Raw genomic sequence first — 144,179 nt, 5'->3', positions numbered from 1 at the left:
CCCAGAATTGTCGGGTCGACCCGTACAGTCCTGCAAAAATCACCGAAAACAGAGCACGTCTGGAAACTGGCCCGACTGGGCAGTTTTCGGGTCGAAATTCATAACGATGGATTCCGATGGAATTTTGAGCAAGGTCGGTGGCTCCCGACTCCTAACTGACCCCTGGAGGTGGTAAAATTAGTCGTTCATCGAAAAGGGTCACGGATTGACCCGATCTGCAAGAAAACCGAACAGACAGTCAGAAACGCCGGCCCAACTGAGCAGTTTTTGGGTCGGAATTCATAACGGTGGATTTCGATGGAATTTTTGAGCAAGGTCGGTGGCTCCCGACTCCTAACGAACCCCCGGAGGTGTTTGATGGGTTTTGAAAGTTCAGACCGACTCGAAAAGGTGAGAAAACAGGGCTGGATGTTTTGACCCGGCTGGGCCAAAACTGTGCTCGATTCTGTACTGAGCTGATTCTCTAACTTAGAGGTTTCAAACTTGAAATCTAAGCTCGGAAATAGATAGACGGGGTCGAAAACATGTAGGATATGAAGTTTGGTGAAGTTTGGATTTAATTCGGGATGGATTCCGACTTAAGTCTTGAGTGTTTTGCTTGGTTTTTGAGTGGTTCTTGCTTGCTGCGATTTTGCTGAAGTTCTTGGGAAGTTGAGAGCATTTGTTTGAGTGAGAAATGCTAGAGAGAGAGTGCTTGAAGGTTTATTTAAGTTAATGACATTTGAACAATATATAGGAAAGCTTAAATGCAAGATTAGTGAAGAAAAGTGCAATTAGGGCCATGGATTAGTGGAATCCGAATTTCTTAAGGAAATATCAAGCTTCATCCTCATCCATTGCATTAATGGAGAAGAGATAAGAGCATTTATGAGCTTGGAGTGTTGTCTTCAAACACTTAGATATTTTAAAGTGGAAGACAAATGCAAGTTGCCTTGAAGGAAGAAGCCAAGGGACATGGACGGCAATGGGCATGGGTGAGGCGGCAATGAGTTGGCCGTGGGTCCCACGGGTCATGAGGTAAGTTCGGGCCAAAGTTCGGGTCTCGATTGGTCGCGCATTCGAAGTTCGTGGTTCGAATTGAACGTCGAATTATTGATATGCGCGAGAAAACGGTTTTAAGGAGCCTAAGATTGGCATTTTTCATGGAGAAATGTCCCGGAAGCATATGTGACTCGGAAGCCAGTTTTGCTCATTATAGGTGACCAGAGCGAAGTTGTCCACTTCTGACGGCATATCTTGTGTTTGCATCTCACATTGGTCATTTTGACATAAATTGTCAGACAACGTGAACATCTGTCCCTTAAGCCGGTAATGATAACGTGGGGTCGGAGACGTCCTAGGAGGCCGAAACTGGATTTTTCAGAATGATTTCTGAGTTGCTTGGGCACTCCGGAGATTACTGTAATCTCTGTTTATCGAGATCAGACCTCCAAGGACTTGAAAAGTGTATCTGAGACCTCTAAAGCATTGCTCGGGAGGTCTAGATGAGTCGTGTGATTTATTCCGACGATTCCACGTTGAGCCTTGAGAAGGCTAGCACGGTGTAGGATAGACACCCGGCGTCAAGTTTCCGTAAAAAGGACCTCCGGATATGCATTTCTACTGAAAATGGACATTTCCGTTCCTCGGAGGTTACTCGGCAAACTGAAAAGGGTTTTGTTGTCTATTTTGCCCAATTGTGAATGTCCGCTAGAGTTTTCAGGGCAATGCTGTATGAACTTCGTTTGTCGTAATTCCATCAGACCAGTCTCCGGTTATGCTCTTCCGAAGAGGGGTATGCCCGTTTTGTCGCTCGGAAGTCATTCAGGGTGTCTGTATGGCTTCCAAAAGAAAATTTGAAGCACTGTTCGTGCTCTATATGGTTGTGGGGCATGGCCGCATCTGATATTTGGAATTAACTTTTCTCCGAGAAATCGGCATTTTTGGACTTCCACTGAAAAGTTGTCTGTATACAGAAAGTTGTTATGTATAGAGCAGACGATTTGCGAAATGCATTTGGGGACACTTTTCATCTGTTTGGCATTGAAGTGGATTTTTGGAGTCCAATATTGGCTATCTTCCGACGATCGAGCGAACTATCGGAAAATAGTACCGTCCGTGTGATATACTGAAAATGCCGGTTTTGGACATTGTTGAGCTCTCTGGTCGCTCTATTGCCTTTTGGTGACTCCTGGAGTCCTTCTGTCATATGCAAGTGTCATTTGCCCGATTTCGCCGACTTGAGGATGAATAGTGATTTTCTGCTCTGTTAAGCCGTTTTCCTGTACTCTGCTCAAGTCATGTTTTGGATCATTGCTGATAATGCAATTTGGAATGGTGAGCCAAAATGGAGTGCTGACACTCCATCAGCGAAATCATGATGTGTAAGAGAAATCTATGTGAAGATGTATCGGGGATTTGCTATTGGTGACCGTTGGAGGGCGGTCGTCCCTATCGGAGAATGGCTTTTCGGAACGGGTAACCCGTAGAATATGTACATAACAGTAAAGGGAGGGATCTTATGGGATCCTCCAAATCAAGGATACGTTGATTCGACCCCATTGCGAGGCGAGTCTTGAGCTTGGAGAACCAAAGAGAGTTTGCTCGCGTCGAAGAATGCCGAACCATTACTAGGTGTAGCTTCACGAGAAAGTGCTGCTGTTCTTTCGTGGTCAAGTCGACAATTGCCCCCTAATTTTTTGCCTAGGTCGCAAGATGCGTGACGACCTAGCGGGGTATTTCTATTTGACTTTTCTCACATGAGTGCTCACCTTTTGCTACGATCGCCTCTGTTCGGGTCCGATCGCACCTCTCGGATCCCCTAACTTTTGCCTAGACTGCCCTTTGCGAGTTTTCAGCCTAGCGAGGAATTGATTTACGCTCTCCTTTTGCCACGACTCCCCTTTGCGGGATTTTAAGTCGTGCCCCTCGTTCCCTAACTTCTGCCTAGGCCGCCTCAAAGAGGTTTTCGACCTAGCGGGAAGATTATTATTTTTTTTTTCTCAAGAAGGCTTCAGGGTGGAGAATGATGAGAGTTTGCCTGGGAGAATGAAGAAGGTATTATAAAAGAGATAGCCACGAGGTCCAGTCACTGAGATACAATCATGGGCGATCATGGGTAATATTTCTTGATGGCGTCCGCGTTGACTAGGAGTGCATTTTCAGTCCCGTCCATGTCGCTTAGAATGACGGCTCCTCCGGAGAAGGCCTCCTTGACCACAAAGGGTCCATCGTATTTGTACGCGAACTTTCCCCGGGAGTCCGGCGTGACGTGTAGGACTTTCCTCAAAACGAGGTCGCCGGGGTTGAACTCGCGATGACGGACTCTTATGTTGAATGCTCGTGCCATTCTTTGCTGGTAGCACTGTCCATGGCATAGCGCTTTCAATCTCTTTTCATCGATTAAGTTTAGCTGTTCGTAACGCTGTTTTGCCCATTCTGCTTCTTCAAGTTCGGCTTCGGCAAGGATCCTCATAGAAGGGATTTCAACCTCAATTGGGAGGACTGCTTCCATGCCGTAAACCAAGGAATATGGGGTTGCCCCCGTGGAGGTCTGGATTGATGTTCGGTATACCAAAAGGGCGTAAGGGAGCATTTCGTGCCAATCTTTGTAATTCACTGTCATCTTCTCAATGATCTTCTTGATGTTTTTGTTCGTAGCTTCCACTGCGCCGTTCATTTGTGGACGGTATGGAGTGGAGTTGCGATGCTGAATATTAAATTGGGTACAAAGCTCGTCGATGACTTTGTTATTCAAATTCTTGGCATTATCCGTAATGATTGTCGCCGGGACTCCATATAGGGCAATGACATCGCATTTGAGAAAGCGGGCCACGGCTTTTGCAATGACCAACGCTAGAGTGATAGCCTCGATCCATTTGGTGAAGTAATCGATTGCCACCAAGATAAACATATGTCCGTTAGACGCTTTGGGATTGATCGGGCCAATCACATCCATTCCCCACATTGAAAAGGGCCATGGTGCCGTCATGGGGCATAGTTCGTTGGGCGGCGCTTTGATCTGATCGGCGTAAACTTGATATCGGTGGCAATGTCTGACATGCTTCACACAATCAGTCTCCATGATGGACCAATAATAGCCTAGGCGCATGATCTTCTTAGCGAGCATGAGACCGTTCATATGGGGTCCACAGTTTCCCCCGTGCACTTCCTCCATAAGATGTCGCGACTCGCGTTCATCGATACACCGAAGGAGCGTGGAGTCAAAGGAACGGCGGTAAAGTACCTCGTCGCTCAAAAAATAGTGTATCGCGAGGCGTCTGAGCGTCTTTCGGTCGCGGCGATCGGTGAATAAAGGGCATTGGCCGGTTCTTAGAAAGTTCTTGATGTCTTCGTACCACGGCTTCGCCTCGGACGCTTCGATAGCGTTGCAGTGTGCCGGTCCTTTGGTTATCTCAATCTCGAGGGGCTCGATAAGGTTTTCCTTTATGATGCTCACCATGGAGGCAAGCGTTGCGAGCGCATCTGCGAACTGATTATTCATGTGCGGGGTGTAGGTGAACAAGATGTCTTCGAAGTTCTCGGTTAACCTCTCGAGGTACTCGTGGTATGGCACTAACTTCGCATCTTTTGTCTTCCATTGCCCCCATGTTTGGAAGATAGTGAGCATAGAGTCGCCGAATACTTCTAGCTCTTTTACCTTGAAATCAATTGCCGCTTGTAGGCCGAGAATACATGCCTCGTATTCGGCCACATTATTGGTACACGGGAAGTCGATCTTTGCCGCTACCGGGTAATAGCGTCCGTCCGGGGATATTAGCACTGCGCCAATGCCGGACCCTGTGGAATTGACGGCGCCATCAAAATACATCTTCCATTCCGGTTTCTCCCCCTCATCATCTACTTGAAGAATCCCCTCATCCGAGAAGTTGGGGTCAATCAGCATGTTGTCTTCAATTGGGAATTCTGCCAAATGATCCGCGATTGCCTGCCCCTTGACCGAGGTGCGGGACACGTATTCGATGTCATATTCCGTCAATTGACAACGCCATTTGGCAATGTTCCGCATGGAGGAAGGGCTGTCGAGTAAATACTTCAGGGGATTCGCCTTTGACAGCAAGCGGATCGTGTGATAAAGCGTATATTGTCGGAGCCTCTGCATGACACACACCAATGCGCAGCACATCTTCTCGATTTCTGGGTAATTAGACTCTCCATGGGTGAACTTTTTGCTCAGATAATAGATCGCGTGCTCTGCGTATGTGGATTCCTCCTCCTGCCCCAACATGCATCCTAATGATTGTCGGCGTACAGTTAGGTAAAGTATGAGGGGGCGGCCTGGTGTAGGCAGAACCAATATCGGTAGTTGAACCAGGTATGCCTTGATGGTGTCGAAGGCTTTCTGACACTCTTCGTCCCATTCGATCGCCGCGTTCTTGTGGAGCAGGCGAAAGAGTGGTTGGCATTTGTCTATCAGGTTTGCAATGAATCGCGCGATGTAATTCAATCGCCCTGGAAAACCTCGTACTTCACGGACCAATGACGGCGAGGGAAGCTCTTTGATTGACTTGACTTTATCCGGATCTACCTCGATACCGCGCTCGTTGACCAAGAATCCTAGCAGTTTTCCCGATCGGGCGCCGAACGTGCATTTTGCCGGATTAAGTCTAAGTTTGTACTCTTTTAAACGATCGAAAAGACGCTTCAAATTGACGAGGTGATCTTCTCCTTCTTTGGACTTGGCAATCATGTCGTCGACATAGACCTCGACTTCTTTGTGCATCATATCGTGGAACAATGTAACCATAGCCCTTTGATAAGTTGCCCCGGCATTCTTGAGACCGAAAGGCATGACGCGGTAACAAAAGGTCCCCCACATTGTAGTGAATGTCGTCTTGATCTTGTCTTCTTCGGCCATCCAAATTTGGTTGTATCCGGAGAAGCTGTCCATGAAAGAAAACTGAGCATGACGCGCCGTGTTATCAACTAGTATGTCGATGTGGGGTAAGGGAAAATTGTCTTTGGGGCTAGCCTTGTTAAGGTCTCGGTAGTCGACGCAGACTCGAACCCGTCCATCTTTCTTTTCTACCAGCACAATGTTTGCCACCCATTCGGAATAGTTACAAACTTCGAGAAAGCCCGCGTTGATCTGCTTGACAACCTCCTCCTTGATGCGGAGGAGGAGGCTTGCCCGTTGTCGTCGCAATTGCTGCCGTTTGGGTGGGAACTTCTTAGTGTCTAGCGGGAGGAAGTGCTTTACTATCGACGGGTCTAGACCCGGCATGTCGGCGTAGGACCAGGCAAAGACTTCTTGGTATCTTGTTAGGAAGTCGATCATTTGAGCTCGTTGCGTTGGGTCGAGACTCAAGCCAATCTTTAAGGTGCGGGGCTCGTCTTCGGTGCCCACATTAATCTCTTCTGTTGGCTCGACTGAGGTGAGCTGGCGACCCTCGAAGCAGTGCAAACTCTCTTCAATCTCGGGCACTTGATTGTCTTCATCGAGCCCTTCCCCGAAATATATGGGTCGGGGCTCTTCGAGACACTCTTCGAATGGGTTCGAATCGACGTGTCGATGATTTGGATTCGAGTGGAGCCTGGAAAATTGAAAGGATCGTCTTAGAACAAATAGAATGCTGTAAACGAGAGGGAGTAGGGAAAGAAATGGAGCGCGCGAGAATTCAAAAAAGTGCATGTAGGGAATTCATTGATAGTATGGATCGTGAAACCATAACAGAAATCCCTCTTCCGTCGTGCGGCCTATGGTTGCGCCAACACGCGGGAAACATCTTTTACATAGATAAATCTTACACATCGGCGATCACAGCCGAATAGCGCGGGACTGAGGTCCAATTGTTGAGCTCCTCATTTTCCTGCACCGGGCGGATGTGAACCCCTGAAGGAATCTCCTCGATGACGGCATACATGGTTGGCAAAGTGTCAAGCGTGTCGTCGAGGTCCGAGGAAGGGCCGTCAAGGGTGCTCCCGATGATGAGTGAAGGTCGGGGAAAAAAGTGAGAAAGCGGAGGAATTTGCATGCCCCTGTTGAGCCTCCCATAGTGCGTGGCGAGGCGGTGGAGATGGTTGCCTTTGCGGGCTTCAATGATTTCATGGCAGAAGGGGCAGAAGCCGAGTCCCCTCCTATGCTTGTATTCCTCAACCTCAATGGGACGACTGATCCCTTGGCCACGCGCCCCAAGGCCGGTGCCGGGTATGTAGTCGTGGTGCAAAAGGACTTTCCCTATCATGTGGTCGGCGCGGGACGGTCCGATCTCTCCGTAGTCCAGAATGACGGAGATGGTCTCGAAGGAATGGAAGGGTAGATTTTCGTCGTTTCCGACGCTGATGTAAGGGACCACCGTCTCTTTATAGATGGCGTAGTCTTCCTCCCCCTTGATCGTGATAAGCCTCTCTTCGACGATGAATTTCAGCTTCTGATGTAGAGAGGAGGGGACGGCACCGGCCGAATGGATCCAAGGTCTTCCGAGTAGTAGGCTGAAGGCGTTTGGGATATCGAGCACTTGGAACGTGACGCTGAAAGAACACGGGCCGACCTCTATGAGGAGGTCGATTTCCCCGTTCACCTCCCTCCGCGAGCCGTCGAAGGCTCGGACCGCGGTCTTGCTCGGGCGGACGCTGTTGAGATCCACGTTCATCTGTTTCAAAGTGGTCACCGGGCACACGTTGAGCACGGAGCCGTTGTCGATCATGACTCGACCCACAATATGGTTGTTGCACTTGCAGACAATGTGTAACGCCCGAGAATGTGCGCATCCTTCAGAGGGGAGCTCATCGTCGGAAAATGAGATGGTACTGGAGAAGATGGAGCTGACGGTCTCCTCTATCCGATCCGGAGATGTCCCTTTGGCAACTTGTGCGGCCGTTAAGACCCGTAGGAGGGCTTCCCTATGTGGTTCTGAACCGAGGAGGAGGGCGAGCAATGATATATGGGCCGGAGATTTGGCCATCTGTTCCACCACCTTATATTCGCTTGCCTTGATGATCCTCATGAAGGCTTCAGCTTCTTCTTCGGTCACTTTCTTGGGCGGAATAGGCGGGGTTTCGGACGTGACCTCAACTCCTACTGCAGGTGCCTTCCCTTTGTCCGTGACTGCCAGACTCTCATATAGCCGTCCTGAGCGGGTTATGCCCATGACGCCGAATTGTTGCTCGAGGTTTCCGACACTTCCCTCATAGGTCCAGGGGACCTTGTCGTCCGAGTACGGTTCTTGGGCGGGAACATCTATGATGAATGGGGCAGGAGGTGCGTCAATCCCGGTGAACCCGACTGCGGCTTCTGCGGGTACATACTCAATCACGAAGGGAGAGGGACAACCTTGCTCGCTCTCTCCCTCCCCTGACGTGCATATTGTGATCATGTTGATGGAGGGCCCCCGAGCCGGCCCATGGTCGGGAAGGGTATTAGCTTGTACGTTCGGAGATCTCACGGCGTTGAACACAAGCTCCTTTGCGTCAATCATCTCCTGGATCCTCTCCCTTAACCTCCAACAAGCGTCCAAGGTGTGCCCTGGCGCCCCCCGATGGTACTCGCACTGCTTGCTTTGATCTTGGATGGTTGGGTCAAAGCTCGGTCGGGGCGCTATTGTCCCAATCTTGTCACGAATTTGTTGGTAGATGTGGGAAAGCGGGATCGGCAGGTTCGGGTATTGCTTGCGGGGCCGCGGAGGTGCCGTACCGCCCTGTTGACCTTGTGGGGGTGGGGCTCGTTGCGTTGGCTGAGAAATCCTCGGAGCCGGGGGTTGGGATGGAGTAGGGGTATAATGGTGGATGACGGGCGACGGCACCATAGGTGGGGGTGGAGGCGGTGGTGCGGAATAGTAGATCGGTTGGGTAGGGGGTTGAGGCCGGTATTGAGGTGCATGCGGGGCATAGGAGGGCGCCACGGGAGGTGCGGACGTGAAATTCGCCGAATACTGCTGGGACGCCTGATGTGCCGTATTGACGGCGTTCACCGAGACTTCCTTCCCTCTCCTTCCGCCGGAGGATGACGACATTGCGGGGACCTTCTTCGATGACTCCTCTCCTTTACTAGCGGGGCCTTCCATCCTGCCAAGCTTAATGCCCAGGTCGAGCTTTTTCCCGGCCTCGATGAGATCGGAGAATGAGGAGGTTTGGGCCAACAAATGCGAGTAATATACTCCTCTCAGCGTGGAGTGGAATAGCTGGATCTGTTGTGCCTCGCTGATCAGAGGGATGTGCTTTGCCGCTTGGGCGCGCCATTTGGTGGCGTATTCCTCGAATCTTTGGCCTTGCATCATCTCTTTCATGCTTAGTTCCAAGAGGGTCGGAGGCGTTTCCGCACAGTATTGGTACTGGTCGATGAACTTCCGGGAAAGGTCCGCCCATGTTGGAATGTCCTCGGTCTTCAGAGACATGAACCAATCGAGAGCGGATCCCGACAGGCTGTCTTGGAATGAGTGAATGACGAATTCCTCGTGGTCCCAGTATTGTAGCATCTTCCCCTGGTAATGGCGGAGATGGTGCCACGGATCCGTCGTGCCTTCATAAATCCTGAATTCCGGGATCTTGACCTTCGATGGTAATCGCATGCCCGGGAACAGACTACAGTCACCATAGCGCTCATTGGGTCGACTATCGCTCGCTTGCGGGGCCCGTATTGTCTCTTCCATCCTCTTGAGTCTTCGCTCTTGCTCGGTGTCAGCCTCGGCGAAAAGATGAGTCGGCGAGGCGAATTGGGCCGCGTGAATCTGTGTGCCCGGTTCGTGGAAAGCGGTGTTTATCGACTGCGGTGCTTGGTAGGGAAGACTGGTGTGAGGTTGTAGAGGCGGGTAGAAGGGAAGCTCTGCGGCTTGAGGATGAGTCGGAGCAGGTGCGCTTGAGGCCGGAAAAATCGTCGGGGGTGGGGCGGCATAGATCGCGGCAGGGACCGGCATAGAAACCGGTGGCGGTGCGGACAAGACCTGATCCGAAGTGAGGAATGCCGTCGGTGGAAGAGGGACGGCCGTGGGGACTGGCGGAAATGGGCCAGTGAAGGGGTGAGCCATGGACGTATGCAGTGTTGGCGGCGCGGGCACCTCCATGTTCTCCGGGGCTTGAGTCGGAGGAACCCAAGGAGTTGGGTCGGCTGTTGGTCCTTGTCCCGGCGGAGGTGTGGAGCTCGAGGATGCGCGGTTTGGTCCCCTGAGTAGGGCGAGTAGCTCTGCCATGTTGGTGGCCATTTGGTTGATCGTGCCTTCGAGTGCCGCGATGTGGGCTTGGTCGTCGGAGGCGGATGAAGTTAGTGAGGCCGGTGGGAGGGGCGCCCCTGAAGACGTCGAGGGCGGGAGATGTGTCGGAAGGGCGCCCGAATACGCCGGGAGTACGCCTGCAGGAGTCGGAGGTGGCGGAGCGTGCATCGGGGGTGGTTGAGAATGGGCCGGAACCGGTGGGTTGACTTCTTCGGAGATATCGACTCGATCCCCTTCTGCCATCCTGAGACGCTGACGAGTCGAGTAACGGTGCGACGCCAGTTGCGATCACCTAGATTCCAAGAATGTGTAAGGGCAAACATCGACATTTGAGATGATAAGTGCGGAATAAATAAAGGGGCAAGATGTATGAGATGCATGAGTTTTCGAAATGCTAATGTCATTACATTGATCAGATTCAAGTTCCATAGTTTTACAAAATAGAACGTGCCAAAGAAAAGGAACATAAACGTGAAGCCGACATCCCTTTACGCTCGGTAGCCGGTTGAGAGCGGCGTAGGTCCGAGCAAGGGCAAAAAATGGGCGCGTCCGCTAATCCTAGGGGTGGGCAATCTCGCGCGCCCTTGCCTGCACTCGGTCCAACCTCGCACTCAAGCGGGCCATCTCCCTGTCTAGATGCGCGACTCGAGCGCGTGCTCGAGCCAACTCCGTCTGAAGCTCCCTGTAGTCGGCGACCTCTGCGTGGGAATCAACAAGCTCGCAACGGAGCCTATCTCATTCCTCCCTGATGGCCCGTAGCTCCGCGCGCATGGCCTTTTGGATGGAGCTTTCGGCTTTGGGAGCAGGGGTAGATGTAGCTCGAGGAGTCGGGATGGCCTGGGACCGTTGTGGTGGTGTCGATCCTTGCGAGTAGAACCGGGCCACGTATGCTGATGTGGCGGAGAATGCTCGCTCCTCGTCGGTGGGGTGCTTGGGGAAATACAAACGCTGTATGGTGCTAGCGTCCCGTTGGCGGCGGATCTCCCGAATATGTAGGAAACTTGCGGGGGCCGTGGATGTAGAGTCGGCCCATTGGATGCGGAAAGGTAAGCGGTCCGCCTCGGCGGGAATGTCCTGTAGGCCGCCGAGTTGTCTGATTACCTGGCCGGGGAATATGAGCGTGCTCCCCAAGTGGCTAAGAAGGGGGACTCCCACAATCCCGGGACATCCCGTGATCATGGGGCCGCCGGGATTTCATCGGGCGACCCATAGGAACCGTGAGGGCGTTAGCTCGCGCCAAAAGTGCCTCCATTCCGAGAAGCTGTGCTCGGGAGGTGGAATAACCGGTACCAGGCGCTCAATCAACGAGCGCTCGTCGGCGATGTAGGAGAACGGATGTGATGAGTAAAAGGGGCGGATATGGGCGAGAAGCCAAATCTGCAGTAGGTGCGGGGATCCCCTTATCCTGCCGCGCCGAATCTCTCTAACATAGTCTAGAGACCGAACGGTCTCGGCTAGTAAAGCCTCCACGTAACTATGGCCTCCCACCGCTTGGAGGACGACTTGGGCTATAGCCCTGTCAATGAGGTTCGGCGAGTACGGCAACAGGAGAGTGCCAAAGACTAAGAGCAGGAATCCATGACATATGTCGCGCTGATAGGATGCCGTCGAGGGTGTCAATGCACGGAGGAGCGTCCAATCGGAGAGCCACGCGATCCTGATGCCGTGATCCCATCCTTGGTGGAGCTCTTCGTGGATGTCTTGGGTGGGTATGCCAAGGAGGCTGGAGAGTTGACTCCGAATGGTCGCGAACGGGTTGGGCACGAATATGCCTTGGGTCGTGGACGTGGGCCTCTGGATGAGTGCCGTGTACTCCTCGATTGTGGGTGTCAACTCCGTCCCCTGGAAATTGAATACTACATGCTCGGGGTCCCAAAACTCCATGGCGGTCCTCAGGAAGATCCAATCCACCGAAGTTTCTGTGAACATGACCATATCTCCGATGATGCCCTGAATGTAGGCGTGATCCACTGGTCGGAGAGTCCTCCAAATGCGCATGATGTCTTGCCTTGGTAGGGTGATCGCTTCGAGTCTGAGGCCGGGAGCCGGGCGGTCCATCCTTACCTAGATGGAGGAGATTTCAGCTTAACATCTCAAGAATCAAATCAATGCAATGTCCTAGGTTTTTCGGAAATAATGCATGCAGTGCGGAAAGATAAGCTATAATCACGTTCTTTACAGAATACATCGCTCTTCTTTACAAAAAAATACAAAATGCCCATCCTAAAGAAAAACTACGGGCCGACTCAAAGACTTGACTTTTGGGTCGGTTGACGGCATGAAGGCAAAGATTGGTCCAGCATGACGGTCCCTGTGTATGCATGGTTTTCGGTGCTACTGGGAGAACCGCTAACTAGGGATGGGGGCTCCCTATACAAGGGTGTGAATTCCTTGAAATCGAGCGAGGATCTTTGGGGGCCGGTTCGGTGGCATAGCCGACTCGATCCGTTCCCTTACTCGGAACCTCTGACTATTTCGGTGCCCGTGGGATTTCGGACAAGGTACCTAGGAACCCGCTAGAATGATGAGATGCATGTGCGGGAAATAAAAGTGCGCAAAGTAGATAAGCGGGAAATGCAGAAAGCGGTAAATAAACAAGCAAGCAAAGCAAGCGGGAACGAGCCCGAACCCTCTAAAGTCCCCAGTGGAGTCGCCAAGCTGTGCGCACCCGAATTTCATCTCGTCGGGGCACGCAAGCGCGATGCCTATGCAACGCGGCTTGGGAGGGTCCACCTTCTCGGGGTCTCGTGACAGATGCACGTGAGAAGGAGTCGCCACTTACTGTTTACGACCCGTAGGTCGAGGGCCGTTGAGTCGCCCAGGTCTAGGGGTACGGGGTACACCTAAATGTTAAGGCAATAGTCATGCGGAACCGAAAATTCCGAATTCGGGGGTTCTATTACATGTGGGCCTATATCCCGCACGCCCTTTCGGTACTCTAGTTTGCTAGGCTTGCCGTTTTGTTTATTTACCGCGTGATTTAGGGTTGCACTTTGACTCGCCCGTTTTGACACCGTAAGGTCGATGAATTGATCAAGTTAGGCTAAGAATCCGAAAGATGAGTAGGCTTGTGCGTCGAGGAATTGGTTCACTATCTTAGCGTTACAGTTCATCGAACCGTGATGGTTGATTCCCTGCGCGAACCGAAACCGCGAATACTCGAGTTTACTCATCTCTTGGTAACAATAGACCGACTTGACCGGTTCGACACTCGGACCTCTCGCTCGCCGATCGGGGATCCTTACAAATGAATGAATAAATGTACAAATAAGATCCTCACAATGTTTTCTCGAATAATTACAGAGTTTAACTAAATAAGTAAATGGATCCCGATCGGTTTGCATTGGGCCAATATTCCGCTCCGGCTCACCGTGTGTTTTAAATGACCGATAAACAAATTAAGGCAACGCGGGCTCAAAGAGCCGGGGGTCGGGTCCAATCGAAACGACGGTTTGTAGGAGAACCGATTAGTTCCCATTGTGACTGTCGGATCGATCGAGCTCCCGGGTGATATCTAAACACGTTTCACACATCCAATCCAAATTGCCTTCCACATAGGCCACACTTGGAGTGTGGTGGTGACTCGAGACTAGATCTCATTCCGCACTCGGGTTGCACGCGCTCAGTGGGTTATGAAGCGTTGGACCTCGTGTTCGGTGATTTGGGGGCGTTGGACCCCGTGCAATACGTAACCTATGGGCTCGGGCCCGAACCGCAATAAATCATCATAGGCAAGGATAAAACAGAAGAAAACTGATAAAACTGATGCAATACAGACAATAACTAACAACTATCGGTGAATACAAACAAGTGGTGTATTAAGTCAAATGTACGTGATTTAGTCAATTATTAACCGGGGTTGATTAACAAACAATGTGTCTAGCCTAGGCAAACATAGAGGGTGGACTAGAATAGGGTTCTAAGCCGGTTACATGGGTGGATTTGTTTTAGAACTCTTATTCGGTTAAGCGTCACTGCAGTTTCACCGAATTCACCAAACTTGTGTTTTGACTCTAGATTGGAATCTAATACTCCGCCTATCCATTATCAAATGTTTGTTTAGGTCGAGTGCACGATTAATCCGGTTCTTCGTGATTTGCAACTGAAATAAAGTGTTCACCACCGAATCTATGATAGGAAGATAGAAACACCGAAAGTGAACGGAATGGGCCGTGCAAATGAAACTTGCACCCGAACGGGTGGCCCTCTTCGTTCATAGATCGAGGTGTTTCCCACTTCCTAACGCCTAGGGTATCGGTGAATCGCGGAATGACGGTTATGCCCTTGGACGATAAAATTGAAATGTTCGGATATAAATTGGAGATCGCGTGACACGAAGGAGTCTAAGAAGGACTCGCGCGCCCCGACTCGAGTCGCCTCAAATCGGGCCCGGACTCGAGTCATAGCATGTGAGTACTCGCTAGACATCAATTCTATTCGTGTTACGTGTCTCGGTATTTTGAAATTGTGAGCTTTTAATGGAAAAGGGCATTCTCGCCGTTCCGTAAATCATCGATGCGTTTGTAAATTAAGGATTGATTCACCCAATTATTTAGTCCAGGTGATTTCATTAATCGAATGATACGCCCCGTTTGCTCATTTGTGAGGTTCTCCGGTGATTATTGTTCTACATTGCGGTTACGGTCTTAACGGGAAGCATCCGAGTCTAACATGTCTAATACATAATTTAGATTTGTTCATCAACTAAAAAGAAAGGATAATATAACCACGAACAATTCCAAAGGCCGGTTTTAAAGTGGCAATAGAAGCCTATCCTCACTCAAAGGGGATCTCAAAGCTTTCGGCCATCCCCTAAGGATAGTCGGCCGAATGCCCTATGACCCACTACGAGTGTCGATGGGCTTCTGTGTCAATTTTAACCGACCCTTGCATACATCATGTAACGTGCACACGGGGGTAACACACATACCTTTAAGCCAATATCGACATGATCTCGATTACACAAATGAACGCGTAAGACAAGCACGAACACCATATTTAAAGAATTGACGAAGTGACATTGACTCATTTAATGATAAATTCAGAAATAAATTACGAGAAACGCACGACATCACGAGACAAGAGGCCCAAAGTTTCGGGTGGATCAAGGGACCCCTCGGCCCCCTTGGAAGGGAGGTGGCCGTGAGCATTCCTTGGTGCAACCGACCCCTAGGGTCTTTCCTTCCTAGATTCCGAACATTTCTCGTCATGCTCACATGCTATACAACACTCGGGACAACAAGGTGCGGGGAATGACGAGCTTCAGGGCGGGTGAGCTTCCCCGTAAGTCCGTAAGGGACAAGGGGACTCTCGGCCACCCCTACGGGAGGCATGGCCATGAGTTTCCATGGCCCCTAAGGACAACAAGGGTCTCTCCAACCTTGAAACGAGTTGTTCCCCATCATGGCATTCACATTCGTACGATGTATGGACGTAACAAAAAAAAAAACTCGTGACGTTGCATGAGATTGCATGGGAAACCCGGATCTAGAAAAAAAAATACCAACTTTCATGTATTCGGGTTCTTTAAATCACATTAACATTTCATACAAGCAAACGTCGAGGATCCTAGCTTCTCTAAGTCGTAAGAGGATGTTACCTAGCCTCGATGTACGAGGAAAGGAGTCGGGGAAGCCGCCGTGGGAGTCGCAAGACTCGGGTCGGAGGCTACGGGTAGGTGACCTGAGAAGGAGACAGCCGCGGCAGTTTCGGGAGAATGGGTCGGCACGCTTGCTCCGGCCACGACACGATGCGAGGTCGGGCTCGTTGGACTCCTAAGAGACGGATCTAGACGTCCGTGGGTAGTCCCGAACGTGCCAAACCCCAGATGAACCCGAAACAGTGAGTGAGAACTCGGTAAAGGAAAATAACCCGGTAAAGGAAAAAAACAATTGGAACGGTGGTTGTGCACGGTGGATCGGCCCTCGGATCGTGACCACCTCTTCACGGGGGAGGGTGAGGGTTGTGAGGAACCCTTTGAACGTGATGGCACGACTCGGCAAAGTCGTGGAACGAAATGGCACGCATGGAGGGCTCGGTGTGCACCTGGTTACACCTAGGGACCCGATTCTTTGTGTGACCGAAACGTGATGTTGAAGGCTTCAAATGGAAAATCTAAGCCCGGAAATGGACTTAGGGGGTGGACAATATGTAGGCTAGGGTGTTTGGTGATTTTTGGTTTAAGTCGGGTCGGGTGGTCGCTGGAATACCGGGCGATTTTCCGTCGGTTTTGGCCGGTTTCGGCCTTGGGATGGGCTGTACGAGGATGAGGGAAAGGGCTGGAGGTTGAGAGCTTTTTAGAGAGAAGTTGGCTTGAGAGAGAGTGAGAATGAAGAAGTGATTAGGATTAATGATGAATGGGGACTTATAGGAGTGGCTAATGGTGCGATTAAGTGAGGCAAATGGTGATTAAGGCATCCTTATGAGGGCTGCCGAAATTCAAAGGGGAATTAGGGAGGGGAAAGTGTCATGTTGAGGGTGGGGAAAGGAAGGGAGAAGTGATAGGAAGTGATAGGAAGTGATGGTTGTGTAAGAAGGTGTAAGGGATTTGAATTGTGTGGTGGAGGGAAGAGGAGAGAGGTGGAGCCGCCGGCCAAGAGGGATTGAGCCAATCGAATTGGGCCGTCCAATCGAAGCCGTGGGTTTGAGCCGTGGCTTAGGGTTGAGCCGTGGCTTGATGGCTCGGCTTGACTGAGCTGTGGGCCCTATTCGATTAAGAGAAAAGCCGAAAAAGCTTGAGATTTGATTGAACGCGCGTCCGGTCGTCGATGTCCGATTAATTTATAGATTTGGAATGCTTGAACGAAGAGGATTGGAATGAGCCTAATATGTCCATACGTCGTGTGAACGAGTGTTCGGGCGACTCGGCGCCTCGAGAGCCAGTTTTGCCCTGTTCGGACGTTCGGAGTGGAGTTGAATGCCTCTGGTCCCCGATTGCTCTTCGTGCATCTTAATATTCGTCTCGGTGACCCTTTTGCCCCGTGGGAGATCGTTGGCTCGTTGTCCACGACCGAAGACCGTTGGCCCGGGAAGACCTAGGGACTTGTGACCGGGGCTTTCTCAATGTTCTCCGAATGTCTCAGGGTGTTCGAGGATCGTTGTGATCTTTGTTTTCCATGAATGTGCCCCGAAGATTCACCGGGAGGCGCTTGCTACCATTGAAACATCGTTCGGGGAGCCCCGTAGAGTTCCGGAAGGTCACCTAAAGCTTATTCCCCGACCCTGGTGGTCCCTGGGTGCCTGTAGGCCCGTTTCTGGGTGCCGTTTACTTGTCAATGGGTCGGGCCTCCCGGAGCCCTGTTAGAAAGGGCGTCTGTGAGGGATCGGGGTGTTCCGGCTTAAGCAGGATGTCTCCGGAGCGCGCTCGAGTGTGTCATTGGTCACTTTAGCACCGAGGGAGATTTTTAGAGTCCCATATTGGGCACCTTTCTATGCTTCGGGATTCGTCGTCTGTTCACTCCCTCGATTGCCCTCTCGTGCTCTCCTAGTGGACTATGCTTCTTTCCCGTAATTCATGACTCTGTGCCCGCATGTTCGCCTCCGGTTTCCCGATTACGAATAGTGTCCCGAGTTTTGGTCGGAAGTCCTCCGTTGGAGCCGGTGGACCAAAATGGGGTGCTGACACTGTTAATTCACGTAAACACGACAATAACAAACACTTTGTCTGTGATTAACATGTTGCGTGTTATCTTTCCGCACCTGTTTGCCATGTTGGTCGAGCCTGATCCCTAGGCCGAATAATATTAGGCTTCAACGCCCTAATCAACACTCACAGGGTCCAACGCCCTATTCAGTGAGAGCGTCCATTGAATTTCAGTTCTTCGGTCTTTTCCCTAAACTCACGGTGATTTAGAGCGGAATAATAACCGAACGCGAGTCGACTGGAATTCGGCCATTTGTAATTTATATTTATTGAGTCGAATTAATCGAATCGGTCTAACGCTTGCCCAGATACAAGTAAATCCAAGATCTCGCGGTTCTGGTTCACGTAGGGATTCAACCTCCACGGTTTGATGAACTGTATCGCAAGATTGTGAATCAATTCCCCGACATATAGATTTACTTCTCTCCCGGCTTCTCAACCGACATCATTTAATTCATTGAGTTTACGGTGTCAAAACGGGCGAGCCGAGTGCAACTTAATCCACGCGGTAAATAATAAAACATGCAAGCCTAGCAAACCAGAGTACCGAAAGGGCGTGCGGGATATAGGCCCGCACGTAACATGAACCCCTGAACTCGGATTTTCCGGTTCCGTACAGACCAATGCCTTAACAACAAACTAGGTGTTCCATACCCCTAGACCCGGGTAACTTATCCGCCCCTGACATATAGATTTACTTCTCTCCCGGCTTCTCAACCGACATCATTTAATTCATTGAGTTTACGGTGTCAAAACGGACGAGCTGAGTGCAACTTAATCCACGCGGTAAATAATAAAACATGCAAGCCTAGCAAACCAGAGTACCGAAAGGGCGTGCGGGATATAGGCCCGCACGTAACATGAACCCCTGAACTCGGATTTTCCGGTTCCGTACAGACCAATGCCTTAACAACAAACTAGGTGTTCCATCCCCCTAGACCCGGGTAACTTATCCGCCCTCGACCTACGGGTCGTAAAATGATAAGTGGCGACTCCTTCTCTCACGCGTGTCCGTCACGCGTCCCCACGGGAAGGTGGACACTCCCAAGCCGCGCGATCCAAAAGCGCGCATGCGGGCCCCGACGAGAGTCCACATTCGGGTCCGTACAGACCCGAATAGGAATTTGAACCGAGATGGACTCGAAACAGAAATTTTAAACCGGGATGAACCCGAAACAGGAATTTTAAACCGGGATGGACCCGAAACAGGAATTTTAAACCGGGATGGACTCGAAACAGGAATTTAAATCAGGATGGACCCGAACATGAATTTAAACCGGGATGGACCCGAACAGGAATTTAAACCGGGATGGACCCGAAACATGAATTTTAAATCGGGATGGACCCGAAACAGGAATTTTAAACCGGGATGGACCCGAAACAGGAATTTTAAACCGGGATGGACCCGAAACAGGAATTTAAACCTGGATGGACCCGAACATGAATTTAAACCGGGATGGACCCGAACAGGAATTTAAACCGGGATGGACCCGAAACATGAATTTTAAATCGGGATGGACCCGAAACAGGAATTTTAAACCGGGATGGACCCGAAACAGGAATTTTAAACCGGGATGGACCCGAAACAGGAATTTAAACCTGGATGGACCCGAACATGAATTTAAACCGGGATGGACCCGAACAGGAATTTAAACCGGGATGGACCCGAATATGAATTTTTAACCGGGATGGACCCGAAACAGGAATTTTTAACCGGGATGGACCCGAACAGGAATTTGAACCGAGATGGACCCAAAAATAGGAATTTTGAACTGGGATGGATTCGAACATGAATTTTAAACTGGGATGGACCCGAAAACTAGTTTGGGAATTGCGCAAAGCGCCGTGTGGTGTGGTTCGCTTGGCCTTGGGCTTGGATTGCATTGTGTGCGACGATCGATAATGATTTCCCATCACTGCTCGCCCTTCTTTAGACGACTGTTGTTTGGTAGCGTGGAGCATCCCTGGACGGTCTTCGGCGTATCTGTACGGACCCGAATGTGGACTCTCGTCGGGGCCCGCATGCGCGCTTTTGGATCGCTCGGCTTGGGAGTGTCCACCTTCCCGTGGGGACGCGTGACGGACACGCGTGAGAGAAGGAGTCGCCACTTATCATTTTACGACCCGAAGGTCGAGGGCGGATAAGTTACCCTGGGTCTAGGGGTATGGAACACCTAGTTGTTGTTAAGGCATTGGTCTGTGCGGAACCAAAAAATTCGTGTTCGGGGGTTCATGTTACGTGCGGGCCTATATCCCGCACACCCTTTCGGTACTCTGGTTTACTAGGCTTGCGTGTTTTATTATTTACCGCATGGATTAAGTTGCACTCGGCTCGCACGTTTTGACACCGTAAGTTCGATGAATCAAACAATATCGGTTGAGAAGCCGAGAGAGAAGTAAATCTGTGTGTCAGGGAATTGGTTCACAATCTTGCGTTACAGTTCATCGAACCATGGAGGTTGAATCCCTGCATGAACCAAAACCGCGAGATCTTGGATTTACTTGTGTCTGGGCAAGCATTAGACCGATTCAATTAATTCGACTCTCGGACCGTTCGCTCACCGATTGGAATTCTTACAGAACAAATGTACAAAATAAAAGTCCTTACAATACTCTCGAAAACAATAAATACAAATTACAAAAGGGTCGAATTCCAGTCATTTCGCGTTCAGTTATTATTCCACTCTAACTCACCGTGAGTTTAGGGAAAAGACCGAAGAACTGAAATTCAATGGACGCTCTCATTAAATAGGGCGTTGGACCCTGTGAGTGTTGATTAGGGCGTTGAACCTTGTGCTCGATGATTAGGGCGTTGAACCCTAATATTATTCGGCCTAGGGATCAAGCTCGACCCGCATGGCAAACAGGTGCGGAAAGATAACACGCAACATGTTAATAACAGACAAAGTGTTTGTTATTGTCGTGTTTACGTGAATTAACAGATTATTAACCCAGGGGTGTTTTTGCAAACAAGCAAATGCCATATGCTAAACAATCAAACATGTGCCAATGTTTTAGCATTCGGCTTTGGTTTGAAACTTGAAAAGGAGAGTCAAATCTCATGTGTGTGGATTGTTTTTACAATTGTTCTGTATTGTGACACTGAATTTTCACTGAATTAGCCAAACTCGTGTTTTGACTCTAGATTTGGAATCTAGAATTCCTCCTAGCCATTATCTAACGTTTGGTTAGATCGAGTGAAATGATTAATCAGGTAATTGTATTTTCGATACAGAGTACCCGACTAGCACCCTAAATGAAGCTAAGATGATGCTAAATCACAAAATGATGTTCTTGCCCTTGATTTGAAAATTTGTTTTCAGAAAAGGAGAACAACATAATACGGATTTGAAAGTGTAAGGATTTTGAAAAGGACATTAACACCGTTTTGTAATTCGTCGACGCGAGTTACAAATTAATGTCCAATTCGTGCAAAATTGTTTAAATTGAATGAATTAACCGTGTGAACGTCCCGATTAACCCATTCGTAGAATTAATACTTAAGGTTATTGCCGAATGCATTAATTAAGAAAACGATTCGTGATTCGACGACCAAAACGAATCCATAATGATCAAGGATAATTCGGTTGAATAACCGACAATATCCTTATAACCGAATGGATCCGAATGAGTCCTCGATACACAAATCCATGCATGTTTGTTTTAAAAAGGGTCTTTAAATGATACTTTAACATAGGAATCATAAAGACATTGAAATTAAAAATTCACAAAATCCGATAAATGAATTAAACTCGAGATAAGGAAATCATTCTTGATCCAAGAAAGGCCAAGAAGCCCTCGGCTTCACCTTATCAAAGGTGGCCGAAAGTTCTCATGGCTCAATTCGAGTCACAAATGATTTCCTAGCCTCGGTTTAATTATTTTTCGCATGCTCAAGCATCAACCATGATGAATAACACTTCCTTTTAACAAAAAGCCGGTGTTATCATGATTTGATTAACTCAATTAAACATGCAAACATTCACAAACATGTTACTTAAGGAATAGATAAAATAACACCGGCTTCATACATGCGAGAACAACGAGATAAGCTCGGAAACTAACTTGGATCGGCTAAGGAGACCGATCTTAACCCGAAAAGAGCAATTTAAGTCTCAGCTCTCTCATTTAGAGATTTGGCCGAGAGTTAGCTTGCCATTTCCGGGTCGGGATAGTCTTCCTTACGACGGTCCAAACCTTTTTCCGACATGCTAGCAAGTTATAAGGTAGTACACGTGCATAATATAACATAAAATTACATAAAAATTAAATCTTGCAAGTTAAACATGGATAAAACACCATAATACTCCATAGCCATGCAAAAATGTGAAAAGCCCTAACTCCTCTAGGTCGAGGATATTTTACCTAGCCTCGGGATACGAGGAAAGAGTCGGGGAAGTGTTTGAGAGTCGGATGACTCGGTTGAACACTTGAATGAACGTTCGGGATGTTAGCACGAACGTATGGACGTCGAGGGAGTGTGGACGTGCATGGGCATGCATGCATGCAAGCCAAAGGGACGTCTGAGCACGGTTGGTGGACACACAGACGCGCGGGTGGGCGGAAACCAGCGTCGGGCAAGCGGGATGCGCGCGGCAGGCGTGCGGCGGGCGTGCGGGGCGTGCGCGGGGCATGCGCGGGCGCGCGGCTGGCGCTGGACTGTCACTATTCACCCGAGAGTGACGATTTCGCCCGAAATGCACTATTTTGACCTGAAACAATAATTTAAAGACTTCAAATGGAAAAACCAACTTCACCAATGAACTCCATGGGTCCAAAATGAGTGGGATATGGAGTTTGAGAAATTTTGAAGTTAAGTCGGGATGATAAACACCGGCTTCCGACTTAAGAACTTCGGGTTTTGTTCGGTGTTTTCTTTTCTGTTTTTGGGAGATGAAGCTTGCTGGTTCTTGGCTGTTCTTAGCTATGGAGTTTGAGAGGATTTTAGAGGGAGAAAGCTAGTGAGAAGTGTGCAAGAGGAGAAGTGATTAAGTTAATCACTTTTGGGCAATTTGTAGTCAAAACTAATGGGCAATTAAGCAAAGCAAAGCACCATTAGTGGGACCATTAGCAAATTTCGGCCACCTTAATGAGGATGAGGATGAATGTGGACCAAGAGTTCTTGATGAGGAAGAGTTAAGAGCATTAATGGAGATGGAGTTGATGGCTTGAGTGTTGTCTTCAATTTCCCAAGATATTTTGGGCTAGATGAGGGCAAGAGAGAAAGAGGAAGAGGCCAAAATTTTTGGGGCAAGGGGCGGCTGCCCTTGGGCAGCTCGTGGGTCCCACGGCCCATGAGGAGGAACCGAGAGAAAGCTTGGGTCTCGATTGGTCGCGCATTCAAAGTTCGTGGTTCGAATTGAACGTCGAATTGTTGATATACGCGAGAAAACGGCTTTAACGAGCCTAAGATTGGCACTTTTCATGGAAAAATGCCTCGGAAGCGTACAAGGCTCGGAAGCCGGTTTTTGCTCATTGCAAGTGATCAGAGCGAAGCTAACCGCTTCTGACAGCATATCTTGTATTTGCATCTCACGTTGTTCATTTTGACATAAATTGTTAGACAACGTGAACAATTATCCCTTAAGCCGGTAATGCTAACGTGGGGCCGGAGACGTCCTAGGAGGCCGAAATTGGATTTCTCAGAATGCTTTCTGAGTTTCTTGGGCGATCCGGAGATCACTGTGATCTCTGTTTGTCGAGATCAGACCTTCAAGGACTTGAAAAGTGTATCTGAGACCTCTAAAGCATTGCTCGGGAGGTCTAGATGAGTCGTGTGATTTATTCCGATGATTCCACGTTGAGCCCTGAGAAGGCTAGCTTGGTGTAGGATAGACACCCGGCGTCCAGTTTCCGTAAAAAGGACCTCCGAATATGCATTTCTATTGAAAATGGCCATTTCCGCTCCTCGGAGGTTACTCGGGAAACTGAAAAGGGTTTTGCTGTCTGTTTTGCCCAATTGTGAATGTCTGCTATAGTTTTCTGGGCAATGCGGTATGAACTTCGTTTGCCGTAATTCCATCAGACCATTCTCCGGCTATGCTCTTCCGAAGAGGGGTATGCTTGTTTTGCCGCTCGGAAGTCATTTGAAGTGTCTGTGTGACTTCCCAGAGACAATCTGAAGCATTGTTTATACTCTGTGTGTTGGTGGGGCATGGCCGCGTCTGATATTTGGAATTAACTTTTCTCCAGGAAACTGGCGTTTTTGGACTTCCATTGAAAAGTTGTCTGTATACAGAAAGTTATTCTGTATAGAGCGGATGATTTGTAAAATGCCTTTGGGGACACTTTTCATCTGTTTGGCATTGAAGTGGATTTTTGGAGTCCAATATTGGCTCTCTTTCGACGATCAAGCGAATTATCGAAAAATAGTACCGTTCATGTGATATACTGAAAATGCCGGTTTTGGACATTGTTGAGCTCTCTAGTCACTTTGTTGCTGCTTGCTGACCCCTGGGGTCCTTCTGTCAGGTGTATGTGTCATTTGCCCGATTTCGCCGACTTGAGGGTGAATAGTGATTTTTGCTCTGTTGAGTCGTTTCTCTGTATTTTGCTCAAGTCATGTTTTGGATCATTGCTGATAATGTAATTTGGAATGGTGAGCCAAAATGGGGTGCTGACAGCTTGCCCCTCTTTGACTGCTTGCTCGAGTAGAGGATGCAGCCAAAGATTTCAGAAGCGCCCCAGTTTGATAGCAATGATCAAGGTGGAATTTCCTATATGGCCCTCTTCTTCTTGCTTTGGATATGTGGGATGTTGTACCTAATAAAAAGGAGATATAGTGAGATGCGCACAATGGACGTGTAGAGTCTGGAACAGAGCTGAGATAGGCAATTAAAGTCGGGATTGACCCGAAGGGGATTGACCTCGGTGCAGAAAAGTAAAGTCGGGATTGACCCGAAGGGTTTGCAATATGCACGGGGCGCATACCGAATGAACTGCATGGTTCAAAGGCGCCTACCTAGTGGACTTGCGGGGTGCACGAGCGCTTGCTCGGCGGGTTTGCAAGGTGCACTGCATTCCTGAGAAGGTGCACGCCAATTAAAAGTGCATTGCGGAAATAAAAGGTGCACTGTGTTCCTGAGAAGGTGCACGCCAATTGAAAGTGCATTGCGGAAATAAAAGGTGCACTGCGTTCCTGAGAATGTGCACGCCAATTGAAAAGTGCATTGCGGAAATAAAAGGTGCACAAAGTAACTGCAAACGCTGGGGAGTTGCGTGAGGTGTGGGAGGAATCATTGTGCTTCCTCCATCACTGAGCTTGTCCGTGTTGCAATCGATGCTGTAGTAGAATGCTTCATTGCTTCCCAACTGTCAGCACCCCATTTTGGCCCACCGGCTTCCCACACGAGGATTCCCGACCGAAGCCCAGGGCACTATTCATCACCCGGCAATCAGAGGCAAATAGGCGGGCACGGGGTCATGAGCAATAGGAGAAAGAGCTAGGCCACTGAGAAAAGCGGAGGAAAGCCATTAGAAGAACAAACGAACAAGGAATCCCCAAAACGACGGGGCTGGCACTGTGGCACTATTCATCATCGAGTCACCGAAGCACCGAAAGGTGCCCAATATGGGACTCCAAAAATCCCTCTCAGTGCCAAAGTGACCAACGACACGTCCGGACGCATTTCCGGGGCAAGCCACATGAGACAGGACACCCCGATCTCTCACGGACGCCTTTTCTGACAGAACTCCCGGGGCCCGCTCCACTGACAAGCAGACGACCCCCCAAAACGGGCCTACAGGCACCCAGGGACCACCAGGGTCGGAGAACAAGCTTCAGATGACCTTCCGAAACTCGACTCGGTTTCCCGAGGGACGTTTCAGTGGTCACGAACGTCTCCCGGCGAGCCTTCAGGGCACTTCCACGAAAAACAGAGATCACAACGATCTCCGAGCACCTCACTACGATCCCCGAGCACCTTGAGACATCCAAGGAACACTGAGAAAACCCCGGTCAAAGTCCCTAGGTCTTCCCGGGCCAACGGTCTTCGGCCGGGGAAGACGAGCCAACGCTCCCCACGGGGCGTAAGGGTCACCGAAACGGATGTCAAGACGCACAAAGAGCAATCAGGGACCGGGGGACACTAAACTCCGCTTCGAACGTCCAAACAGGGAAAAACCGACTCTCGAGGCGCCGAGTCGCCCGAACGTTCGTTCATACGACGCATGGCGATATTAGGCTCATTCAAATCCTCGTCATTCAAGCATCCCAAATCTACCAATTAATTGGACATCGGAGATCGGATGCGAGCTCGATCAAGTTTTAAGCGTTTTCCGGCTTTTCTCTCAATCGAATGGGACCCACAGCTCAGCCAAGCCAAGCCGTCAAGCCGCGGCTCAACCCCAAGCCACGGCTCAACCCTTCAAGCCGCGGCTCAGCCGCAATTAGCCTCGGCTCAACCCTTGGCCGGCGGCTCCAATCCCTCCCCTCCACAAAATTCAAATTTTGCTCTTACACCCATCACTTCCTCTTACACACACACCATCCATCCATCACACCCATCACTCCTCTTCCTTTCCCCACACTCTACACGACACTTTCCCCTCCCTAATTCCCCTTTGAATTTCGGCAGCCCCCTAAGGACACCTTAATCACCGTTTGCCTCACTTAATCGCGCCATTAGTCACACCTATAAAGCCCCATCTATCATTAAGCTTAATCACTTCTTCACTCTCACTCTCTCTCAAGCCAATCTCTCTCAAGGATCCTCTCTAACTCCAGCCCACTCCCACAGCTCGTGCGACCTCTTGCCAAGGCCGAAACTGGCCGAAACCGCCGGGAAACCACCCGGTATTCCGGTAACCACCCGACCCGACTTAAGCCAAAATCCTCAAACTCCCTAGCCTACATATTTTCCATCCCCTAAGTCCATTTCCGGGCTTAGATTTTCGATTTGAAGCTTCCTACATCACGTTCCAGCCGTGAGGAGAGTCGGGTCCCGGGACCCCCTAGTCGTGTGCACCGGACCTCATCCACGTGCCATTTCCTCCCACTACTTCGGCGAGTCGTGCCATCACGTTCCAAGGGTTTCTCACAACCCTCACCCTCCCCCGTGAAGAGGTGGTCACGGTCCGAGGGCCGATCAACCGTGCATAACCGTCGTTCATCCGTTTCTCTCTTACCGGGTTTCTCACACTTTTACCAAACTTTCTCTCACATTTTCGGGTTTGTTCAGGCCTTGGCACGTTCGGGTCTGCCCATGGTCGCCTAGATCTGCCCCTTAGGAGTCCAACGAGCCCGACCTTGCACCGTGCCGTGGCCGGAGCAAGCGTGCCGACCCGTTCTCCCGAAACTGCCGCGGCTGTATCCTTCTCGGGTCACTCCACCCGTAGTTCCAAACCGAGTCTTGCGACTCTCAAGGCCGCTTCCCCGACTCTTTTCCTCGTGCATCAAGGCTAGGTAACGTCTCTTTACAACTTAGAGAAGCTAGAATCCTCAATCCTTGCTTGCATGAAGTGTTTACGCGGCTTAAAGGCCCGGGGTGCATGAAAGCTTACGTTTTTCTTTCGGATCTATGTCTCCCATGCATTCCCATGCAACGTGCGTCCATTATATCTATTTGTATGATCAGGTCGTGTCCATATGGTGCGTGAGCTTGCGTGCCACGGTGTGGAGTGGCTCGGATCCGGACGGGAGAGGTCCCCTTGGCCACGGTTGAGCCACTGGACTCACGGCCTAGTCTCTAGGGAGAGACCCGTGAGCTCCCTTGGCTTGCCCGGGGTTAGGGTGGTCTCTCTTCTCCCGGAGAGAGTTGATTCCCACGTCTTTTTTACCGATTAATCACATATAGCATGATGGCATGACGGGAAAAGACCCGGATCGGGGCCGGAGAAACCCTCCCGACCCGTGTAAGCCATGGAAGCTCACAGCCTCCCTTGGATGAATAGGGCCGAGAGCTTCCTTGGACCACACGAGTCCGGGAAGTTTTCTTCCACCTCGAGACGGGCCGATTCCCGTGTTTTTATCCATTTCGTTATTAGTTGAATCGATGCCGTATCGTTGTTTCCGTTTAAACACGTCGGTCGTGTGTGTTTTGTGCGATTTCATGCGATTATGACCATGGCTAAAACGTGATTAAACGGAGGGAATGATACGGGATCTAGGAAGGGGAGCTTTAGAAGGGTTCGGCCATGCCAAGGAACCCACGACCATCCCCTTTGCAATAGGGGCCGTGAGGCTCCTTGGTATGTCCGAAGCCTTTGGGCTCTCCTTTCCTCGAGGCCGCATGATTCCCGCGCATTGCTCCAAATCCCATCGTGAAATTAGCTAAGATTGTTTGTTGATTTCGTGAATACGACGTTTTTGAATGTCTCGTGTGTTTATTTGTGTGAATCGGTGTTGCGTTGACGTCAATCTAATAAAAGACATGTTATCATCGTGCGCATGTTGTTTGTTGCATGCAAGGGGTGATTAGGAACGCCGTGAAAGACCCACCGAAACTCGAATCGGGTCAAGGAGTATCCGGCCATTCACCCTTAAAAGGGTGGCCGAGTTATCCGTGACCTCCTCGGAGTCTCGGTTGGTCTCTCTTTCATTCCGAAATCGATCCTTGGAATTGTTCGTAATTATACTTCCTTTTAATCGTTGTCTACGCGTTCATTAGTTATTAGACATGTTATATCTGGATGTCAACCGTCAAGATCGTAATCGTAACATGGTGTAATAAGTATCGAAGAATCTCACAAACGGGCAAAGGGAACGTACCACTCGGCTAATTAAATCACTTGGGTTAAACAATTGGGCAAATTGACGGATTAATTCACGAACGCATCGATGATTTACGGAACGGCGAGAATGCCCTTTTTCACTAAAAGCTCACAATTTCAAAATACCGAGACACGTAACACGAATAGAATTGATGTCTAACGAGTACTCACATGCTATGACTCGAGTCCGGGCCCGATTTGAGGCGGCTCGAGTCAAGGCGCGCGAGTCCTTCTTAGACTCCCAGAGTGACGCGATCTCCAATTTATATCCGAACATTGCAATCTTATCGTCCAAGGGCACAATCGTCATTCCGCGATTCACCGATACCCTAGGCGTTAGGAAGTTGGAAACACCTCGATCTATGAACGAAAAGGGCGACCCGTTCGAGTGCGAGTCTCATTTGCACGGCCCATTCCGTTCACTTTCGGTGTTTCTATCTTCCTATCGTAGATTCGGTGGTGGACTTTTTATTTCAGTTACAAAACACGAAGAACCGAGTTAATCATGTACTCGACCTAAACAAACATTAGATAATGGATAGGTGGAATATTAGATTCCAATCTAAAGTCAAAACATAAGTTTGGTTAATTCGGTGAAACTGCAGTGACGCTTAACCGAATAAGAGCTCTAAAACAAATCCACCCATGTAATCGGCTCAGAACCATATTCTAGTCCACCATCTATGTTTGCTTAGGCTAGACACATTGTTTGCTAATCAACCCCGGCTAACAACTGATTAAATCACGTACATTCGTCCTAATACACAACTTGTCTGTAATTACCGATACTTATCAGTTGTTGTCTGTATTTCATCAGTTTTATCAGTTTTCTTCTGTTTTATTCTTGGTTTTGCTGATTTGTCGCGATTCGGGCCTGAGCCCATAGGTTACGTATTACACGGGGTTCAATGCCCCAAACCACCGAACACGAGGTCTAACGCCTCCTAATTCACCGAGCGCGTGCAACCCGAGTGCGGAATGGGATCTAGCCTCGATTTACCGTTACACTCTGAACACGGCCTATGTGGAAGGCAATTTGGATTGGGCTTGTGAAACGGATCTAAATATCACCCGGGAGCTCGATCGGCCCAACGGTTACAGTGGGAATCAACCGATTTTCTTGCAAACCGTCGGATCGATCGGACCCGACCCCCGGCTCCTTGAGCCCGCGTTGCCTTAATTTACTTATCGGTTCTTCAAAATACACGGTGAGCCGGAGCAGAATAGTGGCCCAATGCAAACCGATCGGGATCCATTTACTTATTCGGTTATACTTTGTAATTGTTCGAGAGAACATTGTGAGGATTCTATTTGTATCGGTTAAGTTGGTCTATCGCCACCAAAGGGTGAGTAAGCTTGGATACTCGTGGTTTCGGTTCACGCAGGGAATCGACCATCACGGTTCGATGAACTGTAACGCTAAGATAGTGAACCGACTCCTCGATGCACAAGCCTATTCATCTTTCGGACTCTTGGCCCAACTTGATCAATTCATCGAATTTACGGTGTCAAAACGGGCGAGTCGAGCGCAACTCTAAATCACGCTGTAAATAAAAAAATGGCAAGCCTAGCAAGCTAGAGTACCGAAAGGGCGTGAGGGATATAGGGCCGCACGTAATAGAACCCCCGAATTCGGAATTTTCGGTTCCGTATGACCATTGCCTTAGCATTTAGGTGTACCCCGCACCCCTAGACCCGGGTAACTTGCCGGTCCTTGACCTTCGGGCCGTAAAATGGCGAGTGGCGACTCCTTCTCACGTGCGTCAGTCACGTGTCCCCGGGAAGGTGGACACTCCCAAGCCGCGTTTGCTTAGGCGCGCGCATGCGAGCCCCGACGAGATTAAATTCGGGTGCGCACAGCTTGGCAACTCCACTGGGGAATTACTTGGAGGGTTCGGGCTCGTTCCCGCTTGCTTTGTTTGCTTGTTTATTTACCGCTTTCCGCGTTTTCCGCTTATCTATTTTACACACTCTTATTTCCCGCACATGCATTGCACATCATACTAGTTTCTTAAGTACCTTGTCCGACATCCCACGGGCACCAATATAGGAAGCTAGGTTAGTCAGAGGTTCCGAGTAAGGGAACGGATCGAGTCGGTTATGCCACCGAACCGGCTCTCAAAGATCCTCGCTCGATTTCAAGGAATTCACACCCTTGAGTCGGGAGCCCCCATCCCTAGTTAGCGGTTCTCCCAGTAGCACCGAAAACCATGCATACACAGGGACCGTCATGCTGGACCAATTTTTTACCTCCATGCCGTCAACCGACCCAAAAGTCGAGTCCTTGAGTCGGCCCGTAGTTTTTTCTTAGGACGGGCATTTTGTTGTTTTTGTAAGAAAGAGCGATGTATACTATAAAGAACACCACTATAGTTTATCCTTCCGCACTGCATACATCTTTTCGAAAAAAACTTAGGACATTGCATTGATTTGATTCTAAAAACGTTAAGCCGGCATCTCCTCCATCTAGGTAAGGATGGACCGCCCGGCTCCCGGTCTTAGGCTCGAAGCAATCACGCCACCAAGGCAAGACATCATGCGCATCTGGAGGACTCTCCGACCGGTGGACCACGCATTCATCCAGGGCATCATCGGAGACGTGGTTATGCTCACCGAGACCCCAGTGGACTGGATCTTCTTGAGGACCGCCGCCGAACTTTGGGATCCCGAGCACGCGGTATTCAATTTCCAGGGGACGGAGTTAGCCCCCACGATCAAGGAGTACACGGCACTCATCCAAAGGCCTACGTCCACGATCCACGACATCTTCGTGCCTAATCCGTTCACAACCGTCCAGGGTCAGCTCTCCACTCTCCTCCACATACCTGCTCAAGACATCCACGAGGAGCTTCACGAGAGGTGGGACCAAGGCATCCGGGTCTCATGGCTCTTCGATTGGACGCTCCTCCGCGCAATGACGCCTACAACGGCTTCCTATCAGCGCGTTGCCTGCCATGAATTCCTACTCTTGGTCTTTGGCACTCTCTTATTTCCGTACTCGCCGAACCTCATTGACGGGGCTATAGCCCAAGTCGTCCTCCAAGTGGTAGGAGGCCATAGTTACGTAGAGGCTTTGTTGGCCGAGACCGTCCGGTCTCTTGACTATGTTAGGGAGGTTCGGCGCGGCAGGATGAGGGGATCCCCGCACTTACCCCAGATTTGGCTTCTCGCTCATATCCGCCCCTTTTGTTCATCACATCCGTTCTCCTACATTGCCGACGAGCGTTCGCTGATCGAGCGCCTGGTACCAGCAATCCCACCTCCCGAGCACAGTTTCTCGGAATGGAGGCGTTTTTGGCGTGAGTTGATGCTCGCGTGCTTCCTATGGGTCGCTCGATGGAACCCCGGCGGCCCCATGATCACGGGATGTCCTGGAATTGTGGGAGTCCCCCTTCTCAGCCATTTGGGGAGCACACTCATATTCCCCGGCCGGGTAATCAGACAGCTCGGCGGCCTGCAAGACGTTCCCCCCGAGGCGGACCGTCTACCTTTTCGCATCCAGTGGGCCGATTCCACATCCACGGCCCCCGCAAGATTCCTTCAGATTCGAGAGATTCGCCGCCAACGGGACGCTTGCGTCATACAGCGTCTGTACTTCCTCGAACATCCCACCGATGACGAGCGAGTCTTCGCCGCCACCTCAGCATACGTGGCTCGATTCTACACACGGGGATTAGCATCGCCGCAACCGTCCCATGCCGCCCCGACTCCCCGCGCTACATCCACCCTCGCCCCCGAAGCCGAGAGTTCCATCCAAGCGGCCATGCACGCGGAACTAAGGGCCATCAGGGAGGAACGGGATAGGCTCCATTGCGAGCTTGTTGACTCCCGTGCAGAGGTCGCGAACTACCGGGAGCTTCAGACACAGCTGACTCGAGCACGCGCCCGGGTCGCACACCTAGATCGGGAGATGGCCCGCTTGAGTGCGGAGTTGGATCGAGTGCACAAAAGGGCGCGCAACCTCGCCCACCCCTAGGATTAGCGGACGCACTCATTTTTGCCCTCGCTCGGACCGACGCCGCTTTCAGGCGGCCACTGAGCGCAAAGGGATGCCGGCTTTACGTTTATGTTCCTTTCTTTTCCGTCGTATGTTCTATTTTGTAAAACTATGGAATTCAAAGCTAATCAATGAAATGACATTAGCATTTCGGAAAACTCATGCATCTCATACATCTTGTCATTTTACCTATTCCGTACTCATCGTTTTAGATGTCGACGTTTGCCCTTACACATTCTTGGAATCTAGGTGATCACAACTGGCGTCGCACCGCTACCCGACTCGTCAACGTCTTAGGATGGCGGAAGGGGATCACGTCGATGTTTCGGAAGAAGTCAACCCTTCGGTCCCGACTCTCTCTCAACCACCGCAAACGCACGCTCCGCCGCCTCTCACTCCTGCAGGCGTACTCCCGGCGTATTCCGCCGCCCTTCCAACACATCTCCCGCCCCCAGCGTCTTTGGGGACACCTCTGCCACCGGCCTCACCAATTTCCGCCGCCACCAATGACCAAGCCCGCATTGCGGCCCTCGAGGGCACGGTCAACCAAATGGTCACCAACATGGCTGAGCTGCTTGCCCAACTAAGAGGACCTAACCGAGCCTCTTCGAGCTCCACGCCTTCACCGGGACCGGGGCCAACGGTCGACCCAACCCCGGAGGCTCCACTAGCTCAAGCCCCAGGAAACATTGAGATTCCCGCACCGCCAACGCTGCACACGTCCGCGGTCCACCCCTTCACTAACCCATTTCCGCCGCCGCCGGCCCCACGACCGTCCCTCTTCCACCGGCGGCTTTCCTATCCTCGGAGCACGTCCTGTCCGCGCCCCCGCCTGTCTTCATACCGGCCCCAACCATGGCCTACGCGATACCTCCGCCGATGGTTTTCTCGGCGCCCAGTGTACCTGTCCCGACTCATCTTCAAGCCGCGGAGCTCCCTTCCTATCCGTCTCTACATCCTCACGTCGGCCTCTCCTACCAGGCGCCGCCCCCCATAGACACCACCTTCCACGAACCGGGCACGCCGACTCATGCAGCCCAGTTCGCCTCACCGACGCATTTCTTCCTCGAGGCTAACACCGAAGAGGAACGAAGGCTCAAGAGGATGGAAGAAACGACAAGGGCCCTACAAGCGGGTGATGCTCGTCCCGACGCGCGCTACGGCGACTGCAGCCTATTCCCAGCTATGCGGCTGCCCCCGAAGTTCAAGATCCCGGAATTCAAGACTTATGAGGGCACGACGGATCCGCGCCACCATCTCCGCCACAACCGGGGGAAGATGCTGCAATATTGGGAATACGAGGAGTTTGTCATCCACTCCTTCCAAGACAGCCTGTCGGGATCGGCCCTCGACTGGTTCATATCACTGAAGGCTGAGGACATCCCGACGTGGGAGGATCTCTCCCGGAAGTTCACCGACCAATATCGATATTGCGCGGAAGCACCTCCCACCCTCCTGGAGTTAAGCACCAAAGAGATGGCGAGGGGCCAAAAGTTCGAAGAGTATGCCGCCAAATGGCGTGCCCAAGCCGCAAAGCACATTCCCCCGATCAGCGAGGCGCAACAGATCCAATTGTTCCACTCCACACTGAGAGGAGTGTACTATTCGCACCTATTAGCACACACTTCGTCATTTTCCGACCTCATTGAGGCCGAGAAGAAGTTGGATTTGGGCATCAAGCTCGGAAGGATGGAAGACCCCACCAGCAAAGGAGATGAGTCGTCGAAGAAGGTCCTTGCGACATCATCGTCTTCAAGCGGGAGAAGGGGAAAGGAAGCTACGGTGAATACCGTCAACACGGCCCAACAGGTCCCTCAGCAATATTCAATGAACTACACGGCGGTGCCTCCCACGGCCCCCTCCTACGCCCCGCAGGCACCTCAATATCGGCCTCAAGCCTCTACCCAACCAATCTACTATTCCGCACTACCGCCTCCACCCCCATCTACGGTGCCCTCGCCTGTCGTCCACCATTATGCCTGTCAGCACCCCATTTTGGTCCACCGGCTTCCCACACGAGGATTCCCGACCGAAGCCCGGGACACTATTCATCGCCCGGCAATCAGAGGCAAATATGCGGGCACGGGGTCATGAGTAACAGGAGAAGAGCTAGGTCACTGAGAAAAGCAAAGGAAAGCTTTCGGAAGAACGAACGGACAAAGAACCCCGAAAACGGCAAAGCTGGCACTGTGGCACTATTCTTCATCGAGTCACCGAAGCACCGAAAGGTGCCCAATATGGGACTCCAAAAATTCCTCTCAGTGCCAAAGTGTCCAATGACACGTCCGGGCGCATTTCCGGGGCATCCTGCTTAAGCCGGGACACCCCGATCCCCCACGGACGCCTTTTCTGACAGAGCTCCCGGGGTTCGCCCCACTAACAAGCAAACGGCCCCTCAAAACGGGCTTACAGGCATCCAGGGACCACCAGGGCCGGGGAACAAGCTTCAGACAACCTTCCGGAACTCGACTCGGTCTCCCGAGCTACGTTTCAGTGGGCACGAACGTCTCCCGGCAAACCTTCGGGGCATTTCCACGGAAAACAGAGATCGCAACGATTTCTGGGCACTTCACAACGATCCCCGAGTACCTCAAGACATTCAGGGCACACTGAGAAAACTCCGGTCAAAGTCCCTAGGTCTTCCTGGGCCAACGGTCCCCGACCGAGGACGACGAGCCAACAATCACTCACGGGGCAAAAGGATCGCCAAAGCAAATGCAAGGATGCACAAAGGTCAATCGGGGGTCGAGGGGCACTAAACTCCGCTCCGAATGTCCGAACAGGGCAAAACCGACTCTTGAGGCGCCGAGTCGCCCGAACGTTCGCTCACACGACGCATGGCGATATTAGGCTCATTCAAATCCTCGTCGTTCAAGCATTCCAAATCTACAAATTAATTGGACATCGGAGATCGGATGCAAGCTCAATCAAGTTTCAAGCATTTTCCGACTTTTCTCTCAATCGAACGGGACCCACAGCTCAGCCAAGCCGAGCCATCAAGCCACGGCTCAACCCCAAGCCGCGGCTCAAACCCTCGGCTCCGACATGACAGCCCCAAGCCGCGGCTAATTCCCTAAGCCGCGGCTCAATTCGGTGGCTCCAAGCTTCAAGAAGCTCCCCCCTCCACACATTTCAAATCCTTCTTACACCCATCACTTCCTATCACTTCCCCATCACCTCCCATCAACTTTCCCTTCTCTTCCTTTCCCCACACTCAACAAGACAACTTCCCCACCCTAATCTTCCCTCCAAAATTCGGAACCCCTAAGCTCCCCCCTCTAATTACACTTAAACTCACTAATTTGGCTCATTAAGGCATCCTATAAGTGCCTAATTGCAAGACACTTTAATCACAACTCAACTTCCATCATCTCTCTAGCTTTCTCACTCTAGGAGAACCTCCAAAGCCCTCCCAAACTTCAGCATTTTTCCAAAAATCGTCCAGCTCTCCCTCAGCCCGTCCAAGGCCGAAAATGCCGGAAAACTCAACCGTTTTCCGGCGACCACCATCCAACCTTAGCCAACTTCAACCAAACTTCATACCCCACATGTATTCGACCTCCCGAGTCCATTTCCGGTGTTAGTTTTACGATTTGAAGCTCCCAGCAGCCCGAACCAGCTCTGTCCAGAACCGGGCTCCTTAGACGGTTTCACGGCTTTCCGGGCTTTTTCGACGCCATTCCTTCCCACGACCATGGCGAGTCGTGCCATCACTTTCTAAGGGTTCCTCATGACCCTCACTCTCTCCCGTGACGAGGTGGTCACGTGCCGAGAGCCGTTCAACCACGCAAGGCCGCCCTTTTCCCAATCTTTTCCTTTACCGGGTTTTCACGGTTTTTATCGGTTTCTCTTTGCATTCCCGTTTGAAATCAGTCGTGTGCACACCACGAGCTGGTCATGAACACCAAGAGCAGTCCCTTAGGAATCGGAGAAACTCGAGCCAGCTCGGTGCAACACCCGGAGCCCCCTTTGCAGCCGTTTCTACCCAAACAGCCCAGTCGGGTCTGTCTCTCTGATTTACTTTTCTGACCGGAACTTTGCAGGAGCATACAGGTCAGCTCGGGTTGAATCTCGCTACCAGCCACCTATCACCGTGATCCTCAGTCAGTTAGGAGTCCAATGCCACCGACCTCGCATCAAAAGACCACCGGGAGCCTCCTATGGACCCATTTCTTCATCGCGTGCCAGTCGGGTCTGTTTTGACCCGACTGGGTCTGTCTTTTCGTTACTGACCCTACTTCGTTTTTGATTTCCGGAAAATCTACACGTGCTCTCCTCCCGAAACCACCGCAGACACAATCCTTGGTCTCTTGGGAATCCAATGCAACTGGTCCCGCACGAAAATTCCATCCCGATCAACCGGTACAGCCCCGACAAGCCGGACTGCCAGTCGGGTCTGCCACCGACCCGACTTCACTGATTCGGGTCTGTTCGTTCCAGCCGAGTCTCCCGACTCCCTTCGCCACTTCTCCGACTCTTTCCCGCATCCCGGGGCTAGGTATAATCACTCCCAACTCAGAGAAGTTAGGACTTTTACGTTTTCTTTGCGTTTGTGGGGCGATAAGGCGGTCCATGACCGATTCACATGCAAGTTTATGTTTTTATGTGTTTTTACATCGTATTATGCATGTCTTCATCGTATATAGTGCTAGCATGTCGGGAAATAGCTTGAATCGGAGTCGAGGAGACATCGTTGGCTCGGGCGAACCAAGGGAGCCTCTCGGCCTCACCCCAAGGGAGGTGGCCGAGAGCCCCTCTTGGCTTCCTCGGGCCATGGATGGCCTCCTTTCCCCGACTCAAGTCATTTCTCGAGTTTTTACATTTTTTGCTTCCCATGAGTCGGTGTCGTTTTATCGATTCCTCTAAATATCGTGCTTGTGCTTGTTTACATGTTTAATTGCGTTCCTAAGATCATGGCGGCATCGGCTATGTAAAGATGTACGTTGTCATCGTGTTTGATGTTTTATGCATGCAAGAAACGGTCAAAACCGATTCTTGGAATTGATTGTAATCACAATTTTCATTTAATCGTTGGCTTCACGTTAATTCGTATGTTAGATGCGTTAGTATCGAACAATCATTCCATTGATCCATAACAATTGAGGTTTGAGGTCTCAATCATTAAAACACTCCATGAACGGGAAATGGGACGTGTCATTCGGTTAATTAAATCACTTGGATTAAATAATTGGACAAATTAAATATTAATTCGTAAACGCATCGATGGTTCATGGAACGGCGGGAATGCCCTTTTCCATTAAAAACCCACAATTTCAAAACATCGAGACGCGTAACATGAATAGAATCAACGTCTAACGAATACTCGCGTGCTACGACTCGAGTCCGGGCCCGATTTGAGGTGGCTCAAGTCGAAACGCGCGAGTCCTCCTTAGACCCCTTCGTGTCACACTATCTTCAATTCACACACGAACATCACACGTTTTACTATCCAAGGGCATAATCATCATTCCGTGATTCACCGATACCCTAGGCGTTAGGGGGTTGGAAACACCTTGATTTACGAATGGAAAAGGGCAACCCCTTCGGGTGCGAGTTTCATTCGCGCGACCCATTTCGTTCATTTTCGGTGTTTCTTTCTTCCTATTGTAGATTCGGTGGGGAGCATTTTACTTCAGCTACAAAACACGAGAAACCGGACTAATCATACATTTGGCCTAATCAAACACTAGATAATGGATAGGCGGAATGATAGATTCCAATCTAGAGTCAAAACACGAGTTTGGATAATTCGGTGAAACCGTAGCGACACTTAACTGAATAAGAGTCCTAAAACAAATCCACACATATAGTTGGCTTAGAACCATATCCTAGCCCGCCCTCTATGTTTGCCTAGGTTAGATGCATTGTTTGCTAATCAACCCCGGTTAATAACTGATTAAATCACGTACATTCGACTCAATACACCACTTGTCTGTATTCAACGACAGTTGTCAGTTATTGTTTGTATTATGTCAGTTTTATCAGTTTTCTTCTGTTTTGACTTTGCCTATGATGATTTATAGCGGTTCGGGCCCGAGCCCATAGGTTACGTGTTGCATGGGGTCCAACGCCCCCGAACCACCGAACACGAGGTCCAACGCCTCTTAACTCACCGAGCGCGTGCAACCCGAGTGCGGAATGGGATCTAGCCTCGAGTCACCATCACACTCCAAATATGGCCTATGTGGAAGGCAATTTGGATTGGATGTGTGAAACGTGTTTAGATATCACCCGGGAGCTCAATCGGTCCAACGGTTACAGTGGAAACTAATCGGTTCTCCTGCAAACCGTCGGTTCGATTGGACCGACCCCCGGCTCTTTGAGCCCGCGTTGCCTTAATTTATTTATCGGTCATTCAAAACACACGGTGAGCCGGAGCGGAATATTGGCCCAATGCAAACCGATCGGGATCCATTTACTTATTCGGTTACACTTTGTAATTATTCGAGAGAACATTGCGAGGATTTTATCTGTACACTCACTCACTCATTTGTAAGGATCCCCGATCGGCGAGCGAGAGGTCCGAGTGTCGAACCGGCCAAGTCGGTCTATTGTTACCAAGAGGTGAGTAAGCTCGAATACTCGCGGTTTCGGTTCGCGCAGGGAATCGATCATCACGGTTCGATGAACTGTAACGCTAAGATAGTGAACCGATTCCTCGACGTGCGAGCCTACTCATCTTTCGGATTCTTGGTCCAACTTGATCAATTCATCGACTTTACGGTGTCAAAACGGGCGAGTCAAGTGCAACTCTAAATCACGCGGTAAATAAACAAAACGGCAAGCCTAGCAAGCTAGAGTACCGAAAGGGCGTGCGGGATATAGGCTCGCACGTAATAGAACCCCCGAATTCGGAATTTTCGGTTCCGCATGACCACTGCCTTAGCATTTAGGTGTACCCCGTACCCCTAGACCTGGGTAACTTATCCACCCTCGACCTTCGGGTCGTAAAATGATAAGTGGCGACTCCTTCTCTCATGCGTGTTCGTCACGCCACGGGAAGGTGGACATTCCCAAGCCGCGCGATCCAAAAGCGCGCATGCGTGCCCCGACGAGATTAAATTCGGGTGCGCACAGCTTGGCGACTCCACTGGGGATCATTTAGAGGGTTCGGGCTCAATCCCGTTTGCTTGCTTGCTTGTCTATTTACTGCTTTCCGTCGTTTACCGCTTATCTACTTACGCACATTTATTTCATGCATGCATTGCATATCATGCTAGCTTTAGTTATCTCGTCCGAAATCCCACGGGCGCCAAAGTAGGAAGCTATGTTAGTCAGAGGTTCCGAGTAAGGGAACGGATCGAGTCGGCTATGCCACCGAACCGGCCCCCAAAGATCCTCGCTCGATTTCAAGGAATTCACACCCTTGAGTCGGGAGCCCCCATCCATAGATAGCACGGTCCTTGTAGCACCAAACCATGCATCGTGCTATGCCTCCATGCAAGCCTTCAACCTGACGCCGACAACAGTCCATCGAGTCGGCCTGCGTGCCACTTGAGTCTTTTCCATTTCAAGAGCGATGTACATGTAATTTCTATTAAGCCGTGGGCATTTCCTCTCTTCGCACACATGCATCATGCAATTTTCAAAAAATAGGATGTCATTCATGTTGACGAGTCCTAAGCGGATTTTCCTGTCGTCTTGGTAAGGGACGCCTCGCTCGGCCTCCTGCCCGCGCCTCGGCAGAGTCCACCAGAACACAAGAACCTCACCGACCCGCCACGAAATGCAGATGGCGTATACTCTGGGACAGCATGATCGACCTCATCAACACTAGGTTCGATCACCGAGAGGTCGCTGAGAAACGAAGAACTCGCCGGCCAACCACCTCAGAGGGAGCTCTCCCAAACTCGTGCCAAGATGCAGAGATGCGGTCAGGAGCTCGCTTGAGGGAACGCCGCCCTGGAGAGGTCTAGGAAAGGGCCTCATGAAGACCCACACATGCACTCTAGGATAGATATCTCCGCAAGGCCCTCGCCTAGACCCGGTGCTTTCCAAGGCGGCGCTCGCTCAAACCCCGAGTGTGGTGGCAAATCAGCTTAAGGCTCTATTTTACAAAATTTGCATTGTACTTTGAACCTTTCGAGTCAATGTGAATGACAACATTAGCTTTTGAAAACTCACGCATTGCACGCATCCTATTTATTTACTATTTTACACGAGAATTAACACTACCACACGGTAGACAAAGTTGTGACCGCCTTTGCAGGTGGATCTCTCGTGGTCCTCACCCTTCCTCCACGGCGAGACGATCAGTAGCTCAAGGGCCAACCATCTAAGCAACACTAACTCCCCATTAATCCCGCGCAATCGATTACGTCATTGCATGGTTGAGCACACGTCCCTCAATGCTACAAGTGCTTCCACCAGCACAAAAGTGTGCCCTTTCCGCGTCGTGCGAGCACACCCCTACCTTGCCCATGCACGCATCCTCGACACACCTTGTGCATGTCCCTCAGCGCGCTCGCACGACGCCTACTAGGCTAGTTCAATCCCCTAAGCCCTTACGCTGAAATCGCGAATATAGTTTGCTCCTTCATTGTTTTCTTTTCCCATTGTAGGAAATTCTACACAAGAAGACAGCCTGAATACTGATCGACCACAATTGAGACAACAAACGTCTTCCATCCATCCAGCTCCTTGGGATTTCAACACTGAGTCCCCATCCCTGCTCCACAAAGCAAGACCGCAAGCAAATCAGCGTCACCGCATTGCAGCGCTTCACGCTATTCCTCAGCATTGACATTTGCTTTCGCATTTCTTGCACTTTCCTATCAACCCCGCATTTATTGCATCGGGCTCCGGCCCCGCATTTACTGCATCGGGCTCCGGCCCTGCATCGGGCTTCGGCCCCGCATCGGGCTTCGGCCCCGCATCGGGCTCCGGCCCCGCATTTACTGCATCGGGCTCCGGCCCCGCATCGGGCTCCGACCCCGCATTTACTGCATCGGGCTTCGGCCTCGCATCGGGCTCCTGCCCTGCATCGGGCTCCGGCCCTGCATCAGGCTTCGGCCCCTCATCGGGCTTTGGCCCCGCATCGGGCTCCGGCCCCGCATTTACTGCATCGGGCTCCGGCCCCGCGTTTACTGCATCGGGCTTCGGCCCGGCATCGGGCTCCGGCCCCGCATTTACTGCATCGGGCTTCGGCCCCGCATCGGGCTCCGGTCTTGCATCGGGCTCCGGCCCCGCATTTACTGCATCGGGCTCCGGCCCCGCATCGGGCTCCGACCCCGCATTTACTGCATCGGCCTTCGGCCCCGCATCGGGCTCCGGCCCTGCATTTACTGCATTGGGCTTCAGCCCCGCATCGGGCTCCGGCCTCGCATTTATTGCATTGGGTTTCGGCCTCGCATCGGGCTCCGACCCTGCATCGGGCTCCGGCCCCGCATCTATCGCATTGGGCTCCGGCCCCGCATTTACCGCATCGGGCTTCGACCTCACATCGAGCTCCGGCCCTGCATTTACTGCATTGGGCTTCGGCCCCGCATCGGGATCTGGCCCTGCATCGGGCTCCGGTCCTACGTTTGGGCTTCGGCCCTGCATCGGGCGTCGGTCCTACATTTACTGCTTTTGGGTTTCGGCCCCGCATTTACTACTTTCAGGTTTTGACACCTCGCATTTACTGCTTTCAGGCTCATCTGAAATCCAAAATCGACTTGGATTCAAATTCATCCAAGCGATACTCCGAGGAGCAAGTCTAATCCTTCAACTGCAAAAGATCACAAGCAACAGCTCCGGCGAACAGAGCATGGCCCTGCCCACCCGCCGCGAAAGTTACTAGCACGGTCACATCTATGACCGGAGAATGATCCCTGCCCACCCTCCGCTGTGGCCATCAACCAGCCACTGGGGCAACATGCACTCTTCCCTAAACTCTCTTTTACATTTATTTATATGCATTCCAAAACGAGCTCCCGGCATGAACGAACCCTTCACGGGCACACTAGGATAACCCCGAAAGACGCCCTGTTGGTTCTGTCGGAATTGTTCGATTCGTCTGTCCTCATGGGATCCGGCTCCTCGAGCCTCCCCTAGGACGGCTGCGCATGCCAACCCGTAATCGGGGAAAGTACACCTATGTGGCCCCTAGCCACGGTCTGCCCACTCCAGGGTGGCGATGACTAGATCTCGGAATTGAGTGTCCTCCACGCACGGCACCCCATGGGTCGTACGTTGGACAAGGGGATTTTCCTATGGGTCCACTCCACATTTCTTACCACATATTCCACCGATCAATCACCTAATACATCGTCTTCTTTGTCATCTCTCACAGGGACATGCCGGTCACAGGCAAAGAACGATACACGGGTTCACATCTCCTTGAGAATTCCTCTCGGACCCTTCCCTCATACTTCGACGAGGGAGGTTTCCGACGAATATGTACCCCCCACGAAGCCGAAGACAGAGACAATCGAACAAACCGTTCAACCTCGACGAGTGCATCTCCACCGAGATCGAGCGACACCCCGGGGCAAATTGGGCCTTCCCCACTACACACTTATCACCGACAACATGCAACGACAAGTCCCGGGGTAGGACACATTCGGCTTCAAGAGTGCCTATCATCCAAAGGGCACACTCCACGGGAGCGACAATGCACAATTGGGAGCGGCGATCGCACCAGACGCCCGACGGGGCATCCCCGTCCAACATTCACGCGGAGGCAACCTTGGTCACCCACACTCCTGGGGCAATTTTGTTTTCGTTTTAGACAATAGGGGAAAGGACTTGTAAAGTTTGCAAGGAAAAAGACACGAAGTTCGACTTTCGAGTGCATAAGAATCAGACTTCTGAGAAAACCAGCCATCACAAAATTGGGCTAGGACAACGAAGTACATCAGGTCTCCACGGGGCTAAGCAAACGAAAGTAACCTCGGTGATGCAAAGTCGAGGAGTTTCAAACGAATACAAGGGGCACAATACAGACCCCAGCTGCAAGAAAAAATAGAGCGAAAAGAAGCGGGAAAAACCCGCCAATGAAGAGAGAGAGAAAAGATGCGGGAAAAACCCGCCAATGAACAAAACAAGGCACCGCCGAGATATAAAACTCCGGCACCGCCAATTTGAAGAAGAAATCAACAAACCCCGACAAAAAGGGGGAGCAGCAGTCGCAACTCCTCGACGGAGACAGAATGTAATGCACTCGGAGGTCGAATCATTCGAACCCTCCGCCCTTGCAAACTCGAGAGGCAAAAGAATCGGGCCCGCTAGGTCGAAAACCCCTCGGGGCGACCTAGGCAAAAGCTAGGGCAAAAGAGAGGCACGACTGAAAATCCCAAGACGGGCGGTCGTGGCAAAAGGAGAGTTCATCCCCTTTAGGTTGAGAGGTACGGCCCCGAGGCGGGTGACCGTAGCAAAAGGAGAGTAAAATGAGAGATAAACAAAGCAGTCACCCTGGGCCTTCGCACACTGCGCGGACCAGGGATCCCCAAAGGAAATGGCCAGGTTATCTACTCCAACATGATCCCTGATCGGCTCTCCTATCGAACTCAACCGTCCAAGGCGGATTCTTCTTCAAGCACAGCGGGCGACCAAGCACGCAATCCAAACAGTTCAAGACAACCAACACCAACCGAAGGACGAAAGAGAATGGGGGTACATCTCACGGCAGGCGTGAACCCGTGTATCCTTTCAGTCTTGGGCAACGTGCTCCCCAAACTTTCTCTTTTCTCTTTTCTCTTTGTCATTGCACAACTCCAAAATGGGTCACAGCCACCCTTCAATCGGCTACCACAAAGCCAAAATCCTAGACATTTCTTTCCGGGAGTCTAATCATAACACTCTGGAAATGAGCAGACCGAGGTCTGACTAAATTTAAACAAAAAATGCCCCATGCGGGTTACAAATGCAGCCGCCCTACGGCACCCTGATGAGAAGGGTCCTCAGCTCACGGGCGCGTCGAACAACCGATAGAACCGCTTGGGCACCTTTGAGAACGTCTCGATATGCCCATGCAAGACCAACAGGGGCCTTGGAGGCCTCGTATCGGGGCCTCTAAAAGCGGGACCCCCATTGGCATCACCAAAGCAAAACCTCTCCACGGGTCGCCCAAGCGACCCGAAACTGAAGAGCATGCGTTACAAACACTTCCTTTTACCTGTGCTTACAAATCACTAGTAATCCCATGACTTACTAATGATGTTAGGATCACAGGTACAACCACCCACAAGAACTACGGCGGATTCTGATTTCCGAACCCTCGGGATACGTAGGCGCTCTACCCTAGATCTCGAGTCCCTCATCGCATGACCGGGGCATCCCCGGCAAACTACAATCGCCCCTGCGATAAAGCTGGCACCTGGCAGAGCAACAAGCAATCGCCCTAGCAGCAAAGCCGGCTTCTGGCAGATCAAACCCACCGCCACCCCAGAGGCAGAGCACCGAAGAAGCAACTTCATCGCGATGCGCATGGAACCCCAAGGAGCATCTCCTCCTTAACGGACTCATATCTGTCTCACGAGACAGGTCGAGCTATCGATACGCCGGAAGTCGTCGAGGGGTGCGCCGCACCGCCCAAACCGACGGTGTTCAAAGAAGCACAAACGATAAGAGATCATCATCAGTCGCCGCGCATGAAGCGCTCTAGATCCAAGCGCCAAGCGAGCCGTATCACACAGCGCTTTGCGCAAATTCCAAACTTCGAATTCCTCCTAGGGTCCATCCTGACTTTTAAATTCCAGTTCAGGTCTATCCTGGCCCCTCGGGTCCATCCCGAATTTAAATTCCAGTTCAGGTCTATCCTGGCCCCTCGGGTCCATCCCGGCTTTTAAATTCCAGTTCAGGTCTATCCTGGCCCCTCGGGTCCATCCCGGCTTTTAAATTCCAGTTCAGGTCTATCCTGGCCCCTCGGGTCCATCCCGGCTTTTAAATTCCAGTTCAGGTCTATCCTGGCCCCTCGGGTCCATCCCGGCTTTTAAATTCCAGTTCAGGTCTATCCTGGCCCCTCGGGTCCATCCCGGCTTTTAAATTCCAGTTCAGGTCTATCCTGGCCCCTCGGGTCCATCCCGGCTTTTAAATTCCTGTTCAGGTCTATCCTGGCCCCTCGGGTCCATCCCGACTTTTAAATTCCAGTTCAGTTCTATCCTGGCCCCTCGGGTCCATCCCGAATTTAAATTCCAGTTCAGGTCTATCCTGGCCCCTCGGGTCCATCCCGGCTTTTAAATTCCAGTTCAGGTCTATCCTGGCCCCTCGGGTCCATCCCGGCTTTTAAATTCCAGTTCAGGTCTATCCTGGCCCCTCGGGTCCATCCCGACTTTTAAATTCCAGTTCAGGTCTATCCTGGCCCCTCGGGTCCATCCCGAATTTAAATTCCAGTTCAGGTCTATCCTGGCCCCTCGGGTCCATCCCGGCTTTTAAATTCCAGTTCAGGTCTATCCTGGCCCCTCGGGTCCATCCCGGCTTTTAAATTCCAGTTCAGATCTATCCTGGCCCCTCGGGTCCATCCCGGCTTTTAAATTCCTGTTCAGGTCTATCCTGGCCCCTCGGGTCCATCCCGACTTTTAAATTCCAGTTCAGGTCTATCCTGGCCCCTCGGGTCCATCCCGAATTTAAATTCCAGTTCAGGTCTATCCTAGCCCCTCGGGTCCATCCCGGCTTTTAAATTCCAGTTCAGGTCTATCCTGGCCCCTCGGGTCCATCCCGGCTTTTAAATTTCAGTTCAGGTCTATCCTGGCCCCTCGGGTCCATCCCGGCTTTTAAATTCCTGTTCAGGTCTATCCTGGCCCCTCGGGTCCATCCCGACTTTTAAATTCCAGTTCAGGTCTATCCTGGCCCCTCGGGTCCATCCCGAATTTAAATTCCAGTTCAGGTCTATCTTGGCCCCTCGGGTCCATCCCGGCTTTTAAATTCCAGTTCAGGTCTATCCTGGCCCCTCGGGTCCATCCCGGCTTTTAAATTCCAGTTCAGGTCTATCCTGGCCCCTCGGGTCCATCCCGACTTTTAAATTCCAGTTCAGGTCTATCCTGGCCCCTCGGGTCCATCCCGGCTTTTAAATTCCTGTTCAGGTCTATCCTGGCCCCTCGGGTCCATCCCGGCTTTTAAATTCCTGTTCAGGTCTATCCTGGCCCCTCGGGTCCATCCCGGCTTTTAAATTCCAGTTCAGGTCTATCCTGGCCCCTCGGGTCCATCCCGGCTTTTAAATTCCTGTTCAGGTCTATCCTGGCCCCTCGGGTCTATCCCGGCTTTTAAATTTCTGTTCAGGTCTATCCTGGCCCCTCGGGTCCATCCCGGCGTTTAAACTCCATGTTCAGGTTTATCCTGCTTTCTTTCGGATCTATCCCGTTTTTCCTTCGGGTCCGTCCCAATCTCAACTTCCGGCGCAATGTCCCGACACGTCCAAGTAAGGTACGAGCAGCAGCGGGGAGGGAACGGTATCAGAACTGTCGCCGGGCCCAAAAAGGGGATGCTTATTATGGTCTTTGGCTACATCCTCTAACCGAGCATGCAACCAAAGAGGGGCAAGCTGTCAGCACCCCATTTTGGTCCACCGGCTTCCCACACGAGGATTCCCGACCGAAGCCCGGGACACTATTCATCGCCCGGCAATCAGAGGCAAATATGCGGGCACGGGGTCATGAGTAACAAGAGAAGAGCTAGGTCACTGAGAAAAGCAAAGGAAAGCTTTCGGAAGAACGAACGGACAAAGAACCCCGAAAACGGCAAAGCTGGCACTGTGGCACTATTCTTCATCGAGTCACCGAAGCACCGAAAGGTGCCCAATATGGGACTCCAAAAATTCCTCTCAGTGCCAAAGTGTCCAATGACACGTCCGGGCGCATTTCCGGGGCATCCTGCTTAAGCCGGGACACCCCGATCCCCCACGGACCCCTTTTATGACAGAGCTCCCGGGGTTCGCCCCACTAACAAGCAAACGGCCCCTCAAAACGGGCTTACAGGCATCCAGGGACCACCAGGGCCGGGGAACAAGCTTCAGACAACCTTCCGGAACTCGACTCGGTCTCCCGAGCTACGTTTCAGTGGGCACGAACGTCTCCCGGCGAACCTTCGGGGCATTTCCACGGAAAACAGAGATCGCAACGATTTCTGGGCACCTCACAACGATCCCCGAGTACCTCAAGACATTCAGGGCACACTGAGAAAACCCCGGTCAAAGTCCCTAGGTCTTCCTGGGCCAACGGTCCCCGACCGAGGACGACGAGCCAACAATCACTCACGGGGCAAAAGGATCGCCAAAGCAAATGCAAGGATGCACAAAGGTCAATCGGGGGTCGAGGGGCACTAAACTCCGCTCCGAATGTCCGAACAGGGCAAAACCGACTCTTGAGGCGCCGAGTCGCCTGAGCGATCTTTGCCTGGTCCTACGCCGACATGTCGGGTCTAGACCCGTCGATAGTAAAGCACTTCCTCCCGCTAGACACTGAGAAGTTCCCGCCCAAACGGCAGCAATTGCGACGGCAACGGGCAAGCCTCCTTCTCCGCATCAAGGAAAAGGTTGTCAAGCAGATCAACGCGGGCTTTCTCGAGGTCTGCAACTATTCCGAATGGGTGGCAAACATTGTGCCGGTGGAGAAGAAAGACGGAAGGGTTCTAGTCTGCGTCGACTATCGGGACCTCAATAAGGCCAGCCCCAAAGACAACTTTCCCTTGCCCCACATCGACATACTAGTCGATAACACGGCGCGCCACGCCCAGTTTTCCTTCATGGACGGCTTCTCCGGATACAACCAAATTCGGATGGCCGAGGAAGACAAGATCAAAATGACGTTCACTACCATGTGGGGAACCTTTTGTTACCGCGTCATGCCTTTCGGCCTCAAGAACGCTGGGGCAACTTATCAGAGGGCTATGGTCACATTGTTCCATGACATGATGCACAAAGAAGTCGAGGTCTATGTCGATGACATGATTGCCAAGTCCAAAGAAGGAGAAGATCACCTCGTCAATCTGAAACGTCTTTTCGACCGCTTAAAAGAGTACAAGCTTCGGCTTAATCCGGCAAAATGCACGTTCGGCGCTCGATCGGGAAAGCTACTAGGATTCGTGGTCAGCGAGCGCGGTATCGAGGTAGATCCCGATAAAGTCAAGGTGATTAAGGAGCTTCCTCCGCCATCCTCGGTCCGCGAAGTACGAGGCTTCCTAGGGCGATTGAATTACATCGCACGATTCATTGCAAACCTGACAGACAAATGCCAACCACTCTTTCGCTTGCTCCGCAAGAACGCGGCGATCGAATGGGACGAAGAATGTCAGAAGGCCTTTGACACCATCAAGGCATATTTGGTCCAACCGCCGGTATTGGTCCCGCCTACACCGAGCCGTCCCCTCGTACTTTACCTAACGGTACGCCGCCAATCATTAGGATGCATGCTGGGACAGGAGGAGGAGTCCACACACACAGAGCGCGCGATCTACTACCTGAGCAAAAAGTTCACCGATGGAGAGTCCAATTACCCGGAAATCGAGAAGATGTGCTGCGCATTGGTGTGGGTCATGCAAAGGCTCCGACAATACACGCTTTATCACACGGTCCGCTTGCTGTCAAAGGCAGACCCCCTGAAATATTTACTCGACAGTCCCTCTTCCACGCGGAACCTCGCCAAATGGCGTTGTCAGTTGACGGAATATGACATCGAGTACGTGTCCCGCACTTCGGTCAAGGGGCAAGCGATCGCGGATCATTTGGCAGAATTCCCAATTGAAGACCACACGCCGATTAATCCCGACTTCCCGGATGAAGGGATTCTCCAAGTAGACGACGAGGGAGAGAAATCGGGGTGGAAGATGTACTTTGATGGCGCCGTCAATTCCATGGGATCAGGTATCGACGCAGTACTGATATCCCCGGACGGACACTATTACCAGGTAGCGGCAAAGATCGACTTCTCGTGCACCAATAATGTGACCGAGTACGAGGCATGTATTCTTGGCCTACAAGCGGCGATTGATTTCCAGGTAAAAGAGCTCGAAGTATTCGGCGATTCTATGCTCACTATCTTCCAGACATTGGGGCAATGGAAGACAAAGGACGCAAAGCTAGTGCCATATCACGAGTACCTCGAGAAGTTAACCGAGAACTTCGAGGACATCTCGTTCACCTATACTCCGCGCATGACAAATCAATTCGCGGACGCGCTTGCAACGCTCGCCTCCATGGTAAGCATCACGAAGGAAAACCTTATCGAGCCCCTTGAGATTAAGATAGCCGAAGGACCGGCACACTGCAACTCAATCGAAGCATCCGAAGCAAAGCCGTGGTATGAAGACATCAAAAACCTTCTACGAACCGGCCAATACCCCCCATTCGCCGACCGCCGCGATCGGAAGACTCTCAGAAGCCTCGCGATACATTACTTTTTGAGCAGCGAGATACTCTACCGCCGCTCCTTCGACTCCACACTCCTCCGGTGCATCGACGAACACGAATCGCGACGTCTCATGGAGGAAGTGCACGGGGGAAACTGTGGACCTCATATGAACGGTCTCATGCTTGCTAAGAAGATCATGCGCCTAGGCTATTATTGGTCTACCATGGAGACTAATTGTGTGAAGCATGTCAGGCATTGTCACCGATGTCAGGTTTACGCCAATCAGATTAAAGCGCCGCCCAACGAACTGCGCCCTATGACGGCACCATGGCCTTTTTCAATGTGGGGGATGGATGTGATTGGCCCGATCAACCCCAAAGCGTCTAACGGACACATGTTCATTTTGGTGGCAATTGACTACTTCACCAAGTGGATCGAAGCCGTTACTCTTGCGTCAGTCACCGCAAAAGCCGTGGCCCGTTTTCTCAGACGCGACGTCATCGCCCGATACGGGGTCCCTGCGACAATCATCACAGACAACGCCAAGAACCTGAACAACAATGTCATCGATGAGCTCTATGCACAATTCAAAATCCGACATCGCAACTCCACCCCGTACCGTCCCCAAATGAACGGTGCGGTGGAAGCGGCGAATAAGAACATCAAAAAGATCATTGAAAAAATGACGGTGAACTACAAGGATTGGCACGAGATGCTCCCCTATGCACTTTTGGCGTACCGTACATCCATACGGACCTCAACCGGGGCAACCCCGTACTCGCTAGTCTATGGCATGGAGGCCGTCCTCCCAATCGAAGTAGAAATCCCTTCCATGAGGATTCTTGCTGAGGCCGAACTCGAAGAAGTAGAATGGGCAAAGCAGCAGTACGAACAGTTGAATTTCATTGATGAGAAGAGGCTGAAAGCGCTATGCCACGGACAGTGCTATCAACAAAGAATGGCTCGAGCCTTCAACGCAAGAGTCCGCCACCGCGATTTCAACCCCGATGACCTCGTTTTGAGGAATGTCCTTCACGTCACGCCGGACTCTCGAGGGAAGTTCTCGTACAAATACGACGGCCCCTTCGTCGTCAAAGAGGTTTTCTCCGGTGGAGCAGTCGTCTTGAGCGACATGGACGGCACTGAAAACGCCCTTCCCGTCAACGCTGACGCCATTAAGAAGTATTATTCGTGAGCACTCGTATATTCTTTATTCTCCGGGCTCCGTGCCCCTTTCATTGTAAGACATTTCCATTTCCGTGGACGAGCTTCAATTCCCACAATCTGCCCAATACTAAGCTTTCTCGAGAGAAAAAAAAAATAAATTTTCCCGTTAGGTCGAAAACCTCTTCGAGGCGGCCTAGGCAAAAGCTAGGGAACAAGTGGCACGACTTAAAATCCCGCAAAGGGGGGGTCGCGGCAAAAGGAGAGCACAAGTCACTTCCTCGCTAGGTCGAACACCTCTTTGAGGCTGCCTAGGCAAAAGTTAGAGGACCCGAGGGGTGCGATCCCACCCAAACATGGGGGATCGTAGCAAAAGGTGAGCTTTCATGTGAGAAAAATCAAATAAAAAACCCCGCTAGGCTGTTGCGCATCCCGCGGCCTAGGCAAAAGTTAGAGGACAATGTCGGCTCGACCACGAAAGAAAAGCGACACTTTCCCTGTGAAGCTACACCGAGTAGTGGTTCGGCACTCTCTGACGCAAGCAAACTCTCTTCGGCTCTCCAGGCTCGAGACTCGCTTCGAAATGGGGGTCGAATCAACGTATCCTTGACTTGGAGGATCCCATAAGATCCCTCCTTTTACCTTTACACACATATTCTACGGGCTATCCGTTTCAGAAAAAACCATTCTCCGATAGGGGCACGACCACCCTGCAATGGTCACCGATATCAAATCCCCGACACATCTTTACATAGATTCCTCTTACATATACCCCGTTTCGCCGATTAAGTGCAACTGACATTCTTTGTAGGTTTCCCTGTCTCCATGCACAGGTGTGATTGGGAATTCCAAGGAGCATCTCCTTCTTGACGAATGCACGATTGGCTTGCGCGACATGTCGGGGTTTCGAACCAAATGGAGGGCATGACAAAGAATCCTCTTGGCTCTAGCTCGAGGGAACGACAAATAACAAGCTCGACTCGGGGAGGGACAATTTGCCTCTGCCAACACCTCCGGCACACCACCTAACGCGGATCCCCGCCTCTGCTCCCCCTTGCACATCGTCCACTTTACCGTTTTCCACGGGCTTCGGCCTAGTAACTTTACTGCTTTCCACGGGCTTCGGCCTAGTAACATTACTGCTTTCCACGGGCTTCGACCTAGTAACTTTATTGCTTTCCGGACTTCGCGTCCATGGACTTCGTGTCCACTTTACCGTTTTCCACGGGTTTCGGCCTAGTAACTTTACTGCTTTCCACGGGCTTCGGCCTAGTAACTTTATTGCTTTCCGGATTTCGCGTCCACTTTACCGTTTTCCACGGGCTTCGGCCTAGTAACTTTACTGCTTTCCACGGGCTTCGGCCTAGTAACTTTACTGCTTTCCATGGGCTTCGGCCTACTAACTTTACTGCTTTCCGGACTTCGCGTCCACTTTACCGTTTTCCACGGGCTTCGGCCTAGTAACTTTACTGCTTTCCACGGGCTTCGGCCTAGTAACTTTATTGCTTTCCGGACTTTGCGTCCACGGACTTCGCGTCCACTTTACCGTTTTCCACGGGCTTCGGCCTAGTAACTTTACCGTTTTCCACGGGCTTCGGCCTAGTAACTTTACTGCTTTCCACGGGCTTCGGCCTAGTAACTTTATTGCTTTCCGGATTTCGCGTCCACTTTACCGTTTTCCACGGGCTTCGGCCTAGTAACTTTACTGCTTTCCACGGGCTTCGGCCTAGTAACTTTACTGCTTTCCATGGGCTTCGGCCTACTAACTTTACTGCTTTCCGGACTTCGCGTCCACTTTACCGTTTTCCACGGGCTTCGGCCTAGTAACTTTACTGCTTTCCACGGGCTTCGGCCTAGTAACTTTATTGCTTTCCGGACTTCGCGTCCATGGACTTCGCGTCCACTTTACCGTTTTCCACGGGCTTCGGCCTAGTAACTTTACCGTTTTCCACGGGCTTCGGCCTAGTAACTTTACTGCTTTCCACGGGCTTCGGCCTAGTAACTTTATTGCTTTCCGGACTTCGCGTCCATGGACTTCGCGTCCACTTTACCGTTTTCCACGGGCTTCGGCCTAGTAACTTTACCATTTTCCACGGGCTTTGGCCTAGTAACTTTACTGCTTTCCACGGGCCTTGGCCCTGCACATGCTGTCGTACGGGCTTAGACCCCTCACCCGCATTTCATAATGTTCGCTTCTTAATCAGGTGGTTACCCTATGACAGGTTCGGGCACCTTTGCACATCCCCCCCCCAGTATCCAACACGAGGGAACAAACTATTACAGAGAATGACGATAGAAGCGGTCGCCGGGACCAAAAAGGGTGCCTCTCATGATCTTTGGCTACATCCTCTAACCGAGCATGCAACCAAAGAGGGGCAAGCTGTCAGCACCCCATTTTGGCCCACCGGCTTCCCACACGAGGATTCCCGACCGAAGCTCGGGGCACTATTCATCACCCGGCAATCAGAGGCAAATAGGCGGGCACGGGGTCATGAGCAATAGGAGAAAGAGCTAGGCCACTGAGAAAAGCGGAGGAAAGCCATCAGAAGAACGAACGAACAAGGAATCCCCAAAACGACGGGGTTGGCACTGTGGCACTATTCATCATCGAGTCACCGAAGCACCGAAAGGTGCCCAATATGGGACTCCAAAAATCCCTCTCAGTGCCAAAGTGACCAATAACACGTCCGGAAGTATTTTCGGGGCAAGCCACATGAGCCAGGACACCCCGATCTCTCACGGACGCCTTTTCTGACAGAACTCCCGGGGCCCGCTCCACTGACAAGCAGACGGCCCCCCAAAACGGGCCTACAGGCACCCAGGGGCCACCAGGGTCGGGGAACAAGCTTCAGATGACCTTCCGGAACTCGACTCGGTTTCCCGAGGGACGTTTCAGTGGTCACGAACGTCTCCCGGCGAGCCTTCGGGGCACTTCCACGGAAAACAGAGATCACAACGATCTCCGAGCACCTCACTACGATCCCCGAGCACCTTCAGACATCCAGGGAACACTGAGAAAACCCCGGTCAAAGTCCCTAGGTCTTCCCGGGCCAACGGTCTTCGGCCGGGGAAGACGAGCCAACACTCCCCACGGGGCGTAAGGGTCACCGAAACGGATGTCAAGACGCACAAAGAGCAATCAGGGACCGGGGGACACTAAACTCCGCTCCGAACGTCCAAACAGGGCAAAACCGACTCTCGAGGCGCCGAGTCGCCCGAACGTTCGTTCATACGACGCATGGCAATATTAGGCTCATTCAAATCCTCGTCATTCAAGCATCCCAAATCTACCAATTAATTGGACATCGGAGATCGGATGCGAGCTCGATCAAGTTTTAAGCGTTTTCCGGCTTTTCTCTCAATCGAATGGGACCCACAGCTCAGCCAAGCCAAGCCGTCAAGCCGCGGCTCAACCCCAAGCCACGGCTCAACCCTTCAAGTCGCGGCTCAGCCGCAATTAGCCTCGGCTCAACCCTTGGCCGGCGGCTCCAAGCCCTCCCCTCCACAAAATTCAAATTTTGCTCTTACACCCATCACTTCCTCTTACACACACACCATCCATCCATCACACCCATCACTCCTCTTCCTTTCCCCACACTCTACACGACACTTTCCCCTCCCTAATTCCCCTTTGAATTTCGGCAGCCCCCTAAGGACACCTTAATCACCGTTTGCCTCACTTAATCGCGCCATTAGTCACACCTATAAAGCCCCATCTATCATTAAGCTTAATCACTTCTTCACTCTCACTCTCTCTCAAGCCAATCTCTCTCAAGGATCCTCTCTAACTCCAGCCCACTCCCACAGCTCGTGCGACCTCTTGCCAAGGCCGAAACCGGCCGAAACCGCCGGGAAACCACCCGGTATTCCGGTAACCACCCGACCCGACTTAAGCCAAAATCCTCAAACTCCCTAGCCTACATATTTTCCATCCCCTAAGTCCATTTCCGGGCTTAGATTTTCGATTTGAAGCTTCCTACATCACGTTCCAGCCGTGAGGAGAGTCGGGTCCTGGGACCCCCTAGTCGTGTGCACCGGACCTCATCCACGTGCCATTTCCTCCCACGACTTCGGCGAGTCGTGCCATCACGTTCCAAGGGTTTCTCACAACCCTCACCCTCCCCCGTGAAGAGGTGGTCACGGTCCGAGGGCCGATCAACCGTGCATAACCGTCGTTCATCCGTTTCTCTCTTACCGGGTTTCTCACACTTTTACCAAACTTTCTCTCACATTTTCGGGTTTGTTCAGGCCTTGGCACGTTCGGGTCTGCCCATGGTCGCCTAGATCTGCCCCTTAGGAGTCCAACGAGCCCGACCTTGCACCATGCCGTGGCCGGAGCAAGCGTGCCGACCCGTTCTCCCGAAACTGCCGCGGCTGTACCCCTCTCGGGTCACTCCACCCGTAGTTCCAAACCGAGTCTTGCGACTCTCAAGGCCGCTTCCCCGACTCTTTTCCTCGTGCATCGAGGCTAGGTAACGTCTCTTTACAACTTAGAGAAGCTAGAATCCTCAATCCTTGCTTGCATGAAGTGTTTACGCGGCTTAAAGGCCCGGGGTGCATGAAAGATTACGTTTTTCTTTCGGATCTATGTCTCCCATGCATTCCCATGCAACGTGCGTCCATTATATCTATTTGTATGATCGGGTCGTGTCCATATGGTGCGTGAGCTTGCGTGCCACGGTGTGGAGTGGCTCGGATCCGGACGTGAGAGGTCCCCTTGGCCACGGTTGAGCCACGGGACTCACGGCCTAGTCTCTAGGGAGAGACCCGTGAGCTCCCTTGGCTTGCCCGGGGCTAGGGTGGTCTCTCTTCTCCCGGAGAGAGTTGATTCCCACGTCTTTTTTACCGATTAATCACATATAGCATGATGGCATGACGGGAAAAGACCCGGATCGGGGCCGGAGAAACCCTCCCGACCCGTGTGAGCCATGGAAGCTCACAGCCTCCCTTGGATGAATAGGGCCGAGAGCTTCCTTGGACCACACGAGTCCGGGAAGTTTTCTTCCACCTCGAGACGGGCCGATTCCCGTGTTTTTATCCATTTCGTTATTAGTTGAATCGATGTCGTATCGTTGTTTCCGTTTAAACACGTCGTTCGTGTGTGTTTTGTGCGATTTCATGCGATTATGACCATGGCTAAAACGTGATTAAACGGAGGGAATGATACGGGATCTAGGAAGGGGAGCTTTAGAAGGGTTCGGCCATGCCAAGGAACCCACGACCATCCCCTTTGCAATAGGGGCCGTAAGGCTCCTTGGTATGTCCGAAGCCTTTGGGCTCTCCTTTCCTCGAGGCCGCATGATTCCCGCGCATTGCTCCAAATCCCATCGTGAAATTAGCTAAGATTGTTTGTTGATTTCGTGAATACGACGTTTTTGAATGTCTCGTGTGTTTATTTGTGTGAATCGGTGTTGCGTTGACGTCAATCTAATAAAAGACATGTTATCCTCATGCGCATGTTGTTTGTTGCATGCAAGGGGTGATTAGGAACGCCGTGAAAGACCCACCGAAACTCGAATCGGGTCAAGGAGTATCCGGCCATTCACCCTTAAAAGGGTGGCCGAGTTATCCGTGACCTCCTCGGAGTCTCGGTTGGTCTCTCTTTCATTCCGAAATCGATCCTTGGAATTGTTCGTAATTATACTTCCTTTTAATCGTTGTCTACGCGTTCATTAGTTATTAGACATGTTATATCTGGATGTCAACCGTCAAGATCGTAATCGTAACATGGTGTAATAAGTATCGAAGAATCTCACAAACGGGCAAAGGGAACGTACCACTCGGCTAATTAAATCACTTGGGTTAAACAATTGGGCAAATTGACGGATTAATTCACGAACGCATCGATGATTTACGGAACGGCGAGAATGCCCTTTTTCATTAAAAGCTCACAATTTCAAAATACCGAGACACGTAACACGAATAGAATTGATGTCTAACGAGTACTCACATGCTATGACTCGAGTCCGGGCCCGATTTGAGGCGGCTCGAGTCAAGGCGCGCGAGTCCTTCTTAGACTCCCTCGTGTGACGCGATCTCCAATTTATATCCGAACATTGCAATCTTATCGTCCAAGGGCACAATCGTCATTCTGTGATTCACCGATACCCTAGGCGTTAGGAAGTTGGAAACACCTCGATCTATGAACGAAAAGGGCGACCCGTTCGAGTGCGAGTCTCATTTGCACGGCCCATTCCGTTCACTTTCGGTGTTTCTATCTTCCTATCGTAGATTCGGTGGTGGACTTTTTATTTCAGTTACAAAACACGAAGAACCGAGTTAATCATGTACTCGACCTAAACAAACATTAGATAATGGATAGGTGGAATATTAGATTCCAATCTAAAGTCAAAACATAAGTTTGGTTAATTCGGTGAAACTGCAGTGACGCTTAACCGAATAAGAGCTCTAAAACAAATCCACCCATGTAATCGGCTCAGAACCATATTCTAGTCCACCATCTATGTTTGCTTAGGCTAGACACATTGTTTGCTAATCAACCCCGGCTAACAACTGATTAAATCACGTACATTCGTCCTAATACACAACTTGTCTGTAATTACCGATACTTATCAGTTGTTGTCTGTATTTCATCAGTTTTATCAGTTTTCTTCTGTTTTATTCTTGCTTTTGCTGATTTGTCGCGATTCGGGCCCGAGCCCATAGGTTACGTATTACACGGGGTTCAATGCCCCAAACCACCGAATACGAGGTCTAACGCCTCCTAATTCACCGAGCGCGTGCAACCCGAGTGCGGAATGGGATCTAGCCTCGATTTACCGTTACACTCTGAACACGGCCTATGTGGAAGGCAATTTGGATTGGGCTTGTGAAACGGATCTAAATATCACCCGGGAGCTCGATCGGCCCAACGGTTACAGTGGGAATCAACCGATTTTCCTGCAAACCGTCGGATCGATCGGACCCCACCCCCGGCTCCTTGAGCCCGCGTTGCCTTAATTCACTTATCGGTTCTTCAAAATACACGGTGAGCCGGAGCAGAATAATGGCCCAATGCAAACCGATCGGGATCCATTTAATTATTCGGTTATACTTTGTAATTGTTCGAGAGAACATTGTGAGGATTCTATTTGTATGTTCATTCATCTCCTTGTAAGGATCCCCGATCGGTGAGCGAGAGGTTCGAGTGCTGGATCGGTTAAGTTGGTCTATCGCTACCAAAGGGTGAGTAAGCTTGGATACTCGTGGTTTCGGTTCACGCAGGGAATCGACCATCACGGTTCGATGAACTGTAACGCTAAGATAGTGAACCGACTCCTCGATGCACAAGCCTACTCATCTTTCGGACTCTTAGCCCAACTTGATCAATTCATCGAATTTACGGTGTCAAAACGGGCGAGTCGAGCGCAACTCTAAATCACGCGGTAAATAAAAAAAATGGCAAGCCTAGCAAGCTAGAGTACCGAAAGGGCGTGCAGGATATAGGCCCGCACGTAATAGAACCCCCAAATTCGGAATTTTCGATTCCGTATGACCATTGCCTTAGCATTTAGGTGTACCCCGCACCCCTAGACCCGGGTAACTTGCCGGCCCTCGACCTTCGAGCCGTAAAATGGTGAGTGGCGACTCCTTCTCACGTGCGTCCGTCGCGCGCCCCGGGAAGGTGGACACTCCCAAGCCGCGTTTGCTTAGGCGCACGCATGCGAGCCCTGACGAGATTAAATTCGGGTGCGCACACCAACTGATATTGATGTCACTAAATGCCTGGAGTGCTATCTTGAAGGTTTCTCCTCGGATTTTGACTGTAGTCTTTGGCATAAGGCAGACATGCATTCGTCAAAGAAAAACTCCTTTCGGGTTTCACATCCTGCTTCCTGTATCTAGAACCAAAGGAGCTAACAGTGGTTATCAATCTTACTCTACAGGCATAATAAATATGTGTAAAGAAGTCTGAATAATAATGCTTTGGGGATTTGAACGTGATGATCATTTAAAGGGGTGGTCGTCTCCCGCTAAATTGTGACTTGACAGGAAAGGCTTTTTTACAGAACGGGCATGACGTGTAGAATTTGCATTAAGGTAAACGGAGGGATTTTGGGATCCTCCAAATCAAGGATACGACGATTCGACTGCATGTCGAAATGTGTCTTGTGCTGTGAGAGTCAAAGAGAGTTCGCTTGCACCGAAGACTGCCAAACTACTACTTGTTATCGTTGCACGCTGAGTGTAGCTGTCCTTTCGTGGTCGAGCTGCCAAAGATCCCCTAATTTTTGCCTAGGTTGCAAGACGCGTGACCACCTAGCGGGGTGTTTTGTTTGACTTTTCCCTCATTTAGAGCTCTCCTTTTGCTATGACCGCCCTGATTGGGTCTGATCACACCTCTCGGTTCCTCTAACTTTTGCCTAGAGCGCCCTTTTCGGATTTTCACTCTAGCGAGAATTTTATCGTATACTCTCCTTTTGCCACGGTTCCCCTTTTCGGGATTTTAAACCGTGCCCCTCATTCCCTAATTTTTGCCTAGGCCTCAAAGAGGTTTACAACCTAGCGGGAAATTCATTCTTTTTCTCTCAGGAAAAAGTTCAGGGAAAAGGAAAAAAAACAAAAGAGGGGAGCATATTAATAAGCAGAAATGAAAGTGCTTGGAATTGCACATGTGAAAGAAGCTAAAATGTAATGTGCATTTGAGAAAACACCCCCAGTGGAATAGGAGAAACACCATCACGGATAGTATTTCTTAAGTGCATCAGCATTGACCGGAAGAGCGTTCTCGTTCCCGTCCATATCATTAAGAATGATTGCCCCTCCGTCAAAGACTTCTTTAACGATGAAGGGACCGTCGTACTTGTAAGCAAACTTGCCCCTGGAATCAGGGGCGATGTGCAAAACTTTTCGCAAGACGAGGTTGCCGGGGCTGAACTCGCGGTGACGAACTTTCTTGTTAAAAGCTCGGGCCATTCTTTGCTGATAGCACTGACCGTGGCAAAGTGCTGTTAGCCGCCTCTCATCGATGAGATTAAGCTGTTCATAGCGCTGTTTCGCCCATTCTACTTCCTTGAGCTTGGACTCAGCAAGGACCCTCATGGAGGGAATCTCCACTTCAATTGGAAGAACTGTTTCCATGCCGTAGACCAAAGAATAAAGGGTTGCTCCAGTAGATGAGCGGATAGAAGTCCGATACGCTAAGAGTGCGAACGGAAGCATCTCGTGCCAGTCTTTGTAATTCACCGTCATTTTTTCGATGATTTTCTTTATGTTCTTATTCGCTGCTTCTACTGCACCATTCATTTGTGGACGATACGGAGAGGAGTTGCGATGTAGGATCTTGAACTGTGCACAGAGCTCGTCAATGAGCTTGTTGTTCAAGTTCTTGGCGTTGTCTGTGACAAGAGTCGCAGGGACCCCGTAACGTGCGATGATGTCACGCTTGAGGAAGCGTGCCACAGTCTTTGCAGTGACAGATGCAAGGGTGATAGCTTCGATCCATTTGGTGAAGTAATCGATAGCTACCAGTATGAACGAGTGTCCATTGGATGCTTTGGGGTTGATAGGACCGATCACGTCCACGCCCCACATTGAAAAGGGCCATGGAGCAGCCATTGGATGCAACTCGTTGGGTGGTGATCTGATCTGATTCGCGTAAACTTGACACAAGTGACAATGTTTGATATGCTTGACGCAGTCGGTCTCCATGGTAGACCAAAAATACCCGAGTCGCATGAGCTTCTTTGCTAGCATGAGCCCGTTCATGTGAGGTCCGCAGTTTTCCTCGTGCACTTCTTCCATGAGGCGTTATCAGCACCCCATTTTAGCCCATCGGCTCCAACGGAGGACTTCCGACCGAAGCTCTGGACACTATTCACGATTGGGCAACCGGAGACGAATAGGCGGGCACAGAGTCATGAACAATAGGAGAAGAGCTAGGTTCATTAGAAAAGTCGAAGAGAGCAGTCGGAGGAACTTACAGGCAAAGAACCCCGAAAACAGCGAAACTGGCACTGCGGCACTATTCATCACCGAATCACCGGAGCACCGAAAGGTGTCCGATATGGGACTCTAAAAATCCCTCTCAGTGCCAAAGTGACCAACGACACGTCCTGGCGCATTTTCGGCGTATACCGCATAAGCCAGGACACCCCGACCTCTCACGGACGCCTTTTCTGATGGGGCTCCCGGGACCCACTCCACTGACAAGTAAACGGCCCCCTAAAACAGGCCTACAAGCACCCAGGGACCACCAAGGTCAAGGGACAAGCTTCAGACGACCATTCGGAACTCTACAGAGCTCCCCGAAGGACGTTTCAGTGGTAGCGAACGCCTCCCGATAAATCTTCGGGGCACATTCACTGAAAACAGAGATCACAGCGATCCCCGAACGCCTCAAGACATTCGGGGGACACTGAGAAAGCTCCGGTCACAAGTCCCTAGGTCTTTCCGGGGCAACGGTCTTCGGTCGGAGACGACGAGCCAACGATCCCCCACGAGGCAAAAGGGTCACCGAAACGAACATTAAGGTGCACAAAGAGCAATCGGAGACCGGGGACGCTCAACTCCACTCCGAATGTCCGAACAGGGCAAAACCGATTCTAGAGGAGCCGAGTCGCCCGAACGTCCGTTCACACGACGTATGGCGATATTGGGCTCATTCAAATCCTCTTCGTTCAAGCATTCCAAATCTATAAATTAATCGGACATCGGAGACTGGACGCGCGTTCAATCAAGTCTCAAGCTATTTCCGGCTTTTCTCTTATTCGAATGGGACCCACAGCTCAGCCAAGCCAAGCCACCAAGCCGCGGCTCAACCCCAAGCCACGGCTCAATCTTCAAGCCTCGGCTAATTCCCCACCGGCGGCTCAATCCTTGCCCCATTCGGAATCCCTAAGCACCCATTAATTGCACTTAGTTTTCACTAAACAAGCCATTAAGTCTTCTTTTATAAGCCCATTGCATCATTAATTTAATCACAACTCAACTTCCATCATCTCTCTAGCTTTCTCACTCTAGGAAACCCTCTCCAAGCCCTCTCAAACATCAGCATTTTCCAGAATCTTCCAGCTCTCCCTCAGCCCGAAACCAAGGCAAAATTGCCGGAAAACTCAACCGTTTTCCGGCGACCGCCATTCAACCCGAACCAAACTTGACCAAACTTTATATCCCACACGTATTCGACCTCCCAAGTCCATTTCCGGTGTTAGTTTTGGCATTTGAAGCTCCCAGCATGCAGTTCCAGCCCAGTCCAGAATCGGGTCCCTAGGGAGTTTCCCGGTTTCTAGGCGAGTTCTTCCTTCCCGACTTGTCCGAGCCTCAAACAAACTTCATACCCCACATGTATTCGACCTCCCAAGTCCATTTCCGGCTTTAGATTTTCATTTGGAAGCTTCCAACAGTCAGTTTTGCCCCTGTCCAGAATCGGGCTCCCTAGACGGTTTCACGGCTTTCCGGGCTTCTTCGACGCCACTCCTTCCCACAACTATGGCGAGTCATGCCATCACTTTCTAAGGGTTCCTCATGACCCTCACTCTCTCCCGTGACGAGGTGGTCACGTGCCGAGAGCCGCTCAACCGCGCAAGACCGCCCTTTTCCCGGGTTTTCACAGTTTTTTATCGGTTTCTCTTTGCATTTCTGGTTGAAATCAGTCGTGCGCACGCCACAAGCTGGTCATGACCACCAAGAGCAGTCCCTTAGGAATCAGAGGAACTCGAGCCAGCTCGGTGAAACACCCGGAGCCCCCCTTGCAGCCGTTTCTACCCAAACAGCCCAGTCGGGTCTGTCCCTCTGATTTGCTTTTCTGACCTGAATTTTGCAGGAGCATACAGGTCAGCTCGAGTTGAATCTTGCTACGAGCCACCTATCACCGTGATCCTCAGTCAGTTAGGAGTCCAATGCCACTGATCTTGCTCCAAAATACCACCGGGAGCCTCCGGGACAGCCATTCCTTTCCGACCTGCACAGTCAGGTCAATTCCGCCCAGTTGGTTCTGTTTTCTGCTAGCTAACCCGACATTGTTTTTGATTTCCAGAAAAGCTACATGTCCAATCCTCATGAAACTACCGCAGCCATGATCCTCAGTCGGTTAGGAGTCCAATGCCACCGATCTTGCACCAAAAGACCACCGGGAGCCTCCCGTAGAGTCGTTTCTTCATCGGGGTGTCAGTCGGGTTTGTTCCTCTGGTCGTCTTTTCTGACCCGAACTTTGCAGGAATGTACAGGTCAGCTCAGATTGAATCTTGCTACGAGCCACCTATCACCATGATCCTTAGTCAGTTAGGAATTCAATGCCACCAACCTTGCGTCAAAAGACCACCGGGAGCCTCCTGTGGAGCCGTTTCTTCATCGAGCGCCAGTCGGATCTGTTTTGACCTGGCTGGGTCTGTCCTTTTTTTTACTGACCCGACTTTGTTTTTGATTTCCAGAAAATCTACGCGTGCTCTCCTCCCGAAACCACCGCAGACGCGATCCTTAGTCTCTTGGGAATCCATTGTAACTGGCCCCGCGCGAAAATTCTATCCCGATCAACCGGTACAGCCCCGACAAGCCAGACTGCCAGTCGGGTCTGCCAGTCGACCCGACTGCACCAGTTCGGGTCTGTTCGTTCCAGCCGAGTCTCCCGACTCCCTTTGCCACTTCTCCGACTCTTTCCCGCATCCCGGGGCTAGGTATAATCATTCCCGACTCAGAGAAGTTAGGAATTTTACGTTTTCTTTGCGTTTGTGGGGAGATAAGGAGGTCCATGACTGATTCGCATGCAAGTTTACGTTTTTATGTGTTTTTTTACATCGTATTATGCATGTATTCATCGTATATAGTGCTAGCATGTCGGGAAATAGTTTGAATCGGAGTCGAGGAGACTTCGTTGGCTCGAGCAAGCTGAAGGAGCCTCTCGGCCTCACCCTAAGGGAGGTGGCCGAGAGCCCCTTTTGGCTTCCTCGGGCCATGGATGGCCTCCTTTCCCCGACTCAAGTCATTTTCCTGAGTTGTTACATTTTTCGCTTCCCATGAGTCGGGGTCGTTTTATCGATTCCTCTAAATATCGTGTTTGTGCTTGTTTGTATGTTTAATCGCGTTCCTAAGATCATGGCGGCATCGGCTATGTAAAAAATGTACGTTGTCATCGTGTTTGATGTTTTATGCATGCAAGAAACGGTCAAAACCGATTCTTGGAATTGATTGTAATCACAATTTTCATTTAATCATTGGTTTTCATGTCAATTCGTATGTTAGGTATGTTAATATCGAACAATCATTTCATTAATCTATAACAATTGAGGTTCGCGGTCTCAATCATTAAACCACTCCACAAACGGGAAACGGGACGTGCCACTCGATTAATTAAATCACTTGGACTAAATAATTGGGTTAATCGATCCTTAATTCGTAAACGCATCGATGGTTCACGGAACGGCGGGAATGCCCTTTTCCTTAAAATATCACAATTTCAAAACACCGAGACACGTAACACGAATAGAATTGATGTCTAACGAGTACTCGCGTGCTATGACTCGAGTCCGGGCCCGATTTGAGGCGGCTCGAGTCAAGACGCGCGAGTCCTCCTTAGATTTCTTCGTGTGACGTGATCTCCGATTTACATACGAACATCACAATTTTATCCAAGGGCATAATCATCATTCCGTGATTCACCGATACCCTAGGTGTTAGGGAGTTGGAAACACCTCGATCTATGGGCGGGAAAGGGCAACCCGTTCGGGTGCGAGTTTCATTCGCACGGCCCATTCCGTTCACTTTCGGTGTTTCTATCTTTCTACCGTAGATTCGGTGGTGAACATTTCATTTTATTTACGAAACACGAAAACCAGATTAATCATGCATTTGGCTTAATCAAACATTAGATAGTGAATAGGCGGAATGCTATATTCCAATCTAGAGTCAAAATACGAGTTTGGCTAATTCGGTGAAACCGCAGTGTCATCTCACTGAATAAGAATCTTAAAACAAATTCACACACACAATCGGCTTAGAACCATATTCTAGCCCACCATCTATGTTTGCCTAGGATAGACGCATTGTTTTTTAATCAACCCCGGTTAATAACTGATTAAATCACGTACATTCGACTTAACACACAACTTGTCTGTATTCACCTACATTTGTCAGTTGTTATCTGTCTTTCATCAGTTTTATCATTTTTCTTATGTTTTCCATTGTCTTTTACTGATTTGTTGCGATTCGGGTCCGAGCTCATAGGTTACGTGTTGCACGGGGTCCAACACCCCAAATCACCGAACACGAGGTCCAACGCCTCCTAATTCACTCAGCGCGTGCAACCCGAGTGCGGAATGGGATCTAGCCTCGAGTCACCATTGCGCTCCAAACATGGCTTATGTGGAAGGCAATTTGGATTGGATGCGTGAAACGTGTTTAGATATCACCTGGGAGCTCAATCGGTCCAACGGTTGCAGTGGGGACTAATCGGTTCTCTTGCAAACCGCCGGTTCGATTGGACCCGACCCCCGGCTCTTTGAGCCCGCATTGCCTTAAATTTATTTATCGGTCATTCAAAACACACGGTGAGCCGGAGCGGAATATTGGCCCAATGCAAACCGATCGGGATCCATTTACTTATTCAGTTACACTTTGTAATTATTCGAGAGAACATTGTGAGGATTTTACTTGTATATTCACTCATTCACTTGTAAGGATCCCCGATCGGCGAGCGAGAGGTCCGAGTGTCGAACTGGTCAAGTCGGTCAATTGTCACCAAGTGATGAGTAAGCTTCAATACTCGTGGTCTCGATTCGCGTAGGGAATCGACCATCGTGGTTCGATGAACTGTAACGATAAGATAGTGAATTGATTCCTCGACTCACAAGCTTACTCATCTTTCGGATTCTTGGCCCAACTCAATCGATTCATCGACTTTACGGTGTAAAAACGGGCGAGTCAAGTGCAACCCTAAATCACGTGGTAAATAAACAAAACGGCAAGCCTAGCAAACTAGAGTACCGAAAGGGCGTGCGGGATATAGGCCCGCACGTAATAGAACCCCCGAATTCGGAATTTTCGATTCCGCATGACCATTGCCTTAGCATTTAGGTGTACCTTGTACCCCTAGACCCGAGCGACTCAACGGCCCTCGACCTACGAGTCGTAAACAGCAAGTGGCGACTCCTTCTCACGTGCGTCCGTCGCGCGTCCCCGGGAAGGTAGATACTTCCAAGCCTCGTTGCATAAGCTTCGCACATGCGTGCCCCGAAGAGATTAAATTCGGGTGCGCACAAGTGAGCGACTCCACTGGGGATATCTAGAGGTTCGGGCTCGATTCTGTTTGCTTGCTTGCATGTCTATTTATCGCTTTCCGTACAGTTCTTTTTAAGCACATTTATTCCTCGCATTTACTTTACGCATTTGCATCGCATCATTCTAGCGGATTTCTAGGTGCCTTGTCCGAAATCCCACGGGCGCCAAAATAGGAAGCTAGGTTAGTCAGAGGTTCCGAGTAAGGGAACGGATCGAGTCGGCTATGCCACCGAACCGGCCCCTAAAGATCCTCGCTCGATTTCAAGGAATTCACACCCTTGAGTCGGGAGCCCCCATCCATAGATAGCACGGTCCCTGTTGCGCCGAACCATGCATCGTGCTATGCCTCCATGCAAGCCTTCAACCTGACTCCGATAACAGTCCATCGAGTCGGCCTGCGAGCCATTTGAGTCTTTTCCATTTCAAGAGCGATGTACATGTAGTTTCTATTAAGCCGTGGGCATTTACTCTCTTCGTACACATGCATCATGCGGTTTTCAAAAATTAGGATGTCATTCATGTTGACGAGTCCTAAACGGATTTTCCTATCGTCTTGGTAAGGGACGCCTTGTTCGGCCTCCTGCCCGCGCCTCGACAAAGTCCACCAACACACGAGGACCTCACCGACTCGCCACAGAACGCGAATGGGGTATATTCCGGAACAACATGATCGACCTCATCAACACTAGGTTCGATCACCGAGAGGTCGCTGAGAGATGAAGAACTCGCCGGCCAACCACCTTAAAGGGAGCTCTCCCAAACCCGTGCCAAGATGCAGAGATGTGATCAGGAGCTTGCTTGAGCGAACGCCGCCCTGGAGAGGTCTAGGAAGAGGGCTCGAGGAGGCCCACACATGCACTCTAGGATAGATATCTCCGCAAGACCCTCGTCTAGAACCGGTGCTTTCCGAGGCCGCGCTCGCTCAAACCCCTAGTGTGGTGGCAAATCAGCTTAAGGCTCTATTTTACAAAATTTGCATTGTACTTTGAACCTTTCGAGTCAATGTAAATGACAACATTTGCTTTTGAAAATACACGCATCGTATGCATTCTGTTCATTTACTATTTCGCATAACAACTAACATGCCACCATACAAGTGAGTGAGGACCTCTTTCACAGGTAGACCGACCACAACCTTCATCCTCCCTCCACGGCAAGGCGAGCCATGGCCTGAGGACCAATCCATCTTCCTAAGCAAAGCTAGCTTCTCACTAATCCGGCGCAGCCAAACGTCATCGCGTAACCGAGCACACGTCTCTTCGTGCAACCGAGCACATCCACCAGCACAACCGAGTGGGTCCTTCCGCGTCGTGCGAGCATGCCTCCACCTTATCCATGCACACACCCTCGGCGCGCTCGCACGACGCCTACCAGGCTAGTTCAATCCCCTACGCCCTTACGCTAAAATCACGAAAATAGTTTGCTCCTTCATTGTTTTCTTTTCCCATTGTAGGAAATTCTACACAAGAAGACAGCCTGCATACTGATTGACCACAATTCAGACAACGAACGTCTCCCATCCATCCAGCTCCTTGGGATTTCAACACTAAGTCCTCATCCCTGCTCCACAAAGCAAGACCGCAAGCAAATCAGCGTCACCGCATTGCAGCGCCTTGCGCTATTCCTCAGCATTGACCTTTGCTTTCGCATTTCTTGCACTTTCCTATCAACCCCGCATTTATTGCATCGGGCTTCGGCCCCACATTAGGCTTCAGCCCTGCATCGGGCTTCGGCCCCGCATCGAGCTCCGGCCCCGCATTTATTGCATTGGGCTTTGGCCTCGCATTTACTGCATCGGGCTTCAGCCCTGCATCGGGCTCCGGTCCTGCATTTACTGCATCGGGCTTCGGCCCCGCATCGGGCTCCGGCCCTGCATCGGGCTCCGGCCCCGCATTTACTGCATTAGGCTTCGACCTTACATCGGCCTCCGACCCTGCATTTACTTTTGGGTTTCGGCCTTGCATCAGGCTCCGGCCCCACTTTTGGGCTTCGGCCCCACTTTCGGGCTTCGGCCCCACATCGGGCCTCGGTCCTGCATTTACTGCTTTCGGGCCTCGGTCCTACATTTACTGCTTTTGGGCCCCAGCCCAGTGTTTACTGCTTTTGGGCTCCGGCCCTGCATTTACTGCTTTCAGGTTTTGACACCTCGCATTTACTGCTTTCAGGCTCATCTAAAATCCAAAATCGACTTGGATTCAAATTCATCCAAGCGATACTCTAAGGAGCAAGTCTAATCCTTCAACCGCAAAAGATCACAAGCAACAGCTCCGACGAACAGAGCATGGCCCTGCCCACCCGCCGCGAAAGTCACTAGCACGGTCACATCTCCGACCGGAAAATGATCCCTGCCCACCCTCCACTGTGGCCATCAACCAGTCATTGGGGCAACATGCATTCTTCCCTAAACTCTCTTTTACATTTATTCACGAATGGGCTCCAGGCATGAACAAACCCTTCAAGTGGCACTAGGACCATCCCAGAGATGCTCTATTGGTTCTGTCGGACCTATTCGACTCGCCTGTCCTCATGAGACCCGGCTCCTCGAGCCTTCCCTAGGACAGCTGCGCATGCCAACCCGTAATCGGGGAAAGTACACTTATGTGGCCCCCAGTCCCGATCTGCCCACTCCAGGGTGGTGACGACTAGACTCTCGGAATTGAGTGTCCCTCACGCGCAGCACCCCATGGGTCGCACGCTGGACGATGGGACTTCCCATAGGATCACTTTACATTTTTTACCGTACATTCCACCGAACAATCACCTAATGCATCATCTTCTTTGTCATCTCTCACAGGGGCACGCCGGTCACAGGCAAAGAACGATACATGGGTTCACATCTCCCTGAGAATTCCTCTCGGACCCTTTCCTCATACTTCGACGAGGGAGGTTTCCGACTAACATGTACCCCCCACGAAGCCGAAGACAGAGACAATCGAACAAACCGTTCAACCTCAACGCGTGCGTCTCCACCGAGATCGAGCGACACCCCGGGGCAAATTGGGCCTTCCCCACTGCACACCCATCACCGACAACATACAACGACAAGTCCCGGGGTAGGGCATATTCGGCTTCAAGAGCGCCTATCCCCCAAAAGGCACCCTCCACGGGAGCGACAATGCACGATCGGGAGCGGCGATCGCACAAGGTGCCCGACACAAATCACAAAGACCGGGGCATCCCCATCCAACATTCACGCGGAGGCAACCTTGGTCACCCACACTCCTGGTGCAATTTTGTTTTCGTTTTAGACAATAGGGGAGAGGACTTGTAAAGTTTGCAAGGACAAAAGACGCGAAGTTCGACTTTCGAGTGCATAAGAATTAGACTTCTGAGAAAACCAGTCATCACAAAATTGGGCTAGAACGACGAAGTACATCAAGTCTCCACGGGGCTAAGCAAACGAAAGTGGCCTCGACAATGCAAAGTCGAGGAGTTTCAAACAAATACAAGGGGCACAATACAGACCCCAACTGCGAAAAAAAAAGAGCGAAAAGACGCGGGAAAAACCCGCCAACAAAAAAATGGGGCAATGCCGAGGTTCACCAAAAGCACCGGCACCCCCAATCCAAAAGAAATGAAATCCCGACAAAAAGGGAAGCAGCAGTCGCAACTCCTCGACGGAGACAAAACGTAATGCACTCGGAGGTCAAATCATTCGAACCCTCCGCCCCTGCAAACTCGAGAGGCAAAAGAATCGGGCCCGCTAAGTCGAAACCCCCTCAGGGCGACCTAGGCAAAAACTAGGGCAAAAGAGAGGCACGACTGAAAATCCCAAGGCGGGCGGTCGTGGCAAAAGGAGAGTTCATCCCCTTTAGGTTGAGAGGTACGGCCCCGAGGCGGGTGACCGTAGCAAAAGGAGAGTAAAATGAGAGATGAACAAAACAGTCACCCTAGGCTCTCGCATACTACGCGGACCAGGGATCCCCAAGGAAAATGGCCAGGTTATCTACTCCAACACGATCCCCGATCGGCTCTACTACCGAACTCAACCGTCCAAGGCGGATTCTTCCTCAAGCACAGCGGGCGACCAAGCACGCAATCCAAGCAGTTCAAGACAGCCAACACCAACCAAAGGACGGAAGAGAAGGGGGGTACATCTCATGGCAGGCGTGAACCCTTGTATCCTTTCAGCCTTGGGCAACGTGCTCCCCAAGCTTTCTCTTTTCTCTTTGTCATTACACAACTCCAAAACGGGTCACAGTCACCCTTCAATCGGCTACCACAAAGCCAAAATCCTAGACATTTCTTTCCGGAAGTCTAGTCATAACACTCTGAATATGACTAGAGCGAGGTCTGACCAAATTTGAACAAAATTCCCCATGCGGGCTACAAATGCAGCCGCCCTACGACACCCAGATGAGAAGGGTCCTAAGTTCACGGGCGCGTCGAACAACCGATAGAGCCGCTTGGGCACCTTTGAGAACGTATCGATGTGCCCATGCAAGGCCAACAGGAGCCCCGGAGGCCTCGCATCGGGGCCTTTGAAAGCGGGACCCCCATTCGCATCACCAAAGCAAAAACTCTCCATGGGTCGCCCAGGCGACCCGAAGCTGAAGAGCATGCGTCACAAACACTTCCTTTTACCTGTGCTTACAAATCACTAGTAATCTCATGACTTACTAATGATGTCAGGATCACAGGTGTCAGCACCCCATTTTGGCCCACCGGCTTCCCACACGAGGATTCCCGACCGAAGCCCGGGACACTATTCATCACCAGGCAATCAGAGGCAAATAGGCGGGCACGGGGTCATGAGCAATAGGAGAAGAGCTGGGTCACTGAGAAAAGCGGAGGAAAGCCATCGGAAGAACTTACAAGCAAAGAATCCCCAAAACGATGGGCTGGCACTGTGGCACTATTCATCATCGAGTCACCGAAGCATCGAAAGGTGCCCAATATGGGACTCCAAAAATCCCTCTCAGTGCCAAAGTTACATACGACACATCCGAGCGCGCTCCGGAGACATCCTGGTTAGGCCGGGACACCCCGATGTCCCACGGACGCCTTTTCTAGCAGAGCTCTCGGGGCCCGCTCCACTGACAAGCAGACGACCCCTCTAAACTGGCCTACAGGCACCCAGGGACCACCAAGGTTGAGGAACAAGCTTCAGATGACCTTCCGAAACGCGACTCGGATTCCCGAGGGACGTTTCAGTGGTCACGAACGTCTCCCGGCGAGCCTTCGGGGCACTTCCACGGAACAGAGATCGCAACGACCTCCGAGAACCTCACAATGATCCCTGAGCACCTCAAGACATTCAGGGAACACTGAGAAAATCCCGGTCACAAGTCCCTAGGTCTTCCCAGGCCTACGGTCTTCGTCCGAGGGCGACGAGCCAACGATCCCCCACGGGGCAAAAGGATAGCCAAAACGAATGTTAGGATGCACAAAGAGCAATCGGGAATCGAGGGACACTAAACTCCGCTCCGAATGCCCAAACAGGGCAAAACCGATTCTCGAGGCGCCGAGTCGCCCGAACGTTCGCTCACACGACGCAAGGCGATATTAGGCTCATTCAAATCCTCGTCGTTCAAGCATTCCAAATCTATAAATTAATTGGACATCGGAGATCGGACGCGCGTTCAATCAAGACTCAAGCTTTTTCCGGCTTTTCTCTTAATCGAATGGGGCCCACAGCTCAGCCAAGCCAAGCCATCAAGCCACGGCTCAACCCCAAGCCACGGCTCAACCCTTCAAGCCTCGGCTCGCCCACAATCAGCCGTGGCTCCCCCCATGACCGGCAGCTTCACCCTTCTCCTCTTCCCTCCACCACACAATTCAAATTCTTCTTACACACTTACATCCATCACCTCCCATCACTCCCCATCACTCAACCTCTTGCTTCCCCTACACTCCATTTGACATTTTCCCCACACTAATCCCCCTCCAATTTTCGGCAGCCCACATCTAGCTCCCTTAACCACACTTAGCTTGCCCTAATTGTTTCATTAAGCTCCCCTTTATAAGCCCTTGGACCATTAAGCTTAATCACTTCTTCATTCTCACTCTCTCTCAAGCCAATCTCTCTCAAGAATCCTCTCAAACTCCAGCCCTCCCCCTCAATCCGTTCAGCCCGTGCCAAGGCCGAAACCGGCCAAAACCGCCGGAAAACCACCCGGTATTCCGGTAACCACCCGACCTGACTTAAGCCAAAAATCACCAAACTCCCTAGCCTATATATTTTCCACCCCCTAAGTCCGTTTCCGGGCTTAGATTTCCCATTTGAGGTCCCCAACATCACGTTCCGGCCACAAGAGCAACCGGGTCCCGAGAGTCACTAGCCGAGTGCACCGAGCCTTCCACGCGTGCCACTTCGTTCCACGACTTCGCCGAGTCGTGCCATCACGTTCAAAGGGTTCCTCACAACCCTCACCCTCCCCCGTGAAGAGGTGGTCACGGTCCGAGGGCCGATCCACCGTGCACAACCACCGTTTCATCATTTTTCTTTTTACCGGGTTCCTTGCTTTTACACCGAGCTTTCTCTCACTATTTCGGGTTCACCCAGGGCTTGGCACGTTCAGGTCCGCCCACGGTCATCTAGATCTGCCTCTTAGGAGTCCAACGAACCCGATCTCACACCGTGCCGTGGCCGGAGCAAGTGTGCCGACCCGTTTTCCCGAGATTGCCGCGACTGCATCTCTTTCGGGTCATTCCACCGGTAGCTCCAAGCCGAGTCTCGCGACTCTCAAGGCCGCTTCCCCGACTCTTTTCCTCGTACATCGAGGCTAGGTAATGCTCCTTTATGACTTAGACAAGTTAGAATCTTTGCTCTTTACTTGTACGAAGTGTTTATGCGTTTTAAAGGTATGGAATGCTTGAAAGTTTATGTTTTTCCTTCGGATCCATGTTTACCATGCATTTTCATGCACGCACGTCCATCATGTCTCGTTCATATATCCCTATGATGTTTGTGCCGTGAGGAGAAAGGGCTAGAATCGCGGTAGAGGAGACACTCAAGCCACGGTTAGACCATGGAAGCTCACGGCCTATGTCCAAAGGAGGGGACCCGTGGGCTCTCTTGGTCCCTCCGAGGCTTGATCGGCCTCCTCTTCCCCAAAACTTGTCGATTCCCGGGTTATTATCATTGTTCGTTGCATGAGATTTATTAGCATGGCGGGAATGAGCTTAGATCCGGACCGGAGAACCTCCCTTGACCCGTGTGAGCCATGAGGACTCACGGCCACCCTTGAAAAAAACGTGGCCGAGAGTCCCCTTGGACCACACGGGTCCAAGGTGGTTTCTCCCTTTCCGAAATAAGCCGGTTCCCACGTTTTTATGCTTTCCTATCTGTACGGACCCGAATGTGGACTCTCGTCGGGGCCCGCATCGCGCGCTTTTGGATCGCGCGGCTTGGTCGGAACGTCCACCTTCCCGCGGGGGCGCGTGACGGACACGCGTGAGAGAAGGAGTCGCCACTTATCATTTTACGACCCGAAGGTCGAGGGCGGATAAGTTACCCGAGTCTAGGGGTATGGAACACCTAGTTGTTGTTAAGGCATTGGTCTGTACGGAACCGGAAAATCCGTGTTCGGGGGTTCATGTTACGTGCGGGCCTATATCCCGCACGCCCTTTCGGTACTCTGGTTTGCTAGGCTTGCATGTTTTATTATTTACCGCGTGGATTAAGTTGCGCTCAGCTCGCACGTTTTGACACCGTAAACTCGATGAATTAAACGATGTCGGTTGAGAAGCCAAGAGAGAAGTAAATCTGTGTGTCAGGGAATTGGTTCACAATCTTGCGTTACAATTCATCGAACCATGGAGGTTGAATCCCTGCGTGAACCAAAACCGCGAGATCTTGGATTTACTTGTGTCTGGGCAAGCATTAGACCGATTCGATTAATTCGACTCTTGGACCGTTCGCTCACCGACTGGAATTCTTACAGAATAAATGTACAAAATAAAATCCTTACAATGCTCTCGAAAACAATAAATACAAATTACAAAAGGGTCGAATTCCAGTCGTTTTGCGTTCGGTTATTATTCCACTCTAACTCACCGTGAGTTTAGGGAAAAGACCGAAGAACTGAAATTCAATGGACGCTCTTACTGAATAGGGCGTTGGACCCTGTGACTGTTGATTAGGGTATTGGACCCTGTGCTCGATGATTAGGGCGTTGAACCCTAATATTATTCGGCCTAGGGATCAGGCTCGACCCGCATGGCAAACAGGTGCGGAAAGATAACACGCAACATGTTAATAACAGACAAAGTGTTTGTTATTGTCGTGTTTACGTGAATTAACAGATTATTAACCCAGGGGTGTTTTTGCAAGCAAATGCCATATGCTAAACAATCAAACATGTGCCAACGTTTTAGCATTCGGCTTTGTTTTGAGAACTTGACAAAGAGAGTCAAATCTCAAGTGTGTGGATCGCTTTTACAGTTGTTCTGTATTGTGACACTGAATTACCACTGAATTAACCAAACTCGTGTTTTGACTCTAGATTTGGAATCTAGAATTCCTCCTAACCATTATCTAGTGTTTGGTTAGGTCGAGTGAAAGGTTAATCAGCATTTCACAGGTTTTCTCACAGGGATCAACTGTTCTAGTTACCCGAGTCTATGTTAGGATAACAGAAACTCATCAGTTAGATAAGAAAAGGCTATGCAGATGAACCTGCACCTGAACAGGTAGCCCGTTCTTATCCCGTACTGTAGTGTTTCTGTTATGCTAACCCTAAGGATGTCGCTGGATTGTGAAAAGACAATTTTGCCCTCTATTTGAAAATTGTTTTCAGAAAAGGGGAAAGATCGCAGTGCGGGCCACCTCGGCCTGTAGCCGGTGTCGACCGATTCCCTGGATCATCCAGGGTTGTGCAAGAACCCCAAAAAAGCCAAAGAACCGGTCGATCTGCCCGGAAGTGATCTAGAAAGATCTTCTGTATCTTGACCTGAGTTACCTAGAATCAGGTAAAAACTCAAGTTGAGACACAGAAGCCCTTTCCAGACATCCATGCTACATCGGACCGCGCGTTTCGGGTTTTGAAATTGATAAGTTTGAAAAGGGCACCAACGTCCTTTGACGACTCGTCGACGCGAGTTATCAATTAATGTCCAATTCGGGTAAACTTTATCAGTGTGAAGTGAGTTTAATCGTGTGAGCGTCCCGATTAACCAGTTTGTGGCATTAATGCTTAAGGGTTGTGCCGAATGCATTAATTGTGAAAACGATTCGCGACTCGACGACCAAGACGATTCCATAAGGATCGAGGATAATTTTGTCTAATGACCGAAACTATCCTCATAACCAAATGGACCCGAATGAGTCATCGATACTCGAATCCATGCATGCTTCGTTTGAAAGAGTCTTTACATGATATTTTAATGGGAATCGTAAAGACATTGAAGTAAAACTTCACATCATCCGATCAACAAATTAAACTTGAGATAAGGAACTCATTCTTGACCCAAGGAAGGCCAAGAAGCCCTCGGCTTCATCTTGTGAAGGGTGGCCGAAGGTTCTCATGGCTCTATCCGAGTCACGAACGATTTCCTAATCGTGGTTTAATTATTTCTCGCATGCTCAAACATCAACCGTGATAAATAGCACCCTTTTTTAACAAAAGCCGGCGTTATCACGATTTGTTTAGCTCATTCAAACATACAAACATTCACAAACGTGTTAATTAAGGAAAAGGATAACATAACACCGGCTTCATGCATGCAATAATGATAAACAAACTCGGAAATTAACTTGAATAGGCTAAGGAGACCGATCTTAACCCGAAAAGAGCAATTTAAATCTCAACCCTCTCCGTTAGAGAATTGGCCGAGACTTAATGTGCCATAATAGGGTCGGGATAGTCTTCTTTATGATGATCCAAGCCCCTTTCCGACATGGTAGCAAGTCCTAAGATAGTGTACGTGCATAATATAACATAAAATTGCATAAAAATTAAATCTTGCAAATGAAACATGCATGAAACACCATAATACTCCATAGCCATGCAAAAATATAAAAAGTCCTAACTCCTCTAAGTCAGAAGTGTTTTACCTAGCCTCGGAATACGAGGAAAGAGTCGGGGAAGTGTTTGAGAGTCGGGTGACTCGGTGGAACCCTTAAAAGGGTATTCGGGCGCAAGGGTGGACGTGCACGGGCGTTGGTGGGCACTGACAAGCGCTGGTGTTGGGCAAGGACGTGCGCGGGTGACGGGCGCGGGCGTGCGCGGATGGCGGGCACGGACGGGCGCGGGTGACGGGCGCGGGCGTGCGCGGATGACGGGCGCGGGCGTGCGCTGGTGACGGGCGCGGGCGTGCGCTGGTGACGGGCGCGGGCGTGCGCTGGTGACGGGCGCGGGTGGCGCTGGATGATGAGCCCGGGAGTGCGCGGGTGATGGGCACGGGTGTGCTGGTGAAGGGCGCGGGTGGCGCTGGATGATGAGCACGGGAGTGCGCGGGTGGCGGGCACGGGTGTGCTGGTGAAGGGCGCGGGTGGCGCTGGTGACGAGCACGGGCGTGCGCGGGTGACCGGCAAGGGTGTGCTGGTGATGGGCGCGGGTGGCGCTGGATGACGAGCACAGGGGTGCGCGGGTGACGGGCACGGGTGTGCTGGTGAAGGGCGCGGGTGGCGCTGGATGACGAGCATGGGCGTGCGCGGGTGACGGGCGCGGGTGTGCTGGTGATGGGCGCGGGTGGCGCTGGATGACGAGCACGGGCGTGCGCGGGTGACGGGCGCGGGTGTGCTGCTGATGGGCGCGGGTGGCGCTGGATGACGAGCACGGGCGTGCGCGGGTGACGGGCGCGGGTGTGCTGGTGATGGGCGCGGGTGGCGCTGGATGACGAGCACGGGCGTGCGAGGGTGACGGGCGCGGGTGTGCTGGTGATGGGCGCGGGTGGCGCTGGATGACGAGCACGGGCGTGCGCGGGTGACGGGCCCGGGTGTGCTGGTGATGGGTGCGGGTGGCGTTGGTGACGCTCGGTGACGGACGTTGGTGACGCCCGAGGGTTGCGCTCGGTGACGCTCGGTGACGGACGCTGGTGACGCTCGAGGGTTGCGCTCGGTGACGCTCGGTGACGGGCGCTGGCTACGCTCAGTGACGCTCGGTGACGGACGCTGGTCACCCGAGAGCTCCAACTAGTCCCGAGATGCGGGATGGGACCTTCAAGAGTCGGGTTGGACCGTTGATGGGTCGGTTTTGAGCTGTTTTCCGTTGAACAGACCCGAATGGCATCAAACAGACCCGGCTGAAATATTGGACAGACCCGACTGGCACAAGTCGGGTCGGACGTCGCCACGGAGGCTCCCGATGGAATTTTGAGGCAAGGTCAGTGGCTCCTGACTCCTAACTGACCCCCGGAGGTGACTGTGGTGGTCGTTTGGTCCCAGAGTTATCGGGTCGACCCGTACAGCCCTGCAAAGATCACGGAAAACAGAGTACGTCTGGAAATTCGGACCCGTCTGGCACCAGTCGGGTCGGACGTCGCCACGGAGGCTCCCGATGGAATTTTGAGGCAAGGTCAGTGGCTCCTGACTCCTAACTGACCCCCGGAGGTGACTGTGGTGGTCGTTGTCCGAAAAGAGTCTCGGATCGACCCGATTTGCAAGAAAACCGCACAAACAGTCAGAAATTTCGACCCGACTGGGCAGTCGGGCTGTTTCTTCTTCCTGGGGTTAAACCGACGGGTTTTTCTTGGATTTCTTGACTTCTTGACACCCTAGGGTTGTGTGGGGAGGTGTGTGATGGGTTTTGGTAGCTCAAACCGACTTGGAAAGGCTTGAAACCCGGTTTGACATTTTTTACCCGAGAAGGACCAAATCTGTCCAGATTTTGTTCAAGGCTGGTTCTATGGCTTAGAGGCTTCAAACATAAAATCTAAGTTCCGAAATGGATAGAGGGGCTCGAAAACATGTGGGATATGAAGTTTGGTAAAGTTTGGATTCAAGCCGGGATGGATTCCGACTTAAGACTTTGCCCGGTTTTGCTTGGTTTTGCTTGCTGGAAATGGCTGAAGCTTGCTGCGGTTTGCTATGGAGTTTGAGAGCTTTTGAAGAGTGAGAAATGCTAGAGAGAGAGTGTTTTAAGGTGTCTCCTTAAGCTAATGACATTTGGACAATATATAGAAAAGCTTAAATGCAAGATTAGTGAAGAAAAGTGCAATTAGGGCCATGGATTAGTGGAATCCGAATTTCTTAAGGAAATATCAAGCTCAATCCTCATCCATTGCATTAATGGAGAAGAGATAAGAGCATTGATGGCTTGGATGGGAAGTTGGAGTGTTGAATTGAAACACTTAGATATTTTGCAAAAGGAAGACAAATGCAAGTTGTCTTCTTGGCTTGAAGAAGAAGATGACAAGAGACATGGAGCGCAATGGGCATGGGTGAGGCGGCAATGAGTTGGCCGTGGGTCCCACGGGTCGCGAGGTAAGTTCGGGCCAAAGTTCGGGTCTCGATTGGTCGCGCATTCGAAGTTCGTGGTTCGAATTGAACGTCGAATTGTCGATATACGCGAGAAAACGGAGTTAATGAGCCCGAGATTGACATTTTTCATGGAGAAATGTCCCGGATGTGTGCGAGGCTCGGAATTCGGTTTTGCTCATTGCAAGTGACCAGGGCGAAGTTGTCCGCTTCTGACAGCATATCTTGTGTCCGCATCTCACGTTGGTCATTTTGACATAAATTGTCAGACAACGTGAACAATTATCCCTTAAGCCGGTAATGCTAACGTGGGGCCGGAGACGTCCTAGGAGGTCGAAACTGGATTTCTCAGGATGATTTCTGAGTTGCTTGGGCACTCCGGAGATTACTGTAATCTCTGTTTGTCGAGATCAAACCTCCAAGGACTTGAAAAGTGTATCTGAGACCTCTAAAGCACTGTTTGAGAGATCTAGATGAGTTGTGTGATTTATTCCGACGATTCCACATTGAGCCTTGAGAAGGCTAGCATCGTGTAACGTAAGCATTCGGAGTTAAGTTTCCCCAAAGAGGACCTCCGGATATGGATTTCCACTAAAAATGGTCATTTCCGCTCTTCGGAGGTTACTCGGGAAACCGCGAGGGGTTTTGCTGTTTGTTTTGCCCAATTGTGAATGTCTGCTAGAGTTTTCTGGGCAATGCGGTATGAACTTCGTTTGCCGTAATTCCATCAGACCCTTCTCCGGCTATGCTCTTCTGAAGAGGGGTAAGCTTGTTTTGTCGTTCGGAAGTCATTTGAAGTGTCTGTGTGACTTCCAAAAGACAATCTGAAGCGTTGTTCATACTCTATGTGTTGATGGGGCATGGCCGCGTCCGATATTTGGAATTAACTTTTCTCCAGGAAACCGGCATTTTTGGACTTCCACTGAAAAGTTGTCTGTATACAGAAAATTGTTCTGTATAGAGCAGATGATTTGAAAAATGCCTTTGGGGACACTTTTCATCTTTTTGGCACTGCTGTGGAATTTTGGAGTCCAATATTCACTATCTTCCGACGGCCGAGCGAACTATCGGAAAATAGTGTCATCCGTGTAGTACACTGAAAACGCCGGTTTTGGACATTGTTGAGTTCTTTGGTCGCTCTGTTCCCCTTTGGTGACCCCTAGAGTCCTTCTGTCATGTCCATGGGCCATTTGCTCAATTTTGCCAACTTGAGGATGAATAGTGATTTCTTGCTCTGCCGAGCCGTTTTCTGTATTCTGCTCAAGTCGTGGCTTGGGTCATTGCTAATATCATTGTTTGGAATGGTGAGCCAAAATGGGGTGCTGACACTATCGTATGAGCCGACGCCGTCTTTGTCGTTCCCGTTTAAATACCTCGTTCGTGCGTGTTTTGTATGATTTCACGTGTCCATGATCGTGATAGTCTTGAGATGATTAGAACATGTATCATTAACGTGTTTAATACGTCATGCATGCAAGGAATGGCCAGAACCGAGGTGGTAGACCACCCGTGACCCAAGGCGGGTCAAGGGGACCTCTCGGCTTAGTCCCTCGGAAGATGGCCGAGTGTCCCTTGACCCCTCCTGGATCTAAGGTGGCCTTCTTCGTCGTTTCGTGTTCGTTCCTTGGAATTGAGTGTACTTATGTTCGTGTTCTACCGCTAGCCATGCATCAATTTCACGACGGATAAATTGACTTCGGGCCGTTACCCATTAAACCCATGACACCTATAATATGAGATCGCTACCATCGAATAATGCCACAAACGGGATGAACAGGACGTATTATTTGGATAATTAAATCACTTGGACTAAACAATTGGGTGAATCAATCCTCAATTTGTAAACGCATCGATGATTTACGGAACGGTGAAAATGCCCTTTTCCATTAAAAATCTCACAATTTCAAAATACCGAGATACGTAACACGAGTGGAATTGATGTCTAATGAGTACTCGCGTACCATGACTCGAGTCCGGGCCCGATTTGAGGCGGCTCGAGTCGAGATGCGCGAGTCCTCCTTAGACTCCTTCGTGTGACGTGATCTCCAATTTGCATACAAACACCACAATTTTATTCCAAGGGCATAATTGTCATTCCGTGACTCACCGATACCCTAGGCGTTAGGGGGTTAGAAACACCTAGAGCTATGAATGAAAAAGGGCAAACCGTTCGGGTGCGAGTATCATTCGCGTGGCCCATTTCGTTCATTTTCGGTGTTTCTTTCTTCCTATCGTAGATTCGGTGGGGAGCACATTTTATTTCAGTTACAAAACACGAACAACCGGATTAATCATACATTCGGCCTAATCAAACACTAGATAATGGATAGGCGGAATGATAGATTCCCATCTAGAGTCAAAACACGAGTTTGACTAATCCGGTGAAATCGCAGTATCACCTTACTGAATAAGAGTCTTAACACAAACACATACATGTAGTTAGCCTAGAACCCTATTCTAATCCACCATCTATGTTTGCCTAGGTTAGATACATTGTTTGCTAATCAACCCCGGTTAATAACTGATTAAATCACGTACATTCGACTTAATAAACAACTTGTCTGTATCTAACGATGCTTATTAGTTATTGTCTGTATCTCATCAATTTTATCAGTTTTCCTCTGTTTTATTCTCGCATTTGATGATTTATTGCGGCTCGGGCCCGATCCCATAAGTTACGTGTTGCACGGGGTCCAACGCCCCAAATCACCGAACACGAGGTCCAACGCCTCTTAACTCACCAAGTGCGTGCAACCCGAGTGCGGAATGGGATCTAGCCTCGATTCACCGTCACACTCCGAATACGGCCTATGTGGAAGGCGGATTTGGATTGAGCGCGTGAAACGTGTTTAGATATCACTCGGGAGCTCGATTGGTTCAACGGTTCCAGTGGGAATTAATCGGTTCTCCTGCAAACCATCGGTTCAATCGGACCCGACCCCCGGCTCCTTGAGCCCGCGTTGCCTTAATTTGTTTATCGGTTATTCAAAACACACGGTGAGCCAGAGCGGAATATTGGCCCAATGCAAACCGATCGGGATCCATTTATTTCATTCAGTTGTATTCTGTAATTATTCGAGTGTACATTGTGAGGATCTTATTTGTATATTTATATACTTGTGAGGATCCCGATCAGTGAACGAGAGGTCCGAGTGTCGAGTCGGTTAAGTCGGTCTATCGTCACCAAGGGATGAGTAAGCTCGAATAATCATGGTCTCGGTTCGCGCAGGGAATCGACCATCACGGTCCGAAGAACTGTAACGCTAAGATAGTGAACTGATTCCTTGACTCACAAGCCTACTCATCCTTCGGATTCTTGGCCCAATTTAATCGATTCATCGACTTTACGGTGTCAAAACAGGCGAGTCGAGCGCGACCCTAAATCACGCGGTAAATAAACAAAATGGCAAGCCCAGCAAGCTAGAGTACTGAAAGGGCGTGCGGGATATAGGCCCGCACGTAATAGAACCCCCGAATTCGGAATTTTCGGTTCCGTATGACCATTGCCTTAGCATTTAGGTGTACCCCGTACCCCTAGACCCGGGCGACTCAACGGCCCTCGACCTACGGGTCGTAAACAGTAAGTGGCGACTCCTTCTCACGCGTGTCCGTCGCACATCCCCACGGGAAGGTGGATACTCCCAAGCCGCGTTTGCTTAGGCGCGCGCATGCGTGCCCCGACGAGATGAAATTCGGGTGCGACAGACTCTGATTCCCGACAAACGCGGGAACTACGACAGACTCTGATTCCCGATCCCTCGGGACACGTAGGCGCTCCACCCTGAAGCTCGATTCCCACATCACAAGACTGGGGCATTCCTAACAAGGCAATCGCCCCAATAGCGGGACCAGCCTCCGGCAAATCAATGCCTTCAAGGCCGCATACCTAATGCCATTGTCCAACAAATTCTTAATCATGCGACAAATGGCAATCGATGCCGACCACCACGTCCCCACGGCACACCCGCGATATTTACTGCTTTTCCGGATTTCGTGTCCAGTACTTCAAGTCCATCTTTACAGCTTTCCGGACTCCGCGTCCACATTTACTGCTTTTGGACTCCGCGTCTACATTTACTGCTTTTGGACTCCGCGTCCACATTTACTGCTTTTGGACTCCGCGCCCACATTTATTGCTTTTGGACTCCGCATCCACATTTACTGCTTTTGGACTCCGCGTCCACATTTGTTGCTTTCCGGACTCCGCGTCCACATTTACGGCTTTTGGACTCTGCGTCCACATTTATTGCTTTCCGGACTCCGCGTCCACATTTACTACTTTTAGACTCCGCGTCCACGGACTTCGCGTCCACATTTATTGCTTTCCGGACTCCGGTCCACATTTATTGCTTTCTGGACTCCGCGTCCACATTTACTGCTTTTGGACTCCGCGTCCACAGACTTCGCGTCCACATTTATTGCTTTCCGGACTCCGCGTCCACATTTACTGCTTTTGGACTCCGCGTCCACGGACTTCCCGTCCACGGACTTCGCGTCCACATTTATTGCTTTCCGGACTCCGCGTCTACATTTATTGCTTTCCGGACTCCGCGTCCACAAATACTGCTTTTGGACTCCGCGTCCACATTTATTGCTTTCGGGACTCCGCGTCCACATTTACTGCTTTTGGACTCCGCGTCCACATTTATTGTTTTCCGGACTCCGCGTCCACATTTACTGCTTTTTAGACTCCGCGTCCACATTTACTACTTTTGGACTCCGCGTCCACGGATTTCGCGTCCACATTTATTGCTTTCCGGACTCCGCGTCCACATTTACTGCTTTTGGACTCCGCGTCCACGGACTCCGCATCCACATTTATTGCTTCCCGGACTTGCGTCCACATTTACTGCTTTCCGGACTCCGCGTCCATGTTTACTGCTTTCCACGGGCTTCGGCCTCGCACTTTACAGCTTTCTGCAGGCTTTAGCCCTTCACCCGCCACTTTCACATCCTCCAAATCCTAATCATGCCACTATCTTACGACATGAGGGGTGAGCTACCACGGAGAATGACGACAGAAGCGGTCGCTGGGACCAAAAAGGGTGCTTCTCATGATCTTTGGTTACCTCCTCTCATCGAGCACGCAACCAAAGAGGGGCAAGCTGTCAGCACCCCATTTTAGCCCACCGGCTCCAACGGAGGACTTCCGACCGAAGCTCTAGACACTATTCACGATTGGGAAACCGGAGACGAACAGGTGGGCACAGAGTCATGAACAATAAGAGAAGAGCTGGGTCCATTAGAAAAGTCGAAGAGAGCAGTCGAAGGAACTTACAGGCAAAGAACCCCGAAAACAGCGAAACTGGCACTGCGGCACTATTCATCACCGAATCACCGGAGCACCGAAAGGTGTCCGATATGGGACTCTAAAAATCCCTCTCAGTGCCAAAGTGACCAACGACACGTCCGGGCGCATTTCCGGCGCATACCGCATAAGCCGAGACACCCCGACCTCTCGCGGACGCCTTTTCTAACGGGGCTCCCAGGGCCCGCTCCACTGACAAGTAAACGGCCCCCTAAAACAGGCCTACAAGCACCCAGGGACCATCGAGGTCAAGGGACAAGCTTCAGACGACCATTCGGAACTCTACAGAGCTCCCCGAGGGACGTTTCAGTGGTAGCGAACGCCTCCCGATGAATCTTCGGGGCACATTCACGGAAAATAGAGATCACAGCGATCCCCGAACGCCTCAAGACATTCGGGGGACACTGAGAAAGCTCCGGTCACAAGTCCCTAGGTCTTTCCGGGGCAACGGTCTTCGGTCGGAGACGACGAGCTAACGATCCCCCACGAGGCAAAAGGGTCACCGAAACGAACATTAAGGTGCACAAAGAGCAATCGGAGACCGGGGACGCTCAACTCCACTCCGAATGTCCGAACAGGGCAAAACCGATTCTCGAGGCGCCAAGTCGCCCGAACGTCCGTTCACACGACGTATGGCGATATTGGGCTCATTCAAATCCTCTTCGTTCAAGCATTCCAAATCTATAAATTAATCGGACATCGGAGACCGGACGCGCGTTCAATCAAGTCTCAAGCTTTTTCCGGCTTTTCTCTTATTCGAATAGGACCCCTAGCCCAGCCAAGCCAAGCCACCAAGCCGCGGCTCAACCCCAAGCCACGGCTCAATCTTCAAGCCGCGGCTAATTCCCCACCGGCGGCTCAATCCTTGCCCCATTTGGAATCCCTAAGCACCCATTAATTGCACTTAGTTTTCACTAAACAAGCCATTAAGTCTTCCTTTATAAGCCCATTGCATCATTAATTTAATCACAACTCAACTTCCATCATCTCTCTAGCTTTCTCACTCTAGGAAATCCTCTCCAAGCCCTCTCAAACTTCAGCATTTTCCAGAATCGTCCAGCTCTCCCTCAGCCCGAAACCAAGGCAAAATTGCCGGAAAACTCAACCGTTTTCTGGCGACCGCCACTCAACCCTAACCAAACTTGACCAAACTTTATATCCCACACGTATTCCACCTCCCGAGTCCATTTCCGATGTTAGTTTTGGCATTTGAAGCTCCCAGCATGCTGTTCCAGCCCTGTCCAGAATCGGGTCCCTAGGGAGTTTCTCGGTTTCTAGGCGAGTTCTTCCTTCCCGACTTGTCCGAGCCTCAAACAAACTTCATACCCCACATGTATTCGACCTCCCGAGTCCATTTCCGGCCTTAGATTTTCATTTGGAAGCTTCCAGCAGTCAGTTTTGACCCTGTCCAGAATCGGGCTCCCTAGACGGTTTCACGGCTTTCCGGGCTTCTTCGACGCCACTCCTTCCCACGACCATGGCGAGTCATGCCATCACTTTCTAAGGGTTCCTCATGACCCTCACTCTCTCCCGTGATGAGGTGGTCACGTGCCAAGAGCCGCTCAACCGCGCAAGACCGCCCTTTTTCCCAATCTTTTCCTTTACCGGGTTTTCACAGTTTTTTATCGGTTTCTCTTTGCATTTCCGGTTGAAATCAGTCGTGCGCACGCCACAAGCTGGTCATGAACACCAAGAGCAGTCCCTTAGGAATCGGAGGAACTCGAGCCAGCTCGGTGCAACACCCGGAGCCCCCCTTGCAGCCGTTTCTACCCAAACAGCCCAGTCGGGTCTGTCCCTCTGATTTTCTTTTCTGACAGGAATGTTGCAGGAGCATACAGGTCAGCTCATGTTGAATCTCGCTACGAGCCACCTATCACCGTGATCCTCAGTTAGTTAGGAGTCCAATGCCACCGATCTTACACCAAAATACCACCGGGAGCCTCCGGGACAGCCATTCCTTTCCGACCTGCACAGTCAGGTCAGTTCCGCCCAGTCGGTTCTGTTTTCTGCTAGCTAACCCGACTTTGTTTTTTATTTCCAGAAGAGCTACATGTCCAATCCTCATGAAACCACCGCAGCCATGATCCTCAGTCGGTTAGGAGTCCAATGCCACCGATCTTGCACCAAAAGACCACCGGGAGCCTCCCGTAGAGTTGTTTCTTCATCGGGCTGTCAATCGGGTTTGTTCCTCTGGTCTTCTTTTCTGACCCGAACTTTGCAGGAACGTACAGGTCAGCTCGGGTTGAATCTTGCTACGAGCCACCTATCACCATGATCATCAATCAGTTAGGAATTCAATGCCACCAACCTTGTTTCAAAAGACCACCGGGACCCTCCTGCGGAGCCGTTTCTTCATCGGGCGCCAGTCGGATCTGTTTTGACCCGGCTGGGTCTGTCCTTTTTTTTACTGACCCAACTTTGTTTTTGATTTCCAGAAAATCTACGCGTGCTCTCCTCCCGAAACCACCGCAGACACGATCCTTAGTCTCTTGGGAATCCAACGTAACTGGCCCTACGCGAAAATTCTAACCCGATCAACCGGTACAGCCCCGACAAGCCAAACTGCCAGTCGGGTCAGCCAGTCGACCCGACTGCACCAGTTTGGGTCTGTTCGTACCAGCCGAGTCTCCCGACTCCCTTTGCCACTTCTCCGACTCTTTCCCGCATCCCGGGGCTAGGTATAATCATTCCCGACTCAGAGAAGTTAGGAATTTTACGTTTTCTTTGCGTTTGTGGGGAGATAAGGAGGTCCATGACCGATTCGCACGCAAGTTTACGTTTTTATGTGTTTTTTTACATCGTATTATGCATGTATTCATCGTATATAGTGCTAGCATGTCGGAAAATAGTTTGAATCGGAGTCGAGGAGACTTCGTTGGCTCGAGCAAGCCAAAGGAGCCTCTCGGCCTCACCCCAAGGGAGGTGGCCGAGAGCCCCTTTTGGCTTCCTCGGGCCATGGATGGCCTCCTTTCCCCGACTCAAGTCGTTTTCCCGAGTTGTTACATTTTTCGCTTCCCATGAGTCGGGGCCGTTTTATCGATTCCTCTAAACATCGTGTTTGTGCTTGTTTGTATGTTTAATCGCGTTCCTAAGATCATGGCGGCACCGGCTATGTAAAAAATATACGTTGTCATCGTGTTTGATGTTTTATGCATGCAAGAAACGGTCAAAACCGATTCTTGGAATTGATTGTAATCACAATTTTCATTTAATCATTGGTTTTCATGTCAATTCGTATGTTAGGTATGTTAATATCGAACAATCATTTCATTGATTCATAACAATTGAGGTTCGCGGTCTCAATCATCAAACCACTTCACAAACGGGAAACGAGACGTGCCACTTGATTAATTAAATCACTTGGACTAAATAATTGGGTTAATCGATCCTTAATTCGTAAATGCATCGATGGTTCACGGAACGGCGGGAATGCCCTTTTCCTTAAAAGATCACAATTTCAAAACACCGAGACGCGTAACACGAATAGGATTGATGACTAATGGGTACTCGCGTGCTATGAATCGAGTCCGGGCCCGATTTGAGGCGGCTCGAGTCAAGACGCGCGAGTCCTCCTTAGATTTCTTCATGTGACGTGATCTCCGATTTACATACGAACATCACAATTTTATCCAAGGGCATAATCGTCATTCCGTGATTCACCGATACCCTAGGCGTTAGGGAGTTGGAAACACCTCGATCTATGGGCGGGAAAGGGCAACCCGTTCGGGTGCGAGTTTCATTTGCACGGCCCATTCCGTTCACTTTCAGTGTTTCTATCTTTCTACCGTAGATTCGGTGGTGAACATTTCATTTCATTTACGAAACACGAAAAACCAGATTAATCATGCATTTGGCTTAATCAAACATTAGATAGTGAATAGGCGGAATGCTAGATTCCAATCTAGAGTCAAAATACGAGTTTGGCTAATTCGGTGAAAACCGCAGTGTCATCTCACTGAATAAGAATCTTAAAACAAATTCACACACATAATCGGCTTAGAACCATATTCTAGCCCACCATCTATGTTTGCCTAGGATAGACACATTGTTTTTTAATCAACCCCGGTTAATAACTGATTAAATCACGTACATTCGACTTAACACACAACTTGTCTGTATTCACCTACATTTGTTAGTTGTTATCTGTCTTTCATCAGTTTTATCATTTTTCTTCTGTTTTCCATTGTCTTTTACTGATTTGTTGCGATTCGGGTCCGAGCTCATAGGTTACGTGTTGCACGGGGTCCAACACCCCAAATCACCGAACACGAGGTCCAACGCCTCCTAATTCACTCAGCGCGTGCTACCAGAGTGCGGAATGGGATCTAGCCTCGAGTCACCATTGCGCTCCAAACATGGCCTATGTGGAAGGCAATTTGGATTGGATGCGTGAAACGTGTTTAGATATCACCCGGGAGCTCAATCGGTCCAACGGTTGCAGTGGGGACTAATCGGTTCCCCTGCAAACCGTCGGTTCGATTGGACCCGACCCCCGGCTCTTTGAGCCCGCGTTGCCTTATTTTATTTATCGGTCATTCAAAACACACGGTGAGCCGGAGCGGAATATTGGCCCAATGCAAACCGATCGGGATCCATTTACTTATTCAGTTACACTTTGTAATTATTCGAGAGGACATTGTGAGGATTATACTTGTATATTCACTCATTCACTTGTAAGGATCCCCAATCGGCGAGCGAGAGTTCCGAGTGTCGAACAGGTCAAGTCGGTCTATTGTCACCAAGAGATGAGTAAGCTCGGAGTGTGTTTGGATTGAGAGTTGAGTTGAGTTGAATTTTAGTTTTAATTGGTTTGTAATGATTGTATTGTTAAATTATGAGAAAAAGTGTGAAAAAGTAATAAATAATTGAGAAAAAATAATGATTAAGTAATGATTATGTTGTTGAATTGTGAAAAAGTAATGAATAGTTGAGAGAATTTAATATTAAAAATTGAATTGAATGGTTAAAAATATTTAAAAAATAAAAAAAAGTAATGATTGTGATGTTGAATTGAAGATAAGTGAAGTTAAGTTAAGTTGAGTTAAACTTTGTTACGAAAACAAACAGACCCTCGTGGTCTCGATTCGCGCAGGGAATCGACCATCGTGGTTCGATGAACTGTAACGATAAGATAGTGAATCGATTCCTCGACTCACAAGCTTACTCATCTTTTGGATTCTTGGCCCAACTCAATCGATTCATCGACTTTACGGTGTCAAAACGGGCGAGTCAAGTGCAACCATAAATCACACGGTAAATAAACAAAACGGCAAGCCTAGCAAACTAGAGTACCGAAAGGGCGTGCGGGATATAGGCCCGCACGTAATAGAACCCCCGAATTCGGAATTTTCGGTTCCGCATGACCATTGCCTTAGTATTTAGGTGTACCTTGTACCCCTAGACCCGGGCGACTCAACGGCCCTCGACCTACGAGTCGTAAACAGTAAGTGGCGACTCCTTCTCACGTGCGTCCGTCGCGCGTCCCCGGGAAGGTGGATACTCCCAAGCCGCGTTGCATAAGCTTCGCGCATGCGTGCCCCGAAGAGATTAAATTCGGGTGCGCACAGGCATTGTGCCTCATTCTCATCGACACACCGAATCAGTGTAGCATCGAATGAACGGCGGTAGAGGGTCTCACCACTCAGGAAGAAATTTGCTGCAATGCGCCGAAGAGTCCTCCGGTCATGTCGATCGGTGAACGCCGGGAATTGACCTGTTTGCAGCAAGTGCTTGATGTCTGCGTACCACGGTTTGCCGTCGACAGCGTCGATTACATCGCAATGGGCAGGGCCCTGAGCAATCTCGAACTCGAGGGGCTCGATGTGATTCTCTTTTGTGATGCTAACCATAGAAGCGAGCGTTGCGAGTGCATCGGCGAACTGGTTCTTCATGCGTGGTGTGTACGTAAATGAAATGTCCTCGAAGTTCTCTGTCAAGTCTTCGAGGTACTCATGATATGGCACCAATTTCGGATCTTTCGTCTTCCACTGTTTGAGTGTCTGAAAGATTGTGAGCATAGAATCTCCAAACACTTCAAGCTCCTTGACTTTGAGGTCGATCGCCGCCTGCAAGCCGAGGATACATGCCTCATATTCGGCTATGTTGTTAGTGCAGGGGAAATCAATCTTCTCTGCAACAGGGAAATGACGCCCTTCAGGGGATATCAGCACTGCGCCAATACCCGACCCGGTGGAATTGACTGCACCATCGAAGTACATCTTCCATCTAGTAATTTCCTCCTCACCACTCATTTGGAGGATTCCTTCGTCTGGAAAGTCAGAGTTGATTGGTGTGTCATCGACAATTGGGAACTCTGCTAGATGATCTGCTATCGCTTGGCCCTTCACTGATGTTGTCAGCACCCCATTTTGGCCCACCGGCTTCCCACACGAGAATCCCCGATCAAAACCCGGGTTACTATTCATGACCCGGCAATCAGAGGCAAATAGGCGAGCACGGAGTCATGAACAATGAGAGAAGAGCTGGGTCGCTAACAAAAGCAAAGGAAAGCCATCGGAAGAACGAACGGACAAAGAACCCCGAAAACGGCAGAGCTGGCATTGTGGCACTATTCATCACTGAGTCACCGAAGCACCGAAAGGTGCCCAATATGGGGCTCCAAAAATCCCTCTCAGTGCCAAAATGACCAATGACACGTCCGGGCGCATCTCCGGGACATCCTGCTTAAGCCGGGACACCCCGATCCCTCACAGACGCCTTTTCTGACAGAGCTCCCGGGGTTCGCTCCACTGACAAGCAAACGGCCCCTCAAAACGGGCCTACAGGCATCCAGGGACCACCAGGGCCGGGGAACAAGCTTCAGACAACCTTCCGGAGCTCGGTTCGGTCTCCCGAAGTACGTTTCAGTGGTCACGAGCGCCTCCCGGCGAGCCTTCGGGGTATTTCCACGGAAAGCAGAGACCACGGCGATCTCTGAGTACCTCACAATAATCCCCGAGCACCTCAAGGCATTCAGGGCACACTGAGAAAATCTCGGTCAAAGTCCCTAGGTCTTCTCGGGCCAACGGTCCCCGACCGAGGACGACGAGCCAACGATCACCCACGGGGCAAAAGGATCGCCAAAACGAATGCAAGAATGCACAAAGATCAATCGGGGGTCAAGGGGCGCTAAACTCCACTCCGAACGTCCAAACATGGCAAAATCGACTCTCGAGGCGCCGAGTCGCCCGAACGTTCGTCCACACGACGCATGGTGATATTAGGCTCGTTCAAATCCTCGTCATTCAAGCATTCCAAATCCATAAATTAATTGGACATCAGAGATCGGACGCGCACCCAATCAAGTCTCAAGCATTTTCCGGCTTTTCTCTCAATCGAATGGGACCCACAGCTCAGCCAAGCCAAGCCATCAAGCCGCGGCTCAACCCCAAGCCACGGCTCAACCCCACCAAGCTCGGCTCGCCCGCAATCAGCCGTGGCTTCTCCCCATGGCCGGCGGCTCAAGCTTCCCCCCACCACAAAATTCAAATCTTCTTACACCTCTTACACACCTATCACCTCCTATCACCTCTCCATCACCTCCCATCACTCTTACCCTTGCTTCCCCCATACTCTAAGTGACATCTCCCCCTCCCTAATCCCATTAGAAATTTCGGCAGCCACCCTAAGCCATTTCGGCAGCCCCATTAAGCCCAAAACCGCAATTAACTTCCCCAAAGCAAGTCATTAGCCTCCCCTATAAGTTCCCATTCATCATTAACTCTAATCACTTCTTCATTCTCACTCTCTCTCAAGCCAATCTCTCTCAAGAATCCTCTCAAACTCCAGCCCGCTCCCACTCACTCATCCAGCCCTTGCCAAGGCCGAAATCGGCCAAAATCATCGGAAAACCACCCGGTATTCCGGTGACCACCCGACCCGACTTAAACCAAAAATCACCAAACTCCCTAGCCTACATATTTTCCACCCCCTAAGTCCATTTTCGGGCTTAGATCCCCCATTTGAGGCCTCCATCATCGCGTTCCAGCCGAAGGAAGAATCGGGTCTCGTGGGCCACCCGGGCGCACACCGGACCTCTACGCGTGCCATTTCTTCCCACGATTTCGGCGAGTCGTGCCATCATGTCCAAAGGGTTCCTCACAACCCCCACCCTCTCCCGTGAAGAGGTGGTCACGGTCTGAGGGCCGATCAACCGTGCACAACCACTGTTTCACTATTTCTCTCATACCGGGTTTCCCGCATTCTCACCGAACTTTCTCTCACATTTTCGGGTTTGTTCAGGCCTTGGCACGTGCGGGTCTGCCCATAGTCCTCTAGATCCACCTCTTAGGAGTCCAACGAGCCCGACCTTGCACCGTGCCGTGACCGTAGCGAGCGTGCCGACCCATTTCCCCGAGACTGCCGCGACTGCGCGTCCATCCGGATCACCCACCCGTAGCCTTCAAGCCGAGTCTTGCGACTCCCACGGCCACTTCCTCGACTCTTTCCCTCGCACATCGAGGCTAGGTAACGTCTCTTTACAACTTAGAGGAGTTAGGATCCCCGATATTTGCTTGAATGAAACGATAACGAGATTTGGAGAACCGGGATACATAAAAGATGTCACCTTTTTTTAGATTCGAACTCCCCATGCAAAGCATGCATCGTTACGCATTTTATTTCTATTGTTACATCCATATTTCGTATGACCATGCATACATAGCACGAGGTGGTTAGGATCCGTTGGGATGAGACCGTCACCAACTCAAGAGAGCCGTGAGGCCTCTCGGCCGAACCTCCTAAGGGAGGCCGTGAGCCCTTTTGGCTCTCTAGAGTTCGTGGTCGCCTCATCCTTTCGGACTAGGCCATCTCTATAGTCGTGATCCCCTTAACCGTGACCAAGATACGATAATACGGCGAGAAACATTCGAGATCTAGGGGGGAGAGGTCCTCACGGGTCGGCGGTATCAAGGGGAGCTCACGGCCACCTTCTTTACAAGGAGGCTGAGAGGCCCTTGGCCGTACCGAGACCATGGACTTCTCTTCCCGTGATGTCGGAAGCTTCTCGAGACATATTTCCGGATTTGGTGCTTGTCAGCACCCCATTTTGGCTCACCATTCCAAACAATGATATTAGCAATGATCCAAGCCACGACTTGAGCAGAACACAGAAAACAGCTCGGCAGAGCGAGAAATCACTATTCATCCTCAAGTTGGCAAAATTGAGCAAATGGCCCATGGACATGACAGAAGGACTCTAGGGGTCACCAAACGGCAACAGAGCGACCAGAGAATTCAACAATGTCCAAAACCGGCATTTTCAGTATATCACATGGACGGTACTATTTTCCGATAGTTCGCTCGGTCATCGGAAGATAGCCAATATTGGACTCCAAAAATCCACTTCAATGCCAAATAGATGAAAAGTGTCCCCAAAGGCATTTTGCAAATCATCTGCTCTATACAGAATAACTTTCTGTATACAGACAACTTTTCAGTGGAAGTCCAAAAATGCCGGTTTCCTGGAGAAAAGTTAATGCCAAATATCAGACGCGGCCATGCCCCATCAGCACACAGAGCATGAACAATGCTTCAGATTGTCTCTTGGAAGTCACACAGATACCTCAAATGACTTCCGAACGGCAAAACAAGCATACCCCTCTTCAGAAGAGCATAGCCGGAGAATGGTCTGATGGAATTACGGCAAATGAAGTTCATACCGCATTGCCCAGAAAACTCTAGCAGACATTCACAATGGGGCAAAACAGACGGCAAAACCCTTCACAGTTTCCCGAGTAACCTCCGAGGAGCGGAAATGACCATTTTCAGTGGAAATCCATATCCGGAGGTCCTCTTTGGGGAAACTTGACGCCGAATGCTTACGTTACACAATGCTAGCCTTCTCAAGGCTCAATGTGGAATCGTCGGAATAAATCACACAACTCATCTAGATCTCTCGAACAGTGCTTTAGAGGTCTCAGATACACTCTTCAAGTCCTTGGAGGTCTGATCTTGACAAACAGAGATTACAGTAATCTCCGGAGTGCCCAAGCAACTCAGAAGTCATCCTGAGAAAACCAGTTTCGACCTCCTAGGACGTCTCCGGCCCCACGTTAGCATTACTGGCTTAAGGGATGATTGTTCACGTTGTCTGACAATTGTTGTCAAAATGACCAACGTGAGATGCAGACACAAGATATGCTGACGCAAGATATGCTGTCAGAAGCGGACAACTTCGCTCTGGTCACCTGCAATGAGCAAAATCGGCTTCCGAGCCTCATATGCTTCCGGGGCATTTCTCAATGGAAAATGTCAATCTCGGGCTCATTAACTCCGTTTTCACGCGCATACCGACAATTCGACGTTCAATTCGAACCACGAACTTCGAATATGCGACCAATCGAGACTCGAGTCTTTTCCCGGTTTCTCCTCACAAGCCGTGGGACCCAAGGGCTGCCCAAGGGCAACCGCCCTTTGCCCCAAAGTTTTCGACCTTTTCCTCTTCCTCTCTTGCCCTCACCTAGCCCAAAATATCTTTGGTCTTTCTAGTCAACACTCAAGCCATTAACTCCACCTCCATTAATGCTTCTTGGCTCTTCCTCATCAAGATACATGGAGGACATTCATCCTCATCTCCATTAGGGCAACCGACTTTTGCTAATGAGGCCCATATTGGTGCTTTGTTTTGCTTAATTGCTCATTAGCTTCACATATATATTGCCTACTTGTCATTAAGCTAATCACTCATGAAGCACACATGATCTTGCTAGTTTCTCCCTCTAGAAAATGCTCTCAACTTCTTAGGAACCAGCAGCAAGCAAAGAACTTCATGAAAACCAAAAACCAAGCTAAATATCTTTAGAGTTTAGGTCGGGATCCATAGCGAGCACTATTCCGACTTATATCCAAAATTCTTCAAACTTCATAGACGACATGTTTCGGACCCAAGGATTCCATTTCTGAACCCAGTTTTTTAGTTTGGAGTCGTTTGCTCATCGTTTTGGTCGTTTCGGGTGAAGTTGGAGCTCTCGGGTGAACAGTGACGCGTCACCAGCGTCCGTCACCGAGCGTCACCGAGCGCAACCCGCGTCCGTCACCGAGCGCAACCCACGAGCGCAACCCGCGTCCGTCACCGAGCGTCACCGAGCGCAACCCACGAGCGTCACCAGTGTCTGTCACCGAGCGCAACCCGCGTCCGTCACCGAGCACCCCAGCGTCCGTCACCAGCGCCACCCGCGCCCGTCACCAGCGCCACCAGCGCCCGTCACCAGCACGCCCGTGCCAGTCACCAGCGTCCGTCACCAGCGCCACCCGCGCCCATCACCCCGCGTGTCCGTGCCCGTCACCAGCATCACCAGCGCCCGTCACCAGTGTCTGTCACCAGTGTCCGTCACCAGCACGCCCGTGCCCGTCACCAGCACGCCCGTGCCCGTCACCAGCGCGTCCGCGCCCGTCACCAGCACACCGGTGCCCGTCACCAGTGCCGCTCGTGCCCGTCACCGTGCGCCACCAGCGCCCGTCATCGAGCACGCCCGTGCCCACCAACGCCCGTTCGTGCCCACCAGCGCCCGTCACCGTGCTTGACCGCGCCCGTGCACGTCCACCCGTGCACCCGAATACCCTTTTAAGGGTTCCACCGAGTCACCCGACTCTCAAACACTTCCCCGACTCTTTCCTCGTATTCCGAGGCTAGGTAAAACATTTTCGACTTAGAGGAGTTAGGGCTTTTTATATTTTTGCATGGCTATGGAGTATTATGGTGTTTCATGCATGTTTCATTTGCAAGATTTAATTTTTATGCAATTTTATGTTATATTATGCATGTGCACTATTTTATGACTTGCTACCATGTCGGAAAAGGGCTTGGATCATCGTAAAGAAGACTATCCCGACCCGACTATGGCAAATTAATTCTTGGCCAACTCTCTAAATGAGAGGGTTGAGACTTAAATTGCCCTTTTCGGGTTAAGATCGGTCTCCTTAGCCTATTCAAGTTAGTTTCCGAGTTTGTTTTATCATTATTGCATGCATGAAGCCGGTGTTATTTTATCCTTTTCCTTAATTAACACGTTTGTGAATGTTTGTATGTTTAAATGAACTAAACAAATCGTGATAACGCCGGCTTTTGTTAAAAAGGAGTGCTATTTATCACGGTTGATGTTTGAGCATGCGAAAAATAATTAAACCACGATTAGGAAATCATTTGTGACTCGGATAGAGCCATGAGAACCTTCGGCCACCTTTCATGAGATGAAACCGAGGGCTTCTTGGCCTTCCTTGGGTCAAGAATGAGTTCCTTATCTCAAGTTTAATTTGTTGATCGGATGGTGTGAATTTTTACTTCAATGTCTTTACGATTCCTATGTTAAAGTATCATGTAAAGACTCTTTTAAATGAAGCATGCATGGATTCGAGTATCGATGACTCATTCGGGTCCATTCGGTTACGAGGGTAGTTTCGGTTATTGGACCAAATTATCCTCGATCCTTATGGAATCGTCTTGGTCGTCGAATCACGAATCGTTTTCACAATTAATGCATTCGGCACAACCCTTAAGCATTAATTCCACAAACGGGTTAATCGGGACGCTCACATGATTAAACCCACTTCACACTGATAAAGTTTACCCGAATTGGACATTAACTGATAACTCGCGTCGACGAGTCGTCAAAGGACGTTGGTGCCCTTTTCAAACTTATCAATTTCAAAACCCGAAACACGCGGTCCGATATAGCATGGACGTCTAAAAAGGGCTTCTGTGTCTCAACTTGAGTTTTTACCTGATTCTAGGTAGCTTGGGTCACGATATAGAAGATCTTTCTAGATCACTTCCGGGTAGATCGACCGGTTCCTTGGCTTTTCCGGGGTTCTTGCACAACCCTAGACAATCCAGGGATTTGGTTGACACCGGCTATAGGCCGAGGTGGCCCGCACTGCGATGTTTTCCCCTTTTCTGAAAACAATTTTCAAATAAAGGGCAAAAATCGTCTTTTCACAATTCAGCGACACCCTTAGGGTTAGCATGACAGAAACACTACAGTACGGGATAAGAATGGGCTACCTGTTCAGGTGCAGGTTCATCTGTATAGCCTTTTCTTATCTAACTGATGAGTTTCTGTTATCCTAACATAGACTCGGTAACTAGAACGGTTATCTCTGTCAGAAAACATGCGAAATGCCGATTAACCTTTCACTCGACCTAACCAAACACTAGATAATGGTTAGGAGGAATTCTAGATTCCAAATCTAGAGTCAAAACACGAGTTTGGTTAATTCAGTGGTGATTCAGTGTCACAATACAGAACAACTGTAAAAGCAATCCACACACCTGAGATTTGACTCTCTTTGTCAAGTTCTCAAAACAAAGCCGAATGCTAAAGCGTTGGCACACGTTTGATTGTTTAGCATATGGCATTTGCTTGCAAAAACACCCCTGGGTTAATAATCTGTTAATTCACGTAAACACGACAATAACAAACACTTTGTCTGTTATTAACATGTTGCGTGTTATCTTTCCACACCTGTTTGCCATGCGGGTCGAGCCTGATCCCTAGGCCGAATAATATTAGGGTTCAACGCCCTAATCATCGAGCACAGGGTTCAACACCCTAATCAACACTCACAGGGTCCAACGCCCTATTCAGGGAGAGCGTCCATTGAATTTCAGTTCTTCGGTCTTTTCCCTAAACTCACAGTGAGTTAGAGTGGAATAATAACCGAACGCGAAACGACTGGAATTCGACCCTTTTGTAATTTGTATTTATTGTTTTCGAGAGCATTGTAAGGATTTTATTTGATGCATTTATTCTGTAAGAATTCCAGTCGGTGAGCGAACGGTCCGAGAGTCGAATTAATCGAATCGGTCTAATGCTTGCCCAGACACAAGTAAATCCAAGATCTCGCGGTTCTGGTTCACGCAGGGATTCAACCTCCATGGTTCGATGAACTGTAACGCAAGATTGTGAACCAATTCCCCGACACACGGGTTTACTTCTCTCTCGACTTCTCAACCGACATCGTTTGGTTCATCGAATCTCCGGTGTCAAAACGTGCAAGTCGAGTGCAGCTTAATTCACGCGGTAAATAATAAAACTTGCAAGCCTAGCAAACCAGAGTACCGAAAGGGCGTGCGGGATATAGGCCCGCACGTAACATGAACCCCCGAACACAGACTTTCCGATTCCGCACAGACCAATGCCTTAACAACAAACTAGGTGTTCCATACCCCTAGACCCGGGTAACTTATCCGCCCTCGACCGTCGGGTCGTAAAATGATAAGTGGCGACTCCTTCTCTCACGCGTGTCCGACGCGCGTCCCCACGGGAAGGTGGACGTTCCGACCAAGCCCCGCGATCCAAAAGCGCGCAATGCGGGCCCCGACGAGAGTCCATATTCGGGTCCGTACAGTGCTGAATAAGCCAATGTAGTATCGCAAATTTCATTAAACATGATGTTCGTGTTCATTTCGCGTGTTTGTTCATATGCTTGACGTCATGACGACACCCTTTTATTGAATGCTCGTATTGATGATTTACATGGCACGTGAAGCATGTAAGAAACAATTGAAATCGGTGTAAGAGACCGCTCAAGACTCGGGGATGAGCCAAGGAAATGTTCGGTCACCTCCGTCGGGGCGTGATCAAGTGTCCCGTGGCTCTTCTCGAGTCTAGGTCGGCCTCTTCTCCCGTTTGGGAATTGGTTCTTAGAGTTGTGTGTGATTGTATCTTCCATTTAATTGTCGATCGTGTATCGGTTATTCATTAAATATGTTAATTTGGATAATCACCCATCGAATCCGTAATTGTGATACAAATTGATAGCCACCGAATAATTTCACAAAATGGGAAAACGGGACGTAATATTCGATTAATTAAAACACTCGGACTAAACAATTGGGCAAATTGGTTATTAATTTGTAAACGAATCGATAATTTACGGAATGGCGAGAATGCCCTTCTCCATCATAACTCACGATTTCAAAATATTGAGACTCGTGACACGAATAGAATTGACGTCTAGTGAATACTCACGTGCCATGACTCGAGTCCGGGCCCAATTTGAGGCGGCCCGAGTCGGGGTACGAGAGTCCTCCTTAGACTCCTTCGTGTGATGCGATCTCCAATTTATACACGAACATTGCAATTTTATCATCCAAGGGCATAATCGTCATTCCGTAAGTCACCGATACCTTAGGCGCTAGGAAGTCGGAAACACCTCGATCTATGGACGGAAAAGGGCTACCCGTCCGGGTGCGAGTCTCATTCGCACGACCCATTCCGCCCACTCTCGGTGTTTCCATCTTCCTATCGCAGATTCGGTGGGAAGCATTTTATTTCAGTTGCAAAACACGAACAACTGGATTAATCGTACATTCGGCCTAATCAAACCCTAGATAATGGATAGGTGGGATAATAGATCCCAATCTAGAGTCAAAACACGAGTTTGGCTAATTCGGTGAAACCGCAGTGACACTTAACTGAATGAGAGTCATAAAACAAACACACACATGCAATTGGCTTAGAACCTTATCCTAATCTGCCATCTATGTTTGCCTAGGTTAGACATATTGTTTGCCAATCAACCACGGGTAATAACTGATTAAATCACGTATATTCGACTTAATACACCACTTGTCCGCATGCACCGACAATTGTCAATTGCTTTCTGTATTGTACCAGTTTTATCAGTTTTCTTCTGTTTTATTCTTGCATATGATGATTTATTGCGGTTCGGGCCCGAACCCATAGGTCACGTGTTTCATGGGGTCCAATGCCCCAAATCACCGAACACGAGGTCCAACGCCTCTTAACTCACCGAGCGCGTGCAACCCGAGTGCGGAATGGGATCTAGCCTCGATTCACCATCGCACTCCAAATATGGCCTATGTGGAAGGCAATTTGGATTGGATGTGTGAAGCGTGTTTAGATATCACCCGGGAGCTCGATCGGTCCAACGGTTACGGTGGGAACTAATCAGTTCTCCTGCAAACCGTCGGTTCGATTGGACTCAACCCCCGGCTCTTTGAGCCCACGTTGCCTTAATTTATTTATCGGTCATTCAAAACACACGGTGAGTCGGAGCGGAATATTGGCCCAATGCCAACCGATCGGGATCCATTTACTTATTCAGTTGCACTTTGTAATTATTCGAGAGAACATCGCGAGGATTTTATTTGTATAATCATTCACTTGTAAGGATCCCCGATCGGTGAGCGAGAGGTCCGAGTGTCGAATCGGTCGAGTTGGTCTATTATCACCAAGAGATGAGTAAGCTCGAATACTCGTGGTCTCGGCTCGCGCAGGGAATCGACCATCACGGTTCGATGAACTGTAACGCTAAGATAATGAACCGATTCCTCGATGCACAAGCCTACTCATCTTTCGGACTCTTGGCCCAACTTGATCACTTCATCGAATTTACGGTGTCAAAACGGGCGAGTCGAGCGCAACTCTAAATCACGCGGTAAATAAACAAAATGGCAAGCCTAACAAGCTAGAGTACCGAAAGGGCGTGCGGGATATAGGCCCGCACGTAATAGGACCCCCGAATTCGGAATTTCCGATTCCGTACGACCATTGCCTTAGCATTTAGGTGTACCCCGTACCCCTAGACCCGGGTAACTTGCCGGCCCTCGACCCTCGGGTCGTAAAATGGCAAGTGGCGACTCCTTCTCACGTGCGTCCGTCGCGCGTTCCCAGGAAGGTGGACACTCCCAAGCCGCGTTTGCTTAGGCGCGCGCATGCGTGCCCCGACGAGATTAAATTCGGGTGCGCACAGCTTAGCGACTGCACTGGGGACATCTAGAGGGTTCGGGCTCAATCCTGTTTGCTTGCTTGCTTGTTTATTTTACTGCTTTCCGTCATTTACCGCTTATCTATTTTCGCACATTTATTTCACACATGCATTGCATATCATACTAGTTTCTTAGGTACCTTGTCCGACATCCCACGGGCACCATTATAGGAAGCTAGGTTAGTCAGAGGTTCCGAGTAAGGGAACGGATCGAGTCGGCTATGCCACCGAACCGGCCCCCAAAGATCCTCGCTCGATTTCAAGGAATTCACACCCTTGAGTCGGGAGCCCCCATCCCTAGTTAGTGGTTCTCCCGGTAGCATCGAAAACCATGCATACACAGGGACAGTCATGCTGGACCAATTTTTTACCTCCATGCCGTCAACCGACCCAAAGTCGAGTCCTTGAGTCGGCCCGTAGTTTTTTTTTAGGACGGGCATTTTTGTTTTTGTAAGAAAGAGCGATGTATACTGTAAAGAACACAACTATAGTTTATCTTTCCGCACTGCATACATTCTTTCGAAAAAGACTTAGGACATTACATTGATTTGATTCTAAAAGAGTTAAGCCGGCATCTCCTCCATCTAGGTAAGGATGGACCGCTCGGCTCTAGGTCTTAGGCTTGAAGCAATCACGCCGCCAAGGCAAGACATCATGCGCATCTGGAGGACTCTCCGGCCGATGGATCGCGCCTTCATCCAGGACGTCGTCGGAGACATGGTCATGCTCACGGAAACTCCGGTAGACTGGATCTTCTTGAGGACTGCCACCGAATTTTGGGATCTCGAGCACGCAATATTCAACTTCCAGGGGACAGAGTTAGCTCCTACGATCGAGGAGTACACGGCACTCATCCAGAGGCCCACACCCACGACCCAAGGCATATTCAGACCCAACCCGTTCACAACCGTCCAGGGTCAGCTCTCCACTCTTCTCCGCATACCCGCTCAAGATATCCACGAGGAGCTTCATCAGAGGTGGGATCAAGGCATCAGGATTGCGTGGCTCTCTGATTGGACACTCCTCCGCGCAATGATGCCTACTACGGCTTCCTATCAGCGCGATACTTGCCATGGATTCCTGCTCTTGGTCTTTGGCACCCTCCTGTTCCCGTACTTGCCGAACCTCATCGATGGGGCTATAGCCCAAGTCGTCCTCCAAGCGGTGGGAGGCCATAGTTATGTGGAGGCTTTGTTAGCCGAGACCGTTCGGCCTCTTGACTATGTTAGGGAGGTTCGGCGCGGAAGGATGAGAGGATCCCCGCACTTGCTACAGATTTGGCTTCTAGCTCATATCCGCCCGTTCTGCTCGTCACATCCGTTCTCCTACATCGCCGACGAGCGCTCGCTGATCGAACGCTTGGCGCCGGTCATCCCACCTCCCGAGCACAGCTTCTCGGAATGGAGGCGCTTTTTGCGCGAGCTGACGCCCTCACGGTTCCTATGGGTCGCCCGATGGAATCCCGGCGGCCCCATGATCACGAGATGTCCCGGAATTGTGGGAGTTCCCCTCCTCAGCCATTTGGGGAGCACCCTCATATTTCCCGACCGAGTAATCAGACAACTCGGCGGCCTACAGGACATTCCCGTCGAGGCGGACCGCCTACCTTTCCGCATCCAATGGGCCGACTCCACGTCTACGGCCCCCGATAGATTCCTTCAGATTCGGGAGATCCGCCGTCAGCGGGATGCTAGCACCATACAGCGCCTGTACTTCTCCGAGCATCCCACCGACGAGGAGCGAGCATTTTCTGCCACCTCAGCATGCGTGGCCCGGTTCTACCCGCAAGGATCGACACCACCACAACAGCCTCAGGTCACCCCGACTCCCCGCGCTACATCCACCCTCGCCCCCGAAGCCGAGAGTTCTATCCAAGCGGCCATGCACGCGGAGCTACGGGCCATCAGGGAGGAACGGGATAGGCTCCGTTGCGAGCTTGTTGACTCCCGCGCAGAGGTTGCGGACTACAGGGAGGTTCAGATACAGCTGACTCGAGCACGCGCCCGGGTCGCACACTTAGATCGGGAGATGGCCCGCTTGAGCGCGGAGTTGGATCGAGTGCACAAGAAGGCGCACAACCTCGCCCATCCTTAGGATTAGTAGGCGCACTCATTTTTGCCCTCGCTCGGACCCACGCCACTTTCGAGCGGCCACCGAGCGCAAAGGGATGTCGGCTTTAGGTTTATGTTCCTTTCTTTTCTTCCGAATGTTCTATTTTGTAAAACCATGGAACTTGGAGCTAATCAATGTAATGACATCAGTGTTTTGAAAGCTCATGCATCTCATACATTTTGTCATTTTACTTAATTCCGCACTTATCATTCGAGTTATCGGTGTCTGTCCTTATGCACCCTTGGAATGCAGGTGATTACCACTGGCGTCCCACCGCTACCCGACTCGTCAACATCTCAGGATGGCAGAAGGAGATCACGTTGATGTTTCCGAAGAGGTCAACCCTTCGGTCCCGACCCTTTCTCAACCACCGCAGACACACGCCCCGCCGCCTGTCATTCTTGCAGGCGTACTCCCTGTGTATTCCAGTGCCCTTCCAACACATCTCCCGCCCCCGGCGTCGTCGGGAGCGCCTCTGCCACCGGCCTCACCAACTTCCACCGCCACGAATGACCAAGCCCGCATCGCGGCCCTCGAGGGTACGGTCAACCAAATGGCCACTAACATGGCAGAGCTGCTCGCCCTGCTCAGAGGACCGAACCGGGCCTCTTCGGGCTCCACACCCCCACCGGGACCGTGGCCAACAGTCGATCCAACCCCGGGGGCTCCACCAACCCAAGCCCCGGAGAATGACGTGGCTCCCGAACCGCCAACGCTGTATGCGTCCACGATTCACCCCTTTACCAGTCAACTCCCGCCGCCACCGGCCCCTTCGGTAGTCCCTCTTCCGCCGGCTACCTTCCTAACCTCGGAGCACATCTTGTCTGCACCTCCACCAGTTTCCATACCGGCTCCGGCTATGACCTATACGGTACCCCCACCGACGGTTTTCCCGACACCCACCGCACCTGCTCCGACGCACCTCCAAGCCACTGAGCTTCCTCCCTATCCGCCTCTACAGCCTCACGCCGGCCTCTCCTACCAGGCGCCGCCTCCTATAAACACCGCCTTCCACGAACCGGGCACACCGACCCACGCGGCCCAATTCGCTTCACCGACACACTTCTTCCCTGAGGCCGACGCCGAGCAGGAGCGTAGGTTGAAGCGAATGGAGGAAACGATACGGGCCCTGCAAGCGAACGATGTCCGTCCCGACGCTCGCTATGGCGACTGTAGCCTATTCCCGGATATGCGCCTACCCCCGAAGTTCAAGGTTCCAGAGTTCAAGACCTATGAAGGTACGACGGATCCACGCCACCACCTCCGCCATTACCGAGGGAAGATGCTGCAGTATTGGGAATACGAGGAATTTGTCATCCACTCCTTCCAGGATAGCCTGTCGGGATCGGCCCTCGATTGGTTTATGTCACTGAAGGCTGAGGACATCCCGACGTGGGAGGATCTCTCCCGGAAGTTCACCGACCAATACCGATATTGCGCGGAGACGCCTCCTACTCTTCTAGAGTTGAGCACGAAAGAAATGGCGCGGGGTCAAAAGTTCGAGGAGTATGCCGCCAAGTGGCGTGCCCAAGCCGCAAAGCACATTCCCCCGATCAGCGAGGCGCAGCAGATCCAGTTGTTCCACTCCACGCTGAGAGGAGTGTACTATTCACACCTGTTGGCGCACACTTCATCGTTCTCCGACCTCATCGAGGCTGGGAAAAAGCTGGATTTGGGAATCAAACTAGGAAGAATGGAGGACCCCGCCAACAAAGGAGAGGAATCATCAAAGAAGGCTCCCGCGGCGTCGTCGTCGTCCAGCGGAAGGAGAGCGAAAGAGGTTTCCGTCAACGCCGTCAATACGGCGCACCAGGCGTCACAACAATATTCGGTGAATCTCACGACCACACCGACCACCGTTCCTGCTTACTTTCCCCCGCCTCCACAGCACCAACTTCAGTCGATCTGCTATTCAACCCCATCAGTCCCGCCGCCGACGACCTCACAGTCATAGGACCACTTTACGCCTGCCCCCGCTCAACCCTCTCAACCCAGGCCCCCGGTGTCGAGAACTCCTCCGCCGGCGCAACAGAACCCCGCTTCGTAGGGTGAACAGGCCGGCGGCGCACCGAGCCGACCCCGCAAGCAATACTCGCCGCTACCTGCTCCTCTCTCTCACATATATCGGCAACTCTTGGCGGGAGATCAAATTCAACTGATATCCCCGGGTCCGAACTTCGACCCGTCCGTCCAGGACCAATCTAAACGCTGCGAATACCATCAGGGCGCACCGGGGCACACTCTCGACAATTGTTGGAGGTTGAGGGACGAAATTCAGAGGAGGATCGACAGCAACCGACTCACCTTCAATGCCGTCAGACCTCCAAACGTGCAGGCCAACCCCCTCCCGGACCATAGGCCGAACTCGGGACCATCCATCAACATGATCTCTGTGTGCGTTTCGGAGAGAGACGAAGAAGCGCAGGAGAACCCCCTCCCTTTGTAATCAATTACACTCCCGAGGAACTCACGGTCGGGTTCACGGGACACGTGGCCTCACCGGCCCCATTCGTCGTTGACGTCCCCGCTCGGGAACCGTATTCAGACAGCAAGGTCCCCTGGACCTACGAAGGAAGCATCGGGAGCGTTGAGCAACAATTCAGTGTCATGGGGTTGACACGCTCAGGACGGGTATATGAGAACCCGACGGCCAAGGACAAAGGGAAAGCACCCGGGCGACTCTCGAAAGATCACCCTTCCCGTCCAAGAAGGTGACCGAGGAGGAAGCCAAAGCTTTCATGAAGATCGTGAAGGCGAGCGAATACAAGGTGGTCGAGCAAATGGCCAAATCCCCGGCCCACATCTCATTGCTTGCCCTCCTCCTCGACTCGGAACCTCACCAAGAGGCCCTCCTCCGGGTACTGACCACGGCACAAGTGCCGAAGGAAACGCCCCCTAACAGGATAGAGGAGACGATCGGGTCCATCTTCTCCAACACTATCTCGTTCTCGGACGACGAGCTCCCGTCCGAGGGTTGGTCACATTCACGGGCGTTGCACATCGTCTGCAAGTGCAACAATTACATCATCGGCCGGGTCATGATTGATAACGGGTCCGCCCTCAACGTTTGCCCGGTGACCACCCTGAAACAGATGAATGTGGATCTTAACCGGGTCCGCCAAAGCAAAACAGCGGTCCGAGCCTTCGATGGCTCTCGTAGGGAGGTGAACGAGAAGATCGACCTCCTCATAGACGTTGGCCCGTGCTCGTTCAGCATCACGTTTCAGGTGCTCGACATCCCGAACGCGTTCAGCCTGCTGCTCGGGAGGCCTTGGATCTACTCGGTCGGCGCCGTCCCCTCTTCTCTGCACCAACAGCTAAAGTTCATCGTCGAAGAAAAGCTCATCACGGTGAAAGGAGAGGAGGATTACGCCGTCTACAAGGAGACTGCGGTGCCCTACATCAGCATTGGGGACGATGAAAACCTCCCGTTCCACTCATTCGAAACCATCTCCGTCATCCGAGACTACGGAGAGAGTGGACCATCTCTCGCCGTCCGCATTATAGGGAAAGTTCTCCTACGCAACAATTATATTCCCGGCACCGGCCTTGGGGCACGCCGACAAGGGATCAACCGCCCCATTGAGATCGAGGAGTACAAACACAGGAGGGGACTCGGCTTTCGCCCCTCCTGTCATGAGATCATCGAGGCCCGCAAGGGCAACCATCTTCATCGCCTCGCCGCATTCTACGGGAGTCTCAACAGGGGCACTTCAGTCCCCCCACTATCTCATTTCTTCCCCGAGCCTTCACGCGTCATAGGAGGCACCCTTGACGGCCCTTCCTCAGACTCCGACGACACTTCTGCCACTCCGTCAGCCGTGTACGCCGTCACCGAGGAGATTCCTTCAGGGGTTCACATTCGCTTGGCGCAGAAAAATGAGGAGCTGGACAACCGGACCTCAATCCCGCGCTACTCGGTTGTGATTGCCGATGTGTAAGGCTTATCTATGTATAAGATGTTCCCCGCGTGTCGGCATAGCCATGCACCACACGATGGGAGAGGGGTTTCTATTATGGCTTCTTGATTCACAACATCAATGAAATCTCTCACGCATTTTTTTTGAATTCTCTTACATTCTTTCTCCCTCTCCTATTCTCTATTTCGCAGCATTATAAATTTTCTAAGACGATTCTCTCGAATTTCCAGGCTCCACTCGAATCCAAATCCTCGACGCTTTGATACGAACCTATCCCGAGAGCAACTCGATGAGCCTCAACCCGTATACTTTGGGGAAGGGCTCCCCGAGGATAGTCAAGTGCCCGAGATAGAAGAGAGTTTGCGTCGCCTCGAAGATCATCAAATCACCTCGGTTGAGCCAACGGAAGAGATCAACGTGGGCACCGAAGAAGAGCCCCGCACCGTGAAGATTGGGACAACTCTCGACCCCACGCAGCGAACTCGGATGATCGACTTCCTGAAGGAATATCAAGAGGTCTTCGCCTGGTCTTACGCCGACATGCCCGGCCTAGACCCCTCAATAGTCGAGCATTTTCTCCCACTGGACACCGAGAAATTCCCGCCCAAGCGGCAACAGTTACGACGGCAATGGGCTAGCCTTCTCCTCCGCATCAAGGAGGAAGTCGTCAAACAGATCAACGCAGGGTTCCTAGAAGTCTGCAATTATTTTGAATGGGTGGCGAACATTGTGCCGGTGGAAAAGAAGGATGGAAGGGTCCGAGTCTGCGTCGACTACCGAGATCTCAATAAGGCCAGCCCTAAAGACAACTTCCCCTTGCCGCACATCGACGTCCTAGTCGACAATACGGCGCGCCATGCTCAGTTCTCTTTCATGGACGGCTTCTCCGGGTACAATCAGATCTGGATGGCCGAGAAGGACAAACTCAAGACGACGTTCACTACGATGTGGGGAACCTTTTGCTACCGCGTTATGCCTTTCGGCCTCAAGAATGCGGGGGCAACTTATCAGAGGGCCATGGTCACACTATTCCACGACATGATGCACAAGGAAGTCGAGGTGTATGTCGACGACATGATCGCCAAGTCCAAAGAAGGGGAAGATCACCTCGTTAACCTGAAACGCCTTTTCAACCGCCTAAAGGAATATAAACTCCGGCTCAATCCGGCAAAGTGCACGTTCGGCGCCCGGTCAGGAAAATTACTGGGATTCGTGGTCAGTAAGCGCGGTATCGAGGTAGACCCGGATAAAGTCAAAGCAATCAAAGAGCTTCCCCCGCCGTCGACGGTCCGAGAGGTGCGCGGCTTCTTGGGGCGACTGAATTACATTGCACGCTTCATTGCGAACCTAACGGATAAGTGCCAACCGCTCTTTCGCTTGCTCCGCAAAAACGCAGCGATGGAGTGGGACCACGAGTGCCAAAAGGCTTTTGACACGATCAAGGCCTACCTAATTCAGCCGCCGATATTGGTACCACCCGTGTCGAGCCGGCCCCTCATTTTGTACCTCACGGTGCGCCGACAGTCCTTAGGGTGCATGCTGAGGCAAGAAGACGAGTCAACGCGCACGGAGAGGGCGATATACTACTTGAGCCGGAAGTTCACCGGAGGGGAATCCAATTACCCGAAGATCGAAAAGATGTGTTGCGCGTTGGTGTGGGTCATGCAAAGGCTCTAATAGTACACGCTCTACCACACAATTCGCTTATTGTCAAAAGCGGACCCCTTACGGTATTTGCTTGATAGCCCCTCATCCATGAGGAACATCGCAAAATGGCGTTGTCAGTTGACAGAATACGACATAGAGTACATACCCCGCACAGCTGTTAAGGGGCAAGCAATTGCCGACCATCTAGCAGAATTCCGGATCGACGACGACACGCCGATCAACACGGACTTCCCGGACGAGGGAATCCTTCAGGTGGATGAAGAGAAAAAGGAACCAACGTGGAAGATGTACTTTGACGGCGCCGTCAATTCCGTGGGTCAGGTATCGGCGCAGTACTGATATCCCCGGAAGGGCATTATTACCCGGTAGCGGCAAAGATCGATTTCCCGTGCACAAACAATGTGGCCGAGTATGAAGCTTGTATCCTTGGCCTGGAAGCGGCGATCGATTTCAAGGTAAAAGAGCTCGAAGTGTTTGGCGACTCTATGCTCACTATCTTCCAGACACTGGGGCAATGGAAGACGAAGGACGCGAAGCTAGTGCCATATCACGAGTACCTCGAGAAGCTAGCCGAGAACTTCGAGGACGTCTCGTTCACCTATACCCCGCGCATGACAAATCAATTCGCGGATGCACTTGCAACGCTCGCCTCCATGGTGAGCATCACGAGGGAAAACCTTGTCGAACCCCTCGAGATCGAGATAGCCGAAAGACCGGCATATTGCAACGCGATTGAAGCATCTGAGGCAAAGCCGTGGTACGAAGACATCAAGAACCTTCTGCAAACCGGCCAATACCCCCCATTCGCCGATCGCCGCGACCGGAAGACCCTCAGACGTCTCGCGATACATTATTTCTTGAGCGGCGAGATACTCTACCGCCGTTCCTTCGACTCCACACTCCTCCGGTGCATCGACGAACACGAATCACGACGTCTCATGGAGGAGGTGCACGGGGGAAACTGCGGACCCCACATGAACGGTCTCATGCTCGCGAAGAAGATCATGCGCCTGGGCTATTATTGGTCCACCATGGAGACAGACTGCGTGAAGCACGTCAGACACTGCCACCGATGTCAAGTCTACGCCGACCTGATCAAAGCGCCCCCTAAGGAATTGAGCCCCATGACAGCACCATGGCCTTTTTCGATGTGGGGGATGGATGTGATCGGCCCGATCAACCCCAAAGCGTCTAACGGGCATATGTTCATTTTGGTGGCGATCGATTACTTCACCAAATGGATCGAGGCCATCACTCTTGCGTCAGTCACCGCAAAGGCCGTCGCCCGCTTTCTTAGACGCGACGTCATCGCCCGGTATGGAGTCCCCGCCACGATCATCACAGACAACGCCAAGAACCTGAACAATAAGGTTATCGATGAGCTCTGTGCACAATTCAAAATCCGATACCGCAACTCCACCCCATACCGTCCCCAAATGAACGGCGCGGTGGAAGCGGCAAATAAGAATATTAAAAAGATCATCGAGAAAATAACGGTGAACTACAAGGATTGGCACGAGATGCTCCCCTATGCACTCCTGGCGTACCGGACATCACTACAGACTTCAACCGGGGCAACCCCGTACTCCCTAGTCTATGGCATGGAGGCCGTCCTCCCAATCGAAGTGGAGATCCCCTCCATGAGGATCCTCGCCGAGACCGAACTTGCAGAAGCGGAGTGGGCAAAACAGCGATACGAGCAACTGAATCTCATCGATGAAAAGAGGCTGAAAGCGCTATGCCATGGACAGTGCTATCAGCAAAGAATGGCTCGAGCCTTTAACACAAGAGTCCGCCACCGCGACTTCAAACCCGGCGACCTCGTTTTGAGGAAAGTCCTACACGTCACGCCAGACTCTCGAGGGAAGTTCTCGTACAAATACGACGGCCCCTTCGTCGTCAAAGAGGTTTTCTCCGGAGGAGCGGTCATCCTGAGCGACATGGATGGCGCTGAAAACGCCCTCCCCGTCAACGCTGATGCCATCAAGAAGTACTATCCGTGAGCGCCTGTATATTCTTTGTCCACCGGGCTCCGTGCCCGTTCCTATTGTAAGACAATTCTGTTTCTGTAAATGAACATCAACTCCCACCATTTGTCCAATATTGAGCTCTCTTGAGAGAAAAAAATAAATTTTCCCGCTAGGTCGAAAACCTCTTTGAGGCGGCCTAGGCAAAAGCTAGGGAATGAGTGGCACGACTTAAAATCCCGCAAAGGGGAGTCGCGGCGAAAGGAGAGCATAAATCATTTCCTTGCTAGGTCGAAAACCTCTTTGAGGCGACCTAGGCAAAAGTTAGAGGACCCGAGGGGTGCGGTCTCACCCGAACGCGGGAACCGCAGCAAAAGGTGAGCATTTATGTGAGAAAGATCAAATAAAACACCTCGCTAGGTCATAATGCATTTTGCAGCCTAGGCAAAAGTTAGGGGACAATGTCGGCTCAACCACGAAAGAACAGCGACACTTTCCCTGTGAAGCTACGCTGAGTAGTGGTTCGACACTCTTCAACAGAAGCAAACTCTCTTCGACTCTCCAGGCTCGAGACTCGCCTTGGGGCGGGATCGAATCGACGTATCCTTGATTTGGAGGATCCCAGGAGATCCCTCCCATTACCTTTATGCACATAATTCTACGGGTTATCCGTCTCAGAAAAGCTATTCTTCAATAGGGACGCGGCCGCCCTCCAAATGGCCACCAATATCATGCCCCAACACATCTTTACATAGATTCCTTTACGCGTCGTAGTCTAGACGATTTCACGCGGCTGACATCCTTTGTAGGCTTCTCTTTTCCCTATACAGGTGCGATCAGGAACCCCAGGGGACGCTCCCCGCCGACGGACTCGCGTCTGCCTCACATGGCAAACCGTGTTCTCGAAGACTTGGAAATCGTCGAGGGATGCACCTCACCACCCCAACCAACGATGTTCAGAAAAGGACAAGTGTTAAGAGGTCATCATTAATCGCCACGCACAGAGCAATCCGCACCCAAACACCAAGCAAGCCGTATCACACAGCGCTCTGCACAAAATTCCAAATTTCAAATTCCTGTCTCGGGTCCATCCCGGCTTTTAATTACAGTTCAGGTCTATCCTGGCCCCTCGGGTCCATCCCGGCTTTTAAATTCCAGTTCAGGTCTATCCTGGCCCCTCGGGTCCATCCCGACTTTTAAATTCCAGTTCAGGTCTATCTTGGCACCTCGGGTCCATCCCGGCTTTTAAATTCCAGTTCAGGTCCATCCTGGCCCCTCGGGTCCATCCCGGCTTTTAAATTCCAGTTCAGGTCCATCCTGGCCCCTCGGGTCCATCCCGGCTTTTAAATTCCAGTTCAGGTCCATCCTGGCCCCTCGGGTCCATCCCGGCTTTTAAATTCCAGTTCAGGTCCATCCTGGCCCCTCGGGTCCATCCCGGCTATTAAATTCCAGTTCAGGTCCATCCTGGCCCCTCGGGTCCATCCCGGCTTTTAAATTCCAGTTCAGGTCCATCCTGGCCCCTCGGGTCCATCCCGGCTTTTAAATTCCAGTTCAGGTCCATCCTGGCCCCTCGGGTCCATCCCGGCTTTTAATTTCTTGTTCAGGTCCACCCTGGTTTCTTTCAGATTCATCCTGTTTTCTTTCGGGTCTATCCCAGTTTCCTTCAGGTCCGTCCCGGTCTTAATTTCCAGCAATATCCCTATACATCCAAGCAGGCCGCGAGCAGCCACGGTAAAGCTACAACGGAGCGATCGCCGGGACCAAAAGGGGATGCTTGTTATGGTCTTTGGCTACATCCTCTAACCGAGCATGCAACCAAAGAGGGGCAAGCTGTCAGCACCCCATTTTGGCCCATCGGCTTCCCACACGAGAATCCCCGATCAAAGCCCGGGTTACTATTCATGACCCGACAATCAGAGGCAAATATGCGAGCACGGAGTCATGAACAATGAGAGAAGAGCTGGGTCGCTAAGAAAAGCAAAGGAAAGCCATCGGAAGAACGAACGGACAAAGAACCCCGAAAGCGGCAGAGCTGGCACTGTGGCACTATTCATCACTGAGTCACCGAATCACCGAAAGGTGCCTAATATGGGGCTCCAAAAATCCCTCTCAGTGCCAAAATGACCAATGACACGTCCGGGCGCATCTCCGGGACATCCTGCTTAAGCCGGAACACCCCGATCCCCCACGGACGCCTTTTCTAACAGAGCTCCCGGGGTTCGCTCCACTGACAAGCAAACGGCCCCTCAAAACGGGCCTACAGGCATCCAGGGACCACCAGGGCCGAGGAACAAGCTTCAGACAACCTTCCGGAGCTCGGCTCGGTCTCCCGAAGTACATTTCAGTGGTCACGAGCGCCTCCCGGCAAGCTTTCAGGGTATTTCCACGGAAAGCAGAGACCACGGCGATCTCTGAGCACCTCACAATAATCCCCGAGCACCTCAAGGCATTTAGGGCACACTGAGAAAATCCCGATCAAAGTCCCTAGGTCTTCCCGGGCCAACGGTCCCCGACCGAGGACGACGAGCCAACAATCACCCACGGGGCAAAAGGATCGCCAAAACGAATGCAAGAATGCACAAAGATCAATCGGGGGTCAAGGGGCGCTAAACTCCACTCCGAACGTCCAAACAGGGCAAAACTGACTCTCGAGGCGCCGAGTCGCCCGAATGTTCGTCCACATGACGCATGGCGATATTAGGCTCGTTCAAATCCTCGTCATTCAAGCATTCCAAATCCATAAATTAATTGGACATCGGAGATCGGACGCGCACCCAATCAAGTCTCAAGCATTTTTCGGCTTTTCTCTCAATCGAATGGGACCCACAGCTCAGCCAAGCCAAGCCGTCAAGCCGCGGCTCAACCCCAAGCCACGGCTCAACCCCTCCAAGCTCGGCTCGCCCGCAATCAGCCGTGGCTTCTCCCCATGGCCGGCTGCTCAAGCTTCCCCCCACCACAAAATTCAAATCTTCTTACACCTCTTACACACCTATCACCTCCTATCACCTCTCCATCACCTCCCATCACTCTTACCCTTGCTTCCCCCACACTCTAAGTGACATCTCCCCCTCCCTAATCCCATTAGAAATTTCGGCAGCCACCCTAAGCCATTTCGGCAGCCCCATTAAGCCCAAAACCGCAATTAACTTCCCCAAAGCAAGTCATTAGCCTCCCCTATAAGTTCCCATTCATCATTAACTCTAATCACTTCTTCATTCTCACTCTCTCTCAAGCCAATCTCTCTCAAGAATCCTCTCAAACTCCAGCCCACTCCCACTCACTCGTCCAGCCCTTGCCAAGGCCGAAACCGACCAAAATCATCGGAAAACCACCTGACCCGACTTAAACCAAAAATCACCAAATTCCCTAGCCTACATATTTTCCACCCCCTAAGTCCATTTCCGGGCTTAGATCCCCCATTTGAGGTCTCCATCATCGCGTTCCAGCAGAAGGAAAAAATCGGGTCTCGTGGGCCACCCGGGCGCACACCGGACCTCTACGCGTGCCATTTCTTCCCACGACTTCGGCGAGTCGTGCCATCACGTCCAAAGGGTTCCTCACAACCCTCACCCTCTCCCGTGAAGAGGTGGTCACGGTCCGAGGGCCGATCAACCGTGCACAACCACCGTTTCACTATTTCTCTCTTACCAGGTTTCCCGCATTCTCACCGAACTTTCTCTCACATTTTCGGGTTTGTTCAGGCCTTGGCACGTGCGGGTCTGCCCATAGTCCTCTAGATCCACCTCTTAGGAGTCCAACGAGCCCGACCTTGCACCGTGCCGTGACCGTAGCGAGCGTGCCGACCCATTTCCCCGAGACTGCCGCGGCTGCGCGTCCATCCGAATCACCCACCCGTAGCCTTCAAGCCGAGTCTTGCGACTCCCACGGCCACTTCCCCGACTCTTTCCCTCGCACATCGAGGCTAGGTAACGTCTCTTTACAACTTAGAGGAGTTAAGATCCCCGATATTTCCTTGAATGAAACGATAACGAGATTTGGAGAACCGGGATACATAAAAGATGTCACCTTTTTTTAGATTCGAACTCCCCATGCAAAGCATGCATCGTTACGCATTTTATTTCTATTGTTACGTCCATATTTCGTATGACCATGCATACATAGCACGAGGTGGTTAGGATCCGTTGGGATGAGACCGTCACCAACTCAAGAGAGCCGTGAGGCCTCTCGGCCGAACCTCCTAAGGGAGGCCGTGAGCCCTTTTTGCTCTCTAGAGTTCGTGGTCGCCTCATCCTTTCGGACTAGGCCATCTCTATAGTCGTGATCCCCTTAACCGTGACCAAGATACGATAATACGGCGAGAAACATTCGAGATCTAGGGGGAAGAGGTCCTCACGGGTCGGCAGTATCAAGGGGAGCTCACGGCCACCTTCTTTACAAGGAGGCCGAGAGGCCCTTGGCCGTACCGAGACCATGGACTTCTCTTCCCGTGATGTCGGAAGCTTCTCGAGACATATTTCCGGATTTGGTGCTGAATAAGCCAATGTAGTATCGCAAATTTCATTAAACATGATGTTCATGTTCATTTCGCGTGTTTGTTCATATGCTTGACGTCATGACGGCACCCTTTTATTGAATGCTCGTATTGATGATTTACATGGCACGTGAAGCATGTAAGAAACAATTGAAATCGGTGTAAGAGACCGCTCAAGACTCGGGGATGAGCCAAGGAAATGTTCGGTCACCTCCGTCGGGGCGTGATCAAGTGTCCCGTGGCTCTTCTCGAGTCTAGGTCGGCCTCTTCTCCCGTTTGGGAATTGGTTCTTAGAGTTGTGTGTGATTGTATCTTCCATTTAATTGTCGATCGTGTATCGGTTATTCATTAAATATGTTAATTTGGATAATCACCCATCGAATCCGTAATTGTGATACAAATTGATAACCACCGAATAATTTGACAAAATGGGAAAACGGGACGTACTATTCGATTAATTAAAACACTCGGACTAAACAATTGGGCAAATTGGTTATTAATTTGTAAACGCATCGATGATTTACGGAATGTCGAGAATCCCTTCTCCATCATAACTCACGATTTCAAAATATTGAGACTCGTGACACGAATAGAATTGACGTCTAGTGAATACTCACGTGCCATGACTCGAGTCCAGGCCCAATTTGAGGCGGCCCGAGTCGGGGTACGAGAGTCCTCCTTAGACTCCTTCGTGTGACGCGATCTCCAATTTATACACGAACGTTGCAATTTTATCATCCAAGGGCATAATCGTCATTCCGTAATTCACCGATACCTTAGGCGCTAGGAAGTCGGAAACACCTCGATCTATGGACGGAAAAGGGCTACCCGTCCGGGTGCGAGTCTCATTCGCACGACCCATTCCACCCACTCTCGGTGTTTCCATCTTCCTATCGCAGATTCGGTGGGAAGCATTTTATTTCAGTTGCAAAACACGAACAACTGGATTAATCGTACATTCGGCCTAATCGAACCCTAGATAATGGATAGGTGGGATAATAGATCCCAATGTAGAGTCAAAACACGAGTTTGGCTAATTCGGTGAAACCGCAGTGACACTTAACTGAATGAGAGTCATAAAACAAACACGCACATGCAATTGGCTTAGAACCTTATCCTAATCTGCCATTTATGTTTGCCTAGGTTAGACATATTGTTTGCCAATCAACCACGGGTAATAACTGATTAAATCACGTATATTCGACTTAATACACCACTTGTCCGCATCCACCAACAATTGTCAGTTGCTTTCTGTATTGTACCAGTTTTATCAGTTTTCTTCTGTTTTATTCTTGCATATGATGATTTATTGCGGTTCGGGCCCGAACCCATAGGTCACGTGTTGCATGGGGTCCAACGCCCCAAATCACCGAACACGAGGTCCAACGCCTCTTAACTCACCGAGCGCATGCAACCCGAGTGCGGAATGGGATCTAGCCTCGATTCACCATCGCACTCCAAATATGGCCTATGTGGAAGGCAATTTGGATTGGATGTGTGAAGCGTGTTTAGATATCACCCGGGAGCTCGATCGGTCCAACGGTTATAGTGGGAACTAATCAGTTCTCTTGCAAACCGTCGGTTCGATTGGACCCGACCCCCGGCTCTTTGAGCCTGCGTTGCCTTAATTTATTTATCGGTCATTCAAAACACACGGTGAGCTGGAGCGGAATATTGGCCCAATGCAAACCGATCGGGATCCATTTACTTATTCAGTTGCACTTTGTAATTATTCGAGAGAACATCGCGAGGATTTTATTTGTATAATCATTCACTTGTAAGGATCCCCGATCGGTGAGCGAGAGGTTCAAGTGTCGAATCGGTCGAGTTGGTCTATTATCACCAAGATATGAGTAAGCTCGAATACTCGCGGTCTCGGCTCGCGCAGGGAATCGACCATCACGGTTCGATGAACTGTAACGCTAAGATAGTGAACCGATTCCTCGATGCACAAGCCTACTCATCTTTCGGACTCTTGGCCTAACTTGATCACTTCATCGAATTTACGGTGTCAAAACGGGCAAGTTGAGCGCAACTCTAAATCACGCGGTAAATAAACAAAATGGCAAGCCTAGCAAGCTAGAGTACCGAAAGGGCGTGCGGGATATAGGGCCGCACGTAATAGGACCCCCGAATTCGGAATTTTCGGTTCCGTACGACCATTGCCTTAGCATTTAGGTGTACCCCGTACCCCTAGACCCGGGAAACTTGCCGGCCCTCGACCCTCGGGTCGTAAAATGGCAAATGGCGACTCCTTCTCACGTGCGTCCGTCGCGAGTCCCCGGGAAGGTAGACACTCCCAAGCCGCGTTTGCTTAGGCGGGCGCATGCGTGCCCCGACGAGATTAAATTCGGGTGCGCACAGATGTGCGCGACACATATTCGATGTCGTACTCCGTCAGTTGGCAATGCCATTTTGCTATGTTCCTCATGGAGGACGGACTGCCAAGTAGATACTTTAAAGGATCTGTCAGCACCCCATTTTGGTCCACCGGCTTCCTACATGAGAATCCCCGTTGAAAGCCCGGGTTACTATTCATCACCCGGCAATCAGAGGCGAACGTGCGGTAACGGAGTCATGAACAACAGGAGAAGAGATGGGTCCATTAGAAAAGCCGAAGAGAGCAGTCGGAAAGGTAAACAGGTGACAAATCTCAGAGCAACAGGAGCTGGCACTGCGGTACTATTCATCACCGAATCACCGAAGCACCGAAATGTGCCCAATATGGGACTCTAAAAATCCCTCTCGGTGCCAAAGTGACCAATGACGCATCCGGGCGCGTTTCGGAGGTGTCCTACTTAGGCCGGGGCGTCTCCCAATATCTCATGGACGCTTTTTCTAACAGGGCTCCCGGGGCCCGATCCACTGACAAGTGAACGGCACCCCAAAACGGGTCTACAGGCACCCAGGGACTATCGGGGTCATCGAACAAGCTTCAGACGACCTTTCGGAACTCTACGGGGTTTCCCGATGGACGTTTCAGTGGTAGCAAATGCCTCTCGGCGAATCTTCGGGGCACATCCATAAAAAACAGAGATCACAGCGATCCCCGAACGCCTCAAGACATTCAGGGAACACTAAGAAAGCTCCGGTCACAAGTCCCTAGGTCTTCCCGGGGCAAGGGTCTTCGATCGGAGACGACGAGTCAATGATGTCCCACGAAGCAAAAAGGTCGCCGAAACGAATGTTAAGATGCACAAAGAGCAATCGGGGACCGGGAGCACTAAACTCCACTCCAAACGCCCAAATAGGGCAAAACCGACTCTCGAGGCGCCGAGTCCCCCGAACGTTCATTCACACGACGCATGGCGATATTAGGCTCATTCAAATCCTCTACGTTCAAGCATTCCAAATCTATAAATTAATTGGACATCGGAGACCGGACACGCGTTCAATCAAGTCTCAAGCTTTTTCCGACTTTTCTCTCAATCAAATGGGACCCACAGCTCAGCCAAGCCAAGCCGTCACGCCACGGCTCAACCCCTCAAGCTCGGCTTGGCCGCAATTAGCCGCGGCTCAAACCCATGGCCGGCGGCTCCAAGGGATCTCCCCTTCCCTCCACCACACAATTCAAATTCCTCTCACATCTATCACCTCCGATCACCCATCCATCACACCCATCACCCATGCTCTTCCTTTCCCCACACTCAACATGACATAAACCCCTCCCTAATCCTCCCTCCAATTTTGGCAGCCCCACTTATCCCCTTAAACCGCAATTAGTCCCACTTAACCGGGCCATTAGCCTAGACTATAAGTTCCCATTCATTATTAACTCTAATGATTTCTTCATTCTCCTTCTCTCTCAAGCCAATCTCTCTCCAAAATCCTCTCAAACTCCAGCCCACTCCCACGTTTCCGTCCAGCCCTTGCCAAGGCCGAAACCGGCCAAAATCATCGGAAAACCACCCGATATTCCGGTGACCACCCGACCCGACTTAAGCCAAAAATTATCAAACTCCCTAGCCCACATATTTTCCACCCCCTAAGTCCGTTTCCGGGCTTGGATTTTCCATTTGAGGTCCCCAACATCACTTTCCAGCCGAAGGTGCAATCGGGTCCCGAGAGCTCTTAGCCGTGCACACCGAGCCTTCCGACGTGCCATTTCTTCCCACGACTTTGGCGAGTCGTGCCACCACGTTCAAAGGGTTCCTCACAACCCTCACTCTCCCCCGTGAAGAGGTGGTCACGGTCCGAGGCCCGATCAACTGTGCACAACCATCGTTCATCCGTTTCTCTCTTACCAGGTTCCTCACATTTTTACCGAACTTTCTCTCACATTTTCGGGTTTGTTCAGGCCTTAGCACGTTCGAGTCTGCCCACGGTCATCTAGATCCGCCTCTTAGGAGTCCAACAAACCCGACTTTGCACTGTGCCGTAACCGGAGCAAGCGTGCCGAGCCATTCTCCCGAGACTGCCGCCGCTGTACCTTCACCCGGGTCACCCACCCGTAACGTCCAACCCGAGTCTTGCGACTCCCACGGCCGCTTCCCCGACTCTTTTCCTCGTGCATCGAGGCTAGGTAACGCACATCTTCAACTTAGAGAAGTTAGGACCTCCGATCTTTGCTTGTATGAAGTGTCCGTGCGCTTTAAAGTGTCCGAATGCATGAGAATGGTCATTTTTCTTACGGATTCGGGCTTCCATGCAATTCCATGCAACGTTATAACGCTTTACTCTTTTTGTTACGCCCATACGTTGTATAAAAGTGCATGCCATGATGGGAAACGACTTAGATCCAGGCGGGAGAGGCTCCCTTGGCCGCGGATTGGGCCATGGAACTCACGGCCAAGTCTCTAGGGAAAGACCCGTGAGTCCCCTTGGCCCACCCGAGGCTAGGGCGGCCTCTCCCCTTCCCGGAAAGAGTCGACTCCTATGTTTTTTTTTATTGTTAATCGTGTGTAATATGATGGCATGACGGGACAAGATCCGAATCGGGGCCGAAGAAATTTTCCCGCCTCACACGAAACATGGAAGCTCACGGCCCTCCTTGGAGGAGTGTGGCCGAGAGCTTCCTTGGACCATACGGGTCCGAGGAGCCTTCTTCCGCCTTGAAACGGATCGATTCCCGTGCTTTATTCAATTCGTTACCATTTGAGTCAATGCCGTCTTTGTTGTTCTCCGTTTAAATATCTCGTTCGTACGTGTTTGTATGACTTTATGTGATTATGGTCACGGTGATATCGAGATGAGTAAAACGTGTGTTATTAACGTGCTTGACGTATTAGGCATGCAAGGAATGGCTCGAATCGATGTGGGATACCATCCATGACCCAAGGCGGGTCAAGGAGGCCTCTCGGCCTAACCCTTCGGAAAAGGGCCGAGTGATCCTTGACCCCTCCTAGGTCTAGGGCGGTCTCCCCCGTCGCTTCACGTTCGATCCTTGGAATTGAGTGTATTCGTATCCGTGTTCCATCGCTAGACGTACATTAATCTCATGATAGGTGAATGGACTTCGAACCGTCACCCATTGAACCGATGATGACCGTAACAAAAAGCAATAAATATCGAACAATTTCACAAACGGGATAAGTGGGACGTGCTATTCGATTAATTAAGTGACTTGGACTAAATAATTGGGCTAATCAATCCTCAATTTGTAAACGCATCTGTCAGCACCCCATTTTGGTCCACCGGCTCCAACAGAGGACTTCCGACCAAAGCTCGGAACGCTATTCACCATCGGGAAAACCAAAGGCAAATAGGCGATCACAGAGCCCTGAGCGACGGGAGAGAGACATGGTCCACTGAGAAAACAGGGAAGAATAATCAGAAGGGCAAGCAGACGACAAATCTCGGAGCAACGGGAGCTGGCACTGCGGCACTATTCATCATCGAATCACCGAAGCACCGAGAGGTGTCCAATATGGGACTCTAAAAATCCCTCTTAGTGCCAAAGTGACCAACAACACGTCCGTGCGCATTTCCGGGGCATGCCACATAAGCCAGGACACCCCGATCTCTCACGGACGCCTTTTCTGACAGGACTCTCGGGGCCCGCTCCACTGACAAGCAGACGGCCCCCTAAAACGGGCCTACAGGCACCCAAGGACCATCAAGGCCATGGGACGAGCTCCAGATGACCATTCGGAACTCTACGGGGTTCCCCGAAGGACGTCTTAGTGGTAGCAAACGCCTCCCGACAAATTTTCGGGGCACATTCACGGAAAACAGAGATCACAGCGATCCCCGAACGCCTCAAGACAATCGGGGGACACTGAGAAAGCTCCGGTCACAAGTCCCTAGGTCTTTCCGGGAGTCAGCATCCCATTTTGGCCCACCGGCTTCCTACGCGAGAATCTTCGACCAAAGCCCGGGTTTCTATTCATCACCCGACGATCAGAGGTGAATATGCGGGCACAAAGACATGAATTACAGGAGAAAAGCAGGGTGCACTAAAAAGGCAGAGGAAAGCTGTCAAAAGAGCAGACAAACGAGGAACCCCGAAAACAGCGGAGCCGGCATTGTGGCACTATTCATCGCCGGATCACCGGAGCGTCAGAAGATATCCAATATGGGACTTTAAAAAACCCTCTTGGTACCAAAATGACCAATGGCACCTCCGAGCGCATTTCCGAAGCCTCCTGCTTAAGCCGGGGCACTCCCGAACATTTGCAGACGCCTTCCTGACGGGGCTCCCGGGATGCCCGATCCACGGACAAGTAAACGGCACCCGGAAACAGGCCTACACACACCCAAGGACCACCAGGACCAAGGAATAAGTTTCAGACTGCCTTTCAGAGTTAGTCTTGGTCTCCCGAGCGGATCTCGACCCGGAGAAAGGGCCCATTTTTGCACAGAAACGTGGCCAGAGACGCTTTTAATGAACCGTCAGTGCACGAATTCCGCGCCAACCAATCCCGAAGACCTCAAGGCCTAGGAAAACGAACCCTGATCGCATTGTACAATCCATTTAGGTTTCCCGAGTACTATTCCGGCAACAAAAGAAACCCTTTCAAGCGGAATCTCGCGCTTAGAGTTCATTCAAGGAAATGTTGACGTCCGAGCTTTGCACCACCCACTCCCAACAACCCCAAGGGGCTAGGAAATCATTTTGGCTCGGACCAAGCAAATCATACCGAGCTCCCGAGTGACGTTTTAATGGTCATAAACGCCTCCCGACAAGCTTTCGGGACTCATTTTTGACAAACGGAGATCACAGTGGTCTCCGAACACATCAGAATACTCGGGAAACACCGAGAAAGCCCCGTTCGCGGATTCTTAGGACGCATCCGGATATCGATCTCCAGCCGGGGCCGGCAAGTAAACCGTTCTGCCCAAAGCACAAAGCACGCCGACACGAGCGGTACATCACGCAGAGGCGCGAACAAGCGACAGAAACGGACAACTTCACCCCGATCATCCAAACGGAGCAAAATCGGCTTTCGAGTCCCTGGGACGCTCGAGCATTCACCCATACGAAGAATGTCAATATTAGGCTCATTAAAACCATATTCGCGCATACATCGATAATTCGTCGTTCCAGCGAACCACGGAAATCGAATGCGTGATCAATCAAGCCCGAGCTTCTTCTGGCTTTCTTCCTAATCAAGTGGGACCCTTGAGCTAGCCAAGCCGAGCCGAGCCGAGCCAAGCCGCGAACCATGGCTCTTCTCTAGAAGCAAGCCAAATGAGCCTCCACCACACATTTTCAAAATATCTTCTTACACCCATCACTTCCCTTATCCCATCCATCACCTCCCATCACCTTTCAAGACAACATCCCCACCCTAATCTTCCCTCCAAAAATTCGGATCCCTTAAGCACCCACTAATTGCACTTAGTCTACACTAAACAAGCCATTAAGTCTTCCTTTATTAGCCCATTGCATCATTAGCTTAATCACAACTCCTCTTGCACTCTCTCTCTAGCTTTCTCACTCAAGAACTCTCTCAAATTCCTCTCAAACTCCAACAATTCGTCCAGCTTTCCCTCAGCCCGAAACCAAGGCAAAATTGCCGGAAAACTCAACCGTTTTCCGGCGATCGCCACTCAACCCGAACCAAACTTTACCAAACTTTATATTCCACCTGTATTCGACCTCCCGAGTCCATTTCCGGTGTTAGTTTCGGCATTTGAAGCTTCCAGCATGCAGTTCCAGCCCAGTCCAGAATCGGGTCCCTAGGGAGTTTCCCGGTTTCTAGGCGAGTTCTTCCTTCCCGACTTATCCGAGCCTCAAACAAACTACATATCCCACATGTATTCAACCTCCCGAGTCCATTTCCGGAGTTAGTTTGGCGATTTGAAGCTCCCAGCAGCCCGAACCAGCTCCGTCCAGAACCGGGTTCCGTAGGTGTCTTCACGGCTTCCCGGGCTTCCCGGACATTTCCACTACCTCACGACTGTGGCGAGTCATGCCATCATTTCCTAGGGGTTCCTCATGACCCTCACTCTCCCCCGTGACAAGGTGGTCGCATGCCGAGAGCCACTCAACCGCGCACCACCGCCGTTTCTCTCTTTTCTCCCTTCACAGATTTTTTCCAGTTTTTACCGGATTTCTTTGCATCTCTCAGGAAAATCAACATGTCTAATCTTCACAAAACCACCGCAGGCATGATCCTCAGTCAGTTAGGAGTCCAATGCCACCGATCTTGCACCAAAAGGCCACCGGGAGCCTCCCGTAGAGTCGTTTCTTCATCGGGTGCCAGTCGGGTTTGTTCCTTTGGTCGTCTTTTCTAACCCGAACTTCGCAGGAACGTACGGGTCAGCTCGGGTTGAATCTCGCTACGAGCAACCTATCATCGTGTCCCCCACTCAGTTAGGAGTCCAATGCCACCGACCTTGCATCAAAAGACCACCGGGAGCCTCCTGTAGAGCCTTTTCTTTGCCGGGTGCCAGTCGGGTCTGTTTGTCCCGACTGGATCTGTCTTTTTTTTACTAACCCGACTTTGTTTTTAATTTTCGGAAAATCTACACATGCTCTCCTTCCGAAACCACCGCAAGCATGATCCTCAGTGAGTTAGGAGTCCAATGCCGTTGACCTTGCAGCAAAATACCACCGGGAGCCTCCGGTACAGCCATTTCTTGCTGACCTGCCCAGTCGGGTCAGTTCCACCCAGTCGGTTCTGTTTTCTGCTAGCTAACCCGACTTTGTTTTCGATTTCCAGAAAATCTACGCATACTCTCCTTCCGAAACTACCACAGACGCGATCCTTAGTCTCTTGGGAATCCAACGTTAATTCATATGCTAGATACGTTAATATCGAACAATCATTTTATTGATCCATAATAATTGAGGTTTGAGGTCTCAATCATTAAACCAATCCCACAAACGGGTTAAATGGGACGTATCATTCGGCTAATTAAAACACTTGGACTAAACAATTGGGCAAATTGATTATTAATTCATAAACGCATCGATGATTTACGGAACGGCGAGAATGCCCTTTTCCATTAAAAGCTCACGATTTCAGAACACCGAGACACGTAACACGAATAGAATAGACGTCTAACGAGTACTCGCGTGCTATGACTCGAGTCCGGGCCCCATTTGAGGCGGCTCGAGTCAAGACGCGCGAGTCCTTCTTGGACTTCTTCGTGTGACGCGATCTCCAATTTATACACGAACATTGCAATTTTATCATCCAAGGGCATAATCGTCATTCCGTGATTCACCGATACCCTAGGCGTTAGGGAGTTGGAAACACTTCGATCTATGAAAGAAAAGGGCAACCCGTTTGGGTGCGAGTTTCATTCGCACGGCCCATTCCGTTCACTTTCGGTGTTTCTATCTTCCTATCGTAGATTCAGTGGTGAACATTTTATTTCAGTTACAAAACACGAAAAACCGGATTAATCATGCATTTGGCTTAATCAAACATTAGATAATGGACAAGCAGAATGATAGATTCCAACCTAGAGTCAAAACACAAGTTTGGCTAATTCGGTGAAACCGCAGTGTCACCTCACTGAATACGAGTCTTAAAACAAACACACACATGTAATTGGCTTAGAACCCTATTCTAATCCACCATCTATGTTTGCCTAGGTTAGATACATTGTTTGCTAACCAACCCCGGTTAATAACTGATTAAATCACGTACATTCGGCCTAATACACAACTTGTCTGTATTCACCGATGCTTATCAGTTGTTGTCTGTATTTCATCAGTTTTATCAGTTTTCTTCTGTTTTTATTCTTGCTTTTGCTGATTTGTCGTGATTCGGGCTCGAGCCCATAGGTTACGTGTTACACGGGGTCCAATGCCCCAAACCACCGAACACGAGGTCCAACGCCTCCTAATTCACCGAGCGCGTGCAACCCGAGTGCGAAATGGGATTTAGCCTCGATTCACCGTTACACTCCGAACACGGCCTATGTGGAAGGCAATTTGGATTGGGCGTGTGACACGGATCTAGATATCACCAGGGAGCTCGATCGGTCCAACGGTTACAGTAGGAATCAACTGGTTCCCCTGCAGACCGTTGGTTTGATCGGACCCGACCCCCGGCTCCTTGAGCCCGCGTTGCCTTAATTCATTTATCGGTTATTCAAAACATACGGTGAGCCGGAGCGGAATATTGGCCCAATGCAAACCGATCGGGATCCATTTACTTATTCAGTTACATTTTGTAATTATTCGAGAGAACATTGTGAGGATTTTATTTGTACACTCACTCATTCATTTGTAAGGATCCCCGATCGGCGAACGAGAGGTCCGAGTGTCGAACCGGTCAAGTCGGTCTATTGTTACCAAGAGATGAGTAAGCTCGAATATTCGCGGTTTCGGTTCGCGCAGGGAATCGACCATCACGGTTCGATGAACTGTAATGCTAAGATAGTGGACCGATTCCTCGACACGCAAGCCTACTCATCTTTCGGATTCTTGGCCCAACTTGATCAATTCATCGATTTTACGGTGTCAAAACAGGCGAGTCAAGTGCAACCCTAAATCACGCGGTAAATAAACTAAACGGCAAGCCTAGCAAACTAGAGTACCGAAAGGGCGTGCGGGATATAGGCCCGCAAGTAATAGAACCCCCGAATTCGGAATTTTCGGTTCGGCATGACCATTGCCTTAGCATTTAGGTGTACCCTATATCTCTAGACCCGGGCGACTCAACGGCCCTCGACCTACTGGTCGTAAACAGTAAGTGGCGACTCCTCCTCACGTGCGACCGTCGCGCGTCCCCGGGAAGGTGGACACTCCCAAGCCGCGTTGCATAGGCTTCGCGCATGCGTGCCCCGACGAGATGAAATTCGGGTGCGCACAGCTTGGCGACTCCACTGGGGACATCTAGAGGGTTCGGGCTCAATCCCGTTTGCTTGCTTGCTTGTTTATTTACTGCTTTCTGTCGTTTACCGCTTATCTACTTACGCACATTTATTTCACGCATGCATTGCATATCATGCTAGCTTTAGGTGCCTTGTCCGAAATCCCACGGGCGCCAAAATAGGAAGCTAGGTTAGTCAGAGGTTCCGAGTAAGGGAACGGATTGAGTCGGCTATGCCACCGAAACGCCCCCCAAAGATCCTCGCTCGATTTCAAGGAATTCACACCTTTGAGTCGGGAGCCCCCATCCATAGATAGAACGGTCCTTGTAGCACCGAACCATGCATCGTGCTATGCCTCCATGCAAGCCTTCAACCCGACGCCGACAACAGTCCACCGAGTTGGCCTGCGTGCCACTTGAGTCTTTTCTATTTCAAGAGCGATGTACCTTGTAATTTGGACTAAGCCGTGGGCATTTACTTTTCTCTGCATATGTGCATCATGCAGTTTTCAAAACACACTAGGATGTCGTTCACATTGACAAGTTCTAAGCAGATTTTCTTATCGTCTTGGTAAGGGACGCCTCGCTCGGCCTCCTACCCGCGCCTCGACAGAGTCTACCAGCACACAAGCACCTCACCGACCCGCCACGAAATGCAGATGGCGTATACTCTGGGACAGCATGATCTACCTCACCAACACTAGGTTCGATTACCGAGAGGTTGCTGAGAGATGAGGAACTCGCCGACCAACCACAACTTGGAGGGAGCTCTCCCAAACCAGTGACAAGCTACAGAGATACGATCAGGAGCTCGTTTGAGCAAACGCCGCCCTGGAGAGGTTTTAGGAAGGGGCTTCATGAAGGCCCACACGTGCACTCTAGGATAGATGTCTTTGCAAGGCCCTCACCTAGACCAGGTGCTTTCCGAGGCCGTGCTCGCTCAAACCACGAGTGTGGTGGCAAATCAGCTTAAGGCTCTATTTTACAAAATTTGCATTGTACTTTGAACCTTTCGAGTCAATGTGAACGACAACATTAGCTTTTGAAAACTCACGCATTGCATGCATCCTATCCATTTATTGTTTTACACGACAATTAACACTACCACACGGTAGACAAAGTTATGACCGCCTTTGTAGGTGGACCTCTCATAGTCCTCACCCTTCCTCCATGGCGAGACGATCAGTAGCTCAAGGGCCAACCATCCAGGCAACACTAACTCTCCATTAATCCCGCGCAATCGATTATGTCGTTGCATGGTTGAGCACACGTCCCTCTATGCTACAAGTGCTTCCATCAGCACAACTGAGCGTGCCATTTCCGCGTCGTGCGAGCACACCCCTACCTTGCCCATGCACGCATCCTCGACACACCTTATGCATGTCTCTCAGTGCGCTCGCACGACGCCTACCAGGCTAGTTCAATCCCCTACGCCCTTACGCTGAAATCGCGAATATAGTTTGCTCCTTCATTGTTTTCTTTTCCCATTGTAGGAAATTCTACACAAGAAGACAGCATGAATACTGATCGACCACAATTGAGACAACAAACGTCTTCCATCCATCCAGCTCCTTGGGATTTCAACACTAAGTCCCCATCCCTGCTCCACAAAGCAAGACCGCAAGCAAATCAGCGTCACCACATCGCAGCGCCTCACGCTATTCCTCAGCATGGACCTTTGCTTTCGCATTTCTTGCACTTTCCTATCAACCCCGCATTTATTGCATCAGGCTTCGGCCCCGCATCGGGCTTCGGCCTAGCATTTATTGCATTGGGTTTCGGCCCCGCATTTATCGCATCGGGTTCCGGCCCTGCATTTACTGCATTGGGCTTCGGCCCCGCATTGAGCTCCGGCCCTGCATCGGGCTTCGGCCCTGCATCGGGTTCCGGTCCCGCATTTACTGCATTAGGCTTCGACCTCACATCGGCCTCCGGCCCTGCATTTACTTTTGGGTTTCGGCCCTGCATCGGGCTCCGGCCCCGCTTTTGGGCTTTGGCCCCACTTTTGGGCTTTGGCCCCTCATCGGGCCTCGGTCCCGCATTTACTGCTTTTGGGCTCCGGCCCCGCATTTACTACTTTCAGGTTTTGATACCTCGTGTTTACTGCTTTCAGGCTCAACTAAAATTCAAAATCGACTTGGATTCAAAAGCATCCAAGCGATACTCCGAGGAGCAAGTCTAACCCTTCAACCGCAAAAGATCATAAGCAACAGCTCCGACGAACAGAGCATGGCCCTGCCCACCCGCCGCGAAAGTCACTAGCACGGTCACATCTCCGACCGGAGAATGATCCCTGCCCACCCTCCACTGTGGCCATCAACCAGTCACTGGGGCAACATGCACTCTTCCCTAAACTCTCCTCTACATTTATTCACGAATGGGCTCCAGGCATGAACAAACCCTTCAAGTGGCACTAGGACCATTCCAGAGATGCTCTATTGGTTCTGTCGGACGCATTCGACTCGCTTGTCCTCATGAGACCCGGCTCCTCGAGCCTTCCCTAGGACGGCTGCGCATGCCAACCCGTAATCGGGGAAAGTACACTTATGAGGCCCCCAGTCACGGTCTGCCCACTCCAGGGTGGTGATGACTAAACTCTCGGAATTGAGTGTCCCTCACGCGCGGCACCCCATGGGTCGCACGCTGGACGATGGGACTTCCCATGGGATCACTTTACATTTCTTACCGTACATTCCACCGAACAATCACCCAATGCATCATCTTCTTTGTCATCTCTCACAGGGACACGCCGGTTACAGGCAAAGAACGATACACGGGTTCACATCTCCCTGAGAATTCCTCTCGGACCCTTTCCTCATACTTCGACGAGGGAGGTTTCCGACGAATATGTACCCCCTATGAAGCCGACGACGGAAGCGTTCGAACGAACCGCATGCCTTCAACGCAACCGTCTCAATCGACAAACAAGCATGCCCATCGGCTTCAAGAGCACACCTCTCCAGCGTACAATTGATGCTAGAGCGACAAGCACGATCGGGGACGATGATTGTACAAGGCGCCCACCACAGGTCACATTAACAATGAAGATTAGGGCATTCACGTTCGTCATTCAGACCGAGACCACCTCGAACATCATCCGGCCACGATGAGCATTTCCAAGCGACGTATACTGGGGCATCCCCGGTTGAAGCTCGCGACAATACGACCTCGGCAAGCGACGTACACTGGGGCATCCCTGGTTAAAGTTCGCCCTGAGGTTGCCATAGTGGGTCACTCTGACAAACGACACTGGAACGCTCCTAGTCATCCGCATCAAGAATGGGCATCTTCCACAGCAAGCATCAGGACAACCTCGGTCACACACTCCCTAGGGCAGTTTTGCATTTTCTTTCTCTGGACAATAGGGGAAATCACTTGTAAAGATTGCAAGGACGAAGAACACGTAGTTCGGCTTCCGAATGCGTGAAGAACAAACATCAAGTCTCCGCGAGGCAAAGCGCATCAAAACACCCGCAACAACGAAAAGTTGGGAAAAGTAAAACAAATACATGGGGACATTATACAAACCCCAGCTGCAAGGAAAAAACAGAGCGAAAAGAAGCGGGAAAAACCCGCCAATGAAGAGAGAGAGAAAAGATGCAGGAAAAACCCGCCAATGAACAAAACAAGGCACCGCCGAGATATAAAACTCCGGCACCGCCAATTCAAAGAAGAAATCAACAAACCCCGACAAAAAGGGGGAGCAGCAGACGCAACTCCTCGACGGAGACAGAACGTAACGCACTCGGAGGTCGAATTATTTGAACCCTTCGCCCTTGCAAACTCGAGAGACAAAAGAATTGAGCTTGCTAGGTCGAAAACCCCTCGGGGAGATCTAGGCAAAAGTTAGGGCAAAAGAGAGGCACGACTGAAAATCCCGAGGCGGGCGGTCGTGGCAAAAGGAGAGCTCATCCCCTTTAGGTTGAGAGGTATGGCCCCGAGGCGGGTGACCGTAGCAAAAGGAGAGTAAAATGAGAGATAAACAAAACAGTCACCCTGGGCCTTCGCACACTGCGCGGACCAGGGATCCCCAAGGGAAAGGACCAGGTTATCTACTCCAACACGATCCCCGATCGGCTCTCCTACCGAACTCAACCGTCCAAGGCGGATTCTTCTTCAAGCACAGCGGGCGACCAAGCATGCAATCCAAACAGTTCAAGACAGCCAACACCATCCGAAGGACGGAAGAGAAGGGGGTACATCTCACGGCAAGCGTGAACCCGTATATCCTTTTAGCCTTGGGCAACGTGCTCCCCAAGCTTTCTCTTTTCTCTTTGTCATTGCACAACTCCAAAATGGGTCACAGCCACCCTTCAATCGGCATCCACAAAGCCAAAATCCTAGACATTTCATTCCGGGAGTCTAGTCATAACACTCTAAAAATGACTAGACCGAGGTCTGACCAAATTTGAACAAAATTCTGCATGCGGGTTACAAATGCAGCCGCCCTACGATGCCCTGATGAGAAAGGTCCTAAGTTCACGGGCGCGTCGAACAACCGATAAAGTCGCTTGGGCACCTTCGAGAACGTCTCGATATGCCCATGTAAGGCCAACAGGAGCCCCGGAGGCCTTGCATCGAGGCCTCTGAAAGCGGGATCCCATTCACATCACTAAAACAAAAACTCTTTGCGGGTCGCTCAGGCGACCCGAAACTGAAGAGCATGCGTCTCAAAGACATCTTTTTACCCGCGCTTACACGTTGTTAATAACCCCCACGACTTACTAATGATGTCAGGATCACAGGTACAACAAACACAAGAACTACGGCGGACTCTGATTTTCGACCCCTCGGGATACGTAAGCGCTCTACCCCAGAGCTCGAGTCCCTCATCGCGCGACCGGGGCATCCCCAGCAAACTACAATCGCCCCTGCGATAAAGCCGGCACCTGGAAGAGCAACAAGCAATTACCCTAGCAACAAAGCCGACTTCCGACAGATCAAACACATTGCCACCCCAGGGGCAAAGCAACGATGAAACAACTCCATCGCGATGCGCATGGAGCCCCATGGGGCATCTTATCCCTGACAGACTCATATCTGCCTCACGCGACATGTCGTGCTCTCGAGGCGCCGGAAATCCTCGAGGGATGCGCTGCACCGCCCAAACCAACGATGTTCAAAGAAGGACAGACGATAAGAGATCATCATCAGTCGCCGCGCATGAAGCGCTCCAGGTCCAAACGCCAAGCGAGCCGTATCACACAGCGCTTTGCGCAAGTTCCAAACTTCGAATTCCTCCTCGGGTCCATCCCGTCTTTTAAATTTCTATTCAGGTCTATCCTAGCCCGGCTTTTAAATATCTGTTCAGATCTATCCTGGCCCCTCGGGTCCATCCCGATTTTTTAAATTTCTGTTCAGGTCTATCCTGGCCCCTCGGGTCCATCTCGGCTTTTAATTTCCTGTTCAGGTCTATCTTGGCCCCTCGGGTCCATCCCGGCTTTTAAATTTCTGCTCAGGTCTATCCTGGCCCCTCGGGTCCATCCCGGCTTTTAAATTTCTGTTCAGGTCTATCCTGGCCCCTTGGGTCCATCCCGGCTTTTAATTTCATGTTCAGGACTATCCTGGCCCCTCGGGTCCATCCCGGCTTTTAAATTTCTGTTCAGGTCTATCCTGGCCCCTCGGGTCCATCCCGGCTTTTAATTTCATGTTCAGGTCTATCTTGGCCCCTCGGGTCCATCCCGGCTTTTAATTTCCTATTCAGGTCTATCCTGGCCCCTCGGGTCCATCCCGGCTTTTAATTTCCTGTTCAGGTCTATCTTGGCCCTCGGGTCCATCCCGGCTTTTAATTTCCTGTTCAGGTCTATCCTGGCCCCTCGGGTCCATCCCGGCTTTTAATTTCCTGTTGAGGTCTATCCTAGCCCCTCGGGTCCATCCCGGCCTTTAAATTTCTGTTGAGGTCTATCCTGGCCCCTCGGGTCCATCCCGGCTTTTAATTTCTTGTTCAGGTCTATCCTGGCCCCTCGGGTCCATCCCGGCTTTTAATTTCATGTTCAGGTCTATCCTGGCCCCTCGGGTCTATCCCGGCTTTTAATTTCCTGTTCAGGTCTATCCTGGCTCCTTCGGGTCCATCCCGGCTTTAAATTTCTGTTCAGGTCTATCCTGGCTCCTTCGGGTCCATCCCGGCTTTAAATTTCTGTTCAGGTCTATCCTGACACCTTCGAGTCCATCCCGGCTTTAAATTCCTTGTTCATGTCTATCCTGGTTTCTTTCGGGTCCATCCCAGTCTTAATTTCCAGCGCAATATCCCGACATGTCCAACCAAGGTACGAGCAGCCATGGGGGGGAAACGGTATCAGAGCAGTCGTCGGGCCCAAAAAGGGGGTGCTTCTTATAATCTTTGGCTACATCCTCTAACCGAGCATGCGACCAAAGAGGGGCAAGCTGTCAGCACCCCATTTTGGCCCATCGGCTTCCTACGCGAGAATCTCCGACCGAAGCCCGGGTTTCTATTCATCACCCGACGATTAGAGGCGAATATGCGGGCACAAAGAGATGAATTACAGGAGAAAAGCAGGGTGTACTAAAAAGGCAGAGGAAAGCTGTCAAAAGAACAGACAAACGAGGAATCCCGAAAACAACGGAGCCGGCATTGTGGCACTATTCATCGCCGGATCACCGGAGCGTCAGAAGATATCCAATATGGGACTTTAAAAAACCCTCTTGGTACCAAAATGACCAATGGCACCTCCGAGCGCATTTCAGAAGCCTCCTGCTTAAGCCGGGGCACTCCCGAACATTTGCAGACGCCTTCCTGACGAGGCTCCCGGGACGCCCGATCCACGGACAAGTAAACGGCACCCGGAAACAGGCCTACACATACCCAAGGACCACCAAGACCAAGGAATAAGTTTCAGACTGCCTTTCAGAGTTAGTCTTGGTCTCCCGAGCGGATCCCGACCCGGAGAAAGGGCCCATTTTTGCACAGAAACGTGGCCAGAGACTCTTTTAATGAACCGTCAGTGCACGAAATCCGCGCCAACCAATCCTAAAGACCTCAAGGCCTGGGAAAACGAACCCTGATCGCATTGTACAATCCATTTAGGTTTCCCGAGTACTATTCCGGCAACAAAAGAACCCCTTTCAAGCGGAATCTCGCACTTAGAGTTCATTCGAGGAAATGTTGACGTCCGAGCTTTGCACCACCCACTCCCAACAACCCCCAGGGGCTAGGAAATCATTTTGGCTCGGACCAAGCAAATCATACCGAGCTCCCGAGTGACGTTTTAATGGTCATAAACGCCTCCCAACAAGCTTTCGGAACTCATTTTTGACAAACGGAGATCACAGTGGTCTCCGAACACATCAGAATACTCGGGAAACACCGAAAAAGCCCCGTTCGCGGATTCTTAGGACGCATCCGGATATCGATCTCCAGCCGGGGCCGGCAACTAAACCGTTCTGCCCAAAGTACAAAGCACGCCGACACGAGCGGTACATCACGCAAAGGCGCGAACAAGCGACAGAAATGGACAACTTCACCCCGATCATCCAAACGGAGCAAAATCGGCTTTCGAGTCCCTGGGACGCTCGAGCATTCACCCATACGAAGAATGTCAATATTAGGCTCATTAAAACCGTATTCGTGCATACATCGATAATTCGTCGTTCAAGCGAACCACGGAAATCGAATGCGTGATCAATCAAGCCCGAGCTTCTTCTGGCTTTCTTCCTAATCAAGTGAGACCCTTGAGCTAGCCAAGCCGAGCCGAGCCGAGCCAAGCCGCGAGCCATGGCTCTTCTCTAGAAGCAAGCCAAATGAGCCTCCACCACACATTTTCAAAATATCTTCTTACACCCATCACTTCCCTTCTCCCATCCATCACCTCCCATCACCTTTCAAGACAACTTCCCCACCCTAATCTTCCCTCCAAAAATTCGGATCCCTTAAGCACCCACTAATTGCACTTAGTCTTCACTAAACAAGCCATTAAGTCTTCCTTTATAAGCCCATTGCATCATTAACTTAATCACAACTCCTCTTGCACTCTCTCTCTAGCTTTCTCACTCAAGAACTCTCTCAAATTCCTCTCAAACTCCAACAATTCGTCCAGCTTTCCCTCAGCCCGAAACCAAGGCAAAATTGCCGGAAAACTCAACCGTTTTCCGGCGACCGCCACTCAACCCTAACCAAACTTTACCAAACTTTATATTCCACATGTATTCGACCTCCCGAGTCCATTTCCGGTGTTAGTTTCAGCATTTGAAGCTTCCAGCATGCAGTTCCAGCCCAGTCCAGAATCGGGTCCCTAGAGAGTTTCCCGGTTTCTAGGCGAGTTCTTCCTTCCCGACTTATCCGAGCCGCAAACAAACTACATATCCCACATGTATTCAACCTCCCGAGTCCATTTCCGGAGTTAGTTTTGCGATTTGAAGCTCCCAGAAGCCCGAACCAGCTCTGTCCAGAACCGGGTTCTGTAGGTGTCTTCACGGCTTCCCGGGCTTCCCGGACATTTCCACTACCTCACGACTATGGCGAGTCATGCCATCATTTCCTAGGGGTTCCTCATGACCCTCACTCTCCCCCGTGACAAGGTGGTCGCATGCCGAGAGCCACTCAACCGCGCACCACCGCCGTTTCTCTCTTTTCTCCCTTCACAGATTTTTTCCAGTTTTTACCGGTTTTCTTTGCATCTCTCAGGAACATCAACGTGTCTAATCTTCACAAAACCACCACAGGCATGATCCTCAGTCAGTTAGGAGTCCAATGCCACCGATCTTGCACCAAAAGGCCACCGGGAGCCTCCCGTAGAGTCGTTTCTTCATCGGGTGCCACTCGGGTTTGTTCCTCTGGTCGTCTTTTCTAACCCGAACTTCGCAGGAACGTACAGGTTAGCTTGGGTCGAATCTCGCTACGAGCCACCTATCACCGTGTCCCTCACTCAGTTAGGAGTCCAATGCCACCGACCTTGCATCAAAAGACCACCGGGAGCCTCCTGTAGAGCTTTTTCTTTGCCGGGTGCCATTCGGGTCTGTTTGTCCCGACTGGATCTGTCTTTTTTTTACTAACCCGACTTTGTTTTTAATTTCCGGAAAATCTACGCATGCTCTCCTTCCGAAACTACCGTAGGCATGATCCTCAGTGAGTTAGGAGTCCAATGCCGTTGACCTTGCAGCAAAATACCACCGGGAGCCTCCGGGACAGCCATTTCTTGCTGACCTGCCCAGTCGGGTCAGTTCCGCCCAGTCGGTTCTGTTTTCTGCTAGCTAACCCGACTTTGTTTTCGATTTCCAGAAAATCTACGCATACTCTCCTTCCGAAACTACCACAGGCGCGATCCTTAGTCTCTTGGGAATCCAACGCAACTGGCCCCGTACGAAAATTCCATCCCGATCAACCGGTACAGCCCCGACAAGTCGGACTGCCAGTCGGGTCTGTCGCCGATCCGACTTCACTGACTCGGGTCTGTTCGTTCCAGGGGGCAGAATTGACTTCCCGAAGCCGTTTTTCCGACTTTCCTCGACTTTTCCCGCATCCCGGGGATAGGTATAATCATTCCCGACTTAGAGAAGTTAGGATTTTTACGTTTTCTTTGCATTTGTGGGGAGATAAGGAGGTCCATGACCGATTCGCATGCAAGTTCATGTTTTTATGTGTCTTTTACATCGTATTATGCATGTATTCATCGTATGTAGTGCTAGCATGTCGGGAAATAGTTTGAATCGGAGTCGAGGAGACCTCGTTGGCTCGAGCAAGCCAAAGGAACCTCTCGGCCTCACCCCAAGGGAGGTGGCCGAGAGCCCCTCTTGGCTTCCTCGGGCCATGGATGACCTCCTTTCCCTGACTCAAGTCGTTTCCCGAGTTTTTACATTTTTCGCTTTCCATGAGTCGGTGCCGTTTTATCGATTCCTCTAAATATCGTGTTTGTGCTTGTTTGTATGCTTAATTGCGTTCCTAAGATCATGGTGGCACCGGCTATGTAAAAAATGCACGTTATCATCGTGTTTGATGTTTTATGCATGCAAGAAATGGTCAAAACTGATTCTTGGAATTGATTGTAATCACAATTTTCATTTAATCGTTGGTTTCATGTTAATTCATATGCTAGATACGTTAATATCGAACAATCATTTCATTGATCCATAATAATTGAGGTTTGAGGTCTCAATCATTAAACCAATCCCACAAACGGGTAAATGGGACGTATCATTCGGCTAATTAAAACACTTGGACTAAACAATTGGGCAAATTGATTATTAATTCATAAACGCATCGATGATTTACGGAACGGCGAGAATGCCCTTTTCCATTAAAAGCTCACAATTTCAGAACACCGAGACACGTAACACGAATAGAATAGACGTCTAACGAGTACTCGTGTGCTATGACTCGAGTTCGGGCCCGATTTGAGGCGGCTCGAGTCAAGACGCGCGAGTCCTTCTTGGACTTCTTCGTGTGACGCAATCTCCAATTTATACACGAACATTGCAATTTTATCATCCAATGGCATAATCGTCATTCCGTGATTCACCGATACCCTAGGCGTTAGGGAGTTGGAAACACTTCGATCTATGAAAGAAAAGGGCAACCCATTCGGGTGCGAGTTTCATTCGTACGGCCCATTCCGTTCACTTTCAGTGTTTCTATCTTCCTATCGTAGATTCAGTGGTGAACATTTTATTTCAGTTACAAAACACGAAAAACCGGATTAATCATGCATTTGGCTTAATCAAACATTAGATAATGGATAAGCAGAATTATAGATTCCAACCTAGAGTCAAAACACAAGTTTGCCTAATTCGGTGAAACCGCAGTGTCACCTCACTGAATAAGAGTCTTAAAACAAACACACACATGTAATTGGCTTAGAACCCTATTCTAATCCACCATCTATGTTTGCCTAGGTTAGATACATTGTTTGCTAACCAACCCCGGTTAATAACTGATTAAATCACGTACATTCGGCCTAATACACAACTTGTCTGTATTCACCGATGCTTATCAGTTGTTGTCTGTATTTCATCAGTTTTATCAGTTTTCCTCTGTTTTTATTCTTGCTTTTGCTGATTTGTCGCGATTCGGGCTCGAGCCCATAGGTTACGTGTTACACGGGGTCCAATGCCCCAAACCACCGAACACGAGGTCCAACGCCTCCTAATTCACCGAGCGCGTGCAACCCGAGTGCGGAATGGGATCTAGCCTCGATTCACCGTTACACTCCGAACACGGCCTATGTGGAAGGCAATTTGGATTGGGCGTGTGAAACGGATCTAGATATCACCAGGGAGCTCGATCGGTCCAACGGTTACAGTAGGAATCAACTGGTTCCCCTGCAGACCGTTGGTTTGATCGGACCCGACCCCCGGCTCCTTGAGCCCGCGTTGCCTTAATTCATTTATCGGTTATTCAAAACATACGGTGAGCCGGAGCGGAATATTGGCCCAATGCAAACCGATCGGGATCCATTTACTTATTCAGTTACATTTTGTAATTATTCGAGAGAATATTGTGAGGATTTTATTTGTACACTCACTCATTCATTTGTAAGGATCCCCGATCGGCGAACGAGAGGTCCGAGTGTCGAACCGGTCAAGTCGGTCTATTGTTACCAAGAGATGAGTAAGCTCGAATATTCGCTGTTTCGGTTCGCGCAGGGAATCGACCTTCACGGTTCGATGAACTGTAATGCTAAGATAGTGGACCGATTCCTCGACACGCAAGCCTACTCATCTTTCGGATTCTTGGCCCAACTTGATCAATTCATCGATTTTACGGTGTCAAAACGGGCGAGTCAAGTGCAACCCTAAATCACGCGGTAAAAAAACTAAACGGCAAGCCTAGCAAACTAGAGTACCGAAAGGGCGTGCGGGATATAGGCCCGCACGTAACAGAACTCCCGAATTCGGAATTTTCGGTTCCGCATGACCATTGCCTTAGCATTTAGGTGTACCCTGTACCCCTAGACCCGGGCGACTCAACGGCCCTCAACCTACGGGTCGTAAACAGTAAGTGGCGACTCCTCCTCACGTGCGACCGTCGCGCGTCCCCGGGAAGGTGGACACTCCCAAGCCGCGTTGCATAGGCTTCGCGCATGCGTGCCCCGACGAGATGAAATTCGGGTGCGCACACCGGGGCAACGGTCTTCGGTCGGAGATGACGAGCCAACGATCCCCCACGAGGCAAAAGGGTCACCGAAACGAACATTAAGGTGCACAAAGAGCAATCGGAGACCGGGGACGCTCAACTCCACTCCGAATGTTCGAACAGGGCAAAATCGATTCTCGAGGCGCCGAGTCGCCCGAACGTCCGTTCACACGACGTATGGCGATATTGGGCTCATTCAAATCCTCTTCGTTCAAGCATTCCAAATCTATAAATTAATCGGACATCGGAGACCGGACGCGCGTTCAATCAAGTCTCAAGCTTTTTCCGGTTTTTCTCTTATTCGAATGGGGCCCATAGCTCAGCCAAACCAAGCCACCAAGCCGCGGCTCAACCCCAAGCCACGGCTCAATCTTCAAGCCGCGGCTAATTCCCCACCGGCGGCTCAATCCTTGTCCCAATGGCTCAATCCCAAGAGCTTCCCTCAACCACACATTCAAAATATCTCTTACACATCCTCACATCAACTCCCATCTTTCCATCACTTCCCATCAACTTCCCACTCACTTTCCCCACCTTAATATTCCCTCCAAAAATTCGGAATCCCTAAGCACCCATTAATTGCACTTAGTTTTCACTAAACAAGCCATTAAGTCTTCCTTTATAAGCCCATTGCATCATTAATTTAATCACAACTCAACTTCCATCATCTCTCTAGCTTTCTCACTCTAGGAAACCCTCTCCAAGCCCTCTCAAACTTCAGCATTTTCCAGAATCGTCCAGCTCTCCCTCAGCCCGAAACCAAGGCAAAATTGCCGGAAAACTCAACCGTTTTCCGGCGACCGTCACTCAACCCGAACCAAACTTGACCAAACTTTATATCCCACACGTATTCGACCTCCCGAGTCCATTTCCGGTGTTATTTTTGGCATTTGAAGCTCCCAGCATGCAGTTCCAGCCCAGTCCAGAATCGGGTCCCTAGGGAGTTTCCCGGTTTCTAGGCGAGTTCTTCCTTCCCGACTTGTCCAAGCCTCAAACAAACTTCATACCCCACATGTATTCGACCACCCGAGTCCATTTCCGGCCTTAGATTTTCATTTGGAAGCTTCCAGCAGTCAGTTTTGCCCCTGTCCAGAATCGGGCTCCCTAGACGGTTTCACGGCTTTCCAGGCTTCTTCGACGCCACTCCTTCCCACGACCATGGCGAGTCATGCCATCACTTTTTAAGGGTTCCTCATGACCCTCACTCTCTCCCGTGACGAGATGGTCACGTGCCGAGAGCCGCTCAACCGCGCAAGACCGCCCTTTTCCCAATCATTTCCTTTACCGGGTTTTCACAGTTTTTTATCGGTTTCTCTTTGCATTTCTGGTTGAAATCAGTCGTGCGCACGCCACAAGCTGGTCATGAACACCAAGAGCAGTCCCTTAGGAATCGGAGGAACTTGAGCCAGCTTGGTGCAACACCCGGAGCCCCCCCCTTGCAGCCGTTTCTACCCAAACAGCCCAGTCGGGTCTGTCCCTCTGATTTTCTTTTCTGACCGGAATTTTGCAGGAGCATACAGGTTAGCTCGAGTTGAATCTCGCTACGAGCCACCTATCACCGTGATCCTCAGTCAGTTAGGAGTCCAATGCCACCGATCTTGCACCAAAATACCACTGGGAGCCTCCGGGACAGCCATTCCTTTCCGACCTGCCCAGTCAGGTCAGTTCCCCCCAGTCGGTTCTGTTTTCTGCTAGATAACTCGACTTTGTTTTTGATTTCCAGAACATCTACATGTCCAATCCTCATGAAACCAGGCAGGCATGATCCTCAGTCGGTTAGGAGTCCAATGCCACCGATCTTGCACCAAAAGACCACCGGGAGCCTCCCGTAGAGTCGTTTCTTCATCGGGGTGTCAGTCGGGTTTGTTCCTCTGGTCGTCTTTTCTGACCCGAACTTTACAGAAACGTACAGGTCAGCTCGGGTTGAATCTGGCTACGAGCCACCTATCACCATGATCCTCAGTCAGATAGGAATTCAATGCCACCGACCTTGCATCAAAAGACCACTGGGAGCCTCCTGTGGAGCCGTTTCTTCATCGGGCGCCAGTCGGATCTGTTTTGACCCGGCTGGGTCTGTCCTTTTTTTTTTTTTTTACTGACCCGACTTTGTTTTTGATTTCCAGAAAATCTACACGTGCTCTCCTCCCGAAACCACCGCAGACGCGATCCTTAGTCTCTTGGGAATCCAACGTAACTGGCCCCGCGCGAAAATACTATCCCTATCAACCGGTACATCCCCGACAAGCCAGACTGCCAGTCGGGTCTGCCAGCCGACCCGACTGCACCAATTCGGGTCTGTTCCTTCCAGCCGAGTCTCCCGACTCCCTTTGCCACTTCTCCGACTATTTCCTGCATCCCGGGGCTAGGTATAATCATTCCCGACTCAGAGAAGTTAGGACTTTTACGTTTTTTTTGCGTTTGTGGGGAGATAAGGAGGTTCATGACCGATTCGCACGCAAGTTTACGTTTTTATGTGTTTTTTTACATCGTATTATGCATGTATTCATCATATATAGTCCTAGCATGTCGGGAAATAGTTTGAATCGGAGTCGAGGAGACTTCGTTAGCTCGAGCAAGCCGAAGGAGCCTCTCGGCCTCACCCCAAGGGAGGTGGCCGAGAGCCCCTCTTGGCTTCCTCGGGCCATGGATGGCCTCCTTTCCCCGACTCAAGTCGTTTTCCCGAATTGTTACATTTTTCGCTTCCCATGAGTCGGGGCCATTTTATCGATTCCTCTAAATATCGTGTTTGTGCTTGTTTGTATGTTTAATCGCGTTCCTAAGATCATGGCGGCACCGGCTATGTAAAAAATGTACGTTGTCATCGTGTTTGATGTTTTATGCATGCAAGAAACGGTCAAAATCGATTCTTGGAATTGATTGTAATCACAATTTTTCATTTAATCATTTGTTTCATGTCAATTCGTATGTTAGGTATGTTAATATCGAACAATCATTTCATTGATCCATAACAATTGAGGTTCGCGGTCTCAATCATTAAACCACTCCACAAACGGGAAACGGGACGTGCCACTCGATTAATTAAATCACTTGGACTAAATAATTGGGTTAATCGATCCTTAATTCGTAAACGCATCGATGGTTCACGGAACGGCGGGAATGCCCTTTTCCTTAAAAGATCACAATTTCAAAACACCGAGACACATAACACGAATAGAATTGATGTCTAACGAGTACTCGCATGCTATGACTCGAGTCCGGGCCCGATTTGAGGCGGCTCGAGTCAAGATGCGCGAGTCCTCCTTAGATTTCTTCGTGTGACGTGATCTCCAATTTACATTCGAACATCGCAATTTTATCCAAGGGCATAATCGTCATTTCGTAATTCACCGATACGCTAGGCGTTAGGGAGTTAGAAACACCTCGATCTATGGGCGGGAAAGGGCAACCCGTTCGGGTGCGAGTTTCATTCGCACGGCCCATTCCGTTCACTTTCGGTGTTTCTATCTTTCTACCGTAGATTCGGTGGTGAACATTTCATTTCATTTACGAAACACGAAAAACCGGATTAATCATGCATTTGGCTTAATCAAACATTAGATAGTGAATAGGCGGAATGCTAGATTCCAATCTAGAGTCAAAATACATGTTTGGCTAATTCGGTGAAACCGCAGTGTCATCTCACTGAATAAGAATCTTAAAACAAATTCACACACATAATCGGCTTAGAACCATATTCTAGCCCACCATCTATGTTTGCCTAGGATAGACGCATTGTTTTTTAATCAACCCCGGTTAATAACTGATTAAATCACGTACATTCGACTTAACACACAACTTGTCTGTATTCACCTACATTTGTCAGTTGTTATCTGTCTTTCATCAGTTTTATCAGTTTTCTGTTGTCTTTTACTGATTTGTTGCGATTCGGGTCCGAGCTCATAGGTTATGCGTTGCACGGGGTCCAACACCCCAAATCACCGAACACGAGGTCCAACGCCTCCTAATTCACTCAGCGCGTGCAACCCGAGTGCGGAATGGGATCTAGCCTCGAGTCACCATCATACTCCAAATATGGCCTATGTGGAAGGCAATTTGGATTGGATGTGTGAAACATGTTTAGATATCACCCGGGAGCTCAATCGGTCCAATGGTTACAGTGGGAACTAATCGGTTCTCCTGCAAACTGTTGGTTCAATCGGACCCGATGGTCGATTCCCAGCGCGAACCGAGACCATGATTATTTGAGCTTACTCATCCCTTGGTGAAGATAGACCAACTTAACCGACTCGACACTCGGACCTCTTGCTCACCGATCGGGATCCTTACAAGTATGTGAATAAATATACAAATAAGATCCTCACAATGTACACTCGAATAATTTCAGGATACAACTGAATGAAACAAATGGATCTCGATCGGTTTGCATTGGGCCAATATTCCGCTCCGGCTCACCGTGTGTTTTGAATAACCGATAAACAAATTAAGGCAACGCGGGCTCAAGGAGCCGGGGGTCGGGTCCGATTGAACCATGGTTTGCAGGAGAACAGATTAGTTCCTACTGTAACCGTTGGACCAATCGAGCTCCCGAGTGATATCCAAACACGTTTCACGCGCTCAATCCAAATCCGCCTTCCACATAGGCCGTATTCGGAGTGTGACGGTGAATCGAGGCTAGATCCCATTCCGCACTCGTGTTGCACGCGCTCGGTGAGTTAAGAGGCGTTAGATCTCGTGTTCGATGATTTGGGGCGTTGGACCCCGTGACCTATGGATTCGGGCCCGAGCCGCAATAAATCATCATATGCTAGAATAAAACAGAAGGAAACTGATAAAACTGATACAATATAGAAAGCAACTGACAATGGTCGGTGGATACAGACAAGTGGTGTATTAAGTCGAATATACGTGATTTAATCAGTTATTAACCGGGGTTGATTAGCAAACAATGTGCCTAACCTAGGCAAACATAGATGATGGACTAGAATAGGGTTCTAAGCCAATTACATGTGTGTACTTGTTTTAAGACCCTTGTTCAGTAAGGTGACACTGCGGTTTCATCGAATTAGCCAAACTCGTGTTTTGATTCTAGATTGGAATCTAATATTCCACCTATCCATTATCTAATGTTCATTTAAGTCGAGTGCATGATTAATCCGGTTCTTCGTATTTTGTAACTGAAATAAAATGCTCCCCACCGAATCTACGATAGGAAGATAGAAACACCGAAAATGGACGGAATGGGCCGTGCGAATGAGACTCATACCCGAACGGGTAGCCCTTTTCCGTCCATAGATCGAGGCGTTTCCGACTCCCTAACGCCTAGGGTATCGGTGAATCGCGGAATGACAATTATGCCCTTGGATGATAAATTGCAACATTCGTGTATAAATTGGAGATCGCGTCGCATGAAGGGGTCTAAGGAGGACTCGCGCATTTTGACTCGAACCGCCTCAAATCGGGCCCGGATTCGAGTCATAACGTGCGAGTACTCATTAGACGCCAATTCCATTCGTGTCACACGTCTCGGTATTTTGAAATTGTGAGTTTTTTTAATGAAAAAGGGCACTCTCACCGTTCCGTAAATCATCGATGCGTTTACAAATTAATAACCAATTTGCCCAATTATTTAGTCCGAATGATTTATTTAACCGAATGTTACGTCCCGTTTATTCCGTTTGTAAAGTTATTCGGTGGTGGTAATTTCATGTGGTTATCTCAGTTTTAATGGGGAATTACTCGAAATTAACGTATCTATCATCCAATTATCATGTGAATAACGAGAAATATAAGACACGGATACAATCAATCCCAAGGGACGATTCCAATCATACCTTACATGCATAATATGCTTAAACCCAAGAACGAAATCTATTTCAACAAAACAAAAGAAAGTCGACGCCGTCAAGGTCTCTTAAACGCAAACGGACACACAAACACGTACACATAACACGTAATATAACGAAATCCACAAAAATGACGTCGACTCATATGATGGGAAAGCGTGAAACGCGGGAACTGACTCAGTTCGGAAAGGGAGAAACTACCTTAGACCCGTGTGGTCCAAGGGGCTCTCGGCCACGTTTCATCAAGGGTGGCCGTGAGTCCTCATGGCTCACACGGGTCAAGGGAGGTTTTCCGGTCCCGATCTACGCCTATTCCCGCCGTGCTAAGGTGTTACACGTGATAAACAACGGCAAAGGAGTGCGGGAACCAACTAGTTTCGAGG

Source organism: Punica granatum, chromosome 2 (assembly GCF_007655135.1).
Source record: "Punica granatum isolate Tunisia-2019 chromosome 2, ASM765513v2, whole genome shotgun sequence".
Lineage (NCBI taxonomy): Eukaryota > Viridiplantae > Streptophyta > Magnoliopsida > Myrtales > Lythraceae > Punica > Punica granatum.
This window is presented reverse-complemented; position numbering follows the sequence as displayed.